Below are 121,896 nucleotides of genomic sequence, written 5' to 3' on the forward strand. Positions count from 1 at the left end.
TCGAGCACTTGCATTCCCATTTAGGTTGGTGGGGGCTGCCTGTTTATTTAAGACTATCTAGGTTACATATATGACCATTAAGCTAGGAGCCTGTTCTCTTTGGTCCAAGACCTGGAGCATAGCATATTTTTCACTCTAAGATGCACCTGACCATAAGACACACACAGTTTTTAGATGCTCTCCTCCCCTACACTCAGGCTTCAGCTCCAGATGGCATTTGCTCCAGAAGACACACCCGGGGGTGCATCTTATGGTACAAAGAATACGATAATTTATGAGTACTGGGTAACTGTGTGGAGCTGGAGCAATATTACAAGGGGTAGGGCATTTATTTTGCATGCAGCCAACTCAAGTTCGAGCCCCAGATGCCATATGGTTCCCCCAAGCCTGCCAGGAGCAATTTCTGAGCCCAGAGACAGGAGTGACCTAAGCGCTGCTAGGTGTGGCCCTTAAAAAATTAAATAGAGTCACCTTCAGGCAGCTGGTGAGAATAAACTGAGGCTTCCTCATTTTTGCCCACCCCACTTCCTGAATTTAGAATGATCCATGAGCTGGTATAATTATTGCAAGCATTGGAGTAGTGGTGGAACAAGAAGAGGGATGCGTAGTACAGATTTCTATCACAGTGTTCCAGGGGCCTGGACGCCTCTATTAATATGACTGTAGCCCTACAAAATAATGCTGAGGGCAGTGAAGTTCCAGTTACATTAGTGACTTAAAGGCTGACCTGCAGGCATGCTGTGGTAGCCCAGCATTGGCTCCTGCATCTCCTGTGGTAACTCCAAAGTGCAGAGCCATCTCAATGAAAATTCATCTTCATGAAAATCCCTTTTGTCTGCTTGGACAGGGTTTGGGGGGGCAATTAATTGCATGTAATTAATTGACATTACATTTCTTCACACCTAAAATGGCTTCTACCTCAAAGATGGTTATCTCTTTGGTTCAAAATATGCCTTTTTTCTTTTTTGGTTCAGGCATGTGTTAGGAATTACCAGATGCTCAGCAAAGATGAGTGCTTTCTGACTTTAAAATGAAATTTTCTGTGACCCAAGTACAGCGGGTAGGTCATTTGTCTTGCACACAGCCTACCTGAATTCAATCCCCTGGCATCCCATGTGGTCCTCCAAGCCCACCAGGAGTGATTTCTGAGTGAAGAGCCAGGAACAATCCCTGAGCACTTCTGGTTGTGGCCCCAAAACAAAAAATAAAGTGAAATATTTCTTTTTTAAAATGAAAATTTCTTCTTTTAAGAATAGCTCGGGCCTGGAGAGATAGCACTGCGGTGTTTGCCTTGCAAACAGCCGATCCAGGACCAAAGGTGGTTGGTTCGAATCCCGGTGTCCCATATGGTCCCCCGTGCCTGCCTGGAGCTATTTCTGAGCAGACAGCCAGGAGTAACCCCTGAGCACCGCCAGGTGTGGCCCAAAAACCAAAAAAAAAAAAAAAAAAGAATAGCTCAAGGGGCCAGAGTGATAGTACACTGGGTAGAGCATTTGCCTTGCACATAGTCAACTTGGTTCAATCCCCAGCATCACGTATGGTCCCCTGGGCCTACCAGGAGTAATTCTGGAAGGCAGAGCCAGGAGTAACCCCTAAGCCAGGAGTAACCACTAGGCATGTCCTAAAAACAAATAAGCAGAAAAGAAGAGGGAATAGCCCATCAGTTCCAACTGCTTGTAAATGGGACTGCCTTTGTTGTATATGGGGGGCATGCTAAAAAGGGACCCCTAACATTTTTATCTCCATATACTTTTCCTTTAATATTGCCTTCAGTGCAGGACCCATGATGCCCAAAACCATGTTCTGGGAGTACAGGGGATTTAGGAGCCAATGCTAGACTATCACACCATATCTATAGGTCTGTGACAGGCCTGCCCTGCCATAGCAATTTCTCCAATAGCACTAGTTCTGGGTAATGACCCTCCCGATTTTCATTCTTCTACATAGTTGAGAATAGTAAAAATTGTCTGGTAAAACTGAAAGGTTTCAGTTGCCCTGTGCACCAGAAAGTCACATCTTCATGTTTGTACTTTTGAAATTAAAGGCAAACACAGCAAACAAAGAGATCCTCAACTGTTCATGTACTCTGATTGCAAAGGATTCTTGTCCAGTAACTCACTTTTGTAGTTGCTTATTCTCATAACATGTAGCTCCCCTGACCTTGGTACACCTGTGCAGGTGTAATGGTAAATGGTCCTACCCAAGATCTCATTTCTGACATTCTCTTGGCCTCTCTGCCTTAAAGTTGGAGCAATTTAACATATTCCTTCTTCTTAGACACTACGCTTCTCTTTGTCTTCAGCAGAAATTTTTGTGAAGAAATATGGTTCCCAGAAGGCAAGTGTGCATGAACAGAAAACCTTTTCTAGCAGCATTTTTATATAGAGGAATGCAATTGGGTGAACTGGAACTCAGTGGCATCCCACACCAAATGTCTATCTCCCCAGAAAGTCAGTGTTGGGGACCTGTATGTCACCAGAGAGGAGAGACTGGTATCTGCAAGCAAATGAATTACTATTCTACTGAGGACATGTTATTGTTTGTGGTGGAGAGTGTGTAAGTGCTAAGATTTCCATCAATACCCATATATACACACAGATCCAGACAGTCAGTCTCATTCTTGTGCTGGAATTTTGTTTTGGTGTTCTAGTGCACCCTTCTACATGTGGCCCTTTACTTGTGTTCTTGTTTGTTTGCTAGTATTCAGGAGTTTCTCTGTTGGGTGAATTCTACTGAAACACTTCTGTGCAATCTTGGTATCAATATTATGTTAGTGGTAGGTGTAGGGAAAGGCCTTGTTTTATTTCTCTGTCCAGCTCCTAATGAGCTTTTGGAGTTGTAAATAAAAGAGCCTTCTTTTTTTCCTTTTTTTTTTGGGGGGGGCACCCTGGCAGTGTTCAGGGGTTACTCCTGGCTCTGCAGGCTCGGGGAAACATATAAGATCCCAGAGATCAAACCCAGTTTTGTCCCAGGTCAGCAGCTACAATGTAAATGCCCCACCACTGTGCTATCACTCAGGCCTCTAGAAGAGCCTTCTTCTATACTGATGGGAAATAAGCAAAGTAAGTCAGAAGAAGAAAGATGAACAAAAATGGTCTCACTTCTATGTAGGGTATAAGAAATAAGGTAAAGTAAGAGACAGTAGTTCCGATTAAAATAAGACTTAAAACATGATGTAGTAAAGGAGGGACACCTAGATCACCCTGGACCCCAGAGTTCAGGGAGGAAAATGTGAGAAAAGGAGATAAATCAAGTACCTGAAATACTACTGTGAATGATTTGTAATCCACTTTGGTCAAAATAAAAATTAATATAATCAATGATTTTTATTATTAATATAAAAAAGAAAACTAAAAAAAAAGAAAATGAGAAAGGGAAGCAATGGGGTTGGGGCTTTGGTTATAATGGTGATGTGGGAGAATGTTTTAGCTAGATATCTAAAACACAGGCTCAGAAACCCTGAAAACATGAGATCTAAGCTGCAATTAATGAACTTTGTAATGTGCCTGTCAAGGTTAGTATGTGGGGGTAGAGTAGGAATAGCGTTTAGAAATACTAGTGCACTGGTGGAGAGAAGTTCACACTGGTTGTGGAATTGGTGTTCAAATATATGCTTAAAACTGGAAAGTCAATAAGTTTGTAAATCTAAGTTTTTTTAAATATAAAGTTATGAAAATAAAATAGTTATATTGTACTGCATTAGACATAAACATGTGGGCCATTGGAACAGAATTCAGACTGTTGGTGATGGGAATGTTGCACTGGTGATGGGTGGTGTTCTTTACGTGACTGAAACCCAAACACAATCATGTATGTAATCAAGGTGTTTAAATAAAAAAAATCCCTTCTCCCAAATATGGGCAATTAATCTATAACAAAGGAGCTAACTATCTGAAGTGGAGCAAAAAAAATCTCTTCAACAAATGATTTTTGGGAAAACTGGGTAGCCATATGTTAAAGAGAAGAAATGATAACTGTACCTCACACCATTCACCATTCTTCAAAACCAGTGGATTAAAGACATCATGATTAGACCAGAATCCATAATATACATTGAAAAATACAGCTGCAGAATTCTCCAGGAAATTGACTGCAGAGTTGTCTTAATGAGATGACTACAGAGGCAAAGACAAAAAACAAAAATAAATCTTACTACATCCAATTTAAAAAGTTCTGCCCAGAACATTCCATGACATTGAAACTAAAGGCATTTTCAAAGATGAAACAGCTGTATCAAAGCCAGTGGAAGCAAAGATAAACAAATGTAACTATATTAAACCAAGAAGCTTCTTCATGTCAAAGGAAACAGGGACCAGGAAAAAGACCACCCACAGAATGGGAGAAACTATTCACCCAAAGCCCATCAGATAAGGGGTTAATATAAGATATAGAAGATACTGGTAGTGTAAGAACCAAGGCCCCCTGGGTTCAGTGACTTAACCCAGTGAAATAGTTCTTCAAGACACAGGGAGAGTTAATTCTGCAATAAAACCAAAGTTGGTGCCCTCCAGGAATGAGGAACTAGGGGTTGAGTGAGCTCCAGAATGTTCTATCTGATAAGGTTCTCTTGACAATCAAAGGCTCCCTCCACAACTGAAGTTTGAATCAGAGTATCTGTGGATTCTGTATCTAACTAGGTTTGAGAGGTGATTAGATTGGCCTGTGTATGTAAATTAGTGAGAAGACCAGATTTTATTTATATATACATATATAAATATATATATATATATATATATATATATATATATATATATATATATAGCATAGGGTGATTATCAGAGAGCCAGTCAGGTTGTGCATGTAAGTGAAGCTGTGAGGTGAATGTGAGATAACCAATTATATTACATATACCCTCAGAGGGTTTATAAGGTTTTGATTATCTGGCCCCTCGCTCCTCATTTTCTCCATACAAATGTGATCTGATGGGACCAGAGTGATAAATATAGCACAGCAGACAGGGCACTTATTTGCCTTGCATGCATCTGACCTGGCATCCCCTATGGTCCTTGGAGTCTTCCAAGAGTAGTTGAGAGTAGAGCCAGGAGTAACCACTAAGTGCCACCACGTGTGACCCCAGAACCAGAAAATGGGGAGAATCTGAAAATAACCAGCTTTTGAACTTTTTTGTCTACATATAAGTGTTTTTTTCCAGTTCGCATTATTAGCATTTTATTATTATCTCTGCTAATCTGAAAATTACTCTTTAAAATAGTGTTTCTTTCATTAATAAAATACATTCTCTTTGCAGATTCTCTTGTATCACAACTGTAAGTACAAGCACTAGTCAGAGATATTGAGGTATTTAGTTCCACACTGCCACAGTACAGCCAATATGGCCATAAAGAGAATCATGTAAGTTTTTTGTTTCCCAGTACATTTTAAAATTGTGGTATTGTATACTCATTTCTAGTCTAATATACTTGTTATAGTCAATATCATATCTATAAGCAAGTTTACATACTTTACTTTAAAATTCACTAGTACTAGGGTCACAGTGATATTATAGCAGGTAGGGTGCCTATCTTGCATGCAGCTTACCCAGATTTGATCCCTGAATTACCCTAGACTTTAGCTGTTAATGGAAGCTAGGTCTGCTGCAGGTAAGACAAGAGCCTTAACTCCTGTACCACCAGCAGGGAATTCTGTAAACCACTGACCCCTACCCTAGGCAAGATCTTTCCCTCTTACCTGCAACCCATATATTTTCTTCTAAGGTACTTTTTAATCAGCGAGATATAAATACCCCCTCAGCCTCAATCTAAAAGTAAAATGATTTCTGGAACACAAATTATAGCATCACCTCAGATTAATATCCTATAAACAAACTTTTTTTCCTGGATCAACCATTTCTTATTGATTATGGTTCCATTTACTGGTTATGTCTCCAGTTCTAACTGCAAACTAGTGATTTTTTTAATATAGGTAAAAGTATTTTAAGAATTTAGTTTATATGAGTCTTGCCTATTTGTCTTTTTTTTTCTTTTTTTTGGTTTTTGAGTCACACCCGCCAATGTTCAGGGGTTACTCCTGGCTCTACACTCAGAAATCGCTCCTGGGTGGGGGGGAGAAAAAAAAGAAATTGCTCCTGGCAGGCTCGAGGGACCATATGGGATGCCAGGATTCGAACCACTGTCCTTCAGTGTCTAAGGCAGGGGTCTCAAACTCAATTTACCTTGGGGCCGCAGGAGGCAAAATCGGGGTTATCCTTGAGTGCAAAGTCAGTAGTAAGCCTTGAACATTGGGGGGTGTGACCCAAACAACTAAAACAAAACAAAACAAAAAAAGATTCCTCTAGGGCAGGGCCACAAAATGTTGTATGGAGCGCCGTTTGCAGCCCGCAGGCAGCGAGTTTGTGACCTTGGTCTAAGGCAAACTCCATACCGCTTCACTATCTCTACGGCCCTGAGTCTTGCCTATTTGTAACAAGTATTTGTGGAAGGATGTTAAGGTGTGAAAGAAATTTCTGAAGAATAATCACCGGTCAGGTCACCTGTAGGAATGGCATGACCATGTGGTTTTTATTATTTTATTCAGTGCTCATTGAAATCAGACACACATTTTTAAACTATTAAGTTAATATGATTTATAATAGTCTTAATTTTTATGATTTGCACAGTGTTACTTCACCCTTCTCATCCTGTGCATTACCGTCCTCCCATATTCTGCCCTCTTAACAATCATAGTTCTGTCAGAGACTATTCTTAGTGTTGGAAACAGCCATGCAAGGCACAAAAAGTCCCTGCTTACATAGACAATAAGTTTAATGGGGTAGGGAAATAGTGGCAATGACAGAAATAAAATCAGTCAGGCATGTGTGTTTATGTATGTATATGACATGCTGTGGGATTACTGGGATTGTCCTGTTTCTACCTCTGTCAGTATATGCCTCATTACACATTGGTTGGAAACATCTTTGAATGTAGCACCTTGGATTGGTGTTGAGACCACTTGATCCCACCTCTAGGTGTGGTCTTCTTCCCTGAGATTAAATAATCAATTGGGAGGAAGTCGCCCTCTTGTGTTTCTGGACCTCCAATGAAGCTTGCTGCTTCTTAGGAGCAAAGGTCAAACGTGGGGGAACTCCTGAAGATTCATTTCTCCCTCGATGAGTGTGTGTGTGTGTGTGTGTGTGTAAATTGTTCTCCAGACTGCCATTCACTTCCAGACCCACTTCTTTCCAGTGTTCTGGTGTTTGAACCTAAGGACTTTATTCAATATAATGGTGCCTGAACTGGGACCTGATCCCTGGACCATCAGATAATATGTATGTTTATATATCAGAATAGAAGGTGGTAAAAGCTGTGCAGCAAAGAAAAGAAGGATATGACAATAGGGCATGGGAAGATATGGGGATAGGAGCTAGGGAAAACTTGGGAATGTATACCATTGCTAGACTGTACAGCCAAGATCTGAGTAAGAAAGTGACAGAGACAAGAAGGAAGTAATGGGAAGAGCCCTTTGAAAATCTGGATGTAATGTGGGTGCACACTTCTATTTCTTACTATTTCTTATTGGTGATAGGTTTCCTGGTGACAATTAGCCACTGGCAAGTATATTTTCCTCCAGTTTTGATGTAGGACATGAGTGTTATTTGACAGTTTTCAATTGGTCAGTCTTAAGGCAAGAGAGAATTTGATTTTTTGTATATCTAGTATAATTTTAGACTTCCTACTTTAAAACTCTAGCCACATGCTTGAGTCTATGGCACAAGAAAAATCAAACCTTTTTTGGAAGGCATTAGTCCTAAAAACCAAAGTGACTCAGTTCATTTTTGTGAGCTATTTTAATCTGTTTGTCTGACAATGGCATACAGAACTTTGGCCTGCACTTAATTTTAAGACACTGTCTCCATTAGAATCCATCTTAAAGATGGCAAACCATTTTGTATCTGTAGTTTTAGGACTAAACCATTACTTATTCCATTAACTACAGGGACAAGGATAGTAGCTCTTGATAAGTGCCTTTGATTGACAATCGGTTTCCTAGCATATTACATTATGACATCATCAATAGGACACAGTTGATTACATCACTGTGTATTTGCAGTACAGCTCACTCACAGACTTTATCTTAGATATCCTAAGAGGGAGTAGTGGACAGTAGAGGATGAACAGAGCTAGAAAAACTGTTTGGGGTTGGGGAGTATAGCAATATTTTTCATGATAACTATTTTCTTAGGGAAATTGATTTGATATTAATGGCATACTTAGTAACAATCCTCTCTTTTCTGTTCACAGCTCCGTGAAAAGACTGAAGAGTATTAGCTGTATCTTCCATACTACCGAGGTGTTTCACCAAGAACCAGGCGCAAAAATACCTACTTGCTTAGGTATGGCTTTTAACTCAGTGGAACTTGATTGATTGCCTATTATCCCCAATAGACCTACTTTCCAAGAGACGGTCCTATTGAGTCTCCTTTGTTTTGCTTTGCTTGTTCTTTGGAAGTCATACCTGGAGGTGCTGAAGGGCTATTAGTGGTTTCTTGACCCTGTCTGTGTTTAGGAATCTCTCCTAATGCTGCTAGGGAGAAAGGACCATATATGTTGTCCAGAACGAAATGGGTTAAGCCACATCCAAAGCAAACCCCTTACTCTGTGTACTCTATCCAGCCCTGAGCTTCTTTTGTTAACATCTGATTATGCACTTAATCCATGTATTACTCAGCCTTGATAACTCATTATGTTGATCATGAGAGTTCTTGTCTGGTCATTTGAAATACTGATTTATTTAATAAGTTCTAACAGTCATCTTAAAGCCCAAGAAAAGGTTGTTTTATTAGAGTAGATTTTAGTCATCTTAACTGTGGAACTGTTGTAATGTTTTTGTGTTTTTACTCCATGATTGCTATAACTTTGATTTTCTGAAAGAATTTAATCGAAGTTTATTTTGGTACCCTGGCAGTTTATCAAAATCATGTGTACATTAAACTCTACTAAGTATTACAATTATATTCTAATACGAAGATTAAACTAAACTGAAGATAAAGAAAGAAAAGCTAGATTATTTCAGTAAGCTTGGGACTTTTTACAAGTGAACAGATAACATGATGTTTTCATAAATCCTAGAGCTAGAGAATAATTTCTTGTCTTGTTTTCCCCCATGCATTGCTGTACTAGTGAGCTTATGTTAGGCTTTCTGAAGAATGATGCAAAACTTAAAATATATTTTTCTTTAGATCCGTCTAACAATGCAGTTTTATTTTTCTTAATTGGAATCCCTGTGGTTGAAGGATCAAGTATGAACAGTCCTGTTTATCAGAAGAAAACTATAGTTGTTGAATACTAAATACATATTAGTTGGTCTATAATACAGAGTATTGTCGCACCGTAATATTCATAAATTTCTAACTTATTTCTAAAATGGCATTCCTTGGAAAGGATTTAGAAGTTCCTACAGGTGTGATGAGTGACCTATCATGGATACTTTACCAATTGCTCTACTGGTTCCTCTCTTCTTGTGGACCCTATTGTTTTTATACCCTCTCCTGAGCAAGCTTATCAGGGTTCAGCAGATTTTAGCTTAAGTTCTGTGTGACAGCTCCTTAAGACTATGCTCTGTAAATCAGCAATCAGAGTAGGGAATGTTGAGTGGACCAGGGGAGAAAGGACAGTAAAGAGCATAAACCACTTAGGACTTTAGCAGCCTCTTACACATCATTTTACTACTTTAAGTTTTCATTTCCTCAACTAATATGAGTATTAAATAAATGAGTCTCTTAAAACTGTATGGTTCTTTTTTGAGAACTGAATGAATTACTTTAAAAGACACAGGTGCATAGACGAAGAGAAATAAGGCCATCAATATCTCACAAATGCCCCTATATGACACTGTTACTCCAAAGAGTTTAGTTATTTATTTCAAATATAACTAAAGAGAATGTGTTATGAAAACAATTTTATATGTTCCAGAACCTGGTAATTACTGGTCTTAATTCTGCCCATATAGTTTTGTCTTTTCAAAAATATCAGATGTGTGAGATCATAGTTATGATTGTATTTTTATATCTGGGCTTCTTTCAATATACACAATGCTTTTTATGTGTCTGGTTTTGTTTTATTTGGGGGAACCATATCAACTGTGTTCAGGGCTTACTCCTGGCTCAGTGCTCAGGGATCACTTCCAGTGGTGTTCAGGGGACCATGTGTGGTACTGGGAATCAAACCACATTCAGCTGAATAAAAGGAAAGTGCTTTAACCCCTGTATTATCTCTCTGATCCTAGGATTCAATCTTTATAATATGATATGATAATATCATATAACATCATATATAATATGATAGCATGATATATAATATAATATTCAATCTTTATATATGTTATAGACATATATACATTTACTTGTATAAAACAAACATGCTGACACGATTCTACCATTACAGTATTGTACAGAATTGTTTTACATCACTAAACATTCAAATCAAAGAAATAGCTTAAAGGGCACATGTGCTTTATATGCAAAAGGCGTGGATTTGATCCCCAAGTACTGTTTGATCCTCTGAGCACAGACACAGGAGCTCTCCTTCTGCACTCCCAAGTATAGCCTAAAAACTAAAATAGATAAGAAAAGGTAAAGGAAACTACTGTGTTCTACTTTTCTTATTCATCCCTCTCTCATTTAGCATAATTGTTTCCAACTGCTGGTCTCTTGTCTCCATAGTTTTTCTTTTCTAGAATGCTATATTTTAATAATATTTTTATTTAAGCACCTTGATTAAAGACATAATTGTAGTTGGGTATCTGTTATATAAAGAACACCTCCTTCACCAGTGCAACATTCCCACCACCAATGACCCTCATCTCCCATCCACCACTAGCCTGTATTCGAGACAGGCCTTGTACTTCTCTCACTCATTGACATTGTTATGATAGTTTTCAGTGTAGTTATTTCTCTAACTGTACTACACTCACCTCTTTTTGGTGAGCTTCATACTGTGAGCTGGCCTTCCGGCCCTCATCTCTATTGTCTATGGGCATTATTACAATAATGTCTTATTTTTCTTAAAACATGTAGATGAGGGCCCGGAGAGAGAGCACAGCTGTGTTTGCCTTGCAAGCAGCCGATCCAGGACCAAAGGTGGTTGGTTCGAATCCCAGTGTCCCATATGGTCCCCCGTGCCTGCCAGGAGCTATTTCTTAGCAGACAGCCAGGAGTAACCCCTGAGCACCGCCGGGTGTGGCCCCCCCACAAAAAAAAAAAACCTGTAGATGAGTGAGACTATTCTGTGTCGATCTCTCTCCTTCTTATTTCACTCAGCATAATAGATTCCATGTATATCCATGTATAGGAGAATTCCATGACTTCATCTCTCCTGATGGCTGCATAGTATTCCATTGTGTGTGTGTATATATATATATGCGCATATATATATGCATATATATATGCATATATATACCATGGTTTCTTTAGCCATTCATCTATTGAAGTACATCTTGGTTGTTTCTAGAGTCTAACTATTGTAACTAGCACTGCAGTGAATATAGGTGTGAGGAAGACATTTTTGCATTGTGTTTCTTTGGTCCTGGGTGTATCCCTAGGAGTCGTATAGTTATGTTATATTTTGATCTTACAGTTTATAGCCTTTTAGGGTTCATGTCTTACATATGCAATATGTATTTAAGGTTCCTCTTTCTTTTTCTCTTTTTTTTTGCTTGTTCCTTTATTTTAATTTAGAGGGACACCTAGCAGTGCTCAGAGACTGTTTCCAACCCAGTACATGGGAGTCAGTCCCATTAATATTCAGGGGATTATGAGGTTTCAAGGATGGAACCCAAACTTTCCACATGCAAAGCATGTACTCCAGTTCATTGAGCTATCTCTCTATCCCCTTAATTGCTTTTTTAATTTCATTGTATGGATGAATTTTTTCTTTCAACTTGATTTATTTATTATAATTAATTTATCTATTAAATTTAATTAACCATTTTTTGGTTTTTGAGCCACATCTGGTGATGCTCAGGGGTTACTCCTGGCTATGCACTCAGAAATAGTTCCTGGCTTGGGGGGACCATATGGGATGTCAGGGTATTGAACCAAGGTCCGTCCTAGGCTAGTGCTTGCAAGGCAAACACCTTACCTCTAGTGCCATCACTCAGGCCTCTAATTAAACTTTTTAAATTTGGTATTATCATTGTATAAATGAATTTAAATTCACTGTATGGATATACAGGGTTATCAAAACCATCTCAATTCTATTATCTGTATCTCAGAAAATTTATTTACTTTTATTTTCTACTATAGTTTATTTCACTTTTTTTTTTTTGGTTTTTTTTTTTGGGCCACACCCGGTGACGCTCAGGAGTTACTCCTGGCTATGTGCTCAGAAGTCGTTCCTGGCTTGGGGAACCATATGGGACACCGGGGATCGAACCACGGTCCGTCCTAGGCTAGCACTGGCAAGGCAGGCACCTTACCTCTAGCGCCACCGCCCAGCCCCTATTTTTTTTAATTATTACTTAAAGAACTATGATTTACAAAGTTATGGATAGTTGAGTTGTATGCATTTAATATTTCAACACCAATTTCACTTTACCACCAGTGTCAACTCCCATCACCAGTGCTCCCATATTCCATAACCTCCTACCCCCTAACAAACTGCCCCCTCGCCCCACCAACTTCCTTGGCAGGCATATTAAAGTTCCAAGGTTTCCTCTTAGATCTTGTTTTCAGTGTTGTTTAGTCTCTGATCCTCTATTACTTTTCTTTCTCATCTTCTTCCTTGCCCCTCTTGATTTTTCTTCTCTGGCCTTTTCTTCCCTAGCTTCTGGGGTAATCTTGATTTCCCCTTTTACTACATTACATTTCCTAATGCAAGTTTTTTTATACTACAGATAAGTAACATCCTCCTGTGCTTGTCTTTCTTCTGGCTTACTTCACTCACCGTATCTTCCAGTTCCAACCAGGTTGCAGCAAATTGCATGATTTCATCATGCCTTGCAGTTGTATGTATTACATTGAGTGTATATAATACATCTTAATCCACTCATCCATGTTGAACACCTAGGTTGATTTCATATTATAGCTATTGTACTCATTGCAGCAATAAATAATAGTGTGCATATATCCTTTTGAATGAATGTTTTGAAGTCTTGGGTATAGATATCCATAAGTGGAATTATTGGGCCATATAATGGCTCAGTTCTAAATTTACTGAGGACTCCCCATACCATTTTCCTAAGGGTTTAAACCAAACAACATTTCCACCAGCAGCGAATAATATTTCCTTCTCTATTCACCACATCCCCACCAGCACAGATTGTGCCTACTGTTTTTGATATGTGCCATTTTCACTGGTGTGAGATGATGTTGTTGTTGTCTTGATTTGTATTTTCCTAATGATGTGTGCAATTGAGCACTTTTCATGTGCCTTTTGGCCATCTGCTTGTCTTCCTCTGAGAAATATCTGTTCATATTTCCTCCACTCATTTTCGATAGGGTTTTTATTTTGTTTTTGTTGATTTTTGTTAATACTTTATACATCCTGCATATTAAACCCTTAGCTGAAGTAAATATTTTTCCGATTTAATCAGCCATCTTTTAGTTTTAGCCCATTTTGCTTTTGCCATGCAGAAGCTCTTTAATTTATTGTAGTCCCATTTATATTTTATGTTGCCTTTGCCAGTAGTATTAGATCATTGAAGATGCCATGAAGGTCTAAATCTTGGAGCATTCTGCCTATGTTTTCCTCAGTGTACTATATAGTTTCTGGTTGGATTATCTGTGTCTTTGATCCACTGTGAACCAACTTTTTTTGTAACTGTGAGATATGGATCTGTTTTTAAACATGGTTTCTTAAACCATGTAGTTATCAATGCAGGTGTGAATCCTGTGCACAGTGACGCGCAAGTGCAGAAGGGACCAGGCTTCTGGCTCAGAGATGCCTGAGATGCCCAGAGATGCTCAGGCACATGAGGGCAAGCTGCCAAGGCAGCGCGATGATGGGTAGCTGTGGTGAGGTGGAGCCTGCTCAGGTATTAACATCCAAAGAAAACTCTTATTCAAAGGAAGTTCATCCAGTCATTAAGTCAACTGAAGAAGGGAAAAAAATAGAAGAGAAACAGAATAAGCAGCAGGCTATATCACAGAAAGATCCCATCAGTGGGGAAGTGCAGGATCTCTTCTGCTCGACATGGCCCAATTCGAGCAGTTCGAATGTTGCCTGCTCCACAGTTTGGCCTCACTTGGTGATGCTCAAGTTACTCCTCACTCTGCACCTAGAAATCACTCTTACTGGTGCTCAGGAGATCATAGAGAATGCCAGGGTTTGAACCTGGGTTGGCTATGTATAAGGCAAGTGCCTTACTATCACTCTGACCCAGATAGTTCTTTTTGAATAAAATTTTCCTATGTTCATTGCAGCCCTATTTACAATAGCCAGAATCTGGAAACAACCCGGGTGCTCTACAATAGATGAGTGGCTAAAGCAACCGTGGTACATCTATGCAATGGAATATTATGCAGCTTTTAGGAAATATGAAATCATGAAATTTGCTTAGATATGGATGGATATGGAGATTATTGTGCTGAGTGAAATTACTCAGAGGGAGAGGGATAGACAGAATAATTTCACTCACTTGTAGGCTAACAGAAAAATAAAAGATAGTATGGTAATACCCAGACAATAGAGATGAGGATCAAGAGGACCAGTCCATGGTAGGAAGCTTGCCATAAAGAATGGTGAATGCAGTTAGGGACAGTCCACTGTAACAATAATTGTTGGAAGTGATCACTCTGGGTGCTGAAAGGGGATAAAGTGATATGCATAATACCTCTTCATTAACAATAGTGCAAACCACAGTGTTAAAAAAAGAAAAGACTGAAACTATAAGGGATATAGAATAACACGTAGGAGGAAACCACACTCTCCAAACAAATGGAAGCAGGGATAAACCGATGGGACTATATTAAGCTGAGAAGCTTCTGCACTTCAAAGGAAATAGTGACTAGGATATAAAATACACCCACAGAATGGGAGAAACTGTTCACCCAACACCATCAGACAAGGGGCTCATATCAAAGATATACAAGGTACTGAGAGAACGTAACCAGAAAAAAATCTAACCCCATCAACAAATGGAGAGAAGAAATGACAGATACTTCCTCAGAGAAGAAATACAAATAGCTAAAAGGCATATGAAAAATGTTCCACATCACTAATTATCAGGGAGATGCAAATCAAAACAACAGCCAGGTGCCATCTCACACCATAGAGACTGGCATACATCACAAAGAACAAGAACAGTCAGTGTTGGCAGGGATGTGGGGAGAAAGGAACTCTCATTCATTGCTGGTAGGAATGCCATCCAGTCCAGCTTTTATGGAAAACAATATGGAAATTCCTCAAAAAACTGGAAATTGAGCTCCCATATGATCCAGCTATTCCACTCCTACGGATATACCCTAGGAACACAAAAATACAATACAAAAATCCCTTCCTCAAATCTATATATTCATTGCTGTGGTATTTAAAATAGCCAGACTCTGGAAACAACCAAGATACTCTTCAACATATGAGTGGCTAAAGAAACTGGTACATATACACAATGGAATTTTATGCATCCATCAGGAAAGATGAAGTCATGGAATTTTTCTATACATGGATATACATGAGAACTGATATGCTGAGTAAAATAAGCAGGAGGAAGAAAGAGACACAGAATAATCTCAGTGATCTATGGGTTTTAATAAAAACAAAAGACATTATTGTTATAATACTCAGAGATGAGGGCCAGAAGGACCAGCTCAGGATATGAAGCTCACCACAGATTGGTGAGTGCAGTTAGGGAAATAACTACACTAAGAACTACCATGACAATGTTAATGAGTGAGAGAAGTAAAATGCCTGTCTTGAATACAGGCAGAGGGTGGGGGATGAGGGGGATCAGGGGCATTGGTGGTGGGAATGTTGCACTGGTGAATGGGGTATTACTGATATCCAACTATAATCATGTTTGTAATCACGGTGTTTAAATAAAGACATTATTTAAAAAAAACATGTAGTTATCCAACTTTCCAAGCACCATTTGCTGAAGAGGCTCTCTTTGTTCCATTTCTTTTTTTTTTTTTTTTTTTTTTTTTTTGGTTTTTGGGTCACACCCGGCAGTGCTCAGGGATTATTCCTGGCTCCAGGCTCAGAAATTGTTCCTGGCAGACACGGGGGACCATATGGGACGCCGGGATTCGAACCGATGACCTCCTGCATGAAAGGCAAACGCCTTACCTCCCATGCTATCTCTCCGGCCCCTCTTTGTTCCATTTCATGTTCTCAGCTTCCTTTATCAAATATTAACTGTACATATATGTGCTATTTTGTCTCTGGGTATTAGATTCTGATCTGTTCATCAGAGAGCCTAACTTTATTTCAGTACCAGGCAGTTTAATTGCTATAGCTTTATAATACAGTATCAAATTAGCTAACAAGATACTTTTGCATTTCTTATTCTTCAGTATGGCTTTGGCTATTCATGGTCTCTTCTGATTCCATAAAACCTTTCTAATTGACTTTTCTAGGTCCTTGAAGAATATTTTTTGAATTTGATAGGGATTGCATTGAATCTATATAATATCTTGGGTATGTAGTCATTTTAACAATATTGATTCTTCTCATCCATGAGCATATAATATTTTTCCATTTCCTAATGTCTTTTCCTAGCTCTTCAGTTATTTAAAGGTATGGTATAGATCTCCCACATCTTTTATTAAGTTGACTTCTAGATACTTGATGCTTTTGGATACTATGTTGGATCAGTTTTGGGTCACAACCCACAATGCTCAGGGCTTACTCCTGGCTCTTCGTTCAGGAATTACCCGTAGCAGTACTCAGGGGGACCATACAGGTTGCTAGGGATAGAATATGCATTCGCTGCATGCAACAAAAATGCCATATCTTCTGTACTATATCTCTATAGCCCCATTTTTGGATAACATTTCAGATGGAATAGACTCCTTGATCTCTTTCTCTCTGATTCATCTTTTTACATATGAGAATACAACCAATTTTTGTATATTGACATTGAAGCTAGCTATTTTGTAGTATTGATATATTGTTTCTAGGATCTCTTTATATTCTGTGTATATTATCATGTCATCTGCAAATAGAGATAATTTGATTTCTTTTCTAATTTGGATCACTTTGATTTGTTTTTGTTGCCTGATTGCTGTAGCCAGGACATCTAACTACAATATTGAATAAAAGTGGAAGCAGTGAACATTCTTGCCTTGTGCCTGATCTCTCTTTTTTTTTCTTGGTGAGTGTAGGTAAAGATTTCTGTCTTATTCTTTCAAAGAATTAACAGCAGTTTCATTAATTCTTTGAATTGTTTTCTTGATTTCTATGTTGTTGGTTTCTGCTCTCACTTTTTACTCTTTTCCGCCTTCTACTACCTTTTGTGTTTGTTTGATTTTTTTCTCCAGATTTTTGAGATGTGTATTCATTAGGCTTTTTCTTCTTTCTTACTGTAGGACTGCAGTGCTAAGGATAGCCCCATAATACTATAGAATATAATGCCCCATAATGTTGCATCCCATAGATTCCAACAACTTATATTGTTGTCTTTAGATTCAAGGAATCTTTTTATTTCTTCCTTAATTTCCTCTTTGATCCAGTTTCTATTTAGCCTGGTTTTGTTCAGCCTTCATGTGTTGGAAGTTTTCTCCATCATCTTTCTGTAGTTAATATCTACTTTCATGCCATTATATGGCCTACAGAGTTACTTTGTATGATTCCTTTATTTATAAATTTATGTATGTTTGATGTATGCCCTAAGAGTTGATATATTTTGGAGAACATCCATGTGCAATAAAGAAGAGTGTTTATTCTTCTTTGGGGGATGAAGAGCTTTGTATATATCCAACAATCCTAGCTTTTATAGCTCCTCATTTAGCGTCTTGTCTCGTTACTGATATATTTCATCTGGTCTGTCTAGTTGTGAAAGTGAAATGTTGAAATGTTCCACTACTATTGTATTTCCAATCAGTGCTTTTCTTTAGATTTGTTAGTGGAAACTTTATGAACTTTTCTGGGCTTTCATTTGGTGCATAAATGTTGATGATAGTATTTCTTGATCTTGTGTTCCCTTAACCAATAGATTGTGTCTAGCACTGTCTCTAACTTCTTTCTATTGAGTGTTATTCAGACTGACATAAGTATAGCTGTCCTAGCTCTTATTTTTCATAAGTATGGCTGTCCTAGTTTTATTTGTTTCTATTGACTTGTATGAATGTTTTCTGAGTATGTATTTATCCTTTAGGTTTAAGTGTGTTTCCTTTAAGAAACAGATGAATGGCTTTTGTTTCCTGATCAATCCAGCTAATCTGTGTCTTTTTATAGGGGAATATTATCCATTGATCTGCATTAAGAGGGAGTAATCATACATAGAGTTGTGTTATTTTTTGCATATGTGTGTGGAATCTAGCTGTTTTTGCAAGAGTCTGTTTTAATAGGTGGCCTCTCAGTAGTTTTAGATTAATTGTCACAAATGCTGCCAATTCTTATTTTTCTGAAAAGGTTCTTATTCCTCACTCAAGTCTACATGTTACTCTTACAGGATAGTGTATTCTGGACTGGAATTTTTTTACTCGGTACTTTGTAACTCAGCTCTTCCACTGATAATGTCATCCCACCCTTTCCTGGCTTTTAAGATATCACATGGAAAGTCTGTTGCTATTCTTGTGTTTTTTTTTCTTATATTTGAGGAGTTTCTTACTCTCCCTTGTCACATTATATAGTCAGTCTTTGTCTTTTCATTTTGCCATTTTGATTACTATGTGTCTTGGTACAATTTTGTTTCAGTTTATTTGTTTAGAACTCTTTTTCCTCTTGAATGTTTGCAAGGGCCTCTCCAGTGATCAGGAAAGCTCTTGATGATTATTTCTTCTGACAGCCATTCTTCCCTTTTACCTTTTTCCTCTCCTCTAGCCTTCCTATGATTTGAATATTATTCTCTTATTATTATCTATCACAAGTTTTTCAATCTCTTCCATTCATTTATCTCTCTTTATTCCTTTATTCTTGGTGATATTCAGTAGTTCATCTTTAATATCATTGATAAGGTTATCCTCATGTTGAATTCTGTTGTGATGGCTGGCTATTGTGTTTTTTAACTCTGGTTCCATTCTCATGGACTCTTGGATACCCTGATTCAATTTATCTTTCAGTTGGTTGAATTGTTCTTCCAAAGATTTCCTTCTTTTCATGGTCATTGCATGGAGCATTTCTTTTTTTGTTTGTTTTGTTTTGGGGTCACATCCAGCAGCACTCAGGAGTTACTCTTGGCTCTGCACTCAAAAATCGCCCCTGGCAGGCACAGGGGACCATATGGTTTGGGTATCCCCTTCCCCAACTTCTTTTTTTTTAATTTAAACACCTTGATTACATACATGATTGTGTTTACGTTTCAGTCATGTAAAGAACACCACCCATCACCAGTGCAACATTCCCATCACCAATGTCCCAAATCTCCCTCCTCCCCCCAACTTCTTATTTATCCCACCTGAATGATCAGAACTGCCCACACCTGGAATGGGCGGGTAGAGGAGTCTGCATGGGGGGAGATGGATTAAGAAGGAGAGTTAGAGACAGAAGTGAGGCAGAAGCGAGAATCAATAGCGAGATTTAACAGAGATTCAGCATCAGTGATTGAGCATCATCAAAGCAGCAGCAACAGTAGCTTCAACAAAGGGAGTTAGTCAGCAAGGAATCCTGGCTGAAAGGGAGATAGAGGTCAAGAGAGCCAGAAGGAGTAGAGAAGTAGCTGTTAGGAAAAGGCTAGCAGAGAAGCCATGTGAGGAAATGTGTATGTTAGGTTAGGACCGTGAAGTAAAGTTGGCTGACTCCTAGAACTTTATCTGACTGTTTTGTGAATCTCTTTGCCCTCATCCTACAACCTTCAGATCTGCCAGGCCGTAGGGGCAGCTGGAGCCGGGCCTAGCCAAGAAAGGCCTTACCATTCCCACACTGAACCTAGGACTTTTGAATTTATATTAAAACAACAATATAGGATGCCAGAATTTGAACCACTGGCTGTCCTGGGGTCTTCTGCATGCAAGGCAAACACCCTACCTCTGTGCTATCTCAGGCCCCTAGCATTGAGCATTTCTTTAAGCTCCTCATAGTGAGGGTTGAGAATTTGTTTTAGCTTAATGGATTGGCAGTATTAGTGTCCCCATCTATCAGAATCGTGAATTATTTTGTATCTTCATTGTTTTTAAAGATTTGTGGATGCTGTGGTTTGAGATTCAGAGTCACAATTAATTGCCTGAGATATAAGCTATTTAAATTACAGTCACACGTTACTCTTTATAATCTGTTGTCTAATAATATCAGTGTCTTAAACTGTTATTTTAGTGTTCATATAGGGTGATTAGTGATCTCGTTTGCCTGGACAGTGATTGTGGAAATGTTTGAAACAAGAAATCAAAAAATCCAAAACAGTTGGAGTTATTGGGATGAAAGGTGGAAAGTTGAATTCAAGCAACAGGCAGTGATGTCGGATCTTCCTCGTGTGCAAGGCTATCTGGAAGAAGTGGCACACAGCACAGGGACTGTGGGGCTGGTGGGAATAGAGGCCTGGACCCCCCCCAGATAACAAAAGAGGCCAACATTTGCTATATGTGTCCCTCTGATGTGTTCTGGGTTCCACGGGGGCTTCCTGGTGCAGTTATTTATTTTATTTATGTCATTTTATTTTACTTTACTATCTACTATTTCTCAGAAATTGTATTTAATTAATAATACTAAATTTTTTATTTGATTTTCTTTAATCATCTGGCCTTATTGGTTTACTTTTACTTTAATTATTTATTCTACTTTTAATTCACTGTAGGGATGAATGAAATGCACTGATGAATATACTGGGTTATCAAAACCATCTCCATTTCTAATATTTCTATCTTAGTAGAGAAACACTTCAAAGGGGTCAGGAAAGATTATATAGAAATTAAAGTGCTTTCCTCCTCTCTTCCCAATTGTGGGGCATTATAGCAAAATTCAAGTAGTCTTGTGATGCTCTGAAGTTGATAGCCAGGTTCTGCCATGCCTGGAGTGGTTGCTGGCTGCGATACAGCAGCTCCGTGGGTTGTGCCCACTTATCTGCCCAAAGGATAGCTAGTGTAGGAGGGCGGCAGTGTTGCTCTGTTCCGGTATCAACTGTCCAAGGTTTGATAATCTCATGAGGGCACCAATTAGCTGCCAATGTCATTTGACTCATCAGAAATATCCTGCTTAAAAGAAAAGACCCACCAGGCCAGATTTCCTTTGCTTATTGAGTGGCTAATGGATTCCCTTTGCTGCCATCCACACCAAAACTGTCCTCTCCAGACAAAGCCGGACAAAGCCTGCGTGACATCCCAGGATGTCATCTCCACATCACTGACAGGTGAAGAAAGCCTCATGTGTGCCAGTCATCAAGAGTCAGAGAGCGTCACTGATATCTCCGGCTGCGAGGACATCCTCGAGTTGGAGCCGGTGAGTCTGTCAGAGTCTAAGCCCAGGGTGAACTCACTGTTCCTCCCTGAGAACTCAGACTGGGCTGGGTTCCCGTACCAAGAGCAATATGTAGTCGAGCCTCTCTCCCCGCTCCTGGCCGAAGAGACCTTCCTTTATTTGAGCACACACATACTAGGCACAGACAGGGCAGAGCAGATGAGGAGAGCATCCAGTGACCTTGACATGGTCATGCACCTGCTGGCAGAGAGGGACCGTGACCTGGAGCTGGCTGCTCGGGTGGGACAAGCTCTGTTGAAGCGAAACCAGGTCTTATCCGAGCGGAATGAGTCCTTGAAGGAGCAATTGGAAGGAGCCTTTGATCGAATTCATCAACTACAGCATGAGCTGTCCAGGAAAGATGCGCTACTGCACGTTGTGTCCTGTGCTTCCGAAGAGAGGGAGACTGAGGCCAGCTGTCCTATGCCTCTTCATGGTTGTGGCTCTTTCAACTCCTCTCAAGGTTTGCTGCAGTCAGACATGCTCCAGGAAAAGCTCAAGGAACTGGAAGAAGAGAATGTAACTCTCCGATCCCAGGCTTGTCACCTCCAAACAGAAATGATCACCTATGAAGAGAAGGAGCAACAGCTCGTCCATGACTGTGTTGAAGAACTTCATGAAGCAAATGCTCAGATGTCCAGAATGACTGAAGAGTTGTCTGGGAAGAGTGATGAACTGATTCAATGCCAAGAAGACATCTCCTCCCTCTCCTCTCAGCTTGTAGATCTTCAGCACAAACTTCAAGAACATGTGATTGAGAAAGTAGAACTGACCCTTCGCCTCCAGGAGTCCAAAGATGCTCAAAGATGGCTGACCAGGGAGCTGCAGGAGTTGCAAGACAGGAATGTGGAATGTCTCGGAATGTTGCATGAATCCCAAGAAGAAATAAAGGAACTGCGTAGGAGATCTGGCCCTGCTGCTCATCTTGACTTCCAGGGGTTATCCCTGGCAGCTGAGATTGAGGGAATCATGCACCAGGAGTTGAGTTTGGATAATGATAAATCTTCTATTTTCAAGCAGAAGTGGGTATTTGACACAGTCATGGCTGCCAGTGACACGTGGGGTCGCCCTACCTGGTACCCCACACTCCTCTCTATTCCTGGCTCCAACCCCTCAAGTGTCATCATGACCGCGAAGCCTTTTGAGTCTGGTTTGCAGCAGGCAGAGGACAGAATTAGTAACCAGGGGGACCCCACCACGAAGAACCCGGAGAACCCCCTGAAGGACGACCAGCGAGGACCCTGTGGAGACAGTGACTTAGCCACAGCATTACACCTGAGTCTGCAGACACAGAACTACCTGAGAGCAAAGTGGTTATTGGCTGAGAAATGGGAGAGGAAGCCCCAGAGCCTGGTGGAGAAGAAAGTCGAGGGGGTGAGTAGTGGTGGCACCCCCTCGGAGAGCCTGGCCTCTGTCTATACCAGCCAGTCGGAGATCCCAGACTTCAGCGCTGTCCGTAACCTTCGATTATTTAGGTATGGAAAATTGCAATTTGTCAAGCCCCTCGAAGGATCCCAGCTTCTGCGCCACTGGCAGCAACTTGCTCAACCAAGTTTAGCCACCATCCTGGATCCACGGCCAGGGATTATCACTAAAGGCTTCGACCAGTTACCCAAGGATGCCATCTATCACCTCTCAGACTTAGAAGAGGAGGAGGAGGAGGAGGAGGAAATCACTTTCCAGGTTCAGCAGCCCCTGCAGGTGGAACAGATTCCATCCGCAGCTAGGCCAGGAACAGAAATCTTCCTGCCGCTTACCTCTTCAGCAGGGGCTAGGCCATGACTGCTGCAACCTCGAATCCAGGATAGTGACTGTCAAGTACTAACTCCACCTTCACCACCTGCAGGCTCTTACACCCCTCTGATATCACTCAGGTCACCCCCAGCTCTGCATTTCTTTTCTCATCCTGTGGCAGTAGTAGTAGCAACTCTTCAAACACCACAGTCAACTCGCCAGCCCTGTCCTACAGACCCAGCATTGGGGAATCCATCACCACTGGGTGGGACCCCACTATCACCTTCAGCAGGTCTGGGGGCTTGTTGGCCAAGCTGCTACAGGGGCGAGACCTCTCGGCCCAAGTGTACCACAGCTTCATTTTATAGAGCCCCTTGCTTCGGCCTCTGTCTAGAGCCCTCACAATCCCTTGCACCCTGCCAAACTCACCCTTTCACTCAGCCTGTTCCACCTCTTCGCCCTTTGAACCATATGTGCATACCTTTGAGAACTTTCTGGCCTCCTGACCAGCCAAGACATTCCAGGAACCCTCCCAACGTTGGCCAGTTGAAAATGAACTTGGTGGACAGGCTGAAGAGACTGGGGTAAAGACTCCCAATGTCCAAGAATATGCAAGAAGCCAAGAGGCAGAAATGAGTCTTCAGAGACCAGGTTTGGCTGTTTCCTTAAATTCTGGTAGTAATTTATTATTAAGTGAACTCAGAAGGAATCAGAGTCTCCCCCATGATAATGGGTAGTAGCTTTGCCCCCCCACCCCACCCCCCGATGTGCACGTCCTCACCTAGAATGGAAATTCTGAAGAGGAACACTGAGTCCCCAAAAGTTCCCTGACCTCTTTCACAGGTTAACCCTTGGTGGAAGGCTTTGTGTTGCTGTCAGCGGTCTGTTCTGTCTGAGAGAAACAGAAGGTAGCATAAGGTTGAGAATGTGGGGAAGGGTGGATGGAAGAATGGAAACAGTAATAGAGCACTGAGATGGGAGCACTGGCCCTCAGGAATGGGGCCTGATTAGTAGAAAGTACCCAGAAATGGTCATTGAGTCTTTAGAGATAGATGTGAAAGAAGAACGGGTTAGACATTTGTCCAGTTGGGTTTTCTTGTCTTGAAAAATGATTAGAACCAGAAATTGTGTATACATGGACATATTTCTATTAAGTATAAGCGAGGAAAAGCCCAGGTTGGGGGATGAGAAGAGAAAAGGGTGGCCTGGGAGATAGCTCTGCAGCCAGTGCTTGCTTTGCATGCATGAGATGTAAAGTTTAGCCCCCAACTGAACTGAACTGAGCTTTGAATCTGGGGTAGCTTGTTACATAAGCCCCAGGTATCCTGAGCACTGCTTGGGAGTCCTCTTCCCAGCAAAAGTGAAAAGGTTGCAGGAGCAGCTCTGGAAGGTGTGTAGAAATGATCTGTTTTACTGAGATAATGGTAAGGTGGCTTTGACTGTGGCCACCAAAATGTGGTGAAATTGCCCCTGTGTCAGGACTTGGCTTGCCACACTGGCAAGCAAGTAGTTTGGCCTTTTCCAGAAGATCTGGGTAGAGAGGACTCACTCCCTGTTGGCTGTTTTCAGGTCTCTGAGCCACTGGGAGTCCAAACACTACCCATATATATTGCTTTGGTCTTTGTGATTTATGGAAGTTTCTGTTTTAAATTTGTATTTTTATATGATATCCAAAAAGTTTTTTTAAAAAGCAGCATGTTTTTGAGGGGGGTGGAGGGGTTTACTTTAGAAAGGAAATTATGTGTAAATTGGAGCCCCAGTAAACTCACTTTCAGATCATTTCTTCTGGACAAGTGCAGCGACCAAGGAATTTGAACATTATTGAATGTTTTCAGATTTCCTTAGAAGCCAGGAGGCAACCCCAGGTAACCAGAGTGCAATCAATAGGAATTAGGGAATGTTATGTATTTATGTATGTGAATTTTTTTTGTAAAAAAAGTTGGCTGCAACTAAAAAAAATAAATTAAGGTGCTTTCCTGCACCTGTCAGGAGTGGTCTCTGAGCACAAAACCAGGAGTAAGTTTCAAGTACTGCTAGATATGCCCTGCCCCCTCCAAAAAAAGGGGGGATTAAAGGTGGGGAATAGTAAGCATATCTATGATAAGTAGAACTCCAGGGTTCTTCCCCTTTATTTTGGGGAGGAGGGTGGGCCACACCCAGTGATGCTCAGGGGTTACTCCTGGTTATGCTCTCAGAAATCACTCCTGGCTTGCGGAACCATATGGGACGTGGGGGGATTGAACCACGGTCTGTCCTAGGTTAGCATGTGCAAGGCAAACACTCTATTGCTTGCGCCACTGCTTCAGCCCTTATTTTTTTTTTTACATTTTTTTTATTTAACCAACTTTATTACATACATGATTGTATTTGGGTTTCCCTTATTTTTTAGTTCTGGGGCCATACCCTGTAGTGCTTGGGGGGTTATAAGTGCTAGAGATCATTCCTGGAACTCCTATGTGACATGATCAGCCTACTGAGAACTCTCTCCATTCCAGATTCAACTATTCTTTTATTCCCTTTTTATTTCTTTTCTTTTCTTTTTCATTGTGAAATGAGTTTGCCTTTGGCTAGGAAAGCATTTTTTCACTACCATCAGCATCACTGGCCCACCCCTACATATTTATTTGTTCTGAAAATAATCATGATGAAGGGTTTGAGAATTTGTGCTCTATTTACATTATATAATACTGTTTGAGGCTTTGTGAAATTCTGGTTATTAATAAGTGTATATTTATGGTGATAATCATTGCAGTTAAATGATGGAGGGCTCTATTGGTGGGGGTGGGGGAGCCCACACCTGGCTATGTACAGGGATTACTTCTGACCCTGCATTAAGGGATCACTCTTGGATGAACTAGCTCAAGATATGAAGCTTACCACAAAGAGTGGTGAGTGCAGTTATAGAAATAACTACACTAACAACTCCCACAACAATGTTAATGGGTGAGAGAAGTAGAATGCCTGTCTCAAATACAGACAGGGGGTGTGGGAGGAGGGAGATGGGGGGACATTCGTGATGGGAATGTTGCACTGGTGAAGGGGGCTATTCTTTTTGTGACTGAATCCCAACTACAGTCATGTTTGTAATCACAGTGTTTAAAGATATTATTAAAAACTAAAATGTGAAATGAAAAAAAAAATAAGTATGGAGCCTGAAGTTATTCCCATGATTAATTTTTAGTTGTTATTATTGTTTGGTTTTTTTTCCTTTTTTCCATTTTGTTTGTTGTTTTTGTTTGTTTTGTTTTGTCTTGGTGCTCTGTTTTGTTTTTATTTCAGGACCATGATTATTGTTTGGTTGTTGTCTTTATTGCTGTGGTGCTTTTCGAATATTTGCTTGATTGTTTTCTGTATTGTGTTTTTTTTCTTTTTTTCCTTTCTTCTCTTAAATTAATATTATATCTATAAGGACTCCTCCCATTTTTTTACTTGTTTGATTTTTGCTCCCCCCCCTTTTTATTTCCTTCAAACAGAAACACATAACTTGAACCATCTTGTTCCGCCTCACAAATTGAGGGGGAAATAATGGAGGGTACTAAGACCAAACAGTCATATGAACATTGAGTAGAAATAAAAAATGATCAGACTTAGGTACCAGATCCAAAGCCAATGACAGCAGAATCAATACCTGTTGCAAGTCAGCCCCTGAAAAGGTTGACTGATGGTGGGATGGAGGATGAGGCCTTTCTCTTCCAGCTCAGAGCACGCGTCTGCCACCCTGTCTAGCCGACGGTTCTGAGGTGAAACGGCGGGTAAACAGCTCGCAGACAGTCAGGCTCGTGGAAATATTCACTTTATTCAGTGGACAAGACTGAAGTCCAAAGACTCAGCTTCAGTTCCAGCCAAAAAGCCCTGGCCTTCCACAGACCCTTGTTTTTATCCCCCAGAATCAGGTACCACCCAATGGTGGGATCAGATACCAACCAATGGTGGAAGCAGAATCAGGTACTACCCTAGGGTGGGGGCAGAATGCCAGGTCACACCCTAGGGTAGGGCACAATCACCAATCAGTTTAGGGTGAGTAACATAGTAATCCCCTAAAATATTTACATACACAACAAATACCCAATTTACAAAAAGATAGACACAGAGAGGACCACTTATACTAGCAGCATGGTATACTAGCAGCCTGGGGGATATGGGATGCATGCTGGGGACAGGGATGGAGGGAGGACAACATTGGTGGTGGGAATGCCCCTGATTCAGTGTCACTATGTACCTAAAATATTACTGTGAATGATTTGTAGTCCACTTTGGTCAAAATACAAATTATTAAAAAAAAAAAAGAACTGTGTGTCAGGCAAGAAAGATAGTACAGTGGGTAGGGCTCTTTCCTTGAATGCAGCCAACCAGGTTTGATCCCTGGCATCCCATATGTCTCATCTGGTTCCCTGAGCCTGCCAGGAGTAATTTTTGAGTGCAAAGCAAAGAGTAACTCCTGAGCACTTAAGCATTACCAGGTGTCACCCCAAAACAAAAAATGTCAGCTGATGTAACAGTTATTACAAATGTACTATTATTGGCCTAAGTTTGCTAATTCATTCTATTTTTGCCTTTTTAAAAATTTATTGTGATCAATGTGAATTACAAATCTTCCACAGTTATATTTAAGGTACAAAGTGACAGTGAAATAGGGCCATTTCCATCACCAGTCTTGTCCTCCCTTCAATCCTGTTCCCAGCATGCATCCAATGCCTCCCCCCTTTGCTCCCTAGACTGCTAGTATAGCCGATCCCTTTTGTATAAATCTTGATGTTGATTGGGTATCTTGATTCTGTTGTTGATAACTTGGAGTTTGTTCCTGGTACCATCCACTTTTTTCTCTTCCACCTCCACTTATGAGGCAAAGATGATTCAAGCCCTGTGGTTCTGTTGGAAAAAAGGAAAAAAAGAAAAAGGATGCTGGGAGGGCTCTGTCTAGGAGCTATCAATAGCAATTTAAAATGAGAAAAGGGAAAAAGAAAGAGAAAAAAATAAAGAAAAAAGAAGAAAACAGAAAAGAACCAGGCACCAACAAGCAACATGACAGGAAAAATAAACACTAGCTAAAATGACTACAATGTGAGAAAGGGAAAAACAGTGGAGGGGAGATGGTGTGGTAAGGTTTTGTCTTTTTTTTTTTTTCATAAGCATAGTAAGTATTGGAGAAATTAGACAGGGAATTCCCTTGGCCTAAGAGATGCTGGGTTTCTCCACTCTTTATTGTCATACTGAGTACAGGCTCTGGACAGGCTCGTTAACAAACCCAAGGTCCTTTTCTGATGCCAGGAAATGTTCTCCTCAGTTGTGGCTGACAAAAAACAGTATTAAGTAAATATATTCTTGTCTGTTTAAGGTGGGGGAACTGGAATGGTGGGTGAGAAATTGGGAATATTGGTGAGTAGAAGATCACACTGGTGGTAGGATTGGTGATGGAACATTTTATACCTGAAACAACTGTATTATTAAAAAAAATTTGGGGGACGGAGAGATAGCATGGAGGTAAGGTGTTTGCCTTTCATGCAGGAGGTCATTGGTTCGAATCCCGGCACCCCATATGGTCCCCCGTGCCTGCCAGGAGCAATTTCTGAGCCTGGAGCCAGGAATAACCCTGAGCACTGCCGGGTGTGACCCAAAAACAAAAAAAAAAATTGATCAATCACAGCATTATAATTTTTTAAAGAAAATGTCACCAGAAACTGAGTTTCTGGCAAAGTACCATTTAGTTTAAAGAATTGTTGCATGGCTGATGAGAACACATACAAATTAATAAACAAAGGCTAGAGAGATAGTCCAGCTATTACGACACTGCATTGCATGAGGCCAACTAACCCTGGTTCAAACGCCAACTCCATATATGGTCCCCTGAGTACTCCTAAGAGGAATATCTGAGCACAGATGTAGAAGTAGTACTTGTTGGGTATGTACCAACACATACCTCCCACATATGACCCATTGTACTTCAGGGGCCATTTCTGAGCACAGTGCCAGGAATAATTCCTCAGCTTTGCCATTTGTGGCCCAAAGCACACCCACCAACTTTTCTCCATAGTTGAGCCAACTTACTCTTTTTTTTGGTGTTATTTCTTTTTTTTAAAACATAATTTTAATTTTAATTGTAGTGGCTTACATATCGTTCACAGTAATATTCCAGGTATGTATTTACATTGAATCAGGGGAATTCCCACCACCAAATTGTCCTCCCACAACCGCTCCCATCCTGCCTCCCATATCCTCCACTCTTCCCCCCCAGGGGCTGCTAGAATGCGTGGTCCCCTCTGTGTCTAGTTAATTACTTAGTGGAGCCAACTTACTCTTAACAGGCCCAAATATGTTCAACATAAAAACTAATTATTGAATATTTTGAAGTAGTATTTTACAAAGCTTTTGATGAGATTGCCTGTGCTATCGTTAGGATTGATAACCAATGTAGTTATTGGATAGATTTTTTTTTGCTTATTAAGGGCTGGAAAAATATCTCAAGAGGTCAAACACTTGCTATGCATTCAGGAGCCCTAGGTGTGATCCCTTGCACCAGCTGGTTCCCCAAGTACAGCCAAGAGTGACCCTTGAATCTGCAAGAAGTGAGCCACAAGCATCGATTCTTATGTACAGTTCTTGAATGTTGAATATATATTGGGACTGAAGCAATAGTACAACAGGTAGGGCATTTACCTTGCATGCTGCCAACCCAGGTTCAATTCCCGGCATTCCAAATGGTCCCCCGAGCCTGCCAGGAGTAATTTCTGAGTGCAGAGCTAAGAGTAATCCTTGAGTGCCACCAGATATGGAAAAACAAACAAACAAGAAAAAGGTTGAGGGGGCTGGAGAGATAGCATGGAGGTAAGGCATTTGCCTTTCATGCAGAAGGTCATTGGTTCAAATCCCCGCATCACATATGGTCCCCAAGCCTGCCAGGAGCGGTTTCTGAGCCTGGAGCCAGGAGTAACCCCTGAGCACTGCCGGGTGTGACCCAAAACAAACAAACAAACAAAACAAACAAAAAAAAAAAAACAAGAAAAGAAAGCACAGCAGGAAAGTTTCTGGTCTTGAGTGCACCCGACTTGGGTTTGATCCGCAACTCTCTTATGGTCTCTTCAGCCTGAGAAATCTTTGAGGGGCCCAGAAGGTGGCACTAGAGGTAAGGTGACTGCCTTGCAAGCGCTAGCCAAGGATCAGGACCTCAGTTCAATCCCCCGGCGTCCCATATGGTCCCCCCAAGCCAGGGGCAATTTCTGAGCGCATAGCCAGGAGTAACCCCTGAGCGTCAAACGGATGTGGCCCAAAAACCAAAAAAAAAGGTTGAGTATATAATATTTAAGAAACATAAATATTAAGAATTATTTGCTCCATATTTTATGAGCATTTTTAACTATGGTTTATTGGGGGAGAGGCATGTGGTCATATATACCATTGCTCAGGAGCTACTCCCAGCTCTGTGCTCAGGGATCAAAGCCATAGTGCTTCAAGATCAAACCAGATTCAATTATTTGCAAGCCAGGCACTTTAACCTCTCCCCTATATTACCTCTATGGCCCTGACATCCTTTTTACTAAAGTAAGATTTCATTTTAGCCAATGTATATGTTTCAGGTGTGTGCATCATTGAAAATCAACATGTGTCCCTTTATTACAGTTACTGTCCCCTCCTTTCTCTTCTAGTAACCATTAGTCTTGTAGCTCAGAAGTTTATTTTTGTTATATTTAACTCGTCTGTTTTCTCTATGTAGCACGTATGAGTGATGTAATGAAGCTAAACCTTGGCTCCTTATATTACAGGACTATGAATCCTCGGGTGGAGCAAGAATTTCAAGATCTTTCCAAGGTGTACACAGGCAAACGGAGGCCCATCCCCACCATCAACTGCATCAGTGCTTCCTCCCCCACCTCCCGAAGAGTTGCTGTTCCTACTCTATTTCCTGGAATAAGAAGGAAACAATCCTCCTCATATTGGACCATCTACGCTTAGGGTGTGAGGCAAATAAACATTTAAATGTGAACTTCCTCCTGCTTCCCTTCCTTCCTCCTTCCCTTTCTTTTTCCCTCCCTCCTTCCCTCCCACCTCCCTTATTCTCTCCCTCCTTCCCCCCTTCCTCCCTCTTCCTGTCTTTCCTCCTCCCTCTCTTCTTCCTTCCTCTCTCCCTCCCTTCCTCCTTTATTCCTTTCTTACTCCCTCCCTCCTTTCTTAGTTCCTCCATCCCTCTCTCTTTCCTTCCTCCCTCTCTTCCTTCCCTCCATCCCTCCCTTTCCTTTCTCCCTCCCTCCTTTCTTCCATTCTCCTTTCCTCCTTCCTTCCCTCCTTCCTTTATTCTTCCATCACCTCTTTCTTTTTTCTTTTCTTTCTGGTTTATAGACTACAACTGGCAATGCATAGGGATTACTCCTGGCTCTGCACTCAGGAATCACTCCTGCTCGACTCAGGAGATCTTATGGGATGCTTCAGATCTAATCTAGGTTGGTAGCATGCAAGGCAAATGTCATACCTGCTGTAGTATTGAATCGACCCCTTCTTGTGTTGTTCCTTAAACTGTATTACTTGATTCTCTTTTAAGGAAATAAACAAGATACAAGAAAATTTTAGACTATAATTTTTGGCATCTTTAATCACTGGTGTGAAAACTGCATACCTACATGTATATTATTAGTATAATGATACTTTAAGTTATTTCTGATTCTTAATCTCCTTTGGTAATATTTGCCTTATTCATTTTTCAGTATAATGTTTTGATAATTGGGAGCTCCACAGAGGGTATCAGATACATGTAGAAGGAAAACAGGCATTAAAGTTGGAGAAGAATAATGTTGTTAGTGCCTGAAGGCTCTAATAGTAAATGCCTACAAACTGAATACTTTAAAAGCCAACCATCTTTCATTCAATTCTGATGACCAGACTCCAAAATCAAGGTGTTGATAAAGTCATACTTCCAGCTAGTTTTTTCTGCTGCTTCTGCTGACAGCATTCCTTGGCTTGCTGCCACATCTCTATCTGCTCCAGTTTGCCATGAACATCCCCTTTATGGATCTGCTCTCTCTGTATTTCTCTTCCTTTATTTCAGAAGGGTATGTGTGATGGTATTTGGGGCCTACCAAAAAGACATATTTCCTATATAACTGTAATAGGATGAATGTTAACCTCTTTAAGAGGTTAACATTCATCCTATTACAGTTATATAGGAAATATGTTCCCAAATTAAGAGTAGCTTTGGAGGGCCAGCAAGATAATACAGTGGTGGGGTCCTTGCCTTGCACACAGCTGACCTAGGTTCACTCACTTGCCTCCATAAGATTCCCCAAACCTACCAAAAGTTATCCCTGAGCAGAGTCAGGACTAAGCCATGAGTACTGCCAGGTATGTCCCCAAAACAGCAACAACAATAAAAGCAATTTTGGCTCTTTTTCCATCATTTTCTTTTGCTATTACATTCTTAGGTAGAACATATTTTCATCATTAAACCTTATTATCTTGGATATATTTTTTCTTAGAGAATGTTTTCATTTATTTTCTTGTGGTACCTGGGATCAAACCCAGGTCTTAGGTGTGAAAAAGAAGTAATTTCCAGTGAGCTGTATCTTTGGCTATATATATGGCTCTGTTTCCCTTTGTTTTCAAACTTTGTCAACACTACACAATTGGTGACAAAGTATCTCATCTGAATATTATTTGCCCTTTACATCATCAAGCTTGTTTTATATTTTGATAAAATATTCATAGCATAATTTATTATTTTAATCATTTTTGAAGAGTTATAGCTACCACTACAACCCATTTCCTGAATCTGTTTATCTTGAACAGAAATTCATTAAACGGTAGTTCCTTATTTCTTTTCCACCTGTAGCAGCTAACTGCAGTTCTACTTTCTATCTCTGGGAATATATCTTTTAAAAGAATATCACAAATATAGACTCATTTGTCTTTATCCCCAGGACTAGGTACTAAATGAGGCTTGTATATTATTTGCCTGTGAATCTTTACACTAACTAATCCAATCTGAGTCAACTGTTTTAAATTTTCATTTTTGTTTGTTTCAGGGGCCACATCTGGAATGGCTCAAGGAATTAGTCCTGACACTCTGCTCAGGAAAGCATATTAGGGCTTGAATCCAGGTTGGCTGCATACAAGACAAATACCCTACCTGCTGTAATATCACTCTAGCCCTAAGTCGACTTTTTTATATTTTTAAAATAATTTTTATTTGATTAATGAACCATGAATTACAAAGTTATTTCTAGTTGAATTTCCAGCACATAATATCTCAACATCTAAACCCACCACCAGTGTCAACTCCTGTCACCAGTGTTCCCACACTTTATCATTCCCCCAACCCTTCACCCCTTGCCTGTTACCTTGACGGGACAATACAGTGTCTGGTGGTTGCATCTTAGATCTCATGTTTTTAGTGTTGTTGAGTCAATGCTTTGGATATTGAGTTGCACCACTGTCCCACATCACCAATATAATCGGAGCCCTGACCCCTTATCCTCCATTACTCCTTTGTCATCTTCCCATCCCATTTATTTTCTTCTCTGTTCTTCCTAAGCTCTGTGATCAAGGGTGATCTAGGTATTCCCCTTTCCTACATTATATTTCCTCATTCAGTTATTCTATATGCCATAGATAATTGAGATCATCTTTTGTTTGTCGTTCTTCTGGCTTACTTTACTCTGATCTCATTCCAACCAGGATACAACAAATTGCATGATTTTATTAAAAGTCAAACTTTGGGGAAGGGTCACAACCAGTGGCACTCTGCTCTCAGAAATCGCTCCTGGAAGGTATGGGGGACATATGGGGTGTTGAGATTCAAATCACCATCCATCCTGAATCGGCTGCATGCAAATGCCCTACCACTGTGTTATCTCCAGCCCCCAAGAGTCAAACTTTTTGTAGATAAAATTATTTTCCTCTTAAGAGTACATTTTAACTGGACCAGAGAGATAGTATAGCAGAGGGCACTTGCCTTTATGGCCAACCTAGGTTCAATTCCTGGCATCCCATATGATCCACCTGAGCATAGGCTAAGCACTGAATACTACTAGGTATGGCCCAAAACAAACCATAAAAATGGCATTGAATGTGTTTTCACAAGTGTATGTGGTGATATAATCCACATTTCTGCCAAGATACACACATGTAAATGTAGTATATAAAACACTTGAAAGGAGGAGTGACTAAAGAGCCTTGTGGGTTTTATATTTCAAAGAGATTTGGCATTACACCCAGTGGTGCTAGAGACCCCCAACTCTATGCTTGGAAGCCCATCATTATGAGGATTGTACCTTAAACCCTATACTATCTCTCTGAACTGCTACATGGACTTTCTAAGCTAGTAAACGATTATAGGGGATTTGGGCTCCAAGGAAATAACTAGATATGAAACCAAAGATAAAGAAGTCACTTTTGATCTATACAATTAATAATAGTGAAGAACAATATTTATGATCAAATTATCAACAAAAGGTAGATACCTTTATTTTAAGAGTTTCTAGAAGGATACAGGCTTTCTTTGACAAGGAAGTGTTCATCTATAAAAATTTCAACATTTAAAGACAGGTTACCCTACCTCACCAACTAAAGGTGAGATGAAATCAAAAGACACTGCATCCTAGGATCTGTGCCAAAACCAAGATCTCAAGATCTTTAATTACAAAAGACTAACTTTGACAACCATGACTGAGCAGAACTTTTCTTGGGACCATAAAGACTTTAGGGTTCAACAACTAACATTCCCGGAGTCTGTAGTCAATCTTATGACAGTATGCTTTAAGGGTAGAGACACCCTGTATCTCTTAGGCCAAAGGAATTTCCTTCCTAATTTCACCATTTTTACTGTGCCTATGCAAAATAAAAAGGCCACATTTGCCCCCCCCTTTTACTTCTAGATAGGGGCCCTACCTTTTTTTTTTACAGAACCAGAGGACACAAAACCTCTTGTTTGATTTCATATTTCTATGTCTTCCTACACATTGAGGGAAAAAAGTGGGTGGGACCCAGGGGATAAGCAGTCTCAGGAGCATTGAATGGAAATAAAAAATGGCCAAACCTATGTACCCAAACCAAAGTAAACAACAATAGAATCAAGACTTGAACAAGCTATGCACAAAAGGTACCCTTTACACTAGCAGTCCAGGGAATGTGTATGGATGCATGCTGGAAACTGGTGAAGGCAGGTCTATACTAGTGGTGGGACTGGTCGTGATTCACTGTCACTATCTACCTGAAATACAACTATGAAAGAGTTGTAATTCACATTGATCTCAATAAAAAACTTTAAAATTCCAAAACCAGAAAAGTAATGGATTCTTAAGCAATCTCATACAGCCAGTGTTCTCCACAAGGTTGTCTATACATATGTGGACACTATCTGGTTCTTAGATCACTCCCTGTTTTCCCTTTTCTCCTCTCACCTTTGAGTTGTAGAAACCCACCTAGGCTTGATTAGGAACCTACCTGGGTTTAATTAACATAAAATTACCCTTAACTATTGTCACCCTCACCCCTCAGGTATTTTGTTCACTTTGGCTAATAAAAGCAGAAGGAGGTATAGGTGGGAAAGAAGTGGCTAGTTCACTTCTATCCAAAAGGACATTGTGCAATGTCTTTGCTGCTGACCCATCCACCCCAGAGTGGGAACGAATCTGAAGATGAACTGCAGCAAGCTGGAAGCTCAGCCATCCCAGCAGATATGAGGGTTAATGAAGTTTATTCTTTGATAATAACTACAAAGAGAGAATGGAAATAAAATATTTGTTTGACCCGCATGTGAGGAAAGACTCCCGTGATGGAAAGGCAGTAGTAAAAGATAAGAGAAAGTATGCGAAAGCATGTATAGTACATTAATAAAGTCCAGGTGATCACAGCATCTGTGCCATAGGCAAGCAAACCAATGGCGAAAACAGCCATGATGGCGTCAGTAATCACTGTTCCCAATTCTCCAACTCTAAACCTGTCAGGAGCGATTTCTGAGTGTAGAGCCAGGAGGAACCCCTGAGTGCTGCCGGGTGTGACCAAAAAAAAAAGCCAAAATAACAAAACGAAACAAAAACATAATGGATTCCATGGGCTTCATAATTATGCCGTCGGATCAATTTTAAATAAGCAAGTTGCACTTTTCAATTTCCATTTGCCCACTAGGTGGCATATCCGCCTCAACATGAAAATAATAACTAGCTCAGAACACCTCTCAGTGGTCAGCAGCCACCACCCCAAAGGGAGCCTTCACTAAGTTAAAGGGCACTATAAGTTTATTTTTATCTCAACAATGATGTTAACAAGTGCAGTTTTGGGTCTCTTGTTTTTACATAGACAATTCTGCCCTAATATATCATCTCTCCACATTTTAGAATTTTTCTAAGGAAAACTACATTAGTAAGGAAAGAAAATCTAACACTTTTTTATGGAAATCCAGGGTGCATCCAGAGGTTCCACTTTTGTCAAAAATGGTTTTCAGGATGCATCATCTGAGGAAGGGATGTTTGGGCCCTCATTTGGCTCTTCAGGCTCCTAGGGCCACTGCCAATCCCCTCTCCCAAACTCTAGACTCAGCCTCCTGCCCATCTGATATCCAGCTCATCTGCCTTCCCGTCCACAAACCACAAGGATGTATTCCAATTTATAGCTACAGTTACAGACAGATAGACCCTAGCACTTCTTTGTCTTAAACAATATACAGCCTCGCTTCTTTCTGTGGGAGCCAGCCCAGAAACACCAAAGATCATCTCTCCAGGACCCACACCCAGCCAGAGACACCAAGGATCATAATCTCTCCAGGACCCACACCCGGTAACATGTTCCCACCCAACTAGTGTGGGGCTAATTCCTGCCGTGTGATTGGGCATCCAGAGACATTATAAAGGACTGCTGCCCTGCTCTCTGACTTCTTTCTGCGGGAGCCAGCCCAGAGACACCAAGGATCATAATCTCTCCAGGACCCACACCCAATCTTTTAACCCCTGAACCCCACTTCTCCACATTGTATAAAGCAATCTACAACCTAAACAATGGGGAAATTTTACAGTACAACCCCATGTTTAAAGAGTCACTGCTCTGATAATCTGAAAAATATCAAACACTTAGGTATCCTCTCAAATAAGATGTTTAGAGTAGAACTATGGAAAATGTTTAGGGAGCTCAGTAAAAGCATTGATAGACTTGAATGGAACACAAATAAGCATCAAGAGGATTTGACGATTGAAATAAGAAATTTTCACACTGAAATAACAGGATTGAAAACCTCGACTTATGAATTGAATACCTCAATGGAAAACCTCTCCACTGGAGTAACGGCAGCTGCAAACGGGGTCAGTGAGCCAGAGGATGAAATGCAGAACAACTCCATACAACAGAAGAGATTGGTAGAGAACTTTAAAGCAAATGAACAGATAATGTCTAAACTACTCAAAGAATGTGAACCAATGAAAATAGAAGTCTTTGAGGAACTCAACAGAAACAACATAGGAATCAATGAAGTCCCAGAAACGAGTTGGAGGAAGAGTGAAAACAGGATGAGGAGGAAGAAGAATTTTAAGAAGAATAAGGTGAAGAAGAGTAAGAAAAATAAGGCAAAAAGAAGAGTAAGAATAAGAGGAAGAGGAGTAAGAAGATTATGGTGAAAAATAGTAAGAAGAAGAGGGGGAAGATGAAAAGGATTCATCCTTTTCTTCTGAAAAAGAAGAGGAACGAGAGTAAGAAGAGGGCAAAGAATAGTAAGAAAAGAAGAAAAAGAAGAGGAGGAAGAAGAATAAAAGGATGAAGAAGAAAAAGAAGAGAAAGAAGAGGAGAAGGGGAAGAAGGAAAAGAAGAGAAGAAAAAGAAAAGAGAGGAAGAAGGGAAAGAAGAAGAGCAAGAAGAAAACGAAGAAGAGGAGAAAAAGAGGAAGAAGTAGAAGAGAAGGAAGAAAAGAAAGAGGAGGAGGAAGAAGAATAAGAAATGTGCCTGATCTCTGATCTCAGAAAGAGGAAGAAGAAAAAAGAGTGGAAAAAAAGAAGAAAATGGATTGAAGATTTATTTTAAATTTCTTTAAACTTCTTTTCTTATAATAGTGTCTTTTCTTATAATAGTGTCTTTGTTTAAACACCGTGAATGTGACATGTTTTAGTTGAGTTTCAGTTAAAAAATTAAAAAAATTTAATAAATGCACAAGATGACACTGGTGGTGGGATTGGGGTTGAACATTTGTATGTCTACAACTCAATTATGAATAAAAATGTATCAATAAAAAACAATATACAGCCTCAAAACTTAGTCGACCAAACTAAATACTTAGTTGGTCATTTTTTTATACTCAGATAACCTTGCATGTTTAGGAAAATAACCTGTAAGACACAGCTATTCGTAGCCCCTTTTGTATAATCAATTCAATAGATCACTATTGTAAGTAATGGGAAACCTAACTGCATCAATTCAAACCCCCAAAATGCAAGGAACTATTGGGAAACTATGGAGGACAACTATAATTGGGGATATGGAGAGGAACCTAGGCAAATCTCCAAGGCTATAAAAGCTCCTGAGCCTTATAGATGAGGATCTAACATCAACACTTAATGCTTTAGCAACAGAACCCAAGGAAGCTAGCACTAGCCAATGAAATTAAACAATTAATAGATAAAAAATCCAACCAACTCAAAGAACTACTTCAGAAAATGAGAGAATCCATATAATCCATATAAATGGATAAATCCATATAAACCCATATAAATGAAAATAAAGTAACTAAAGAACATATTAGCAAAAAAAGTAGCAGAGTTACACAGGTGGAGAGCTGTGTAGATGATATTGAAGACAAATTACAAGCCAGCATTGATTAAAAAAAAGTCAAAAATATTAGGAGAGAAAAAACAATGGGAAAATAATTTAAGACACTTAGAGACTGGAAGCCTGGTTCTACCATTCAAGCAAACAACACCCTTAAAAAGGCAAGGGTGGCCAGCTTAGAGCAGAGTTTACAGCAGAAATGAATGAACTGAAAACCCCAAAAATCCAAATGATCAATCAAAAGTTAGAGTTGATTCTTTGACATAATAAACAAGATTAATAAACAACTAGTAAGACTCACAGGGAAAGAGAGGAAGGTAATGAAATGAATCAGAAATGGAAAGGAGTATGTCACTACAGATTCTACAGAAATTCAAAGAGTAATCAGAGATTTCTTTTAGAAATTCTATGTGACAAAACAAGAGAGCCTTGAAGAAACGGATACATTCTTGGACTCCTATAACCTCACAAGTTTGAACCAAGATGTTCTGGAATTCCTGAATAGATCTACCATTATTCGGGTCAATTAAAATGGCACTCAGGGGGCCGGAGAGATATCATGGAGGTAAGGCATTTATCTTGCATGGAGAAGGTCGGCGGTTTGAATCCAGCATCCCTGAGCCTGCCAGGAGCGATTTCTGAGCCAGGAGTAACCCCTGAGCACTGCCAGGTGTGACCCAAAAAATAAAAAATAAAATGGTACTCAGAAGGCTTCCCCAAAACAAAAGCTAAGCTGTAATGGATTTAATAGTGAAATATTTTAATGTTTTTTATTTTTATTTTATTTTTGGTTTTGAGCCACACCTGAAGATGTTCAGGTGTTAATCTTGTCTTGGCACTCAAATAGTTCCTGGCGGGCTCAGTGGACTATATGGGATGCCGGGGCTTGAATTCAGGTCGGCTGCATTCAAGGCAATCGCTCTGACCCTTCTTTTAATCTTTTTATTAAAATTATTAATTATTTAAAGAAAATGCATCACATAACTGACAGGTATATGAAAGCAAAGTTATTGAAAATAAAAGAAAGAAAAAATAAAATGGAAGAGTACAAAAAATAGAAAGGAAAAGGAAAACGTAGAATAGCAAGAACTTTTGTGAAAATTATTGTATCTCAAATGAAGTCACTAATACAATGGCAGAAACAACAAAGGCACATCAACTCTGATAAACTAATGTTACAATAAAAATGAATGTAAAAATGCACAAGTAAATTAAAGTTTCTAAGTGTTTTATAGAACCCCTGAAGTTCTTTTTCTTTCTCTCCCAGAGAAACATAAATCAAGTCCCCCAAATAAACAGACACTCAGTGTTCCAAGATAACTGAGTGTTCTGAAGATGCTAGGAAAACATAAGCAGAAATGACTCTGTCATGACAATTCATAAGGAAAGAATTCTTTTTTATGTCTATAAAATCTTTATTAAAGCACCATGATTAAAAGCATGGTTGTAGTTGGGTTTCAGAATAAACAGAACAACCCCTTCACCAGTGCAACATTCCCACCGCCAATGCCCCCTCCCTTCTTTTAATCTTTTAGAGGACGTACTGCCAATCCTTTTCAGGCTCTTCCAGTAAATTGAAGAAACAGAAACACTCCCAAATTGTTTCTCTAAAACTATTGTTTCATAGAATTGTTTCTGGTATCATCCTGATACCAGAAGCAGACAGTGAGTCCACAGGAAAAAAAATTACAGGCTAATGTCCTTGATGAACACAGACACAAACATCCTCAACAGAATAATAGCAAATAAAATCCAATAACTCCTCAAGAAGGCTATATACCATGACCAAGTAGAATTCATTCCAGAGATGCAGAAGTGGTTTAATATAAGCAAGTAAGGAGCCAGAGCAATAGCACAGAGGATTGGGTGTTTGCCTTGCATGCAGCTGACCCGGGGTTGATCCCCAGCATTCTATCTAGTCCCCCTGAGCTGCCAGGAGTGATTTCTGAGCACAAAGCCAAGAATAGTCTGAGTGTCCTCAGGTATTGCCCTAAAACAACAAACAATAATAATAATAATAATATAAGCAAGTATATCAATAAAATAATCATCTGATTGGAGTACCAGGATAGGAATAAAAAGGAGAAAGGGAGGAAAAAGAAAAAGTAGTGAGAGATATAATAGCAGAGAACTTCCCCCACTCTCTGGAAAGTGGCATTTGTACAAATCCAATATAAAAAAGACCCTAATAGAACAACACCAACACATATAGTAATCCAGGGGCTGGAGAGATAGAACGATGACAGACCCAAGATACCAACTCTTAGCATCCCATATGTTCCCCTAAGTACTGCTCAGACTGATTCCTGAGGCAGAACCAGGAGTTACCTTTTAACATTGCCTGTGCTGCCCCAAAATTAAACAAAATAAAATTTCTCTCTTACTGACCCAAGTTCAATTCCTGGCAACCCAGAGTGTACCCTGAGCACTGCCAGAAGTGATTACTGAGCACCATGGATGTGGCCCCAAAACAACAACAACAACAGCAGCAGCAACAAAATTCTGTCTTAAAATAATGAGATTGCTAGTGCCTACAACCTGCTAATAGCTTTTGACAGGGGACTGGTCTCACAAAGAGCAAGCCATGACTGAAGGGATAAAACTTTGAACTCTGGCCTTTGCCTTCCATGGAGGAGCAAGGGATAGGGAAGGATAGTAAGTTCATTCTCCCTCACCAACATGAGCTGCCATCATTCAACCTACTAGAGGTCCAAGTAGAATGAAATAGTCAAGGCATGACAATTCTGTTTCTTCTTTAGATGAAATGTGTATTGAACTCTGCTTGCAGACATCTGCACTCCTGGTTCTCCAGCCTTCAGAGTCCAAGGATTATAGCATTGGCTTCCCTAGTTCATCTAATCTTTTAAAGTTTTGAATTCAGGCATACAAAAAATGTGTTATATCCAAATATGTTTGTTGTAGAGAGTCTAATGACCTTTTTCCATCATGAAGTCCCCCCCATAGTTTATAGTGTTAAATGATAAAACCAAAGCCATTAGTAGTGATTTTCATATTCTTTAAGGCAAATTCTCTATGACTTGGAAAAGCACTCATTAATCTGTAGAGACCTTTTCTTAAGGGATTTGGGGCAAGAGGGAATTTTATACTATGTTCAAAGACACAGCACAGAAGCAGGGCATGCTGTGTTGGGGGTCATGGTTTTGTTCCATAAAGCTAGCAGGCACTATGTTCTCCTTCCCCTTTTTGCTGTTGTTGAGATGACAACATCACAATGATGAACGTTGTTTGTGTGTGCTGTGTGTCACACATCTGGCATGGTGCTGTGAACATCGCACTCCTTTGGGGGATGGGGTGGTGGACGGGGAGAGGTGTTCTGGAGAGCAGAAACACTGGGCCTGTTCTCAGCACATATGATCCAAAAACCCCAAGGACTCCATTTCTTTGGCAAACCTAACTTTTCTCAGAGACAAATGAATAAATACCTAAGAAGAATGTGGTACTATGCAGGGGGTGATGCAATGTTTTACAATGTACCTCACTGCCACAGAAATGTTGACATTAATGGTCAACCAGTGTTAATATAACCTGTTTCATGATCAATTTAGCCTAGAATAGGAGTCAAGTGCTCTAATACATTTTAAATGTTAATCCAGTGCCCAGCAATTTTGTGGTGTTGCCTTTTGAGATTTCCATTAGCAATCAATTATTCCTTTCATGTGATTCCTTTATTGTAATGGATAACCTAATAATAGATTCTAATAGTGAAACCTATACCTACTTGGAATTGAATGTATTGTTCATTAAAACCCTTCTGATTTCTTGTCTCATTTCCCCCAGTCCTCCTGCAGTTCATAATTCCTTATGAGACATTTCACATTGCTCTGAGTTATTGTCGTCTTGCTTTGTTAAAAATAATCCTGAATTCAGCCAGAGTTGCTGTGTCTGGCTGGCTATGCACAGTTCCTGAGATGTAGAAGGATCTCCTGCAGGCATTTATCTTGTAGATAACAAACCCAAATATTATGACCTACCAAGTCTCATACTTAGAGATCTGGAGTCTCTCACACTCCAACTTAGCACCCAGAAGGATTGGAGCAGGAAAAACTCAGTGAGGTCATGTGAAAGATATGGAGTTTTATCTGATAAAGGCTTACTGGACATTCCAGAGAGGCAGTAAGCCAAAGGATTCCTTGAGTATCTTCACTTGCCATCTGTTTCTAGAACCTTTACCCACACCCTCTTTAGGCCCCAGCTCATGGTGAAACTGTTAAATGACAAAACTGAAAAGATTCAATGATGGGTTTATTGTCCTTTATTCAGAAGAAAACAATCCATGGGTTGAGAAAATATAGTGTTTCACCAGCAGTCATTGTTTCTGAGGGACTTTGGGCAAGGTCACCTTCATAAGATCTTAAAATTAGCAACAACTGGCCAAAGACAAGGTTAGCAAAGAACTTGGAGAATTGAGTTGGAGGGTTGCAATTGCTTCATTTAGGCTTCCTCAGATTTCCTTAAACTGGTGTTTCCAGTAAGTTCTGGAGGTCTCAGATTTAGCTTTGTGATATGGGCCAGTCCACCGCAGTAACCTCTATTTGAGGGGGTGGGTGGGCCCTGATCTAGGAATTTATTTTATCAATCAGTACAGCTAGGACTGCTTGCTATAGCACACATTCCTCTTATTCTACTTAAGACAGAAACAAAAACTATGGGATTGTCTATAGCAATTCTAACCATGAAGTTTAGAGTAGTTTGTCTTTCAAAATTGAAGTTGTGTTTCTCAACTTTTTATTTTATTTACTAGAGATTTTATCTCTAATGGAAGATAGACAGATGAACATACAGACACACAGAGAGAGAGAGAGAGAGAGAGAGAGAGAGAGAGAGAGAGAGAGAGGGAGGGAGAGAATATGCAAGGGGGAAAAGCAGTTGTTTCTTCTGTGGAATTTTCCTTTTTCTCTTTTTCTTTTTGGTTTTTGGGCCAAACCCAGTGGTGCTTAGGGATTACTCCGAGCTTTGTACTCAGAAGTTACTGTTAGCAAGCATAGGGGAACATATGGGATGTCAGGGATCAAACCTGAGCGGGCAGCTTGCAAAACAAATGCACTACCTACTGTTCTGACCCCTTGGATTTTTCTATTTATTTACTTTTCGGAGGGGGTTACTTTTATGAACAATCCCACCTCTGCTTGAGACTCACTTAAAGTCGTATTCTGGGAACCATGTGTTGGGATCAAACCTAGGCTCCCACATGCAAAACATGTGCTCAGCAATATTGGGCTATATCTCTGGTATTTTATTATTATTATTCTCTTTTTAACTTTATCATTTTATTTTCTATTTTATTAAAGCATCATGATTTACAAAGTTATTTATAGTTTAGTTTAGTTTTAGACATACAATGGTTCTTACCAATCCCACCACCAGTGCCAATCTTCCTTCCCCAATGTTCCCAAGTTCCCTCTCATTTCTTTACTTCTTCCTATACAGTGGGGCCAAGGGGGATCTTGGTATTCCCCTCCCTTTAAACCATTGCATTACCTCATGTGGTTATTCTAAATATCACATATAAGTGATACCCGGCATTTATCCTTCTTTGGGTTTACTTCATTTAACATGGTATCTTCCAGTTCCATCCATGTTGCAGTGCATTGCATGATTGCATCATTCCCTATAAGCAGGTAGTACAATATATTGTACAATATGTACCACATGTTCATTATACACTCAGATGTTGTTGGACATTTATTTATTCCAAATCTTAGCTATTGTGCTCAGTGCTGCAATAAATAGTTGTGTGTATATTTCTGTTTCAGTGAATATTCTTCCGTATCAAGGACAGATACACAAAAGTGGAATTGCTGGATTATATGGCAGCTCAATTCTGAGTTTACTGAGAATCTTCTCTGCTATTTTCCATAGGGTTGGACCAGACAACATTTCTCCCCTAATTTTTTGATAGGGCTTTAGAAATTTTTGTTTGGTCTTTGTGAGCAAATATATCTTATGTCCTAGATATCAACCCTTTGTCTGATATGCTGAGTGCAATTATTTTTTCCCACTTAGTCTTAGTGTCATGTCTTAGTGTCATCCTATGTTTCTTTTGCTTTATGGAAACCTTTTGGTTTCATGCAGTCACATTTGTTTAGCTTTGATTCAATAGCCTTTGCCAATGACATCGAATCTTTGAAGATTCCTTTGAGGTCTTGAAGCATCTGCCTATACTTCAATGTACTTTATAGAATCAGCACTGATCTCAAAGTCTTTGCTTGATCTACTTTGAGTTGACTTTTGTGTAAAGCATGAGGTACGGGTCCAGCTTTAATATCTTCAATTGATTAATAGGTGTTTATTCAATCCTTCCAAGATTATTTGTTGAAGAGGCTTTCTTCATTTCATGCTCTCAGCAACTTTGTCAAAATTACTAATCATTTATATGGAGGAGTTTACCTTGGATATTCTATTCTGACCCATAGGTTAGAGAATCTTTGTTCTAGTACCATACTATTTTGATAAGTGTGGCTTTGACTATCCAGGGTATTTTATGATTTCACACAAACTTTGTAATTGACTATTCTAAGTTCTTGAAGAATCTTTCCTGAATTTGTGTAGGGATTGTATTGACTCTATATAGTAGTGTAGGTAGTATAGTCATTTTGACAATATTGGTACCTCCAACCCCAAAGCATAGAATAATTTTCCATTTTCCAAGGTTTTCTTCAATTTCTTAAGTGCTTTGAAATTTTCATGGTATAGGTTTCTCACTTCTTTTGTTAAATTGATACTAGGTACTTAATATTTTGACACAATATTAAATGGAATGGACTCATCACTTTCTCCTCTGATTTTTTATAATGAAATGCAATTGATTTTTTGTGTATTGACTTTGTAACCAGACACTTTGCTGTGTTGCTTTATTGTTTTAGTTTATCTCCTTTCAGCACCCAGTTCTTGTCCAGATGATCATTTCCAACTACCATGGTCACAGTGGTCCCTTCTCTGTTCTAACTGTCCTCCCCTCTATTTGTGGCAATCTTCCTACAATGGACTGGTCCTTCTGGCCCTCATTTCTATTGTCTCTGGATATTATTTCCATACTATCTTTTTTAATATCCCCCAAATGAGTCTGATCATTCTCTGTCTATGTCTCTCCCTCTGACTCATTTTGCTCAGGATAATAATCTCCATATTAATCCATGCATAAGTAAATTTAATGACTTTATTTTTCCTAACAACTGTATAGAATTCCATTGTGTAGAGATACCACAGTTTCTTTATCCACTCATCTTTTCTTGGGAACTTGGGTTGTTTCCAATTTCTGGCTACTGTAAAGTATTACAATGCAGAGTGCTTTTCTACATTGTAGTTTTGGGTTCCTAGGGTATATCTCTAAGAGTGGTATACCATGTGCATTGGATAAGAATGTGTGTGTATTCAGCTTTTGGGGATGAAAATGATACATATGTATATATTTTATATGTGTGTATATATATATATTTAAGCCACTCTCTTCCAGTTTTTCTTTCAAAGCCAGTATATCCCTGTTGAGAATTATCTTGATTTATCTATCAAGAGATGATAGCAGTGTTGAAAACTCCAATTACAGGGCCCAGAGAGATAGCACAGCGGCGTTTGCCTTGCAAGCAGCTAATCCAGGACCAAAGGTGGTTGGTTCAAATCCCGGTGTCCCATATGGTTCCCCGTGCCTGCCAGGAGCTATTTCTGAGCAGACAGCCAGGAGTGACCCCTGAGCACTGCGGGTGTGGCCCAAAAACCAAAAAAAGGAAAAAGAAAAAAGAAAACTCCAGTTACTCCTGTGTTGCTAATTATATTGTTCCTCGAGCCTATTAGAAATTTTAATCGTTTCTCCCATTCTATGGGTGATCTTTGTATCCTAGTCACCATATACCTTGAAGTGCAGAAGCTTCTCAGTTTAATGTACTCCCATTTGTTTGTTTATTTAATGTTGGGGAAAGCAATTCCTCTTATCCCCCCCAAGATTGCTTTAGTTATTTGTAAATTTTATTGTTCCATATGAATTTCAGGAGTGTTTGATCCACTTCCTTGAAAATATGCCACAATTATTTTATAGGAATTACATCAAATCTGTACAATGCTTCAAAGTACTGTTGTTTCAATAATATTAATCCTACCAAACCATGAGCAGAGTTTTTTGATTCCATTTTCTTTTGTCCTACATTATATCTTGAAGCAGTGTAGTCTAGTTTTCTTTGTATAGGTCTTCCACCTCTTTAGATAAGTTGACTCCCCATTACTTGATTTTCTGAGGCACTCTTGTGAATGGGATTATTTTTTAAATATTTCTTCTTTCTCTTTCATTACTTGCAATTTTGCACATTAATTTTGTAGCTTGCCATGTTACCATAGAAACCTATTATTTCTAGAGGCTTCTTTGCAGACTTCTTAAGATTTTCTAAATATAGTATCATGTCATCTGCAAACAGTGAGAGCTTGAATTCTTCCTTTCCTATCTGCATGCCCTGGATATCCTTTTCTTGCCTCACTGTTTTGGGAAGTATATCCAATACTATATTGAATAGAAGTGGTGAGAGAGGGCAACCTTGTCTTGTGCCAGATCTTAGAGGAAAGGCATTGCTTAATTTTTCTCCATCGAGAATAATATTTGTGGGGGGCTTGTGATAGATGGATTTGACAATACTGAGAAAAGTTCTGTCCATTCCTATCTTGTTGAGAGTATTTATCATGAATGGGTGCTGGACCTTGTCAAATGCTTTCTCTGCATCTATGCTATGATCAGATAATTTTTCTTTTATTGATACAGTGATTTCTATTGATTGACTTGCTTAAATTAAACCACCCTGGCATCTCTAGAATGAATCCTACTTGGTCATGGTATGTAATCTTCTTGATGAATTGTTAGATTTTATTTGCTAGTATTTTGTTGAGGATCTTTGTATCTGTGTTCATCAAGGATATCGGCCTCTAATTCTCTTTTTTCTGTGGTTTTCTGTCTGCTTTTGGTATCAGAATGATATTAGCATCATAGAAACAATTTGGGAGTGTTTCTGTTTCTTTAATTTCCTGGAAGATATTGAAAAAGATTGGGAATATGTCCTCTTTAAAAGTTTGAATGAGTTCACAAGTGAATCCATCACAGCCTGACTTTTGTTTTGGGGAAGACTTTTGCTTATCATATAAATTTCCTCAATTCTGATAGATCTGTTCAGGTATTCCAGATTATCTTGCTTCAACCTCGGGAGGTTATAGAAGTCCCAAAATGTATTAATTTATTTCAGATTTTCTTGTTTTATGGTATTAAAATTCTCAAAGTAATCTGTTTACCTCTGTATTTCTGTAGTAGCTGTAGTGGCATCCCCCTTTTCATTTCTGATTCTATTTATTAATTTCCTATTTCCCTTCTGTTAGACTTACTAATGATTTATTTATCTTGTTTATTTTTCTAAAGAACAAATTTTTGGTTTCATTTTTTTTTTTTTTTGGTTTTCGGGCCACACCCGGTGACGCTCAGGGCTTACTCCTGACTATCTGCTCCTGGCTTGGGGGACCATATGAGATGCCAGGAGATGGAACCGCGGTCCGTCCTAGGTTATTGCGTGCAAGGTAAACGCTCTACCACCTGTGCCACTGCTCTGGCCCCTTCATTCATCATTTGAATTGTTTTTTTGGGGGGGCGGGGGTTGTCCTGTTCAATAGTTTTTGCCCTAAGTTTTATCATTTCCTTCTGCCTGCCTACTTTTGGCTCACTTTTCTCATTCTTTTCCAATTTCTCAATCTGCTCCATTAAGTTATTTATGTAGGCCCTTTTTCCCTTCCTGATGAATGTGCTTCCAAAGCTATACTTTTCCTCTTAATACAGCTTTTGTTGTATCCCACAAAATTGTAGGGTTCATGTTTTCATTCTCATTTGTTTCCAGGAGTCTTTTGATTTCCTCTTTTATTTCATCTCTGGTTGTTTAATTTCCAGGTGTTAAAGTTATTTCGCTGTTTCTCTTCCTAATTAACTTCTATTTTAGTGCATCGTCATAGTCTGAGAAGACAGTAGAAGCAATTTATATCCTCTATTTTATGGAGGTATGTTTATGTCTATGCATCTTGGAAATTGTTCCATGTGTATTGGAGAAGAATGTTTTTTCAGCTTTGAGGGATGGAAAGCTCTATATATGTCCACTAAGCCACTCTCTTCCATTTCTTCCTTCAAGGCTAGTATATTCTTGTTATATTTTCACCTGCTTGATATATCAAGAGGTGACAGAGCTGTGCTGAAGTCTCCCACCACTATTGTATTGCTATTGATATAGTTCTTAGGTCTTTTAGCAGTTGTTTTAAGCATTTTTCTGTCTCCTCATTGAGTGCATATATGTGTAGGAGTATGATTTCTTCCTGATGTACTATCACTTGATTATTAAGAACTATCCCGGTAAGGTGTCTGCCTTGCAAGCGCTAGCCAAGGAAGGACTGCAGTTTGATCCCCTGGTGTCCCATATGGTCTCCCCAAGCCAGGGGCGATTTCTGAGCGCTTAGCCAGCAGTAACCCCTGAGCATCAAATGGGTGTGGCCCAAAAAAACAAAAAAAAAGAAAAAAGAAATATCCCTCTCTGTCTCATTAACTTTTTAAGCCTGAAGTCTTTTTCGCCTGATATTATTTTGTTAAACCCAGCCTTTTTAAGGGAAGGGAGTTAATTGCTTGAAGAACTGTCCTCAACTTTTGACTTTCAGTCTGTATTTGCTTTGAATATTCAAATGTATTTCTTACAGGCAGCAAAATGTTGGATTCAATTTTCTAATCCATTTTGCCACTCCGTTTCTCTTAATTGGTACATTTAAACCATTGATGTTGAGAGAGATTACTATCATGGGATTTTGTCCCATCTTTTTGTAGAAGTTTGGTGTGTTTGGGGGAGCTGTTTGGCCTTAAAGTAAACCTTTCATTTATTCTTTTATTTTTATTTATTTATTTATTTTGATTTTTGGGTCACACCCAGTGGCTGTCAGGGGTTACTCCTGGCTTTGCATTCATAAATTCTCCTGGCAGGCTCGCAGGACCATATGAGATGCCAGGGGTCAAACCCAGGTCTGTCCTGGGTCGGCCCCATGCGAAGCAATTGCCCTACCTCTCTGCTATCTCTCCGGCCCCTCATTTATTCTTTTAATTTTAGTTTTGAGTCTGTAAAGTTCCTGAGTTGTTGTTTATCTGTTCAGAATACAGTATGAGCCCAAGATTTTGCCTGTATTTCCTAGGAAGAGGGGCTGGGCAAAATGATGCCCCCATGCACAGTGGCTCCGTGCCTGTCACTGCTGGCTTACTCTTAGCCTGCCATCTCAAAGCCGTGCTGCCTCTGCCCATGTGGCCAGATTGCAGGGTCCTTCTTCCTTCCTAAGCTTTGTTTCCACTCCATTCCTTCAGTGCTAATATAGGTGTCCTGCAAGCTGCACCCGCTCCTTCAGCTCCCAGGCCCTTGCACGACCAAGTCAGGGTGCAATTTAGTGACAATCTCCTAGCCCCCACAACACTGCTCCCCAGCCTCACTGCCACTGAAAGCCATCTCACAGCTTGGCTGCTGCTATGGCCCTTGTGGTCATATTCCTGGGCCCTCACCTCACTGTGCCTTCCTCTGCCGCACTCATTTGGTGCTAATGTTGCATTCTGGGAGCTAGGCGGCACAAATGGGCGCCAGAGCTCTCAGTCCAGTGGCAGGACCTGCCAGACTCCTGTCTCCTGAAATAGTGCTGCAGTTGCTTCTAGCACTGCCACTGTTGTTTAAGACCACCACATAACTGAAACCCAACTACAACCATACTCATAATCACGGTGTTTATATAAAGATGTATTTTTTTTAAAAAAAAAAAAAAAGGCCACCACAACACTGTGAGCTTGATTTTTTGACCTGGAGGCTGGCTACTGTTTTGCTCCAGGAGTCAAGTGCTATGTCACAGGGCTTGGAGGATTTTGGGGGTTTCACACTTGGTATTACATGGGCATGAGCTTCTTTTGGAAATGTAGGCTCCTCCACACTGCTGCTGCCAGACAGGTTTTTTTTTTGTTGCCATTTTAGGGGGTTCTTTTATTGTTAAATAAACTGCTGTATACTGCTTTGTGGGAGGCCTCTAGGTAACATTTTCCTCCAGGATGTTACCTTCTTGTTTTTGTTTTGTTTCACTTCAATTGCTAATAGTACCAGAGATTGAATCCAGGGCCTCATCCCTCACACATTCAAATTTTCTTCCCATGAGTTACATACCCAGCCCTGGAAAACGGCACTTTCGAATATGTAAAAGTCTCTCAAATGATGCTGAAGATAAATGATAAATTTGTATGTGACAAAGCAACATACATTTGTTTATTCATATACAGTATATATTCCAGGTCCTCATGTCCAGTGTGATCTTGGAGACACTGCATTGAGATCCCTGATGTAATCTCCAGCCCAAGGCATCAAGTGTGCAATTACCAGTTGTTGCAGCAGCGACAAGACAGACAAGAGCAGGAAAAAACAGAGTTGCCTTTTGAAAAAGCCATAACCTATGTGGACATATTGGGAGTATAATGTTTGTTTCTCACAAGAAAACGAAGCCAATTTGTTCTTTTTGCAGGTAAATAATGTTTTGGCGGTGAACCTTAATATTTCATAAAGAAGGATGAAGGAACTGCCCTTTGTTGTGGTTAGCAATGCCTCAATTTTACTGTCTGCCCCTATTGGACAGGTGTTGCAAGATTAAAAAGCCTTAGTCCAAGCATTCTAATAACGTGAGTTACTCTATGGCTGAAGAGCAGGACTAGCGAGGGATCTGAGTAGTTAAGCTTAAGTACCTGAAGAACCTATATAAAGGCAATCTGTCTTCTGAGATGTTTATAGGCAGGAAGACTAGATTACTATCAGCAGGCTAGGGGGTGAATATTAGATCCAGAGATTAGTTCAAGTTGGAGAAGTTAGAATTAGGAGAGGGGCGAGGAGAGATCTTACAGGAATTCAGTGCACAGTATGCATGCAAGAGGCACAGGTTTGACCCCTAGAATTACATGGTCCTCCAAATACCACTGGGAGCAAACCTAGATACCAGAAAGTATGGTTCTAAAACAAACTAAGAAAAAAACAAACACGAGTATTTTGGTTTCCTTTAAGAGGCAGAAGAGGCAAAATAATAGGATGAAGGCAAGGGAAATCACATTAGTGTTTTAGAGCATTTACTAGAGTGATACTAGGCAGTAGGAACTGCTGTACACAAGGGCAGGCTATAGAAAGAGTACTGAAAATAATCAGAGCATTTCTTTTGTTCTGTCAGCAGCTTCTGGAGGTATCCTAAGAATACTATATCTTAGATTAATTGGATGCTCAGTAGTTTGGGAGGAAGTGAAGTATATCTATTAAGTTCACAGTTATATATACTTGAAAATACAAGTATTAAGCGGTTGAGGGTCTAGCTCTGTTTGGCATGTTCAGCACTAACCGAAGGCCTGGCTGGGTTTAAGCCATTTCCCCTCCATCCCATCCCCAAACGCACACACACAATCTAAGTATTCGTACCCATAGTTTACTTACATGCTGGCTGTAAATAGTGCCAAGATTTTTGTTTAACCTAGTCGCATGGAAAATTCTATTTCTGTTGTCTATTTCAAAAGATCAAACTCTCTTTCCAGGTGTCATAACATGCAGAGGACATTTAGGTGTATATTTTGAAAATATATGCCTCATTTGCTGTTGGCATTAAAGCTGAAGGTTGTTTGGGTTTGGTTTGGTATTTGGGGCACATCTGTTGTGCTCAGGGCTTACTCCTGGCTCTGTGCGCAGGGACTACTCTTGGCAGTACTCAGGGGCCCATATGTGGTGCTGACAATCAGACTTGAACCATCTGCTGCATGTCTTACCAGCTGTCCTAACTCTCCAGCCCCAATGATCTTTTAAGTTTCTTGGGGAGATTTAATCAAATTAGCCTCTTATTAGTATTTGACATTGCACATGAAATTCCAAATGTACACGGTAAACTTTTGTGAAAATATAAGAACTTAAAAAAAAGGGGGGGGGCCCGGAGAGATGGCACAGCGGCGTTTGCCTTGCAAGCAGCCGATCCAGGACCAAAGGTGGTTGGTTTGAATCCTGGTGTCCCATATGGTCCCCTGTGCCTGCCAGGAGCTATTTCTGAGCAGACAGTCAGGAGTAACCCCTGAACAGCACCGGGTGTTACCCAAAAACTAAATATATATATATATAAGAACTGTGGATCGCTGAGGTTTGATATTATCACTAAATAAAAGCAATGCTCCCGAAATGATAGTATAGGGGGTAGGGCATTTGGCCTGCATGTGGCTACCTGGGTTTGAACGAGCCCCAACATCTCATAGCCTGCCAGGAGTGATTCCTGAGTTCAGACACCGAGTAACTCCTGAGTAACACCAAGTGTGAAAAAAAAATAATGGCAGTACTTCAGGTACGCAGTTGAAGAGGTTGTTGAGAGATTTACAATTATTTTGTCATTCTCCTTAATTTTCTTCTGATTTGGATTAGGGAAAGCATCAAGACATTACTAAATAAATTGTAATATTTCAAATGACTTAAAATAATAATATCTCTATACATTTATATTCCTCTTACTCACATGAGCTTCTCGAAGCAGGAGCAGAGAAGCATTATCCTTGAAAAATAAAATAGGCATCAACCACACTACACATAGACACAATCCAGAACACTAGACTATGCCATTTGGAGATAGTTAAAGGGGCTTTGGTTCCTACCTCTATCCTACCTTTACAGACTTTTCGGAGTGTGCAGTTGCTGAAGACCTGAAAACTCCTGTTACACACTTGTTAAGTATCCCCACTACTACTGGTTCAGTACTGTGGCCAAACTACCTGTTATTTAGGATTATATCATGAAGTCTTTTTTGCTAAAATGTTTTTATTATGTTGTGTTCTTAAATAATGGCGAAGTATTTCAAGATCTTTTATTTACCATTTAAATTATTGTCTATTTTTGAAACACCACACCTGGCAATATGCAGGGTTTACTCCTGGCTGCTTACATAATAATCACTCATGGAAGTGGGGGGGAGAGATAGCACAGCGGTAGGGCATTTGCCTTGCAAGCAGACAACCCAGGACCAATGGTAGTTTGAATACTGGCATCCCATATAGTCCCCTGAGCCTGCCAAGAACGATTTCTGAGCTCAGAGCCAGGAGTAACCCCTGAGTGTTGCCAGGTGTGACCAAACCACCCCCCCAAACAAAGAATCACTCCTGGGAGAGCTTGGAGAATCATATGGAATGCTGAGGAATTGAACCCAGGTTGACTACATACAAGTCAAGAGCCTTACCCACTGTACAATCTCTGTGTATTATTATTATTATTATTATTATTATTATTATTATTTTGGTTTGGGTCCATGCTTATTTGTGCTCAGTGTTTACTCCTGGCTGGGTTTGGGGAACCAAATGGCCATTTCAGGAAACACAGATCATTTAGGGATGAAAGGCATCCTAAGGAATTATTCTAAATTTAGGGTTTGATCCCCAGCATCCCATATGGTTCCACCAGGAATAATTCCCAAGCTCAGAGCCAGGAGTAACTCCTGAGCACTGCAATGTATGGCCTGGAAGAAAAAGAAAAAGGAAAAAAAGCAGGGTTAGAGGAGGAAGGTTTAAATTATAAGCATTTAAAGACAAGAAATGCTTAAGTGTCACAGACTGATTAGTCCTAACACTAAAGAATTTTCTGGGGTTCCTTGAAAGGTGGGTGTACCAGTTCGGTGATGGGAGATAGAGGTCAAGGAGTCAAGTTGAGTTCAAGCTCATTTATTCAAAGCAAAAGGTGAAATATTTATACCTAATTTCTTGACAAGTCATGATTTTCAGACAAAGCCAATTTACCAAAAAAGACACTGGGCAAATTGTTCAAGGCATATTATGACACAGAGCAGTTTGGCTTTTGAGTTTTTTCTTCTTATCTGAAGTTCCTCAGTTTAGCAGGATCAGTTAGTATTGTTTTGGTTTTATTCTAGTTTATGTATTGTGAACTGGGGCCTGAAATGTTAACCCTTGATATGACTGCATGTAGGCTAACAACAAAGTGAGATTTGAAGGTAACTATTCTGTAAGACTAAATAGAAAATACTTGAATTTATGCAAATTTTCTTCATAAGTTTGTTTATATATGAGTAATCTTTAAGAGTGCCTCTGGGGCCGGAGAGATAGCATGGAGAAAGGCATTTGCCTTACATGCAGAAGGATGGTGGTTCGAATCCCGGCATCCCATATGGTCCCCCGAGCCTGCCAGGAGCGATTTCTGAGCGTAGAGCCAGGAGTAACTCCTGAGCGCTGCCGGCTATGACCCAAAAATGAAAAAAAAAAAGGCTCTAAGAAGAGTGAGTAATAATTATTAATGATTATTTGAATCCATGTAAATGTTAAATCTGAGTAATCATTAGAATGCCAGCTGAAATTATGTCTGAATTAATATTTATGCTACAACCCTTTTTTTCCTGAACGCCTCATGGACAGGCATCGGAGGTTTTTCGGGGCCCTAATGCCAATGAGTACAGATTATTTTTCAGGCTTCCTTTCTTACAGATGTCATTTTTCATGCTGCACTCTCAGCAGAGGCTGCCTTAAAAAAGTTCCTGTAATGGCCGTCAGCTTTAATAAAAAAAAATTTCTTCAGGTAGTTAGGGCCTTTTTAAACTTGGTGCCTTCCTAGGTCTCAGGATTTGTTAACATGGGGGGATGTAGCATTTAAGACCAATAGTCAAACCATTCTAGGCTATACCAAGGCTAAATTTGTATGGGAGTAGGGAGTGCAAATGCAGCCAATGTCTTTGCTGTTAGCCAATAAAGAGATGTTTGTTCACTTCTGAGAACTGGATGGGATGCTGTACCTGCTCTCTTCACATTCTGCCGCACTCCTTTGTCTCTTTCATTCTGTCATATCATGGTGCTGTTGGATATTAGTGATCTCTGAAATTGTTTAAATTGACAGGAAGTTCAGTCCTGACTGGGAAAGCCAGACCCACTCCAAATGTCAGGGCTCATTTTTCTTTTTTTCCAAGGGATTTTGGGTTCCAAGATGGGACATTGGTGATACTGTTTAACTCTATCTTCCATAGAGTCTGTCTCAACTTTCAAATCCTACAAAGAGTACCTTTCAGGAAAACATAATGAGCACTGCATTTTTTAAAATGCTGGGTGACCTCACCTGTGACATATAGAATAACAGGAAAGATATACAATATATTATAGGGGAACTCCTTTAAACTCCAGTACAGGAATGAGGATAAGGAAGGAGAGAAATGAAGAGGGGAGGGGAAGGTGGATTATAATAACACAGGGGCAAGGACCAAGGGTCTTGGACAAAATGGTGGTGTAGACACATGGAATTCAGTTATCTAAACCACTAGAACCAACACAACTGTAAGCAATGGACCCAAATGTGATTACGGGATTGGAGAAATAGCACAGCAGTGGGGCTTTTGCCTTGTGTGTGGCTGACCTGGGAGGAACCCAGTTCAATTCCTGGCACCCTTATGTTCTCCCACCCTGCCAGGGGCAATTTCTGAGTGCAGTGCCAGGAGTGACCCCTGAGCACTGCTGGCTGTGGCCCAACAATCAATCAATTAATCAGTAAATAAAGTTTTTTTAAATAAATAACAACAATGTGATTACAGAGGAGAGGTGAGGTGAGGAGGGAAATTGGGGAGATTGGCGGAGGGATGTAGATGCTGATTGTTGGATTTGTGGTTGGAACATTGTATTTCTGAAATTCTATGGTTGATAGCTTTTTCTTTACATGCAGACCAGGTTAATCCAGAACAACCCTTGGTTGACTGGCAACCCTGAGCATAGAGAGAGCTAGGAGGAGACACTCCCCCCAAAGATGCAACTGATAACTGATTGTCCTATCTCTTAAATCGTAAAGGCAAAATAGGGAGCTGACAATTAAATGTAACATGTTTTGTGATTTTTGGGAGGGGCACCATGGTTTACAAGCTATTCTTTTTTTTTAATTTTTATTGTGGTCAAAGTGAATTACAAATATTTCACAGAAATATTTAAGGCACATTGTGACAATGAATGAGGGGCATTCCCACCACCAATGTTGTCTTCCCTCCACCCGTTCCCAGCATGCATCCCATATCTTCCCCCATTCCCCCCCCCCCATAGTGCTAGTGTAACTGTTCCCCATTTGTACAGCTTGTTGTAGATTGGGTATCGATTCTGTTGTCGTTGACTTTGGGTTTTGTGTTCGAGTTTCATCATTTTTTATTTCCACTAAATGTTCATACGTCTATCTGGTCTTGGTACCATCAAGACCAGGTACTATCCCCTCAAACTATGAGGCTGAACAAGATGATTCCAGTAATGTGGTTCTGTTGCTATTCTTTGTAGTGTTGCTACATGAAATATTCCACCATACCCCTCATCCCAATGTCTACTTAACTCCGCCTCTCTCCCAGTATCCCTCACCAATTCCCCTCCCTCTTGTAAGCTTCCTGCTTAAGACCAATTCAGTTTCTTTTGCTTTGGGGCACTTGTTAATCCCCACTGGATTCTTCACATTCCACACAGAAGAGCACCTTCTAGATCTGTCCCTATTTGTTTTGGAGGAGCCACAGCCAGAGATGTTCAGGGCTTACTTTTTGGCTCTATACCCAGGGAAGGAACACTCCTGGTGCGGCCCAGGGGACCAAATGAGGTGCGAGGAACGGAACCAGTTTTGGTTGCATACAAAGCAATTCACCTACTCTCTGTACTATTTCTGTGGCCCGTCCCTCTCCTCCAAACTTCACTTGGAAACATGTACGTTTTGTTTATTAGATTGAAAAGCATATTTTATTTAAAAAATGAGCATCTCTAAAGGTACCTTTGGAAAATTTTGTAAATTTTATACCATATAGTAAGAGATTAATATGTCATTTTGGAGCTACAACAATGTAACTGTAGTTATTTTGGAGAATATCCTTGTTCTTAGATTTATACTGAAGTGATTATAAGTGAAATAATAAAATATTTATAAAGAATACAGATATTCTTTATAAAGAAAATATTACTTATACAAATAATAAAATATTTTAGTGAAGCATGATAGTTTTTATTGAATGAAACTTGCTTAGAAAGATGTGAGAGGAGAGAAAAGAGTTGGCATATGTGCTTAAGAGAGAAGACCGATTCTCCAGAGTGAGAAAAAGCCAGCAAAAATACTGAGACAAGTACATGAAATACATTTTCAAGGGAGAACATAGGATTGAAGAGCAGAGATGAAGTCATGAAATTTGCCTATACACGAATGTACATGGAATCTATTATGCTGAGTGAAATAAGTCAGAGGGAGATAGACACAGAATAGTCTCACTCATCTATGGGTTTTAAGAAAAATCAAAGATATTATGGTAATAATGCCCAGAGACAATAGAGATGAGGCTAGAAGGACCAGCTCATGATATGAAGCTCGCCACAAAGGGTGGTGAGTACAGTTAGAGAAATAACTACAACTATGGTGACAATGTCAATGAGTGAGAGAAGTAGAATGCCTGCCTCGATTACAGGCGAAATGTGGGGAGGAGGGAGATTTGGGTTACTGGTGATGGGAATGTTGCACTGGTGAAGGGGAGTGTTTATATGATTGAAACCCAACTACAATCATGTCTGTAATCAAGGTGCTTAAATAAAGATATTATTAAAAAAATGAATATGACAAATTTTCAAATGGTCCAGCAAAAAAAAATGAACTCCACACAATGATGCCAAAAATGCTAATCACTAGTAAATGTAGGTAAAAATATGCAGGTTTTCACTATAATAATCTAAAACTTAAGAAAGGTTAATATTTTTGTTATTAGTGTGAAGGGATCGTTTCTGGATTAAGGTGCTTGTCTTTTATTTTGCTGACCCTAGTTCAAATCCAGTACCATATATGGTCCTCTGAGTAGCATTAGGTATTACCTTGAGCAGAAACCAAGGATTACCATATTTTTGCTCTATAAGATGCACCTGACCATAAGATGCACATAGTTTTTAGATGTCCTCCTCCCTTGCATACGGGCTTCAGCTCCGGGTGACATTCACTGCATAGCATGCACTTTTAGGGGTGGGAAGTGCTTATTACAGTACAAAAAATACAGTAAGTCATGAGCAGCATAGGTTACGTAAAACATGTTCTATCCATCATTTGGTTATTTTCTCTCCCTTCCTTCCTTCCTTCCTTCCTTCCTTCCTTCCTTCCTTCCTTCCTTCCTTCCTTCCTTCCTTCCTTCCTTCCTTCCTTCCTCCCTCCCTCCCTCCCTCCCTCCCTCCCTCCCTCCCTCCCTCCCTTCCTTCCTTCTATGGTAAATCAAGAGCAGCACAGGGTAGGTAAAACATGTTCTATCCATCATTCGGTTATTTTCTAACTTTTCCTTCCTTCCTTTCTTTCCTCCTTCCTTCTGCCCTTCCTTCCTTTCTCCTTCCCTCCCTCCCTCCCTCCTTCCTTCCTTCCTTCCTTCCTTCCTTCCTTCCTTCCTTCCTTCCTTCCTTCCTTCCTTCCTTCCTTCCTTTTCTTTTTGGTTTTTGGGTCGCACCCAGCAGTGCTCAGGGGTTACTCCTGGCTCTATACTCAGAAATCACTCCTGGCAGGTTCAGGGGACCATAAGATTTGCCGGGATTCAAACCGCTGTCCTTCTGCATGCAAGGCAAATGCCCTACCTCTATGGTAGCTCTCCAGCCCTAGGTTATTTTCTTGATTATGGTAGTAGTACAGTTTAGCTTCACCTGCCTCCCCTCGTCAATAAAGAATTATGCAGTCAAAATGTCACTGAGGCTAAGAACCCTGCTCTCCTGCTGTCGTTCAGATCCCTCTGATTCTGGTCTGTATGTCATAGAACACTGGAAAGAATAAGATGGCAACGAAAGAAAAAGAAAAAGAGAGGGAGCTGCATAAACGAGCATTTTTACCCCTGATTGGTCTCCTGATTTTTGTCCTTTCATGATCTTTATTTAAGCACCATGATACAAACATGTTTGTAGTTGGGTTTTAGTTATGAAAAGAACACATCCCCTTCACCAGTGCATATTCCCACCACCAATGCCCCCGAAGTAGATTTTGATAAGTGGAAGAAAACCATTTTATATTTGGTAGTATTTTCAATTCAGTCCCCATCATTTGCCCATAAAACTTTCAATTCAACAAACCACATTTCATAGAGTACGCCAGAAAAAGTTAGAATTCTGGAGAAAAAAAGGCTTGGCAAAAACACTGAGTGGATTCAGAAATGACAGAGCCTGGAGACACAAAATATTATGTAAATGCCTTTATTTAAACTAATACATTGCTATCAGATTACATCACTTTTAAGAATTAAGAGGAACACTATGATCTTGAATTCTATAGCAAACAGCGTGACGAAAGCAAGAAGAGTATGTTAAGTTCTACATATATGTTTTTATATCTTAGTGACCTTGCCTCCTTGTTTTAGGTGTAAAATTAGAAAATGTATTGTATACTTAGCATACTTGTCCTAATGTACCCTAAGTTCTGAACCCACTCTCTCCTCAGAAGTGTCAGACTCCACAGCATTTGAGATGTAAAGAGAGAGTTCGATGATACAGGTTTCAAAACAAATAAGTATAGAATGACCAAGCGTCTTTAAGACAAAAGATGTCCCCACTGTTTACAGCTTGGGTGTGAGAGTTGAAGATGCAACTTCAAGGCTCATTTTTCCTCTACCTAGGATGTGTTTTCCTTACTTGAAGACCCCTTTAAAAAAGTAGCAAAATCAGCAGTCTTATTTAATGTAATCAAAATATTCTTAAATGTACAAAAAAGAATCATGTAGAAAGAATACTGTAAAAAGATACTGATTTTTAAGAAGAAAACAATAGGAAAAGCTTCTATTACATTCTGCACAGCCAATTACTTCTGCAAATTTTCAGTACTCTAAAGGCGAACAAAGGATACTCATTGAAATACCCTCTGGCCACAGTTCTCGAATGAGACATAGCACATTGGAAAACAAAATTATTGTCTAATAATATTCCTATCCAATCATCTAAGTAATGGACACGCTATGAGGGAAGAGAGATATATAGAAATAGCATATAGCATCAGGAGGTGTCAAGGACAGCCATCTAGAGGGGAGATACACAATTTTATTTGGCTATGGGCACTTTTCAGGCAGGTAGGCATGACAAATGCAACTTGGGCTATGGGAAAGAGAGATTTTTTTTCCTGAAAATTCTTCCCCTCTCCCAGGCTCTCATGATGAAGCTAGTCTGGTTACTAAAACTCGAGTCCTTTTACATGTTGTTGTCAGCATGTACCACGGGTGAGGCTCACTCTTGCAGGTAATTGACTTACACAAATTGCAGGATCAACATGAAAAATGACAAATAGTGCCCTAGGACATGAGCACGTCACCTGGCAATAGCTAACTTGCTAATCATGCACCTGGGAGCCAGGCTGTGTTTGCTTCAGTTGGTTGTATTACACTCTCTTCATTCCTCTGCCCATCAAGCAGGCAAACACAGTCATGACCATCTTGGGCTTTACTTCCACCAGGTCTTCCGGGAGAGCATAAACCCTGGCTCCAATTCTTCTAGCCATTGACACGGCATACCTATTGTTTTTAAGGTAACAAAAGAATGAAGAAAAATCCTGGTCAGTCAAGAGCAAAAATGGGAGCTATTTTTATTCTCTTCTATAGCAATTGGGGCCAGAAAACTTCACATTTGAAAACTCAAATCAGAACAGTGCCACCTTTTTATTACTTTTTTATATCACTCTTTATTGGAGGGCTAATCCAGTAGCACTTGGGAACCTGGGGGCTACTCCCAGATTTACTCAGCTTTGTGGCGTGGGCCAGGCCTGACTGTGAGTGCCTACCAGGGGTCCTCAAACTTTTTAAACAGGGGGCCAGTTCACTGTCCCTCAGACCACTGGAGGGTCTGACTATAGTAAAAACAAAACTTATGAACAAGTTCTTATGCACACTGCATATATCTTATTTTGCAATGAAGAAACAAAACAGATACAAATACAATATGTGGCCCGTGGGCCATAGTTTGAGGACCACTGGTAGACTGTGAGGTACAGGGGAATCACTGGTGTTGGGTGGTTCTCATGAAAGGCCTGAAGTTTGAGCCTCAGCTAACACTTCTTTGAAGAGATATCATGTTACAAAGCTGTTATTTTGGACTGCTAATATTAATCTATCCCCATATTAAACTAGAATATTCGAGTACTGAATGAATATGAAAACCTACATATATAAACAACCTAGAACCAGGGTGATAGTATAGTGGGTAGGGTGCTTGCCTCTGAACTCCACGTGGTCCCCTGAGCTTGCTAAGACATCCTTGGGCACAGAAGGTGTGGCCGCAAAACAAACAAAAGATTACTAGAACTGTAAGCCAAAAATAATAATTAAAAAAGAGCCCAGACTCTGTACAATGAAGTCTGGTAGTCTCGCCCCAGTTACAATAAGATAATAGACACTGTCATGTGATCTTAGAGAAAGGGTGTGGAAAAATCATGTCAGAGACAAAATTCAAGTTGCCAAAATATACACATAATTCCAAATAAAGTAAGAAAGATAAGAAGTGGGTGAGGCACTTGTTTTGCAGTGACTGACCTGGGTTCCATCCCTGGAATCACATAAGGTCCTGAGTGATTGCTATGTACAGAGCCAAGAGATAGCCCTGAGCACTCTCAGGTGTGGTCTGCAATCCTCACTCTTAGAACCCCAAAAAGTACTTCCAAATATTCAAGGAAGGTGAAAGAATGTGTGACACACGGACACAGTAACTGGCCCAAGGAATGGAAATAATGAGAAAGAATTGATCAATCATTCCAGCCTGGGAAGCTCACAGGAGCACATGGATTAATACACAAGGCATTAATATATGGATTAATAAACACACTAGGTACTTTTTCTCCCCTTTTTTTTTGGTTTTTGGGTCACACCCAGCAGCGCTCAGGGGTTACTCCTGGCTCTAAGCTCAGAAACTGCTGCTGGCAGGCTCGGGCGACTATATGGGATGCTGGGATTCGAACTACAGTCCTTCTGCATGCAAGGCAAATGCCCTACCTCCATGCTGTCTCTCTGGCCCCCATACTAGGTATTTTTAAATAGGAATATTAAAGATGATCAACTGTTTCAAATAAGTTTTTAGAGTTGTGCTATGGCTATAACTCTTTAATATGAATATTTTTCAAGAAAGGAGAAATAATGTCCAAAATTTGCAACAATATATTTGAGCCTCAGCTATTATGTATTATGTACAGTACTATGAAGTACTGTTGCAGGCTGATTTTCAGTGGCTATGAGTAAAACTTCCATAAATGCTCACTGAACCAGGTCACAGTCTGGTTTCTGGGAATAAACTGATGCAAAAGACCTCAACATAGTTGACATGCAATAAAGCTTTCAAGCCTTGGTCTTCTGCTGAGGGGTAAGTATCAGGCCTATTTAGGGATCAAGTAAGATAATAAAACCCTACTGTGTAGAAGGAGCAATCAATGAACAAAAATAGAGACATGAAGGGGAAACATTTTAAAAAGACTAAAAGGGACAGAACACCCCAATGGATGACTGACTAACTTTAGTTCTCTGTGCCTGTGTTGTTAGCATTAAACATATACATTATTTCTGTAATGCATAAAAAATAATAAACTGAATGAGTACCTACAAGGCTAGGTAATATTATTGTCCCCATCTTCTTTTTTTGGGAGGGGTCACACTTGGCAGCACTCAGGGGTTACTCCTGACTCTGCACTCAGAAATCGCCCCTGGGCAAGCTCGGGGGACCATATGGGACAGCAGGAATCAAACCCAGGTCAGCTGCATGCAAGGCAAACACTCTACAGCTGTGTTATCACTCCGGCCCCATATTATTGTCCCATTTGATTGAGAAGAATCTGAGGTTCAGAAAAGTTTCCCTCTGTCTCTTAAGAGGCAGAACCTGTGCGTCCCAGCCTGCGCCCACTCCGGGAGAGGCTATTTGGAATGTTCCCTTACTTGGCGTTATTGTGCTTGTCATCTTCTGTTAGATTGCCACTTTTGACAAGGTCATAGTTTATGCAGCCTGGCTGAATGGCATCAATTAAATCCACAACTGCCAAACTAGAGCTGATTGTCTTGTCCTAGTGTAAAAGAAGAACAAATTTGAGATAAAACAACATGTGATTTCGCCATGCAAAGTTCCAAAAAACAATGTCAGGAGTTAAAGTCTATCTGGCTGTTAGCTTAACAATAAATAAGGCTGACTCTCAAAGCGACCGAAGATTGTCTTTCCATGTTAGAGATACTGAGGGATCATTAAACATATGTGTATTTTTTTTTTTGGTTTTTGGCGGTGCTCAGGGGTTACTCCTGGCTGTCTGCTCAGAAATAGCTCCTGGCAGGCACGGGGTCCGTATGGGACACCGGGATTCGAACCAACCACCTTAGGTCCTGGATCGGCTGCTTGCAAGGCAAACACCTCTGTGCTATCTCTCCGGGCCCATATGTGGATTTTTTTTTACCTTAAAACTCTGAATGGAAGATGACTTTCCAGCTTCACTCAATGTTCTGTTCACCCAGTTTACAATGATGTCGTCATTAGCTTTCTGGCCATCTCCAAGATCTTCCAGGACATTGAGGGTATATCTAAAGAAGCAGCAGAGGAAAAGGTCACAATCTACTTCATGAAAAAAATTGCACTCGTCAGAAAGATGTTTTGACTTTCCAGGGCTTTATTCCTTCAGTCTCTCGAACAAAACCCCCAAAGTTGGGATAGTCCCCTGGACAAAACTTTTACAATATATCAGGCAAGGAAAAATGCAGTAGAGAATAGTATCAACATTTTTAATATAATTTTTATTTTAATTATAGTGGCTTACATATCGTTCACAGTAATATTCCAGGTACATATTTACATTGAATCAGGGGAATTCCCACCACCGAATTATCCTCCCACAACCGCTCCCATCCTGCCTCCCATATCCTCCACTCTCCCCCCACCCAGGGGCTGCTAGAATGCGTGGTCCCTTCTGTGTCTAGTTTGTTGCTTAGTGGTCAATAGTATCAACATTTTACAGTCTTTTATTTTTTGTTTGTTTGAGTTTTTGGGGGAGTCACACCTGGCTGCACTCAGGGCTTCCTCCTGGCTCTGCGCTCAGAAATTGCTCCTGGCAGGCTCAGGGGACCATATGGGATGCCGGGATTTGAACCACCATCTGTCCTGAATCGGCTGCGTGCAAGACAAATGCCCTACTGCTATCCTAGCTCTCTGGCCCCCAGTTTATGGTCTTTTAAATGCAGGTGGAAATTGAAGCAAAAATAGAAAATAGTCACTGCTTTGGATTTGAAGAGTGCCTGTTGTATTTATTTTTGTGATTTTTGGGTGACACCCGGCGTTGCTCAGGGGTTACTCCTGGCTCTCTGCTCAGAAATAGCTCCTGGCAGGCAGGGGAACCATATGGGACACCGGGATTCGAACCAACCACCTTAGGTCCTGGATTGGCTGCTTGCAAGGCAAATGCTGCTGTGCTATCTCTCCGGGCCCTATTTATTTATTTTTTTCAGATAAAATATTTTTATTCTTTTGTTCTCATGGTAGCCTTAAATATAGTGTTAGATTGCTTTGGGGAGGGCACCACAAATAGGGTGTTATACCATTCCTTTAATCTTTCACTCCAAATATCACATTAATGTTAATCATCAAGATCAAGGCGATAGTCAGAGAATTCATAAATCATCTTTCTCCATGATATTACTGTGAGAGGACCAGGTTTTTGTTGCCTTCTACTTTAAGGATCCCAAATCCTCAGTGGTCCTAATGCCCTCTGATAGCTCTAAAAGCAAAGAGTTCTTCTATGATTTTCTCCTAAACAATAGATTTCTCTTGTGAAATTCTGTATTTCTGTGGCTACTAATGTCACTTCCATTAGTTCCATAATTATTTTGACCCTTCCTTAAAATTTAGAAAGCAAAATTCAAGGGTTTTGTTTGTTTCTGAGCCACACACTGTGATGACTCTTTGCTCAGAAATTTGCTCAGAAATCTCTCCTGGCTCAGGTGATGCCAGGGATCAAACCCAGGTCTGTCCTGGGTCAGCAAAAAAATGCCCTATTGCTGTGCTATTGTTCTGGCCCCAAAAGTCAAGGTTTCTAAGTTAATTTGCCCCTTATTATCTGGTGTCATCTAACACAGAAACTAGGATAGAAAAAACAAGTCAATACAGAATAAAATAGTATTAAAATAATAACTTGTCACTTGGAGTTACTTTCTTTTTGTTTTTTTGGGGAAGTCACACCCAGCAGGGCTCAGCAGTTACTCCTGGCTCTATGCTCAGAAATCATTCCTGGCAGGCTTGGGGGTCCCTATGGGATGCCAGATAAGAACCACCTGTCCTTCTGCATATGAGGTGAATGCTCTACCTCCATGCCATTTCTCTGGCCCATTAAAATTACTTACTTTTTTTTTTTTGGTTTTTGAGCCACACCCAATGATGCTCAGGAGTTACTCCTGGCTATGCACTCAGAAGCCGCTCCTGGCTTGGGGGACCATATGGGACGCCAGGGGGATCGAACAGCGGTCCGTCCTAGGCTAGCGCTGGCAAGGCAGACACCTAACCTCTAGTGCCACCATGCTGGCCCCTGGAGTTACTTTCCAAGAAAAATGCCACTCAACTGTAAGCACCAATATATAGATTAAAAGTCCTTAAAGGACCTTAATGAGAGCTTCACTATCATCTGACACAAGTCCAGCAACCACACAGAAAGGCAGGATATCCACTGAATATAGAAGTATTTTGTAACTGTCACCTTAATAATGGCTCAAGGTTGAGAGACCAGTGGGACAGCCATATTATATTAAATAAATAGCCTGCCTGTGAGACCACTGAAGGCTTCTGGGTAATCCCGAAGAGCTTGGGGATTCCTTGTATTTTGGTTTGTTTCTTTATGCATCTATCTGTCAAACCCCGTGATAGGTCGTAGGCAGGTGTGAATGACTAAAGGTTTTATAAAAAGAATTTCATGCTAAAAAATAAGAGCTTACTTAACTGTCTGCTATTGTATTAATGACTTTACTGGAGATACAGTAATTTTCACAAATATACTTGCTAATGAGCTTTTTCTTCTTTCTTAAAAAAATTTTTGGGGGTTTTTGGGCCATACCTGGTGATGCTCAGGGGTTACTCCTGGCTATGCGCTCAGAAATCACTCCTAGCTTGGGGGACCATATGGGATGCCAGGGGATCGAATCGCAGTTCACCCTAGGCTACCACAGGCAAGGCAGGTGCCTTACTGCTTGCGCCACCGCTCCGGCCCCTTCTCTCTATTGTTTTTAATAACTTCACTTTCTGTCATCTTGCAACAAATTTTATGATCAGTGATGTCAATTATGTGAGGCATTTTCTTTAATAAAAAAAAGAATTTCATGCTATAGAAGAGTATTTCAAGTACTAATGACTTGCCACAGTATCTAGCTTTTACAGTGATGGTGGCAGTGGAGAAGTTTTGCCCTGCTTTATGAGAAGGTCCAGCAGTTTGTACCAATCCACTAGGGGATACTGACTTAAAGCAAGTTGTGCGTGGGCCTGTCACTAGTGGTAATAAATGCTTTCCAGCATTGTAATTAGAAAACCCTTTTCAAATGGAACCACAAATGTTTGGTCGTAATTTTTTACACATGAATTTGAAAAAAAAATTTCTAAATTAAATAAGGATTATGTTTCCATGTCAGGTTTCTTATTGAAGAAAAAGAAATTTTCACATTATGCAGCTTAACTTTCAAGGAGACATGTCTTGCTAAAAATCAAACATATTGGAAGTTTATTCCAGCGTCTAAATAAAAAACTATCAAAGGTGGTGTCGTGACATGTTTCATAAGTTATGAGTCAAATGAAAAAAAAAAAGAAAGTGAAAACAAAACCAGGAAAAAAACCAAAACAATGACTAGATCAAAGATGTGTCTTTTACCTTCTCATCAGCTGCCAGACTACAGCTAAAGTTAGGGTTTGGTTTCCATCGTTCAGGTCTTGCCCTCCAATGCCAACCAGGGAGAACTTGGCAGGATGCTTCCCCAACTCCACAGCATAGTTGCAGTTTTCAAGCTGTAAACATACAAAAGTAAATGATTAAATATTTGCATTGGTTGGGCCAGGAGCTAGGATAGCAGTTAGGATCCAGGCCTAGCCTGTGGTGAACCTGGGTTTTATATCTGGTACTGGGTTCTGTTCCTTAAGGTCACTTGAACTCCAGAGGCCCCCAGCACAACACCCAGGGTGCCCAGGAGTAGCAGGACCCAAGCAGCACCATAAGCTTTTTAGGTCCTTGCACTGAATCACTGGCCAAGCATTATCAATGGAACCCTTGGGGTTCGTGAGCACTGTCTGGGAGCCCTCTCTATATCTCATAATGTGTACAAGCTACGGATACATAAGACACAATTCCTGTCAACAGGAAGATCATGTCAAGTTTCCCAAATAAAGTGAAAATAAAAATAGTCTTTAACAAGGATTTATAATTGCAACTGCATTATTTACTTTTTTCATGTTGGCTCCAAGTTTCGGGTATGGAGGTTTGTTAACCTTGCTCCAGTCAACAGGAACTTTGATTCGCTCATACAGCTGTAAGATTACCAAGGCGTCTTGTAGGTCACTAAGAAAAAAAATGAGGATTTTAATCAGTGTTTGCTGGCAGTTGGGGCTTTGATTTCATAAGGATGACATCACCCTGTTAGTAAAGATACATAAAACCAACGCAGGTAATAGCCACGGCCTCTGTTTTCCTCTAAATCTGTGCTGAAAATAGCATGCGATCATACAACTCACTTAAAAGAATTTCCCAAGTACTTAGTGTTTGTGAGACACATTTCTAATCCCTACGCACACAGGATAAAGATCCCTAATGAGGCTGGGAGACAGTCCAGCAGGTAAAGCCTTTATCTTGCACACAGCTGATCCCCAGCCCCTTATATGGCCCCTCAAATCCCACTAGGAGGGAGCCCTGAGCAATCATGAGTAATCCCTGAGCACCCACTGGTGGACCTAAAGACAAAGAAATCCTTAATGAAGAGGGAGTAAATGAGAGAGAGAGAGATACAGAATGGAGACAGCATCAAGTAATAGAGAAATGACTGAGGTGTATATATTGATGCTACAAAAAATAAAAGAAGTGGAGTTAGTGATTAAAGTGGCAGATGATGGTCAGAGATGGAATTCTTGGCTTGAAAACAGTAGGAGAGTTGGCCGGAGAGATAGCATGGAGGTAAGGCGTTTGCCTTTCATGCAGGAGGTCATCGGTTTAAATCCCCGGTGTCCCATATGGTCCCCCGTGCCTGCCAGGAGCAATTTCTGAGCCTGGAGCCAGGAATAACCCCTGAGCACTGCCAGGTGTGACCCAAAAACCACAAAAAAAAAGAAAAGAAAAGAAAAGAAAAGAAAAAAGAAGAGAAAACAGTAGGAGAGAGTGAGAAGTTCTACATAGAAAAGAATATATATTGTTTTTTTGGGCCACACCCATTGACGATCAGGGGTTACTCCTGGCTTGGGGGGACCATATAGGACGCCAGGGGGATCGAACCATGGTCCTTCCTAGGCTAGCCCTTGCAAGGAAGATGCCTTACCTCAAGAGCCACTGCTCTGGCCCCAGAAAAGAATATTTTATACGGAGAGAACAGTGACCACAAAAGCCCAGAAGAACATCCTGTGTAAGGTGTTTCCCATCCTCTATTTCAAAATATTAAGTAACATCTACCCCTTAGGGGGTTATTAAGACATTTATACATTCTTTCACTTATATATTATGTAAAGAAATAATTTGGGCTTTTCTGCATTTGGAAAGTGGTTACAGAAACCATTACTGAGGATTTTCTAATATAATCACTACAAAAATTTAAAAAATGTTTATTATTGCACATATATACGTAGTGTCTATTTATGTTCATAATTTTTTTTTTAGTTTCTGGGTCACACCCGGCGGTGCTCAGGGGTTACTCCTGGCTGTCTGCTCAGAAATAACTTCTGGCAGGCACGGGGGACCATATGGGACACCGGGATTCGAACCAACCACCTTTGGTCCTGGATTGGCTGCTTGCAAGGCAAACGCCGCTGTGCTATCTCTCCGGGCCCCATGTCCATAATTTTCTAAAAGCAGTAGGAAGACTTACGCATAGAGATGGTTTACATGGGGATTAACACCAAGAGAATTCATCCAGTTACGGAAGGTTCTTTCTTCACGGGTTTCGCCTATTAAAAATAGTCACAAAATTTATTTATTCAGTACTTTGTATATGTGTACATAACATCAAGCCATGGGAAAATATATTTATAATTTATATTTATATTAATTATAAATATATATCCATATATCATATATATACACATATAAATGTAATTATCAAGTATAAATATAATTTATATTTATATTTATACTTTCTTTATATTTAAAATATTTTATAAATAAAGTATATTTTCCTGTGCAAAGATCTAGATTTTTCCAATATTCCCCTTCAACTAATGCCTCTACATAAAGGTATATTTTAAATTTTTTGAATTTCTTTTTTAAAATGAAAGAATAGATCCTTATTGACCAGTTGACCAGTTAAGTGATTTAGAGGTGGATGAACTTTTTATAATCTCTTTCCAAAGTTTCCTCGAATCTTAAAGCAACCAGTGCTATCAATTCAATTTCCATTTTAAAAACTTTTGCAATAGTCATATGAACCTATATTCTGCTTAAATTACATTCCCTATCTACTTTTCATTGCTAAATTACATATAATTTTAGTTTTTACATGCCTCTGTCTAAACTTCAAAAGTACATATGTTTTTTCTTTCCTAATTGCAAGAGGGGTACTTTTTTTTGTTTTGTTTTTGGTTTTTGGGTCATACCCGGCAGCGCTCAGGGATTACTCCTGGCTCTACACTCAGAAATCGCACCTGGCAGGCACGGGAGACCATATGGGATACCGGGATTCGAACTGCCATCCTTCTGTATGCAAGGCAAACACCTTACCTCCATGCTATCTCTCCGGCCCAAGAGGGGTACTTTTGATTCAATGCTAGGAGTAACTCCTTGTGGGCAAGTATTATGATGGTGCTGAGAACTGAATTTAGGGCTCTGACATGTAAAACACACTTTAACCCTTTGACTCATATCCCTGGCTCCAAAGTCATTAAATTTATACATTTTACAGTGATGTCTATTGATGACCTACTATTGGGATTTTTTTCTCTTGTTTTAAAATACTTCATGCATATATGACCTGGAAAAGACAGATTCAGCCATTTCCAAACTTAAACATAACTACCATATATTAATTTTTAGCAGGTAAATTGGGCTAGTTCCAGTTACTCTGACTACAGACAAATGGAACAAAAGCACTATAAATTTACAGCTCAAAGTTTAGGCTTATGTGTATATTGAAACAAAACTATGGGGACTAAAGAAGTATTATAGGAGGGCAGGCACTTGCCTTCTCTGCATGCAGCTGCATTATCCACAAACCCTGTTTCAAATCCCCAGCAAACATGTTCCCCTGAGTACCTCCAGGAGTCATTCCTGAGTACATAGCCAGGAATAGCCCCTGAGCACCATTAGGTATGGTCCAATATGCCTCTTACTCAAAAAATCAGAATTAAGCGACCAGAATGATAGCACAGAGGTAGGGCATTTGCCTTGCATGTTCAACCCTCGGCATTCCATATGGTCCCCCAAGCCTGCCAGGAGCAATTTCTGAGTACAGAGCCAGAAATAACCCCTGTGCGCTGCCAAATATGACCCAAAACAAAACAAAACAAATCTGAATTAGAAAAAACAAAACACTGGCTTATTAAGAGGCTTTAAATGAAGTGCCACTAAACTATTTTACAATAAAAGCTCACTTATATTTTATGTTCCCTTTCTTCATTCATTTCCTGCCTTTGTATCAGATTCTACCGTTCACTGAGCACTTGGGTCTACCTCTACTGTATTTTTGTTGAAGTGGCTAGAGAAACTTATGGAGTCACTATTATAAAATCGTAGTGCTCAGTGTTTTTCTACCCTTTAGGCTCACACATTAGAATGTGGGAACCTGAGCCAGAGTGAAGCATCCCAGAGGGTCCCTTGAGCACTACCAGGAGTGATTCTTGACTCTAGAGCCAGGAGTAAGGCCTCTGCATTACTGGGTGTGTCCCCTGCAAAATATCAAAACAAAAAGAATTTGAGAAACTTTTAGTTACCTTCTAGTAGAGTCCAGTCGATATCCTGGTTCACTGGCTTAGTTAGTGCTGGGTATTTATTAAACAGATTAGCCACAAAAGCTAAATTCAGTTTAGGGTTTCCACTGACAACATCAGCAGGGGTAACGAACTGTCTGCAGCCCAATTTGTCTGCTTGTTGAAGCATACTTTCAGCTCGTTTCAAGTCATCTGTTTCCTGTTGAAGTAAAATACGAAGGCATTTTCTAAAGGCCATACTAAAAATACAGAACTGTTTCCCTAAAATGATAGACTAGAGGTCTAATTCTACCTTCTTTTAGCCAACATATGCTTCTTATAAAAGTGTTTTGGGGGGGGGGAGGGAAAGCAGTGTTGAATATACAGTACCTTGAAACTACCCTAGATGGCACCAGATTATACTGTTTTAAAAACAAAAACAAAAACAAACTAGCTGGGAAGGGAGACATAGCATGGCAAATAGGGCACTTGCATTACACTTAGCCAACAAGGGTTGAATTCCTGAGCCCACCAGGAGCGTACAGCCAGGAGTAACCCCTGACAAAATGTTGGGGGGTGAGTGCTGGATAGATGGTCACACAAACTACTAGAAAATAACATGTCAAGGAAAAAGGACCTATAATTGTATAAGGCCTTAAAAGACTCACCCAAATATTTCAGACTGAATGAGCCAGTGTAGAATTGCTGAAGGTTTACAAGGAGGGTAAAGGCAAAGAATCAAGTGCTTTAAGATGACCAGTTTGAGAAAAAAAATGACTGGAAAATTGATCAGAATCTATAGTATATTGGTGCCATTTATGCCTAGAAGTTAGCCATCCCAGACAGGAACTCCCCCCTCCCGACATCCATACCAACAGTGACTTGAGCCAAAGAATTTCATTTTCCAGAAAGGACAGAAATATAAGCACCCACATCAATGAACATGTTCTGTCTGGTAAGGACTCTTCAAATGGATTCCCCAGTTTCCTTTACCCAATCCTAGAACTTACTAGACTAGACATGTGTCTAGCTTTTAAATAGAATGTATCATTTCATATACAATAGGTTTCCAAAAAAATCTCAGGATCCCAGAAACCTGAGTCGAAATAGCTCAACTTTTGGGTTAGACAACTGAGTATGCCTGGAGCCTGGAGTTGGTCTTATGCCGTGTTGCTTCATGGGAGGGTCTTCCTGTTTGTAGGCCAAAGGTTTTTCCTTTCTATTTCCCCCACATTTTGCTGTGTTTATGCAAAAACAAGCAAACAAAAATCTGCCACACACACCTATTTTTAATTGGATTTTTTAATCTCATCTTTTAAATCGGGGATCCCGCCTTTTTTTCGTGGTAGAACCTTGGAACACGGATTGTTTTATCTTAACTACATATTCCCACATTTTTCTATAAAACTAAGAAGGAATAAAGAAAGGCTAGGGCCAGGGACTAAGTGATCTCAGATGCATTGGTGGGGAAATAAATAAGGAAAGAACTAAATATCCAAGCCAAAGTCAACGATAATAGAATCAAGGAACCTAAACTTTAACAATCTAAACCCAAAGGGGCCTGTGATACTGGCAGGCTAGGGGTCAATGGTGGTGGGATAGGATGCACTCTGGGGCCATTGGTGGAGGGAGGTTGACACTGGTGGGGGGAAGGGCCCTGACTCGTTGTATATCTCAAATTCAACTATGAAACATTCTGTTGATCGCAATTGTTTCAATAAAATAAAAATAAATAAAAAATTAAAAGAGAAATTCTGAAAAATCCAAGTCCAACTTTTTACTTCATGGATGAGCAAAATGAGAGCCAAACTTTAGTAGGAAGCCTCCAAGGTCATTGAATAAATTGCTAATGTAATTAGGAAACAGGACTATAAAAACAGGCTATAAAAGTGACTGGCCAAGGTGGACTTCATGATCAGGTGCTTATAAATATATTCATATTACTTTGAACACAGAAATATTACATATGCATATACAATGTAAACAGTAGATCTATTACTAAGTATTTGAAAAAGTGCTGATTATAACATACTTGGCTTTGAATAGTTTTATTAATATCTTTATTTAAACACCTTGGTTACAAATATGATTGTAGTTGAGTTTCAGTCATGTAAAGAACACCCCCCCTTCACCAGTACAACATTCCCACCACTAATGAATATTTTCTGCCATTCATATAAACCATAATAAACCACTTTTCAGTGGCCAATGATGTGGCTCAGTGGTAGAGCATTTATCTTGCATGTATGAAGCACTGGGTTCAATCCCTAACACCACAAACACACACATACACACCAACAAACCAATTAAAAGCCAATTAATGATGGTATTCATTAGTATGCTATGAAAACAAATCAAAGCTAGTCTTTCTCCCTATAAATTTTATTCACATACTTATATATGCCTAACAATGTCAATGCATTTAATGTAATTTTAAAAATTCTATTATTTAAGAGAAAGCCACAATAATTTTGAAAGGCTTTAGCACTAAAAGAATACCAATACTTACGTTGAAACCTGACATGTTAATATCAATCCGGGGTTCACCTTCTTTTTGTCCCTTTGGTGCAATTTGATTGAGAAGATGAAAATAGGCTTTGGAATCCTACAAATGAATTGAAAACATCAGTGAAGTCATGGTTGCAAATGATGAATATAACCCATTATCCCAAGTTTGGAAGGGTATTTGTGAGAATATATGGCATAAATCTCTGTTCCACAGCTTAACCTATCATTTCCCAAAACAGTTGTCTGTCCATCTGATCTGTCCTTACGTCTGCCTTGAGTATGGAAGAACTGGATTTTTCATGACCTTATACATTTATTGAAATTATCAATATGGAAATGCTAGTAAAGACATAACCATTTCTGTACCTTCACTGAATTACTGAAGTCAATAAGCTTGGTAGATAAAACAAGAAAAAATAGGTAGGGGAGCAGAAATCCAGGAAGCATAGGGAAAGAAAAAAAGACACAGGTTACATCATAATTATATACACACACATATGTATGAACTAAATTTACATCATAAACTGTAGAAGAGATAAATCGTGTTAAAATTATATTTATCAAATTAAAGGATAAGCATGAACCAGTAAAATAATACTGAACCCCTCTGTAATCTTAATTTAATTAACTGAAAATGTTTTTCTTTTTGTTTTCAGCCCTTGATCTTTTCCATCATTTGAAAACTTTACTTAGAATCTCAAGTCACAAAATAAAGTTGCTTTGCTTATATAGGGAGTGCAATGGGTGAACTCAAGACACTCCTCAGAAGACAATTTGAAAACCACTGAAAAAAATTAAGACTTTCTATATGCCAGTCCAGGAAAACCATGCTGCTCTGGAATACTAAAGGCCAGGAACTGGAGTGAAACTTTCTTAACAAACTCTATCTGAAGACCACCTACCCAGCTACCATGCATAGCTTACTAAGCCTGCAAAGTCCAGATAGGTATAAAGATGTTTCCCAATTTAGTTGCATTGAGAGAAGCTGTTATGACCAGAACACACCGACCAATTATGATTTTCTGGCAGCTGTGCAGAAAGGTATATCTTAAATTCCCTAAATGCATTTGATATTTAATATACAGCACTCTAAATGACTATAGAGATAGTGACTATCAGTGAATAAGTCATTTCAGGGACCCAGAGCAATAGTACAGTGGGTAAGGGCATTTGCCTTGCAAGCACGAGACCCAAATTTAATCCCTGGCATCCCACATTGTCCCCCAGACCAGTCAGGAGTGATTCCTAAGTGCAAAGTCAGGAGTAACCCCTGAGTATCCCTGAGAGTGGCCCCTAAACCAAAAGTCCTTTCAGATCAATTCAATGAAGGAGAATGCAGATCTTACCCTGATTGGGCTTAGGATTCCCCTTCTTCTAAATACCAATGCATCACTATTATAAAACTGCTTTTGTTTATCATTTTTACCTAAGATACAATAGTTATTTTATTGAAGACAGAAAAAGAGCTGACCTAGCAGAGTCTGAAGAGAGCATTTTCGGTTAAATTGTGAGTTTGAATGTACATGATGTTCACATTAGTAAACTCTCCTTTGCCCTTTCAGTGGGGAGCACACCTGGTTTGATACTTGGGAGACAATGTTAGCGGATCATGCAGTGCCGGGAATCAAACCTGGAGCTCCTGCATACAAAGCATGTGCTCCAGTTGCTTGAGTCATCCCCAGTCCTAAATCTGGCGTTACAATTGGTCCTTGGAGATCCTCCAGGAGCAACTCTTGAGTCCAGAGATAGGAGAGGCCCTTGAACACCCTGAGGTCTGGCCCCCAAACCCAACCAAACCAACAAAAATTCTAAGCAGGATTCCTTTTACAAGACACATTTTTAGATAAAGTAGGCAAGCTTGAGAACATAACTCCATTTACAAATGTTTTTGAGGCAATTAAGTCTAACGCTTCAAACAAACCAGGCCTGGTCTAAACATGTCTAAGATAAAAGAAGGGGTGGGGGTAGCTGGGCTTATATTCTGGGAACTCTGCTTTATTTTCACAGATGAAATATCCCATTACTTCCTCAACTCACTGAATAAAAGGATATGATCCAGACTATCATTTTAATAGCCCTGCAGTGACATCTGATGAAAATTCTGGTCTTTGGAGAGTTGAGTCAGTCAATAATAACTATGATATTTGTTCTAGTCATGTTGTCCCCACTCCCTGAGGAGCCAAGGCCATGGCAAACAGTAAACATAACTACCCATGTTTCTCTCCTTGCTAACTTCCTAGACTGTTCATGGGGAGCTATGGGGACTAAAGTTCAACACCAGAAAAACCTGCAGACTGTGCTAGAGGTAGGCCTCAGTTGAAACCTTTAGGGCAGGGGTTGAGGGGGAAGACAGAGGCCCAAGAGTTCATTGCATGTGCCTATCTACTGCACCTTCTTTATCCACTCAGCTATTGCTGGACACTTGGGTGACCCATCTTGTCTATTGTGAACAACGCGACAATGAAACAAAGGCACAAAAATCCTTTTGAAATTAGTGTTTAGGGCTCTTGGAGTAGATGCCAAGAAGTAAAATTGCTAAATGACAGGATAAAGAAATTGTGTAGACACACAAAATAACCTACTACACAGCTCTATGAAGAGATGAAATCTAGCAGGTTGCCACCACATGGATGGAACTAGAAGGTAGATGGACTGCAGGAAATCAGTCATAAAGAGGACAGATACTGAATGACCTCTGGCATATGTGGGTTATGAATCGAATCAGGAAATAACAAATGATCAAAGGCAATAGAACTGGAACATTGGCTTACAGAAACTGAGCTTACTCTCAGGTGGATGATGGGAGGTGTGGTGGGTGGGAGGGTGAAGAGAAGTAAGCACTCTTGTGGTGCCAGCACGAAACTCTCCCTGATCGTATTCTAAACCATGGTTCATTGACAGCAAACTCATGTTTGATCCCTGATGTCCCATCATTCCATAGAGTCCCCCTGAGCTCACCAAGAGTAGGAGTAACCCTTGAGCACCACCAGATGTGCCACAAAAAGAAAACAAAACAAAGCTCGTTGCAACTCTGTAGAGATGAAGATAGGAGACCAGCACAGTAGGGAATTCAGCTAAGAAAGAACAAGACCCTTGCTTTTCTCTTCCAGGTCAGTTCTCACCAGTAGAACAAGGCCTGGAAAAAAACAGTGAGGACCAGCACAATCACGGGTCTTCCTTTTATAGCCCATATTCAATAGAACACAAAATATATAACATTGCAACGCGAAGATGTTGGCCTTGATCCATCAGATGAAAGTCAGACTTAGTTCTAAGGTTCCTTACTTGGCTCCATCCATCTCACTATTAAAACCTGCTATTCAGGGCCAAAAGGCAACAGGGCTTGAGGAGAAACTGGTAAGACTGTTTTTCAACATGTTATGTGGGATGCAAACTTAAGTCATTGGCTGCCCCAGTAGTGCTACATATTTCTGTATAGTTACCTTAATGTCTACACTGAAGTTGTTGATTTTTTGCCAGCCGGAGTTTTCTAGATGGAAGTTTGCCCACCTAAGGAGAAGCTCTTCTGGAGACAATTTCATAAGCTCCTCCAATGTCTCACCATCTCGAAGTAAAGCAGCCAATGCTTTATGGAGGAAAAAAACCCACAAGTCAATATATTATATGACAACTGGCATGACAAGTTCATTCTGTTTTTTAACACTATTAATAGATACGAAGAAGTCAGTATGACAAGTTCCTGCTTATCAGGTACACAGTAAGTAGTAAAATATAAATATGTAATTATAAGATTATGCAGAAACAATAGAATGCTGAAAAATTATTACAACTTACTTTCTTAATTATTGTTCACAGATGAACATAAATGTGGTTAAGGCCAGAGTGATTGTACAGAGGGTCGGTAGGGCATTAGGCTTATAAGCACTTGGCCCAGGTTTGCTCCCTGGCATCCCAAGCCCATATGGCTCACTATCCCCACCAGAAGGAATTCCTGACTGCTGAATCAGGAGTAAGCCCAAGTTCAAAACCCCCAAAACAAAAATAAGTCTTAAGGTTGGAGCGATAATACAGTGGACAGGGAACTTGCCTGTCTTGCATGCCATTGGCTTTGCACAGTGTTCAATCCCTGGCAGCCCATATGGTTCCCAAGACCACCAAGAGTGATCTCTGAGTACAGAGCCAGGATTAAGCACCAAGCATCACCAGTTGTGGCCCCCCCAAACAACTACGATAATAATAAAAGCTCTAACTTTGAAAAATGAACAAATGCACATTGTCCTATATTTACATGTGAAGTTTTTTTTGGGGGGTCACACAGGGCAGCAGCGCTCAGGGGTTACGCCTGGCTCTACGCTCAGAAATCACTCCTGGCAGGCTCAGGGGACCATAGGGGATACCAGGATTCGAACCACCGACCTTCTGCATGCTAGGGAAATACCTTACCTCCATGCTAACTCTCCGGCCCCTTACATGTGAATTTTGAGAAAGATATTTAAAAATTTGGAGCTTCTTACTTGGCCACTGATGAAAGGAGTACAGAGTACTATGGAATTTGTATCTAAGTATAATTAACTCTTGTTCTGTTTTGGGGCTACAGCAGAAGGTGCCTAGTGGTTATTCCCAGTGATAATTACCTGGTGCTCCTGCATGTAAAGCATGTATTTTAGGCCAATGAGCCTTGGCCTGAAATAATTTTGCTTCATATAAGTGATATATATGCACACATATACATTTAAATGTATATATGTGTGTAGTATATTGTGGTGGCTGGGACCAAACACATGCAATACAAGTGGTCTATACTGAGACACATCCTTGTAAGTGTTAAACCTGCTTTAAAAGAAATATAATTCAATTTTACTTGTACAAAAATCATGTTGCAAAAACATGCTGTAACGAATAAATGTGGCATAATAAGATCTGATAGATCATTATGAGACCTTGAAGGTGATGGGCACTCCAATTAAATATTCTCCTCCAAAGTAACTATGATCAAGATAGATTTATAGAATAAAATATTCATGTGTGAAGTGATGATATATTTTGTTTATTTTGGGGGACTACACCCAGTGACACTCAGGGGTTACTTTAGGCTATTCACTTAGAAATTGATCCTGGCTTGGGGAACCATGTGGGATGCCGGAGGATTGAACCTCGGTCTGTCCAAGGTCAGCTGTGTGAAAGGCAAATGCCCTATTGCTGTGCCACTGCTCTGGCCCCAGAAGTGATCATCTTTTTCATCGAGAAGTGGGCTTACTCCTGCTCTCCTCTGTGCTGAGAATCACTCCTGGGGACCATAGGTGGTGACAGGGATTTGAACTGGGATCAGCTGCACAAGACAAGCACCTGCCTTATATCTCCCTCACTGTCCCAGAATTGGTATCTTGAACCTCACAGAAAGAAGACAATACCTAATGTCCTAGGTCCCAGGACTATTATATTGCATATGTTAATATATACTATAGAGGCATGTTGTAATAGAAAAGCCTCTTGTGTAAGAAAGATGATACTTCTGATTGTTGAGGTTAATAGGAGATAAATAAGGGCAGAACTGAGTCTGCAGAGTTCTAGACTTCAGAAAACATATAAGGTGTGTGTTTTTTTAATTGATGGCCCAGAGCAATGCAGTTGAGGTCAGTGATGGGGTCAGAACAGGATAGGATGGTGGTTCAGCATGTGAGAGGCACAAGATCAAACCTAGGTCACAAATGGCCTCTTGGGCACCACCAGAACAGCCACCTAGCACTTCTGGGTATGGCCCCCAAACTTCCAAATCCTACCTACCCCCAGAAACTAATGAACTCTAAATTTGGGGACCCTGGCCAACTTCCTGAAACTACTTGCTTTCAAGTCTTTTTTTTTTTGGAGGGGAGGCACACCCTGCAGTGCTCAGGGGTTACTCCTGGCTCTGCATTCAGAAATCACTCCTGGCTCCAGGGACCATATGGGATGCCGGGGATGGAACCCACATCTATCCTGGGTCAGCCTTATGCAAGACAAATGCCCTAACACTGTGCTACCTCTCCAGTCCCTTCAAGTCTTTCTTATAAAATGAATTCTAAGGGCTGAGGTGATAGCACAGCAGGAAGGTGTTTGTCGTGCACGCAACCAACACAGGTCAGATGGCACTTCGAATCCCAGCATCCCATATGGTCCCCCAAGCCTGCCAGGGGTGATTTCTGAACACAGAGCCACCGGGTGTGACCTCAAAACCAAAAAAAAAAAAAAAAAAAAAAAACCAGAATTCTAAGTGCCAGACATTTGTTAAAACGAAAAGAAAAGAACGTTATAATTAGGCTGTTTTCCTGAATAACACCATAGCATTACCTGACGTTAATTCTAGTTATTATCTAATCACCCCAATTAAGGACAAACATGACAGTCTGTAGGACTATAAAAACAATAACCAATAAATAACTTCAAAACTAAGGACTGTGTTCCATTACCTTCATTCCTGCTTAATTCAATGTCAGCGAACAAACCAATCTTAATGATCTGCCAGAGGAGTCCCAGAACCAGATGAGGCTTCCCAGCCCGCAAATCCTCTGCACCGATGTTCACAACGTGACACCCGATGGCAGAAGCAGAGTTCAGCGCCAGGTTCAAGTTTTCCTGTAAGACAGCCAATTCATGCACTTGCTTTTTGACCCTTCCATTTGTTTTAGATTTCGACTTTTCACTGAAAATAACACTGGATGATCTATGCTCGAGTCACAGAAAACCATTTCCAGACTTTGGTGTGAAAACCATAGCTAAAATAAGTCTTTATTACTATTGTCTTTTCCAGAATGCTAAGAAAATTAACTCAATATTTTTATTTTCTCCCTTCTGAAGTACCCTGGAATGACAGGAAAGACTGTATGAAAAAATAAGCACATAGATGTGGGTTAAGCTTTGTATTTCTAAAAATGTCTACATGAGAAGTCTAAATGTGCATGTCTGAAAAAATTCCAGTGTCTCCATGTCCCAAGTGGTGGTCTTGCCTGAGGACTTTTTGCTAAGGATCTAATATTTGATAGAAAAGTATTCAATTACATCAACATTAATGAGAGAGCTTAAATATATTGATCATGTTTGAACGTCGTATGTCATAAAAATCACACAGGGACTGTATTAAGACTTGCATTTGAACTGCAATTCTAACATTAGTCTTGGACAAGTTTGGAGACTTCTCTTAAAATCTGGATAATAACTCTAAACCAGAGTTGTATAAAAGGATAAAGAGGCAGAAGGTCATAAACAAAGGTCCAAAGGCAACACGGTGGGAGAATTGACACAACTGAGTTAAGGAAGGGGATGTAGGAGGATGTCGTCCTTGGGAGGAGATGGGTAATAGGTGAGATGTTGAAATTATGTGCAAGACAACCCGTTATAGTAAACCACAGGATCTCAATAAATTAAAAAAAATAAATAAATGAGAACACAGACAGTGAAGATCACGCCACCAATAGAACATGTCCTCATATACCGTATTTTTCCCCCTATAAGACGCATCTAATCATAAGACACACCTAGTTTTTAGATGCTCAGGCTTCAGCTCCGAGCAGCATTCACTCCATAAGACGTACAGATATTTCCCCTCATCTTTTGGAGGGGTGTGCATCTTATGATATGAAAAATAAGGTAAGTCATCTTAGAAGCAAGTAGGAAGAACAAAACATACCTGAATAATGAAAGGTGTGAGTTTCTTTTTGTTGATTGCTCTTTCATCAATTGTATCAGGAACTGAAAGGTTGATCATTTTACTGAAATAGAAAGTTAACAAGGACTGCATTTATTTTATTTAATTTTTTTAAACTTTATTTATTGATGGATTAATTGACTGATTGGTTGTTGGGCCACACCCAACGGTGCTCAGGGCTTAATCCTGGCTCTGCACTCAGAAATCGCCGCTGGCAGGCTGGGGACCATACGGGTACCGGAAATCGAACTAGAGTTGGCCACCTACAAGGCAAATGCCCTACCACTGTGCTATTTCTCCAGCCCTCATTTATTTTTAAATAGTTTATAATTATAATGCCTCATGCTGTCTGTAAAAATTAATGTGACTATCAGGCTAATCACCAAAAATATATACCGTATTTGCCAGCGTATAAGACGACTGGGCGTATAAGACGACCCCGTAATTTTGCAGTTAAAACATAGGGTTAGGCCTATATTCTTTGTATCAGACAGACGTTCCTGTGCTGCAACTGTATGTACCACAGTGAGCCAATCACAACAAGCAAAGGTTCAAAGGTTCTACTGTCATAGACATCCTCTCTGACTCTGGCCAATCTGAGCAGGCTTTTGACAGTGTAGATTCGGGTCCAGAACATTGTCTAATTTGCATGCATAAAAAGCCTGCTTGGATTGGCTGAGTTAGAGAGGCGGTCTGAGCAGCCTTGCAGTGATTGGTGCAGGATCGAGTTAGAAAATTCATTTTGTGGCAATATTCAGACAATTTTCGCTTAGCGGCATATTGAAACATTTTTCGTGATATACTCGGTGTATAAGACGACCCCCGATTTTCGGTTGATTTTTTTTGTTTCAAAAGTCATCTTATACACCGGAAAATATGGTATGAAAAAGGTAAACTACAAAGAAATGTTTCCTGCAGTTGGTTATCTTTGAGTAGGGAACTGGGCCATATTTTCTCATTTATAATTATTGCTATTTTACTCATAGTAATCATAGGTTTTTTTCTTTGTCTTTTTTGGGGGAGCAGTGGGAGACACCTGGCAGTGCTCTGGGCTTCTGAGTCTGTGTTCAGGGATCATTCCTGGCAGTGCTCAAGGAATCAAATGGGGTACCAGGGATGGACCCCAGTTGCTACATGTAAGGCAAACATCCTACCTGCTTTACTCTCCTATCTCAAAGAGTGACCAGATTTGATGATTTTTATTTTAAAAAGTGCCTTCATGAAAAAATGACAAAATACACATGCTTTCACAATAAAGATACAGACATAATGAAAATTGTGTCTCTTCTAAATAAGATAATGCACAATTAACATTTAATTTACAAGGAGGTAAAATCACTTGGTCACGAGTTTTTCATTCAAATTAATTGGATGCCTGAAATAATGAATTAGGTACTATATTTGGCACTAATAACACATTCATAAAAGGAAAGATCTATCTATTAATTAGGGTAGTATTTGTCACCTAATAGGAAGGTCCACAAAATTTGAAATTATACTCTAGCTTCATTTTAAATGTTACTAATGTGTCCCTAAAATATTTCCTTTAATAAATAGTACTAGAAAGGGGTGGAGTGGTGGCACAGTGGTAAGGTGTTTGCCTTGCATGTGGCTGACGTAGGACGGACCACAGTTTGATCCCCCAGTGTCCCCTCTGGTCCCCAAGCCAGCAGCTTTTTCTGAGTGCAGAGCCAGGAGTAACCTCTGAACGTCACTGGGTGTGGCCCAAAAACAGAAACCAAAACCTAAACCAAAACCAAATAGTACTAAATGGCTATCTCTTCTAAAACTTGTGGCTAATTATTTTAGTGCCTAAAAATCAATCAAAAGGGGGACATGATCGTATAGGGAGAAATAAAGAAATTTCATAGATAGCACACTGTCTATTAAAATACATCTACTATGCTGTTATAATCAATATGTAATGCAGTTGCTTAATTCTTATGATAGCCCTTACAAGTAAGATGAGGGGCCGGAGTGATAGCGCCAGCAGTAGGGTGTTTGCCCTGGACAGACCTGGGTTCGATTCCAGGTGTCCCATATGGTCCCCCAACCCAGGAGCGATTTCTGAGCACAGAGCCAGGAGTAACCCCTGAGTGTCACCAGGTATGGCCCCAAACAAAACAAAAAACAAAAAATTAAAGATGATCATCTAGTAATCATCATCAATGGAAACTGAAGGGCAAGGGGGCTAAGTCTCATGATTACAACTAAGTAGTACGTGAGGAGCCTGAATTTGGGCTCAGAGAACTAAGAAATACAGAAAACTCAGCCTATGGGAAATGTTCTTAACCTCTATAATACCCTGACCCTATACAAGGAATAGTGACTGATTAAGTATTGGTCATATTGCTGCCAAACATATTGTTGGTTCTAGAGTGTCAGCAGTGACAAAGGCATTTTTTTTGGGAAAAACGTAATTGCACAGTGAGAACTGAAGCATCAGTTTATTTTTGGAATTTGGAAGATATGGTACTTCATGATAAAGAGTCACTGATAGGAGCTTGAGCGAAGTTTAAGGAGCAAAATATATACCTAGTGTGCACAAGACCCTGAGTTTGATCCCACCAGCAGCACTGACTGTGGCCCCGTTTTTACAAAATTAGATGTTCTTCAGATTTTCCCTTTCAAATTTTCTTAATTTTCTGCACTCGTACTAAATATTACATTTGCACTCTTAATATTTTATGTCAACTTTAAAACTACCCATAATATTAACTCCTTAAAATTTATCTCTAAAAAGGAATTTAGTTTTTGAAAAAAAATTTTGTCAATCTATCACTGATTTACAATTTTGTAGAACTTCAGATCAGCTTTATTCATGTGTATTTGTAGAAAGAAAAAAGGAAGGAAGGGAGGGAAGGAAGGAAGGAGGGAGGGAAGGAAGGAAGGAAGGAGGGAAGAAAGGAAGGACAGAAGGAAAGATAAGAAGAGAAGAAAAAGGAGGCAAGGAAGGGAAGAAGGTAAGGAAAGGAGTATGGGCGGGAGGGAAGAAGGGAGTGTGGAAAGGAGGGAAGAAAGAGGGTAGGGAGGAAGGAAGGAAAGATGAAAGGAAAGATGGAAGAAAGAAGGAAAGAAGGGAAGGAGGGAGTATGGGAGGGAGGGAAGGAGGAAAGAAGGTAAAGAGGAAGGAAGGAAAGATGGAAGGAACAAAGAAGGAAGGAAGGGAGGGAGTGAGGGAGGGAAGGAAGAAGGAAAGAAGATAGTGAGGAAGGAAGGAAGGAAGGAAGGAAGGAAGGAAGGAAGGAAGGAAGGAAGGAAGGAAGGAAGGAAAGGAACTCTCTCATTTACAAGGTAAAAAAAACATTGTAATGGACCACCAAATAGTTAAAGTCATTAGGCCTGAAAATTTTGTCTGTAGCAGTGAACTTACATTGGGGAGTGAGGGATCTTTGGAAAACTGGTAAAAGGAAGTAGGCTACCTGGTAATAAGTTTGGGGATTACATATGTAAAAAAAGCATATTAAGAATATTGTAAATTCCAGTACCTCAATAAAAATGGCTTTAAAAATTAGATATACTAGGGCTGGTGAGGTAGAAGAGAAGGGAGAGCATTTGCCTTAAACTCAGCCAACCCAGGTTCAAACCCCAGCATACCCCAGACTGCCAGAAGTAACCTCTGAGCTTTACAAGGTGTGATCCAAATGTCAAAAGCCAATATAATAATATTAATAATAATAAGTTGGAGATAGTCATACTTAAATTCAACTAAGTTAAATTTCCACTTGCTCAATTATAACGAGAATATGAGAATAAAAGCTTCCCTACTCTTTTCTACATGACAGAATCTCAAATTTCATAGATACACGTACAGATGAAGTGGAACGGACAAACATGTTGCTTGTTTTTTTAGATGTAATTATTTCTTGAGGCAAAGCTGTCAAATGTCCAGAATCACATGTACTCATTACATGGAACACTAGTTTGGGACATCTGGAGAAGAGACCTAGGCAACATCTTACCAGAGCACAATTCCATCACCCACAGCCTTGAACAGGTCATCAGTATTGGGGTTCATTGGTATAACATGTCGGCAATCAGGATCATTTTCCAAGGCTTTGTTTATCCAGTTCACAAAAGCATATTTTTCTTCCTCTACAACATGTTAAATATCAAAAGATTAGCCTGTTTTAGGTTAAATATATTTGGATCCCAAGCCAACAATAGTTGTACTTATTGTTAAAAAATAAATTAAATGCTTCAGGATCATGTGTCACAAACGTGTAATTATTCCTTTTGGAAAAGGATTTGCTTACATGCTTACATGCGGTTAGATATTACAAAATTAACAAAAACAATAAAATAGGCTTTACTGAGCGCTAGGGTCATTAGGACATTTCTTAAAAATTGTGTTTACATTAAAAATTTTTGTTTACATTATCACTGAATTTCACTGCAATCAAGCTGCTTCTTCACAGATCTTTTGAGAAATTATTATTCCAGATCCAAGACATGTCACAAATAACTTTTACTATATTCTGAATTAAGAGGCAATGTTTTTCTAAAAATCCCTCTTGGTAGTCAGTATATTGTATTCATGTTTTAACACACAAACACACACACACAAACACACATGTTACCTGAGTAAGAATGTTGGGTTCCTTCACTGGACAATTCTGAAGTTCCTCCCAGAGCACAAATCCCTTCCTTCCTGTTGATTGCTTTACGAAAGGTTTTGGCAATATCGCTACTTTTGACTTCTTGAAAAATCTAATCATTAAAAAAAAATTGTTGATTCATAACTTTCAATCAGGCACAGTCAGAAAGCCGATTACTTATCATTTTACACTCTAATCATCAATACTTCCCCGGGTAAAAGTAACATGTGTTAAGATACAGAAAACTCAGCCTGACTTTTAAAAGGCAAGTACCACTATACTGGCCCTAAAAACAAGCCAGAAACTCAGTTGCAAACACTTGTCAGACATTAAGAGCCACATGCAATGGATATGCTTGAAGCCAAAAACTCGTGTCATTCAAAGGCACAGGTGAATAAGCGAATATCTACAAACAATGCAGGCTTTGTTCTTTAGCTTAAAAAATAAAGGTTAAAGGATCTCAGTTTTCTTTGCTTTTTCTTTCTGCTCTCAGCCACACCCACACCCAGGACACCCCTCCTTTGTGAATACAAGTCTTTTCAAAGATAGATTGAAAAATGTATGAATCAATCGAAACCAAGCTAAGCCCATTACAGTAACTTTTGGGGATAATAGGGTAGCTTAGGGGCCAGAGTAATGGCGCAATGGGTGGGGCGTCTGCCTTGCACGCAGAGAGAGGTTTGAGCCCCGGCAGCCCATACGGTCCCTTGAGCCTGCCAGGAGTGATTTCTGAGTGCAGAGCCAGAAGTGGCCCCTAAGTGACGCTGGTATGTTCCCCCTAAAAAAGGGGTAGCTTAGAGTTTTTTCAATCACAATACATAGTATAACATGAAGAAATGCACTAACATGGCAGCAAAAAATCACTGCTGAGGAGAAATGGAGGGGTGGGGACGGTCTTTAAAGTGACTGGCTTGAGTATTTGTGAATTTTTTGCTTCTCTTCCCAGTAAGGAACATGGGCCATAAAATTAACTTGTATGTTCTACTGTAATTATATAACTACCGGGTGTAACAAAGCAAATCTCACATCTTGCAACTTGACTGAACAAAAGTACACTCTGAAGTTTGTCTACATAGTTTTTAAATACTGGAGGTTTCTTTTTTTTACCTAGAGTTAATTCATCATTTTTCCTTTCTTTTTATATTACTGACTTTATTATTTAAGCACCGTGGTTACAAAATTATTCATGATTCAGTTTCAGTCAAACAGTGAACACCACCCTTCACGAGTGCATGTTTCCTGTCCCCAATTTTCCTCTCCCCACTGCCTCTGGGCAAACATTTTCCCCCCTCTTGACACTATGGTTTGTACTATTAATGAAGGGATATCATGTATATCACTTTATCCCCTTTCAGCACCCTGTTTTTGTCCAGAGTGATCACTTCCAGCTATCATTGTCATAGTGGACCCTGCCCTACCCTAAGTGTAATCCCCAATTTTTCCTGATCTACCAATGTACACGGCTAAGCTAAATTTGCCCCTAAGCTAAATTAATAAGGAACAGTATTTTACACTGCATAAAAATATTTTTAAGCTATTAAGAAAGTGTACATGATTAACTGAAACAGAATATAACTCAAACCACTATAGCATTACGTACATATGTGTGTGGCGCGCGTGTGCGCGCGCGCACACACACACACACACACACACACACACACACACACACACCACTCTCAAGAGGAACAGCCTATGTCTAAAGTTAAAATGAGGTCAGTTACCAAGCAATTCAGGCTGTGAGAACTGGTACAGCACATACTAAAATCTAGTCCATGCTCCACAAACCAAGCTTAGTATCTTGTGCCAAATTGTGTCGGTACAGAATAGGAGACCTTTTAATAGTTAGTCTTTCTAGGAGGGCGTCATTCTGATAATTAATCATTTGCAGAAAAAGTGGCATATTTAAAACTGACAGAAAAGTTATGTGTGGGATATGTAAAAAATAATCAGTGTCCTTACCATAAAGCCACCATATCCTTAAATCCTGACTTTTCTGGAATGCATAAATCCATTTTTATGTAAGAAAGTAGTAGGCAGTAAGTTTTACACAATCAAGCTAACTCATATTCCATACATATGATCTCATATTTTACTTGTAAGACATGTCTCTTATGGATATAAATATATATGCTGCCTAGATGACTGCACACAACTTATAAAATCACTCTTCAAATACCATCACTGAGATCCCCTCTATAGTTGGGGAGATGACAACTGCACTCAAAGTCATTTTCCTCTATTCTTCCTCTTTTTCTGCAGGGGTGTGTGCATATGTGGCAGTACTCAGGGATTACTCCTGGTTCTGTGCTCGGGGATGGATCCTGGCAGTGCTTGAGAGACAACGTGTGGTGCCAGGGATAGAATCAGGATCAGCTACATGCAAGGCAAGTACCTTAAACCTCCCTGTATGAAGAAATTCTCTAGTCCCTCTGCACAAATTTCAGATCAATACAATGACTCTTATTTTTTTTAATGTAGTTCCAATTTTATTCTGGTACTAGGGGCGTTATACTCTGGCTCTTAGGGGCTACTCCCACCCAGCTCAGTGATTCAGGGTCACTCTAGCATGTGCAGGGAATGTCTTGTTATAAAGAGTAAGGTCAACAACAAGCAGAGTATATGTTCCAAATGATGAACTATCTTGGTCCTATCTTTTTCAACTTTTAATTTCTATAGTCTTAACTGCCAAGTTAAGATTATACAGTCATGCATCACTTGACATTTAGACAGTAACATACAATACAACAGGGGCACCGATATATGACAGGAGAGCTTAGGTGTGTGGTAGATTTGTGCCCTTACATTCTGTGACATTTATACACCTCGAGGCTCTTGTCAGAACACATCTAATTTGTTAAGCGATGCAGGCTATACAACCAAATAGTTTTGGGGGAAGGAAGTGATCAGAATACAATTTTTGTTCCCATAGCTCTTCCTTTGCTAAATATAGATGTACTTAATGAAAAAACAACATTCCCCATTCCACCTCTATATGAACCCTACGCCATTTAGTAAAACATTAGCTAACAAATGACTGAAATGCATCCATTTCCTCATGACTGACAAAGCTTAAATGCCTCAAATAACCACAAAATATGCACCAACAAAAATCTCCTGATCAAAAGATTAGAAAAACATCCAAAAAGTTATTTTTTAAAATTTAAACTGTCTCAAGAACCAGTTACTTTGAAAAAGTGGGATGTTAAGAAAAATAAATTAGATTTGTTGCATGCTCGTGATTTCGGCTGAAAACCAAAACGAAAATGCTAAAATTCATAGAAAAGGGGTATAATAATAATAATAATAATTTTAAAATGCTGGCTGAATTATAGCCTAATGCAATTGCTTCCATGGCTGCAGCTAAACTCCCAGTGCTTGGGTATGGCATGCAAAGATGCGATTTGATTAGTTAATTTTCAATTGTCTTATAACAAGTTACATGATCTTTCTTTTCTAACTAGCTTTTAAATTGTTCTTGTGCTCAAGGTCACCATAACAGCTTCACAGAATTTTTCTGTTCCTTACTTAGATTTACAAAAAATTTAGAAGAGATCCTAGAAGATTTGTCTGCCAGATTTTCTACCTTAGGAAAGAAATTGCTGGAATGGATAACACAATCGGAGTATAAGCCTCAGCTTGGTAAGAATCTCTGAGCCAATACAAGGACAACTACAGTCCTAAAGCCATCTCAATGAATCTTTTCAAAAGCCACCCGTTGTGACACTAATGAGCTCACTGTGTTCTGCTGTTTTCCCTGTAGGAGGAAGGATTTGCTTTGTCATGTATGAACCAATTCCTGGTGTCCTCTGCTTATTTTGGCTCTATGCATCTTCCCCAGTTTCTCTTTTCTTACTTTCTTTCCAGACTCCAGCCAAGTGGATCCCTATGCTTAGGGGATCCCCAGCTTGGGCGATCATGAAGTGCTGGGGATTGAACTCAGGCCTCCCAAAGGCAAAGTTTATATTCCATCCCTTAGAGCACTTATCTCCCCAACCTTGCAAATCTCTTTTATGAGAAACATATATCTTCCATTTTATTATTTTTTGCTTGTTTGTAAGGGGGCTACATTCAGCAGTGCTAATCCTGGCATTCTGATCAAGGATCACTCCTGGCAGAGCAGTGTGGAGGGTCCTATCTAGTGCCAGGGATCAAACCCAGGTCAGCCACATGCAAGTCAAGCACCCTACGACTTCTACCATCTCTCTTGCCTTCTTCTATTTTATAAGTTTTATCACTTTCTCGGGGGTGGGCCCTAGCCAGCAACGCTCAGGGGATACTCCTGCCTCTATACTCTTGGTGGTATTCAGAGATTGAGCTCAGGAATGCCAGGAATTGAACCTGGGTCAGCCATGAGCAAGACAAGTGCCCAACCTGCTGCACTATGGCTCAAGCCCTATTACCTTTTTCTTAAAGACAATAGAAAATATTTACTATTTTTCATTTTAACCTTAGAATTTGATCAGCACTGGACTAAGTGGCCAATCCAGAAGCAAGAGTAAAGAAAAAGACTTAAAAAGAAATGCAAAAACTACCTATACTGACTTGTTTCCAGTGTTTGAAACTTATTCCCAAATATAGTGCTCTTGAATTTTCCCCCCTTTTTGGGAACACTGTTGAGGGTCTAAGTTTGGTAATAATAGGAGAAGAACACTGCTTTATAAAAATAAACAAGTGGGACTAATCAAACAAAAATTTTTCTTAAGTATGAGAGAAATGGTCATGAAAAGAAAGACACTATTGAATTGGAGAAAATATTTGCACAGCATATTTTTGGCAAATGGCCCAATATCCAAGATATACACATCTCATAGAACTCAACAACAAAAATACAAATAAGCTCACATCAAAAAAAATTGGCAGTGGAGCTGAACTGTAACTTCCTCAAAGACAAAAATGCAAATGAAAAGCTATCTGTCAACACTGAGTATCAAAGAAGCATAAATCAAAATGACAATGAGGTGTCATCATTGTACCTCACTGGTATAAGGTACCGGTGAAATGACATATATCACAAAAAGATCAGAACAACCAGTGTTGGCAGGAATGCAGTGAAAAATGAAACCTTATTCAGTACTGGTGGGAATGCTGTCTGGTTTAGCCTTTATAGAAATACCATGAGACTTTTGAAAAAAATAAATTTCAAAAAAAATATTACATGATTAAAATATATTAACTTGAAAAGATTCATGCACACCTATGTTCATTGCAGAGCTACTGAACACAACCATAACCAAAGTCTGAGACAATCCAAATGTTCAACAAAAGAAATTGTGATATATAAAGTCGGAGAGATACTAGACAGGCAGGGTACCCAGAATTGATCCCTGGAACCCCAGACAGTCCCGCAATCCCCAATAGGAGTGATTCCTGAGTGCAGAGCCAGAAGTAAACTCTGAGTAATGCTGTATTGGCTCAAAGACAAACAAAGGGCAAAAAAGGGAAGAAGAAATGTGATGTACATACCCACTGGAATATTACCCAGTTATAAAAAAAAGTTGAAACTGTACCCTTTGTTACATACAACTTCACAGAAAGTAGATGTCACATTAAGTGAAGTAAGTCAGAGGGAAGAGGATAAATGTCAAATGATCTCACTTACATGTGGTATAGAAAGTCAGGGATTGGAAACAAAAACAAACCCTTAGACTGACAGGAGAACTAAGCTTACCTGTAGGGTGGGGAACAAGAGGAACCAGAGACAGGTAGGGATAGGACAGACATTAACTCTATGTAAAATAAATAATAAATAAGTCTAGAGATTTAGTTCCCAGGAGAAGCCCTTCCTTCCATACAACATTTATCATACATGATCTTAACAACATCAGTGTAAAAACTATTTCAAAATATACAAAAACTACAATTTCTCAAGTACTATATTCCCCACTGACATTAATGATTTTACACTTATAATACTGGCACACTGCCATTTTTAAAGATTAAGATCTGTTCTCTAGTAAAATTGTCAAATTCAGAGCAGCAAATGATGTATGTAAAAAGCAACCAATCATTGTTAACCACTGCTCCACGCTGCTTGAAATTCAGAACTAAACATGCAGCTACACAGGAAGCAAGTTACACGTCAGAGTACATGCAAATGCTCAAATTGCAAGTCCATTGTAACTTACACAGAATTCAAAACAAAAGGCTTTGGCAATAACTGGAGACAAAAATGGTAGGGAGGAATTCAGTTTTAAAAAAGGCAAAAACTGTTACCACTATCATTGACACAGTTTGCATTTAAAAAATAGGAACAGTCACAAAATACAATCAGCTAAGTTGGCATCATTGGTCAATTTATTTTTTTAAACTCATACAGTGCTATAAAGAAGCTATTTCTAATTCAAAGGGCCATATCAGAATTCTACTTGCTATAACTGAGTGAGAATTACTGAGGGAAGTATACGCTTATCACATCAAGAGTGCTGAGGCAAAATGAAATATGGAAAAGGAGGATATTAAAGTGCTAGAGGTTTAAGGATAAATATAGGGCATCTATTTGCAATATATTATAAAGAATGACTAGATCTACACAACTTCAGCCTTAGATTAATAATAAAAGAAGAAAATCCTAACAGTGGTCTTCATCAAAGGAAAAGGCAATAGCTACTCATTATCATATAACACCAAATATTTTTGTCAGGGAACACAGACTGAAAACGGCAGAAGTCTAAAACTCTAGACCTCGAGGGCTAGGAGTTAAAATTTTGCATGAAGCTTCAATAATGAGGATTACACACATACCATCTCTAAGCATTATTTGCCAATAAACCAATAAACTAGGCAGCTTAGAGAGCACTGAAGAATTAAGAAGTGAGCCTTTAAACCCTGAAGAAAACTTGATAACACTAGAAGTCAACAAAATATTAAACTGCTCTTGCAACGAATTAAAAAGAGACACGTCTAACTTTTAATTACCAAAATTATCATCCTAGACAAAATGGTACGGTTAAATGCTACCTACCACAAGAGTACTAAACATCTTTTTAATCAGAAAGTTCAAGTCAGGAAGCTTCTGAGACTGTAAGGCTGGGTGTATCATTAAAACATGGGAGCACACATTTTAATGAGTGTTCCAAAGGAGATTGCTCATGCACCATGCTTCTGTCTTTGGACAGTGTTCTTTCTGTTCTTTTTTCTCCTTCTCAATTATTTTAAGACATTTGCATGCCTAAAACGAACAAACTTGAGTGGGTGTGATGAGGGAAAATTTGACTAGTTGTAATAGCACTAACATAATTTATTTAGGAACTATCAGAGCACTCGGACTCTCTGATCCAAGTCATTACTTAGAATAACAGCAGGGTTTCCCATACTTACATAAACAAACTCATCGAAACTTATCTTCCCATCTTTATTGCGGTCACCGTCCACCATGAGTTTCTGAATGATTTCTCTCACTTTATATCCTGGTAATGGCATGTTAGCTTCCTTGAACAGCTCATGAAGTTCGTAGTCACAAATGAATCCATTGCTGTTGAGATCTTTATAAGAATGGGAGAGGAAGCAAAAAAGACAAGATTTAGGAGAAATATGCCATCAGAGTTATCAGCTAGGTTATCAGAGTATTTTTCATTTCTGATTCGGTTAAAAATCTTACAATATTTTCTTATTGCATGCTACCAAGGAAGTGCGATTTTTCACCCTAAGAGTTTGGTTTTACTTCATGTATCCTGTATGGGGTGGTGGTGGGGGGGGGCGGTTGTCACAGCTGACCAGTATGCTAAGGGTCCTACTTTCCAGTAATGTGCTAGGGCTGGTTTCCTGATAACTCTTGTTAGAGACCATGTAGTGCTGAGAGTTTGAGCAGGATTTGGCCCCTTGCAAGGCAAGGGCCTTAACCCCAGACTAGCTCTCTGATTCTCTTGTATCTTGTGTGCTTTTTTGTTGAGGGGAACATACTTGGTGGGGTTCAGGACTTCTTCCTGGTTTAGTAGCCAGGAATTACTTCTGGCCCCACCCAAAGGAACATATGTAGCACAGGGATTCTAATTGAGACCTCTAACTGGGGTTGCTGCATGCAAAGTAAGTACCTTAACCCATTTTCTTTCTGGCCCACAATTTGTGTTTTAAACAATATATAAGTCGCTTTACTTAAACATAGCATTTCATTTAAAATAAGCGAATAAAAAATAAACCTGTATGCACACACACCTTTTTACTGTATCTTTTATCCCTTATCTTTAAAATTGGGGCTCCTGCCTTTTTCTTATAAAACCTTGGGACACGGATTACTTTATTTTATCACATATTCTCACATATTTTCTATAAAACTAAGAGGAAAGGAATAGAGAAAGGGGCCAAAATGGTCTCGGATGTATTTGCAGGGAAATAAGTAAGGACAGAACTAAATATCCAAGCCAAAGTTAGCGATAATAGAATCAAGGAATCTCACTCATCTATGGGTTTTAAAAAAAATGAAAGACATTCTTGCAATAATAATTTTCAGACACAAAAGAGAGAAGGAGTGGATTTTACAGCTCACCTCATGAAGCTCACCATAAACAGGGATGAGTTTAGTTAGAGAAATAACTACATTTTGAACTGTCCTAATAATGAGAATGTATGAGGGAAATGGAAAGCCTGCCTAGAGTACAGGCGGGGGTCGGGTGGGGAGGAGGGAGATTTGGGACATTGGTGATGGGAATGTTGCACTGGTGATGGGTGGTGTTCTTTACGTGACTGTAACCCAAGCACAATCATGTATGTAATCAAGGTGTTTAAATAAAATATATAAAAAATATTTAAAACAAGAATCAAGGAATCTAAACTTTAACAAACAATCTAAACTCAAAGGGGCCTGTTACACTGTCAGGCCATGGTGGGATAGGATGCACTCTGGGGCCATTGGTGGAGGGAGGTTGACATTGGTGATCTGGAAGGCCCTGGCTCATTGTATAGCTCAAATTCACAAAGGACTCTGTAGATCTTAATTTTTTTTCAATAAAATAAAATTTAAAATATCTTAAAATAATAGCACTTTATTAAGAAATCACAGTTGTTTAGTAAAGTTACTGAATAACCCCCCCCTTTGGATTTTAGGTCATATCCAAAAGAGTTCAGGGGTTCTTGCAGGCTCTATGCTCAGGGATCATTTAAGGTACCAGGACCAAACATGTGTCATAGCAAGGCAAGCATCTTACCCACTGTACTCTCTCCAGCCCCATAATCATAAAACTAGCAAAAGGAATAAACACACAAAGAAGAGAAAGCTATATTATCAGATAGCATTCACTGTACCAATTTTAAAAGTCTGAAAATTTAGAACATCAGTTCCAAATTCCTAATTCTTCCATTAGCCTAACAAAATACTTTTATGATGATTACTGCAGTAATAATGCTGATTACTTAAAGAAGCATTCCTGGAATTAAGCTACCACCTTCATTGCCAATTATTAAAGAGTCAATATAAATTAATATTAATCTAAGACATATAGCATTCATAAAATAAATAATTCTTGAATAATGCAAATGTCTAGGATAATTATATATATATATTTATTTTTATGCTACTACAATTTCAACAGAATATGCACCTCTGTGCACCCATTTCCTCAATACTTTGAAGGCTCATGAAAAAGTTACCCAATGTTGCATACGAAGACATCCAAGAAATCAGTAAGTTTAGCTGGAGACCTGATAGCCTGAGGAGAGTGGCAGAGATGATTTGATGTCTCTTAATTTGAATTACCTGAATGCAGGCATCATCAAAGACTTTGCTGAGGAGGATCCTGCATTCACTCTTTGGTCTGCCACCTCTCCAGGAGGGAGACACTCCATTGAGACTCTACCCTAGCCTCCTTTTCTCTTCACACACCCCTTTTGAGATGCATAGACTACTTAGGCTTGGTTAGCATTCTTAGACATGTACTTTTGTCTGTTAACAGCATCTGCCCTTCCTCCCATGTTGATAGCAATTATCTAATATGGAGGACAGTCCAATCCAGAACCCTGGAGCCCTGTTGGATTTACACCTTATTTTACCCAAAATAAAGATACTCCCTGGTTTCTTTGTATGTTTGTTTACAACTTGGATTTATCCCAAAACAGAGATGGTCTTACTGGTAAACCTGGGTAGATTTATTGCCCCACCCAAGGGTGGTCTCTGTACTCAATAAAAAATGGAGGTTCTGGCAGGCAGGAGGGCTCCATATTAGGTAGAAGACAGCCGGACTACAAATGTTTCACTCAGCGTGGTTTGGATTATTTCATCTGTGACCCTGAATCAGATTTATTCACCTGGGCTTGGAGATACGGCACATGGGGTGATTTTACAGAGCCCCCTAACCCCAGGCTTTTCTATATTATGTCTGTCTAGTTTTCTTAATCCTCGCAGTGCCCAACTTAAGGCGCATTCATCAGGACTGGACTCTAGCAGCCCAATACTTTGAAGGCTCATTTAAATGACGTATATGCCTAGAGTCAAATATTCTTAAACAGATGTTACTACACTTAAAACCCACTAATTAAAATACCTCTACTTTTATAACATCATCACCAAATTACTCAACACTTCTGAAAACCACTGTTTCTTTCAAGGTAAAGCATTTAATTCGCCCTGAGGCACACTTTCTTTGCTTTGAACTTATAAAATGCCATGCATGTACTGTATCTTTTTTAAATTTTTTATTAATATATTTATACTTTTTTTTTTGGTTTTTGGGTCACACCCGGCAGCTCTCAGGGGTTATTCCTGGCTCTGTGCTCAGAAATCATTCCTTGCAGGCTCGGGGGACCATATGAGATGCCTGGATTCAAACCACTATCCTGCATGCAAGGCAAACGCTCTACCTCCATGCTATCTCTCCAGTCCCTATTTATATAATTTGATTACAAACATGATTGTAGTTGGGTTTCAGTCATATAAAGAACACCTCCCTTCATCAGTGCAACATTCCCATTACCAATGGCATGTATTGTATCTTAACAAAGTCTTTACATCCCAAAAATAAATTCAGGAAACTGTTTTGCTAAAAAGAACAACTCACATGGCTTTATGGGAGTATTTTTTCTCAACTCTTAGAGATAAATACTTGTCCTCCCATGTATATGTCAATCTATTTCTCCCATTTACTTTACATGAAATATAGTATTTGGGAGTAAAGTGACACAGTGAAAGATACATGGCACAGCACAACAGTGGAATGTCAAATGACACAATCATAACCTCAACTTGGCTAATATTTATACCAAAGTCCTTTCCCAGGTTTTGCCTTTCTCATCTGCTAAAATAGTTCTTTGGATGGAATTATCCCTAAAATTCCTATTTAGCACTAAAACTAATTCTGAATTCTATCACAAGACTTGACAAACCACATGAGCACATAGTTTTTAAAAACTGGAGACAAAATCAAAATAGATACTAAAAACAAATGTTGAGGACCACAGACATAGGACAGAGGGTTAGGCACTGGCGTTGCATGTGGCTGACTCTGGTTCTATGCCTGATATCCCATGACACTCCTGAGCATTGCCAGGAGTGATCCCTCAGCATAAAATCTTGAGCACAACCAGATGTTACTCAAAACAAAAAATAGAGTGATAATTTCTTGATCATTACTCCCTTGTATACCTTATTTATGTACAACATTTTATTTTTATATTTTTAGAGAAGATATATCATTCCTTGCCAACTCTCATGCCTTTGTCTTCATCAATTTCTAATAGAAACATTTTATTTTCCCATTGGTTCTGAAATGATTCTAGGGGTTGGAGAGATAATACAGTGTACAAAGGCATTTGTTTTGAACATAGCTGACTTGGGTTCAGTCTCCAGCACCAAATATGGTGTCACTGGCTCCCTGATCACAGAACCCTGAGTACAGTGGTGTGACCCCCAAACCAAATTAAATAAATGCATTCTATTTTCCTCTTTTTTTTTTTAAAAAAAAAAGACAGACTGAGCTTAATTTAATCATGTTGATGATTACAGTTTACACATAGCCTATAACAGGTACTTCACTATTTTTTTGTATTCTCAGAAAATATGAATGGAAGGTAAAGATGGCATTTAGGGTTTCATGGGTTTGTTGTGGTTTTTTTTTTGGGGGGGGCTTCAGGATTCACATCTGGAAGTGCTCAGGGACCATTATATGATGCCAGGGATTGAAACAGTCAAGGATTGAAACAGTGCAAGGCAAGCACCTTAACCCTTGTACTACAGCTCCAGCCCTTTAACATATAGATTTAACACAATGACATTCAAATTTGCATAAAAATGACCAAGGATCTAAGATACAGTTTACTTGGCAGTTTATTGGAATGAATTAGAATAGAGTATAGGTAATGGGGAAAACTGCTGCTTACGGATGAACCTTCACTGGAATAATATGTCTTGTGTATTAATTAGAAGACAAGTCACTGATATGACTAAATGATGCCAGGAAGGAACCACCCTAAAATATAACAAACACAAATGAACACATGTAGAAACTCGGTTCGGAAGTTACTAGGAACAGGCTAGTAAGCGAAAGGAACAATATACAGGGTAGGGATCAGAATTTGTCATCAAATGACACTTTTCCTTATTAGGCGACAAAACTGATAAGAGATTTTTCTGAATCTTCTTATGTCTCACTTTCAGATGGAGCAAGGTACCTTGTGAACGCAAGGGGAAAATTAGTTGGGGCTATGCTATATCACTGATTCTCGAGCATTAACCAGAAAAAGAATGCTTTAATCTAATGAGTGTTTTTCAAAGCCAAGCTAAACAATGACCAAAAATACACAGAACTGGTACTCCAAGACCGAAAGGCAATTCATCAGGAAACCGTAACGACAGAAATATCCCTGAAATAACATTCAATCTCATTCGCTTTGTTCTGATCCAGTCTCCACCCAACAGCCTCCAGATCTGCAATTTGGTTCTCCCAGCGCTGACAACCACCCCAGCCAGAGTGCCCGAGCAGATAGCCAGTGATGGTTGTCAGTTCAGAATTGCTTTCATTCCACAGTAGAAACCTGCCTTGAATTTCTTAGGAAATACTATGAATACTTGTTTAGCAATGTCCAAAACAAACTGAATATCTAATCTGGCAGACACTAAACTAGCCACCAAAGAGAAACAAGCCAGTCAAAACCTTTCATTCTGATTTGAAACTCTAACTTTAAATCTTAAAAGTTTTAATCCCTTGTCATGAATCTATCTATCCTTTATGTTTTTTGACATGGGAACTGAATTATTAAAAACATGACATCATGTTCTATAAGTTTGTCCCAGTTTTTCAATATTTCATCAGAAGATGTGGCTTTACTGATATCCCCAGCTAATTTCAGTGTTCATCCTAGTAAAATATAGATTTTCTTATGAGTTTCTGAATCATATCCTTTTTTTTTATGGGCCACACCCAGCAGCACTCTGGGCCTACTCCTGGCTCTGCACTCAGCAATCGCTCCTGGCAGGCTTGGGAGACCATATTGGGATGGCAGAGAACAAACCCGGGTCCCTCCAGGGTGGGCTGCATGCAAGGCAAACACCACTGTGCATCGCTCCAACTCTGAGTCCTATCTTTTGAGAAAAAAATGATTTCAAGGAGAAGGCAGAGGGAGCCCTATACAGCTTGCAATTTATTTTACAAAAATCTCTCAGCTGGCAAAGCACTTGAAAGACAAAACAGGGAGCAATTGTTTCGAAAGGTTTTATGCTCATTTTATTTTCACACACACCACACTACACACATACATACAACACACACTTAAAAACCATCCTATATCTATCTAATGTGCTGTTTTGGAAGGCCTCAAAAAAGAGACAGCAGCGACATTATTAACCAGGAGCTAAAAACATTTGGTAGGGAGATTTCCTGATCATGACTTCTGGCATAAACACGAGAATTTAATAAACTGACCCACCAAATACAGATCTAGATTGAAAACAGCTTTACTGACTGGAAACTCAAAATCATAATCCTCTAGTATGATGGTCGTCCTTTGTTTTTGCATCCAAGCTGCCAATCTTCTGGCAGTTCTTTTGGGCTCCATTCTGTGGCTTTTTCACTAATTGTGCCTTGGCACGGGTTGGAAAAGGTTCAGCACTCTGAAGATTCCTATTTTCAATCACTTGATAAAGTTGGAGTTACTTTCAGACGTTTCTACCAGGCCAGTCTTATGCAGCCTTGCCAATAGTTTTAGCAAGCATGGGGCTCAAGGGGCCAGACAACTGGAGACACTGGCTGGTGGCATGAACAGAAAGGCAATTTAGCCACTAAACTAAGTTTCCACACAGAGTTAAGGGCTATTTTTTTTTAGCAAACCGACTTAGGAGCCTCAATTTTAAGGAAAAGTCATTAGATTATGGACATCAGTAGAAGGTTCCCAGTGCCATGCTGGAAAACCTAGCTCAGACTTACTGAATTCTTCAGAAAGGAGCAAACTTTAACAATGGACTCTCATTCTCTCATATTCTCTCTCTCTCTCAACATATGTAAGTGCATATGCCGCTTCAAGAGAAAAACCCCCTTTTCCTTTCCTTTTTTATTTAAATATCCATTAACTCTCCCAACACCCTCCCACCCCAGTACCCTTAAAGTAAATAAACTTCCTACCCAGCCATGCCCCTGCAGAAGTTTGAATCACACCAAGAATGCATCGCCTTAAAAGGAAATGTTTTCCCTCCCCTTGCATCCTGTTATTTAAGCTATTTTAAGGACTTGTCTGGAGAAAGCTGAGCCAGAACTCAAGTGGTTTTGATTTTAGCAGCTGTTTTACACGACACCATGATCCAGGTGGTATGGCTCTCTCTTCTCGGGCGCTACTTCTGGGGTGCTACTTCATTGACAGTGAAAGACTTGGATTTCTTAAGATCCTCCAGGTTTATGGGGGGGGTTATTCAACTTAGGAAATATATCTGACGTTAGTCTTTCTTTACAAAGAGGTTACATATGTGTGTCCTCATCTGCAATACACATGCGACCTCTTTGCTAACCCTCTATGGACAAGGGCTCATTAGTGTATAAAGACAAAAACCAGTCAAGCGTAGAAGTACATCCTCTCAGGGAAAAAAGGGATTTTTAAAGCTTTGTTTAGTAGAAACAATCTAGTACAAGATCTTTTACACTACAATAAATGACATGCGAGATCTATGTGCAACCAAAATGGATTTGCACTGAAATACACATAATCTACAATGCCCATCGAAGGACATAAAAACTGTTTTAAATGACTCAGTCAAAAGACCTGCGAGCAAGAAATTTGGATTCGATTCCATTTGGAGATCTAAGCGGTAAAGGCGAGCTTTCATTAGGTATTAAACCTTGACAAAAGGCAGCTGCTAAACATCTCCAGATGTTGAGTCCTACATGGGTTTTGACTTTCACAGGCTCTACCTTTTGAGGTAGTTCCTTTCAGCACACATCAGAGGCAGTTTAATGAGGCCCAGTGAAGGTCAGGATAGAGTCACTGGCCTACAAATTGATCCTAATAATGGAGCCCCTGAACTATAGGTCAAGCATGGCTCAAGGAGAACTGATGGCTGCACAAAGCTAGAGAGTCCAGAACAGTCTATTAAAACTGGTGTCCAGCCACCCTTCTTCGCATCAAAATTTTCAGCGACTTGGGCCATCAGCTTTCACCTACTGCTTCTCTCCCACTTGATCTATGCTTTTCCATATGCCTCCACGAATTTATTCTTATATATGAGGGTGCTTTTTGTTTGTTTCACATATTCCACACATCCACCAATTTGTAATCCTCTCCCATAGTGTCAAAAAAGACTTTCAAAATGTTCAACATTCAGGGCCTTGAATTGAACGTAGCCAAGCCGGATTAGATCCTTGGCATCCCATATGGTCCTTTTCAAACATCCCATATGGTCCTTTTCAAACATGCCAAGAGTGATTCCCCAATACAGAGCCATGACTAACTTTGCCAGGTGAGATGCCAAAGCTAACTCTTTCCAAAGTGTTCAGCATCCCCCCTTATTAATGAAAGGAAAAATCAAAATCATAATAAGATATCTTATCTCATACCACTGAGAATGAGCTATGCCATTAAAATTAGAAATAAATTTTGGATGTAATGTGGAGAAAATAAAGTCCTGATATGAATTGTTGGTAGGCATGTAAATTGGTCTAACCTCTATGGAAAACAGTAGGGAGAAGCCTTTAAAAAAGGACAGTCTATAAAATAGAGTGATACCACTTCTTAGCCTTTATTCCTCAAATATGTGAAAAGATATCTACACACCTAGGAACACAAAAACACAATACAAACATGCCTTTTGCATACCTATATTCATTGCAGCAGTATTCATAATAGCCAGAATCTGGAAACAACCCAGATGCCTGACAACAGATAAGTGGCTAAAGAACCTGTGGTATACCTACATAATGGAATACTATGCAGCTGTCAGGAAAAATGAAGTCATGAAACTTTCCTATACTTGGATGGACATGGAAACTATTATGCTGAATTAAATGAGTCAGAGGGAGAAAGATTGACACAGAATAGCCTCACTCATTTGTGGGATTTAATAAAAATAAAAGGCACTATTGTAATAATACCCACAGACAATACAGATGAATGTTGGAAGCACCGGCCCACGATATGAAGTTTACCACAAAGAGTGCTGAGTTCAGTAAGAGAAATAAGTACACTAAAACTACCATAACAATGGTAATGAGTGAGAGAAGTAGAATGCCTGTTTAGAATACAGCAGAGGGTGGGGGAGGATGAAGGTGGGAACATTGGTGGTGGAAAGGTTGCACTGGTGAAGGGGGTGTTCTTTTTATGACTAAAACCCAACTACAAACATGTTTGTAACCATGCTGCTTAAATAAAGATATTAATTAAAAAAGATGATTCCTAATAGCTTACACATGAAGTCAGCAAAATGTCTATTAACAGATGACTGAATAAAGAATCTGTGGTGGATATACTCAATAGCATACTACATTGCCATTAATAAAAAATGATTAAATGATGTCTTTTGGGACACTGGAGGAATTGTGAGGTGATTGTGCTAATGAAAGGACAAATTGTGCTAATGAAAGGACAAAAGTAAAGGACAATTACCAATGTTACATTCATAGGTGGAATATAAATGACTAAAACAAGTAACCCTGCAAAAATCACAAAACTACCTCCTAGACTTGGTGAAAAACTGTGGTATTTGCCAAAGGGGAGAAGGAGGGTGGGAGTGAGGGGTGGGGAGGAATGAGCAGAGGGAAGTTCTGATGGGGTGAGATGGCAGTAGAACTTCAGTGATGGGAGTAGTGACAATCACACATAGGGAAGGGTGACACTAAACAAGTGGAATTCAGTGATACTGGAAACTAACAATAATATTGAAGAAAGAATTTAAACATGGTTTTCATACTATTATGAAATGTTGTGTTTTTAAAAAATAATATCTTTATTTAAACACCGTGATTACAAACATGAATGTAGTTGGGTTTCACTCACAAAAAGAACACCCCTTTCACCAGTGCAACCACCAATGTCCCCTATCCCCTCCTCCCCCACACCCTGCCTGCATTCCAGACAGGCATTCTACTTCTCTCACTCATTTACACTGTCACGGTAGTCGTATTTCTAACGTTCCACCAAAAATGAATCAAATGGCATAGTGAATAGTACTAGTTAGTTTTTGAATTAGACCCAGCAATGCTCAGGGGTTACTCCTGATTCTGCACTTAGGAATTACTTCTGGCAGTGCTCATGGAATAGTGGGGTTCAAGCACAATACTTGCAGCACTCGCTCCAGCCCCTAGGTTGGTTGTCTTTTCAAGACATAATTAAGTATATACTGGTTTAGTATCATTGGATCTAAAAATAAAATTAAGCTACTTTGCTTTGTGGCTTTTATATGCTAGAGAATATATAATTTGAAACAAGTCAATTTCTTAAGAATAAAAGATTTGGCACCTTAATTGACCATACCAAAATGCTTTGGCTTAGTTTAATGGGCAGATCCAGGCTGACCCCAGTTATTTGAGAAATCCTATTATTAATTTCAAAAAAGCTAAATTCATTTTTTTAAATAGAAAAGCTCTACATTATGTGAATTATGTCCAGTAATAGTCCAAATGACCTCTAGCTCCCATAATAAGGCCAAAGCCTGAGAATGACTGTAAGAGACATTGTCTGGTTGGTAAAATATTTACTTCCTAAGTAGTCTGAAATGTTTATTTATTCTATTTTAGAAAGAACTTAGGCAGCTTTGCAGCATTTAGAATAAAACAAAGATTTAAAAGTAGGGGAAAATGAGAACCAAAGCTTCAGCTATCCCAGTGGGGAAAATGGAAATGGTGTTGATAAAATTAAAATAATTGAATGATAATATACAGCTTGTAACACTACACAGGTGGAGAAAACTAGGGAAAAGTAAACTTTGAATTCTAATACTTGATTTATTGCTAGTAAGGAGCGTTCCAAAGCACTATTAATTATTGGCTGAACAAAACCTATGATTAGTGGTGATTACTGAGATTTTCTCCACACACTATGATTTTGCTGAATTTCTAAAGAGATAATCAAGGCAATTATTGCTAATAGAAGGGAAAAAAATCATAGAATTATTCCCTGTTTTGTCACAATTGAACAGGGACAAAATTCCGCTCCATCCCTCAATTCTAAATTTGTGCCTCAGTTCTCAATTTTTAAAAAGATAATCAAGTCTATTATTGTTAATATATGGTAAAAATCAGAATGATTTCTCATTTTCTCATCATTAAGCTGAGGCAAAATTCCTCTCTATTCTCCATCCCACTTCCTGTCAAGAATCCTTTGGGGCAGGAAAGTAAGTTATAGAGTTTATTTATTTTTTGTTTTGTTTTAGGGCCATGTTCAGGGCTTCTTCCTGGCTACTGGCAGACTTGGGAGTCCATACCAGGTGCCAGGAATCAAAAAAAGATTGGCCGTGTGCAAGGCAGACACCCTAGTGGCTTTATTACCAGTCAGGCACCTAGAGTTTATTTCTAAAAAAAATTTAATTTCTGGGCCAGAGAGACAGCTCAACAGATCACGTATCTGTGTGACATGCATTGAGCCTGGTTTCAATCCCTGGCACTGTATGGTCTTCTCCACACCCCTACAAATAAGCACAGACCCAGAAATCATTCTCTCCAGCAGCACCTTAGGGTATGATACCAAAAAATAATTATTTTCTGAATGGGTAAAAAAGAATCTCCATTAATACATTTTACAGGAGGGCTCTGTAACTAACTAAAAACTTCCAAAGATTTTAAATAAAAATGAAAAGATTCAGCATAAATTCCAATGGATTGCCATAGCATTGGAAATCAAACAGCAAAACGTGCTTTATCAAAATAAAAATAGGAATTACTTTTGACTAGCAATGCTTCACTTGTAGGCATTATCTGAAAGACCTGAAAGCCGTCAAATAAAATATTTGCTACCCTCTATTCATAGCAGCATTATCCAAAATAGCGTAGATTGGCATCTACCTTAAATACCTTGTTGAAACTGAGTGAGTGGATTTAGAAAAAGCTTTGGTATATATACTCAGTAGAATTCTATTTTTGCTGTTAAAAAGATGAAATGGTGCGTTGGGGGCAAAATGGATAGATTGTGAGCTGATTATGCCTTAATGAAAAGACATTTACCTGATGGGTTTTTCCTTATGTGGAAAGTGAATAATTAAAACAAATGAACTGGAAATAATATCATTTGGTGATAACTCTGGTAATTACAAAAGGGGATGGGGAGTGAGGATGGGAGTTATGAGCAGTGAGACTTTTTGGGGTAGAGATGCACACCAGTGGTGCTCAGGAGTTACTCCTGGATTCAGTGAACAGTCCTGGTGGAACTCAGGGGACTGACCATATGAGGTGCTAGGGACTGAACCCAGGTGGGGCAAGTGCAAGGCAATCACCCTCTTTCTTCATCTCCAACTCATTTTAGTGCTGAGATGGCACTGGAATTTTGGTGATGGGCGGGGCAACAATTATACACAGATAGAGATATAAAGCTACACCCTAAATTTCTACAGTATCACAAATCAATAATAAATTAATGTACAAAAGAGGGGTGATCTTTAGATAATTTTTTAAAGATAGATATCCATAGGTCATATTTTGCATGCTAGAGCCCAGCTCTGATCTCTGACAACCACCAGGTATGGCCCCCAAAATAGAAAAAAAAATCCAGGAAAATCACCATAATGATCCTTGGTACTTCAAACACACACACACACACACACACACACACACACACACACACACACAGAGGCACTTTTGAGTTTGCAGTTTGTGGCGACAAAATCCCAATATATAAAGGCAATGTATATTATCTTGGCATCTAGTCGATTAAAATTTGAGGAGCCAAGATGTGTACAAAGAAGGGAATTCTAAATTACTAATGAGTGGAACAGGCAGAATGGTGGTCTCCAGAAAATCTATTTGAAACCACAGAGGCTAATAGGAGTATTAAGTTCTTAGACATATCTAAGCAAGGGTTTTTGATAAAGAATGCAGTCTTATTTTTGACCTTTAGGAAGCCATCATCTTACTAGAAACCCTCAAAAAAGCATTGCTGAAAATAAATGATCACAGCTCCACAACAATACCACTTTCTTGTAATTCCAGTTCTAACTGGTCCCTCATTTCAAGCAGTTTTTTGCTGCTTCATCAATGGTGCTAACTGGTCAACTCCTTTATGTCATTGAGATTTTATGAGATAATTAATTTCTTTTATTTTTGTTAGTTTGGGGACCACAAACTAATGGTGCTCGTGCAATATCAAAGATTAAACTTGGGAATCCCATATGCAAAGCATGTGCTCTATCTTGTAAGGCATTACAACTTAAAAATTAAAGTTCTTTTACTGATTTAAAAGTACTATACTCCCATCTATGTAAAACACTTTCTTAATGCATTAGCTTTAATTTTTTAAAAAAATTGCACGCAAAATTTCTCAGGAAGCTGCACATAAGAATAGGACCACATTCAATAATAAACATTTATTTATATAAAGATGTAAGACCTTGAAAGTCAAACAATAGGATTAAGAGTAAATTAGGTCTCTGTTCCAAAATACTTTTTATAAAGAAACAAATATTTTTTCTAACAATAAAAAACAAAATAAAAAGTTCAAAGGAAATACAATTCCTAAAATAATTACAAATATTTCTACAGAATAGGGGCCGGAGCGATTGGCGCAGCAGCAGGGCACTTGCCTTGCATGCAGATGACCCAGGACGAACCTGGGTTCGATCCCACGGCATCCCTATGGTCCTCCTGAACCAGGGGCGATTTCTGAACGCATAGCCAGGAGTAACCTCAGAGCATCACTGGGTGTGGCTCCCCAAAAAAATATTTCTACAGAATAAAGAAAGATTGGGGGGGGGGGTCTGAAGCAATAGCACAGCAGGTAGGTCACTTGCCTGACTTGCATTCAATTCCGAGCAACTCATATGGACCCCCTCAGGAGTAAATCCTGACCACAGAGCCAGAAGTTTGACCTGAGAACCGCTGGTATGACCACAAAACAAAACAAAAAAGAGTAAGGAAGATTTAAAGAGGCAAGAGTGATAACACAGAGTTGGGTGTTTGCCTTGCATGTGGCCGACCCAGAATGACCCGGGTTCGATCCCTGGCATCCCATTTGGTTCCCCGAGCCTGCCAAGAGTGATTTCTGCATGCAGAGCCAGGAGTAACCCCTGAGCACTGCCGGGTGTGGCCCCAAAAAACAAACAAAAAACGACTTAAACAATAACATTAGATACCAGATTGCACAGAATTTTTTCCAGTTATTTGTTATGTTGGTATAAAAGGCTGTATGTTTTAAGAATATAGTTTTATACCTCTTACATGTTAACATACTACATTTACTACTCAAGTACAAATTTCCTTCATCACAGTCCATGAAACATCCCCAAATTTTCCTTTCCTTTTTGTGGGGGGTGGGGGGCATCTGTTGTGCTTACTCCTGTCTCTGTGTTCAGGGATCACATCTGGCAATGCTCTCAGGGTACCACTGGACTATCATTCTGGCTCCCTATCTGGCACCACTCCCTGAGTATTACATATTTTTATTAAGTTGTACCCCTGGCAAGTTAACTGATTTCCTCTTTTTAATTTAAACACATACACACAATTATCTCATATCCAGGAGTATTCCTTTCCTAGTTAGAATTCTAATGGGATTATAAATAGGCACTCAGACTGGAGTTATTATTCCCCTAATGGCCCGGTGTCATCTTGTTGATTCTAGATGTTTAGGAATATAGTGATGTTCACTTTCTTGTGTCCACAAATGGAATTCTCATCATAGGTGAAAAATTAGATAGAAATTTAATTAACACATTATTATGATCTTATTTTACATACTGTATTTTTCTTTTTTTTTTTTATACTTTTTCTTTTTTTTTTTAACACCACCCATCACCAGTGCAACATTCCCATCACCAATGTCCCAAGTCTCCCTCCTCCCCACCCGACCCCCGCCTGTACTCTAAACAGGTTCTCAATTTCCCTCATACATTCTCATTATTAGGACACTTCAAAATGTAGTTATTTATCCAACTAAACTCATCACTCTTTGTGATGAGCTTCCTGAGGTGAGCTGGAACTTCCAGCTCTTTTCTCTTTTGTGTCTGAAAGTTATTATTGCAAGAATGTCTTTCATTTTTCTTAAAACCCATAAATGTGTGAGACCATTCTGCGTTTTTCTCTCTCTCTCTGACTTATTTCACTCAGCATAATAGATTCCGTGTACATCCATGTATAGGAAAATTTCATGACTTCATCTCTCCTGACAGCTGCATAATATTCCATTGTGTATATGTACCACAGTTTCTTTAGCCATTCGTCTGTTGAAGGGCATCTTGGTTGTTTCCAGAGTCTTGCTATGGTAAATAGTGCTGCAATGAATATAGGTGTAAGGAAGGGGTTTTTGTATTGTATTTTTCTGTTCCTAGGGTATATTCCTAGGAGTGGTATAGCTGGATCGTATGGGAGCTCGATTTCCAGTTTTTGGAGGAATCTCCATATCGCTTTCCATAAAGGTTGAACTAGACGGCATTCCCACCAGCAGTGGATAAGAGTTCCTTTCTCCCCACATCCCCGCCAACACTGTTTATTCTCATTCTTTGTGATGTGTGCCATTCTCTGGGGTGTGAGGTGGTATCTCATCGTTGTTTTGATTTGCATCTCCCTGATGATTAGTGATGTGGAGCACTTTTTCATGTGTCTTTTGGCCATCTGTATTTCTTCTTTGTCAAAGTGTCTGTTCATTTCTTCTCCCCATTTTTTGATGGGATTAGATGTTTTTTTCTTGTAAAGTTCTGTCAGTGCCTTATATATTTTGGAGATTAGCCCCTTATCTGATGGGTATTGGGTGAATAGTTTCTCCCACTCAGTGGGTGGCTCTTGTATCTTGGGCACTATTTCCTTTGAGGTGCAGAAGCTTCTCAGCTTAATATATTCCCATCTGTTAATTTCTGCTTTCACTTGCTTGGAGAGTGCAGTTTCTTCCTTGAAGATGCCTTTAGCCTCAATGTCCTGGAGTGTTTTACCTACGTATTGTTCTATATATCTTATGGTTTTGGGGCTGATATCGAGGTCTTTAATCCATTTGGATTTTACCTTCGTACATGATGTTAGCTGGGGGTCTAAGTTCAATTTTTTGCAAGTGACTACCCAGTTTTGCCAACACCACTTGTTGAAGAGGCTTTCTTTGTTCCATTTAGGATTTTTTGCTCCTTTATCAAAAATTAGATGATTGTATGTCTGGGGAACATTCTCTGAGTATTCAAGCTTATTCCACTGATCTGAGGGCCTGTCTTTATTCCAATACCATGCTGTTTTGATAACTATTGCTTTGTAGTAAAGTTTAAAGTTGGGGAAAGTAATTCCTCCCATATTCTTTTTCCCAATGATTGCTTTAGCTATTCGAGGGTGTTTATTGTTCCAAATAAATTTCAAAAGTGCCTGGTCCACTTCTTTGAAGAATGTCATGGGTATCTTTAGGGGGATCGCATTAAATCTGTACAGTGCTTTGGGGAGTATTGCCATTTTAATGATGTTAATCCTGCCAATCCATGAGCAGGGTATATGCTTCCATTTCCGCGTGTCCTCTCTTATTTCTTGGAGCAGAGTTTTATAGTTTTCCTTGTATAGGTCCTTCACATTTTTAGTCAAGTTGATTCCAAGATATTTGAGTTTGTGTGACACTATAGTGAATGGAGTTGTTTTCTTAATGTCCATTTCTTCCTTATTAGTATTGGTGTATAGGAAGGCCATTGATTTTTGTGTGTTAATTTTGTAGCCTGCCACCTTGCTATATGAGTCTATTGTTTCTAGAAGCTTTTTGATAGAGTCTTTGGGGTTTTCTAAGTAGAGTATCATGTCATCTGCAAACAGTGAGAGCTTGACTTCTTCCTTTCCTATCTGGATTCCCTTGATATCCTTTTCTTGCCTAATCGCTATAGCGAGTACTTCCAGTGCTATGTTGAATAGGAGTGGTGAGAGAGGACAGCCTTGTCTTGTGCCAGAATTTAGAGGAAAGGCTTTCAGTTTTTCTCCATTGAGGACAATATTTGCCTCTGGCTTGTGGTAGATGGCCTTAACTATATTGAGAAAGGTTCCCTCCATTCCCATCTTGCTGAGAGTTTTGATCAAGAATGGGTGTTGGACCTTGTCAAATGCTTTCTCTGCGTCGATTGATATGATCATGTGATTTTTATTTTTCTTGCTGTTGATGTTGTGTATTATGTTGATAGATTTACGGATGTTAAACCAGCCTTGCATTCCTGGAATGAAACCTACTTGATCGTAGTGGATGATCTTCTTAATGAGGCATTGAATCCTATTTGCCAGGATTTTGTTGAAGATCTTTGCATCTGCATTCATCAGCGATATTGGTCTGTAATTTTCTTTTTTCGTAGCATCTCTGTCTGGTTTAGGTATCAAGGTAATGTTGGCTTCATAAAAGCTATTTGGAAGTTTTCCTGTTTTTTCAATTTCATGAAAGAGTCTTGCCAGGATTGGTAGTAGTTCCTCTTGAAAGGTTTGAAAGAATTCATTAGTAAATCCATCTGGGCCTGGGCTTTTGTTTTTGGGCAGACATTTGATTACTTTCTTAATTTCCTCAATAGTAATGGGTGTGTTTAGATATGCTACATCCTCTTCATTCAATCGTGGAAGATTATAAGATTCCAAAAATTTATCCATTTCTTCCAGGTTTTCATTTTTAGTGGCATAGAGTTTCTCAAAGTAGTTTCTGATTACCCTTTGAATCTCTACCATATCAGTAGTGATCTCTCCTTTTTCATTCCTAATACGAGTTATCAAGTTTCTCTCTCTTTCTTTCTTTGTTAGTTTTGCCAGTGGTCTATCAATCTTGTTTATTTTTTCAAAGAACCAACTTCTGCTTTCGTTGATCTTTTGGATGGTTTTTCTGGTTTCCACTTCATTGATTTCTGCTCTCAGCTTTGTTATTTCCTTCTGCCTCCCTATTTTTGGATCCTTTTGTTGAGCACTTTCTAATTCTATGAGCTGCGTCATTAAGCTATTCAGGTATGCCCCTTCTTCTTTCCTGATGTGTGCTTGCAAAGCTATAAATTTTCCTCTCAGTACTGCTTTTGCTGTGTCCCATAGGTTCTGATAAATTGTGTCTCCATTGTCATTTGTTTTCAGGAAGGTTTTGATTTCCTCTTTGATTTCATCTCGGACCCACTGATTATTCAGTATGAGGATATTTAACTTCCAGGTGTTAAAATTTTTCTTCTGTGTCCCTTTGTAGTTTATATATAATTTCAGGGCTTTATGGTCAGCAAAGGCAGCCTGCAAAATTTCTATCCTCTTGATATTATGGAGATATGTTTTGTGTGCTAACATGTAGTCTATCCTAGAGAATGTCCCATGTACATTAGAGAAAAATGTGTATCCAGGCCTCTGGGGGTGGAGTGTCCTGTATATATCTACTAGGCCTCTTACTTCCATTTCTCTCCTCAGGTCTAGTATATTCTTGTTGGGTTTCAGTCTGGTTGACCTGTCTAGTGTTGACAATGCCGTGTTGAGGTCTCCCACAATTATTGTGTTGTTATTGATATTATTTTTCAGATTTGTCAACAGTTGTATTAAATATTTTGCTGGCCCCTCATTCGGTGCATATATGTTTAGGAGGGTGATTTCTTCCTGCTGTACATATCCCTTGATTAATACAAAATGTCCATCTTTGTCCCTTACTACTTTCCTAAGTATAAAGTTTGCATCATCTGATATTAATATGGCCACTCCTGCTTTTTTTTTTTTTTTTGGTTTTTGGGTCACACCCGGCGTTGCTCAGGGGTGACTCCTGGCTGTCTGCTCAGAAATAGCTCCTGGCAGGCACGGGGGACCATATGGGACACCGGGATTCGAACCAACCACCTTTGGTCCTGGATCAGCTGCTTGCAAGGCAAACACCGCTGTGCTATCTCTCCGGGCCCCACTCCTGCTTTTTTTTGGGTGTTGTTTGCTTGGATGATTTTCCTCCAGCCTTTTATTTTGAGTCTATGTTTGTTCTGACTATTCAGGTGCGTTTCTTGTAGGCAGCAGAAGGTTGGATTGAGTTTTTTGATCCATTTAGCCACTCTGTGTCTCTTAACTGGTGCATTTAGTCCATTGACATTGAGAGAAAGAATTGTCCTGGGAGTTAGTGCCATCTTTATATTAAAAATACTGTATTTTTCATACCACAAGATGCACTCCCCCCAAACAAGATGGGAGGAAATGTCTTTAAGTCTTATGAAGTGAATGCCGCCTGGAGATGAGGAGTTCTTGGAGTTCCCCCAGAATTAGAAGAGTCCTTGAAACTTAAACTCTCTCCATTTGTTTTTGTTTTTTTTTTCTCCATTTGTTAATGACAGTCATGATTCTGAATGTCACAATGACTGCTGTTCACTTAACATGGTTGAGATATTATTCTGTTAATAGTTGATTAAATATTTTAGTACACCATTTGCTTTAGAACATTTTTTCTTTTCCTCGTCTAAAAATTATGTGCATTTTTGGTCAGGAAGTGCGTCTTATAGAACGAAAAAAAAGGTATTTTAATCATCAATCCTAAGTAGTAATTAATAGTCTACCTCTGCAAGCACACTGACTCTTTTGAGTGCAAACTTCAAAAGTCAGCTTCGATTAAGGATTTTCTCCTGACTTCACCTGGCAGTGAAACTGGAAATGTCAATAAAATACAAGCTGCTTCTACAGCTGCTCAATTCTAAGACATGCTAGATGATGCTCAAAGAGAATTCAAATTCCTGTTCTGCCTCCCCACCTTATATTGATGCTGTCATTTAATGTGAAATGAAAGGGTAGTGTACATTAGCCAGACTTAAATAATCCAGGAATAAACAATAAATAAATAAATAAATAAATAAAGCAGGCAAACAAAGCTAAGTAGAAAAAGGCAAAATACTCTCTGTCTCATGGGCTCCTAAGGATTTCATGAGTAAGACTGGTGAAAGCGCCAAACTCAATCCTGAGGACAAGCTGATATGCCAACTACAATAAAAACACAAATATTTGTGAGTTTGTTTTTTTCATTGTTGTTTTTGGGTCACACCCGGCAGCACTCAGGGGTTACTTCTAATTCTATGCTCAGAAATCGCTCCTGGCAGGCTCAGGGGACCATATGGGATGCCGGGATTTGAACCACTGTCCTTCTGCATGCAAGGCAATCGCCCTAGCTCCATGCTATCTTTCCGGCCCCCCAAACACAAACATTTGTAATGAAGACTTCCGAAAACACATAATCACAGATTTAAGGTCTGGGAACCTTGACTATATTAGCTAATACATCTCATTAGAAATAATCAATGTTTCAAGTACAATTTCTAAAACTTTATTACATTTCTTTTAACAACTTCATCCTGAGATTTGCAATTAACCTGGTACTTATAATTTTTGAAAGAAATTATTAGGCTACATAAAGATCAGAATACAAAAATTTCATGGGGCCAGAGCGATAATACAACAAGTAGGGAACTTTCCTTGCACAGGGCAGGTCTGATTTGATCCTTGGCATCCCTGTGTATAGCCAGGAGTAATTCCAGAGTGGAGAGCCAGAAAAAAGAATCTCTGGGTGTGGCCCCAAAATAAAAAAACAAAATTACTCACCAACTTTCGCAAAGGCCTCTTTCAGCTCATCAAGCTCATCTTTGGAAATCTGAGTAGCAGCCATGTCACCCATTTACAGAATGCCTAAGGAAAAATCAAAAAGATTTTCAACGTAAAAGGAATAATTTAAACAGCATTACAAATGACTCAAAATTCATCAAAAATAACAATAAAACAATTTCATCATGCTCGCATATTCGTGACTGCATCCATAATCAAGACATCATTTACTCTAAATTATCATATAAACCTATTTCCAAGAGGCTGGGGATATTGCTCAGTGGAAATTCACTTCCATCTCATGTGTAAGACCATGTGGTTTAGTTCCAGTATCATTTAAAGAAAAAAACGAAAATCCAAAACTAAAATTACTGAATCTTCCCTTCAAAGACAAACTTAACACCATGAACAAAATGCATGCGGGAACAAGACATCCAGCAATAGCAGGAAAGAGATACAAAACAGAAAATCTTGGTTGTATAAGTCAATATTATGTGATCAAAGATCCATGCAAAATAAGACCTTTCCATCACTCCTTTGTTTGGTCATTTTGTATTTTGCTTTGTAACATTTTACTGATATAGAATTGACATCTAATTTTATATATGTTTAAGATATAGACATTTGGGCCCGGAGAGATAGCACAGTGGCGTTTGCCTTGCAAGCAGCCGATCCAGGACCAAAGGTCGTTGGTTCGAATGCCAGTGTCCCATATGGCCCCCTGTGCCTGCCAGGAGCTATTTCTGAGCAGACAGCCAGGATTAACTCCTGAGCATCGGCCGGGTGTGGCCCAAAAAAAAAAAAAACCAAAAAAAAAAAAAAGATATAGACATTTATGATTTGCACATAATATTTGTAAACAATATTATGCTCATAATAAAATATAAATTAAATAATACTATTTGTAAATTAAAGTATACATGATATTATGTTCCTATTATGAAATCGTAACCACAATATATTAGTGAACAATAAGGTTCATTAATACATCCATCTTCTTTTTCCATGATGAAGCCACTTTAAAATCATTCATTGTGAGAACAAAATAACATTCTAATAAGCTATTACCTATGGGCCAAATCTGGACTACAGGAATGTTTCTGAATAGACCCCAGTTCATTATGGGTTTTTTTAAAATGGTTTTTGGATCATATTTGATGGTACTCAGGGGTTACTCTTGGCTCTGCACTCAGAAATCACTCCAGGCAGGCTTGGGGGACCATATGGGATACCAGGAATCGAATCCGGGTTGGCCTTGTACAAGGCAAACACCCTACTCGCTGTGCTATCACTCCAGCCCCACAAACTGATATTTGTGGTCAGTTCTAATGTTAAGACCCAATCATTTTGAACTCATTTGAAGAGAGATGAGATGTATCTTGGAGGTGGGAAGAATTCATTCTTCTCATCAGTAGATCTTTATTATAAAAAATGTGTGCCAGGGGCTGGAGATAATATAGCAGGTAGGGCATTTGACTTAAAGAGACTGACCTGGGTTCAAACTCAAGCTTGGAATCCCACATGGTCCTTCAAGTGGCTGTAGCATTGGACCCAGTCCCAAATGCACCAGGAGGTGGAAGCTGGCTGACTAAGTTTGTACAGAGTGCCACCAGGAATAAGTCCTGAGCACAAGGCCCTGAGCACTGCTGGATGTGCCCCGCCCCCAACTTAAACCAAACAAAATCTACTCCAGGGCTCGGCAAACAGCGCAAAAGGCTGAAGGTACTGCAAGTGGCCGTTGCAGGTTTATTTTCCTGGCACACGGTCCACTAAGCACTGCCAGAAGCTTCCCCTGAGCACTGAGATGGGAGTTAACACTGAGCACCATTGGGTGTGGTCCCCAAGTAAAAATAAGTACTCAACGATTATACTTTGATTTTTGCCAATAAACATTTGTGGAAATAAAATAACCTTGGGGACTGGAGAGAGAATCCAAGGGCAGGCCTGACTGAGGCTAGATGCCTGGTACCTCCAACCAAGTACCACTGGGATGGCCTCAGTAATCCTGGTACCACAGAGCCTGGGAAGTGCTGCCCGGTTGGGCCCTTACATTGACTGACCTGGCCCAGAGTGGCTAGGAGGGGTTGCTTGTTCTTTTTGGAAGGCCCCTCAAAATAATATGTTTGATATTAATAAATAATACTTTTGGTTTTGTCTCTTGGCACACACTATTCATCTTGACAGAAAATATGACTGACCTGCAAGAGGCAAAGGAGGCCTATTGCCATGGGAGTCCCCACATACAAATCTATGAACAGGTTTTGCACTTCTTTTTGGGATTGCTTTGGGGCCACACCCAGCGATGCTCAGGGGTTATTCCCAGCTCTGCACCTACAAATTCCTCCTGGAGGTATGCCAGGGACCTTATGGAATTGAATGCATGCGAGACAAGCACCTTGCTGGCTACACTGTCTCTCTGGTCCTCTGCCTCTCTTTTAATCTTGTTTCTCTCGCCACTTCCCTACCCGACCCTTGACACCCCATCCCCATGGTGGTGGTGGTGGTGGTGGTGGTGGTGGTGGTGGTGGTGGTGGTGGTGGTGGTGGTGGTGGTGGTGGTGGTGGTGGAGGAAGGTATGCCATGTGGTCAGCCTGTGTGTGCAAGGCAAACACTTTAATTCCTAAACTATCTCTCCTGCTCTCTTTTAAGGAATTATATTCTTGGAAATTTAATAGAGAAGGTGACAAGAAAATACAGAGAACAGTTCTCAAATAATTCCTCTCCTCACACATGTACAGTTTACCCCATTACATTGGCACATTTATAACAATTGATGAGCAAATCACAATCACTCCAAAGCCACAGTTGATGCTACGGTTCTCTCGATGCCTTTTTGGGTATAGATAAATGTCTAATGAGATACAGCCACTATTAAGGTAGAATCATTTCTCTACCCAAAATGTGTTTTTTTCAAAAAAGTGTTTGATGTGTTAAATTTCACCAACAATAAAAAAACCCCACAAAACCAACTATTTTGCCATAAAAAGCTACTCGGTACTGAGCCCAGGGTCACATCTGTGTGTTTTTTACAACCAGAATTCTTCTGCCAATAATGTACCACAACAAAACACACTGTAAAGGAACTCAGGAAAACAGCAAAACATAAAATAAATATCTCCTTCAACAACTCTGTGCTATGAGATGAATGTGTAGTTAAACTAATTCCCTGAACCCTAACAAGCTCTACACTATGTGGTGAATATTCAGTTTTGGGTTTTGTTTTTTTTGGTGGGGGGACACCCAGTTGTGCTCCAAACTTACTTGTGGCTCAGTGTTCCTAAAGAGAGTTGAGGGATCATGTGGGAAGCCAGGAATCTAACCTGGGTCGACTGCATATAATGCAAGTGCCCATTTACTGTACTATTGCTCCAGCCCCCCAGAAGTAAATATACTTAACTTCCCTTTTCTTATGCGCTAACATACTCAAAAGAGTGACCATAGATATGTAATTCATTCTCAGGTTTGTCAAATTCCTGGAAAGATATTTTAGTTATTTTAAATGATCACATTATATGTTCTACCATAATGCAATATGCATGCATAGTACCACATGTTTTTTTATATTTTAAACATAAAATGGAAGTTAGTCATAAACATTTTCTTACCTACGATGTTAAAATATCACTGCAGACACCTCAGTAGATAAGTTAGATCAAAACACCTTTCAGAGTAGGTTCAGAATCTATAAGGTAAAGACAGGTCATTAGTTAAATATGAAAATAAACACTTTAAATATCAAGAGTAAAAAAGTAGCATGCACTCACTCCCCACACACACATACACACAGAGGTTCCATTGTTTTGGAGCCACGTCCTGAAGTGCTCAGGGCTTACTTTTGGACCCCTGTGCTCAGAGGTCACTGCTGACACTGCTTAGGGGACCAGAGGTAGTGCCAGGAATAGAACCAGGGTTAGCTGCATGAAAAGCAGGAATTTTAACCCCTAATCATCTCTTGACCCCCCCCTCTACATATTAGTAATGTGTCATTCAACCTTTTCAATACAAAATACAATGCAGGGTCCAGGGATGAAGCTCATTAATAAAGCACTTGCCTTGCAATATACTCAGTGCTAGGTTCAATCCCCAGCACTGTAGAACAAAAGCCAGTCGGATGTACTCCAAAATTTTTTTGGGGATTGGGGGCCACACCCGGTGACACTCAGGGGTTACTCCACCGAGAAGAGCCTGAGGCACTATAACAAGGTGTTTTGCCTCAATCATGGAAGGACTTTTGGATGTGGAGTTAGAGCAGTACTTCTCAATTATTTTCTATCATGCCCCCCTATGAAGAAGAAAACATTTTTCACGCGCCCCCCATGTGACTTTAAATAGTATCTTTATTAAAAAAAAACTGCAAAACAAAAATATATATAATAATTTGAGCTGATTTTTTAATCAAAGGTGATGTCTGGATTAATGGCTACAATAAGCATGTTTTGCAATGCATAGCTTTTCGAAGCCGGGTTTGAAGCAGGACACAGCACCTCTCAGCTCCAGAGACAAACACAGGGCTTAGCTTGTTATGACAGTGTTTGCCGAGGTCAAATGCGCCCCCCTTTACGGAGCCTCACGCCTCCCCCTGGGGGGCACGCCCCACTATTTGAGAACCACTGAGTTATAGAGGAAGTCAGCTGGTGTCCAGGCTCTGCGACTCCTTAGTTGAGTAAGCAATTCTACAACTTAGTAGAGGTGAGTTTACTTCATGAACAACCCAATTCCATCTCTCTGAGCCTCTGGTGATAATAGCAATAATCACACCTATTGTGCAGGACTCTTGTGAAGATTTTAAGACAAATGGGAAAGCACATTGGAAACTAAAACCTGCCTACATACAGCAAATTCAAACTCTCCTACAAATAAAAGAGCCTAAGTAGTTGAGAGAGGCTAAATAAATACCAAGGTAGAAGATCTACCAGGAACTTGTAGAGGATTAATACATTCCCTAGTCTCTTTTGGCATAAAGATTGTCGTAAGGGAGTTATTTTGGAAACCAAGATAGGAGGGCCCTAAAAGTTGGGTGGACGTTACATTTTGGTTAGAGATATTTCGTGTCTAAAGGAAAGTTCCCATTGTAAGAATGTTTCCTCTGATCCCTGGAGAAAGAAAAGAGTACTGTATATACTCGAGTATAAGTCGATGTTTTCCGGCACAAAATTTGTGCCAAAAAACCCGAACTCGGTTTATACTCGGGTCATACAGGTTATTTGATTCAGTGCACTCACACTTCAGCTCAGTCCACAAGTCGTGGCTGAGCTAAAGAGGTAGGTGGCTAAACTGAACTGGATGCCACTGAACTATTGAACCCACAATATTATATTCAGCGCTTTGTATGAGACCAACAGCAGTGAGGATATCTGCAAATTCAATGATGATGGCAATGTATATGCTGAGACCCTCCCACCAGATACAGCTGAAGCTCTGTTTGAACATGCAGATGAGGAGGAGGAGGAATCCAGCTTTGAAGGATTTTCACCTTTGTGATTTAGCTTGATTATCTGCTAAGCTATGGTTCTCTGCATTTTATTTAAAGTTTTAAAGTTATTGTTGCTAGTTTACAGTTTTTCTTTAGCAATAAATATTGAAAAACATTTAATCTACCAATTCCTCAATTATTGTAATTGTTTTGGATATATATATACATATATATATATATTTATTTTTGAAATTTACCAGTGGCTGCTGCATTTTCCACTTGGGCTTATACTCGAGTCACTAAGTTTTCCCAGTTTTTAGGGTAAAATTATACTTATACTCGGCTTATACTCGAGTATATAGGTAACTGAAATTTGCTTCCCAATCAATCCTTGTCTACTGTACCTTTCCTGTTAACATCTGCTACCCACCTAAGCCTTTAACTTAGGCCACACTTCAGGGAGTTACTCAATTTCATTGGGTAGATCCTATGTATACTGGAAATATTATTGCATATGTTTTTGTTTTTCTCCTGTTACTCTGTCTTATTACTGGGCCGTCTCAGCCAAGAACCCAAAAGGGTAGAGGGGAAATTCTTTTTCTTTCTATCAAACCTTTTTAAATGAGATGCATATAAAGTTACTTCATCCATCCTGTCATTACTGGCTTCCAGGTATAACTCCTTCTTAGATCTCACACTTATCTAAGGACATTTCTTTCCATAAAAGTATTTGCCTCCCTAAAAAGAAGTAAACCTTTAGCCAAAGTAATTTAAGATGGGCCTAAAATAAAGCTTGCCGGGCCCGGAAAGATAGCACAGTGGCGTTTGCCTTGCAAGCAGCCGATCCAGGACCAAAGGTGGTTGGTTTGAATCCCGGTGTCCCATATGTTCCCCCGTGCCTGCCAGGAGTAACCCCTGAGCACCGCCAGGTGTGGCCCCCCCCAAAAAACCACTAAAATAAAGCTTGTCAGTCCCTTTGGGGTGACTCAGTTGGGCTCCTTCAGCATATCCCTCCATTTCTAACGACAACTTGAGAGCTAAAAGGAGATGTTTTAAGAAGATATAAACTTGAAATATTCCGGAGCCAATTTTTAAAATAGCTAACAGCTTGTCAATATTGGCACGGTCTTCTCAATTGCACACAATTCCGATGAGCAAGGAAAATGAAAAAGTGAAGAGGAGAAAGGCAAATTATGACGTGCTGAATACAAAGTATCACTACAATTTGACAATGTGATTGACAGGCTAAAGCAAGTCAGACTTTTGGAATTATCCTTTTCTGAGTCTGGCTTCCTCTAAAAGCCAATTTACATTGGAGTGGGAGGGAATGGGCCAAGACTAAAACTAGTATTTAAAAATAGTATGGGGGCCGGAGCAGTGGCGCAAACTGTAGGGCGTTTGCCTTGTACAAGCTGACCTAGGACGGACCATGGTTTGATCCCCCAGCGTCCCATATGGTCCCCCAAGCCAGGAGTGATTTCTGAGGGCAGAGCCATGAGTAACCCCTGAGCGTCAATGGCTGTGGCCTCAAACCAAAAAGTAGAATAAAATAAAAATATAAAGCAGTATGTCTCTTCCTTCTCCTTAAGTTTAGCAAATGAAATACAAGAAGGCCTCCTAAAATCCTGCTGC

General features: G+C 39.6%; 1 protein-coding gene, 1 non-coding gene and 1 pseudogene across 3 annotated transcripts in view; 1 reads left to right on the forward strand and 2 right to left on the reverse strand.

Moving 5' to 3' along the window:
- LOC126000300 (U6 spliceosomal RNA) overlaps nt 1-8 on the reverse strand; it is a 107-nt gene extending 99 nt beyond the window's left edge. The window contains exon 1 of the small nuclear RNA XR_007492651.1: nt 1-8. This exon is cut by the window's left edge and continues 99 nt beyond it. This is a non-coding gene — a small nuclear RNA (U6 spliceosomal RNA).
- Nucleotides 9-21,269: 21,261 nt separating this feature from the next.
- Nucleotides 21,270-24,166, forward strand: LOC125999038 (trafficking kinesin-binding protein 2-like; annotated as a pseudogene).
- A 35,991-nt stretch (nt 24,167-60,157) lies between these two features.
- On the reverse strand, nt 60,158-114,937 carry PLS3 (plastin 3). 2 transcript variants are annotated; one of them, XM_049767574.1, is made up of 16 exons: nt 114,852-114,937; nt 94,111-94,274; nt 86,776-86,905; nt 86,158-86,290; nt 82,178-82,259; nt 80,961-81,126; nt 77,997-78,139; nt 74,920-74,946; nt 74,555-74,650; nt 72,070-72,265; nt 70,014-70,092; nt 68,389-68,503; nt 67,823-67,956; nt 64,382-64,505; nt 63,876-64,000; nt 60,158-61,475 (listed from the first exon to the last, which is right to left on the reverse strand). In XM_049767574.1, the coding sequence occupies exons 1-16, from the start codon at nt 114,922-114,924 to the stop codon at nt 61,343-61,345; spliced, it is 1,920 nt and encodes a 639-aa protein (XP_049623531.1). In that variant the 5' UTR covers nt 114,925-114,937; the 3' UTR covers nt 60,158-61,342. The 2 variants fall into 2 exon arrangements, with proteins under 2 accessions (XP_049623531.1, XP_049623532.1); XM_049767575.1 differs by lacking the exon at nt 74,920-74,946 and having other exon boundaries at nt 114,852-114,931.
- Nucleotides 114,938-121,896: the final 6,959 nt, after the last annotated feature.

The sequence above is a fragment of the Suncus etruscus genome, chromosome X (assembly GCF_024139225.1).
Source record: "Suncus etruscus isolate mSunEtr1 chromosome X, mSunEtr1.pri.cur, whole genome shotgun sequence".
NCBI lineage: Eukaryota > Metazoa > Chordata > Mammalia > Eulipotyphla > Soricidae > Suncus > Suncus etruscus.

What these genes read in the sequence shown, in the direction of transcription:
- PLS3 (XM_049767574.1), bottom strand. Translation starts at nt 114,924, where the DNA reads ATGGGTGACATGGCTGCTACTCAGATTTCCAAAGATGAGCTTGATGAG. An exon ending in TTAACATGTCAGGTTTCAAC is followed by an intron (nt 72,266 to 74,554) that starts GTAAGTATTGGT and finishes TTACTTCAACAG; the next exon opens with GAAACAGATGACTTGAAACG. An exon ending in GTCTGGCAGCTGATGAGAAG is followed by an intron (nt 64,506 to 67,822) that starts GTAAAAGACACA and finishes CTGCTTCTTTAG; the next exon opens with ATATACCCTCAATGTCCTGG.